The sequence below is a fragment of the Magnolia sinica genome, chromosome 16 (assembly GCF_029962835.1).
Source record: "Magnolia sinica isolate HGM2019 chromosome 16, MsV1, whole genome shotgun sequence".
NCBI lineage: Eukaryota > Viridiplantae > Streptophyta > Magnoliopsida > Magnoliales > Magnoliaceae > Magnolia > Magnolia sinica.
In genome coordinates this window covers 69,507,258-69,651,436 of record NC_080588.1, presented here as the reverse complement: position 1 = coordinate 69,651,436, position 144,179 = coordinate 69,507,258, and the positions used below count along the sequence as shown (strand labels likewise).

The 144,179-nt window shown below is 39.9% G+C and overlaps 7 protein-coding genes and 1 long non-coding RNA gene across 13 annotated transcripts; 6 read left to right on the top strand and 2 right to left on the bottom strand.

Annotated features, from left to right (window-relative positions):
• The first annotated feature begins 11,162 nt into the window (after positions 1-11,162).
• LOC131229180 (protein DMR6-LIKE OXYGENASE 2-like) lies at positions 11,163-13,544 on the top strand. The gene is made up of 3 exons (XM_058225069.1): positions 11,163-11,687; positions 12,435-12,762; positions 13,175-13,544. The coding sequence occupies exons 1-3, from the start codon at positions 11,215-11,217 to the stop codon at positions 13,433-13,435; spliced, it is 1,062 nt and encodes a 353-aa protein (XP_058081052.1). The 5' UTR covers positions 11,163-11,214; the 3' UTR covers positions 13,436-13,544.
• A 4,374-nt stretch (positions 13,545-17,918) lies between these two features.
• Positions 17,919-22,364, top strand: LOC131229313 (protein DMR6-LIKE OXYGENASE 1-like). The gene is made up of 3 exons (XM_058225237.1): positions 17,919-18,430; positions 20,278-20,605; positions 22,009-22,364. The coding sequence occupies exons 1-3, from the start codon at positions 17,958-17,960 to the stop codon at positions 22,267-22,269; spliced, it is 1,062 nt and encodes a 353-aa protein (XP_058081220.1). The 5' UTR covers positions 17,919-17,957; the 3' UTR covers positions 22,270-22,364.
• Positions 22,365-25,069: 2,705 nt separating this feature from the next.
• On the bottom strand, positions 25,070-37,100 carry LOC131229611 (methyl jasmonate esterase 1-like). Its single transcript, XM_058225607.1, has 2 exons — positions 36,960-37,100; positions 25,070-25,488 (listed from the first exon to the last, which is right to left on the bottom strand). Exons 1-2 carry the CDS (start codon positions 37,062-37,064, stop codon positions 25,207-25,209), a joined length of 387 nt encoding a protein of 128 aa, XP_058081590.1. The 5' UTR covers positions 37,065-37,100; the 3' UTR covers positions 25,070-25,206.
• Positions 37,101-41,488: 4,388 nt separating this feature from the next.
• Positions 41,489-46,015, top strand: LOC131229638 (protein DMR6-LIKE OXYGENASE 1-like). Its single transcript, XM_058225629.1, has 3 exons — positions 41,489-42,000; positions 43,755-44,082; positions 45,486-46,015. Exons 1-3 carry the CDS (start codon positions 41,528-41,530, stop codon positions 45,744-45,746), a joined length of 1,062 nt encoding a protein of 353 aa, XP_058081612.1. The 5' UTR covers positions 41,489-41,527; the 3' UTR covers positions 45,747-46,015.
• A 2,617-nt stretch (positions 46,016-48,632) lies between these two features.
• On the bottom strand, positions 48,633-135,767 carry LOC131229636 (salicylic acid-binding protein 2-like). Of its 4 annotated transcripts, none has more exons than XM_058225627.1 (3): positions 135,315-135,704; positions 51,971-52,113; positions 48,633-49,018 (listed from the first exon to the last, which is right to left on the bottom strand). In XM_058225627.1, exons 1-3 carry the CDS (start codon positions 135,687-135,689, stop codon positions 48,889-48,891), a joined length of 648 nt encoding a protein of 215 aa, XP_058081610.1. In that variant the 5' UTR covers positions 135,690-135,704; the 3' UTR covers positions 48,633-48,888. The 4 variants fall into 4 exon arrangements, with proteins under 4 accessions (XP_058081610.1, XP_058081606.1, XP_058081607.1 ...); XM_058225623.1 differs by having other exon boundaries at positions 48,633-49,051; positions 51,979-52,113; XM_058225624.1 differs by lacking the exons at positions 48,633-49,018; positions 51,971-52,113 and adding exons at positions 127,789-128,228; positions 132,988-133,122 and having other exon boundaries at positions 135,315-135,752.
• On the top strand, positions 84,176-93,598 carry LOC131229635 (acetolactate synthase 3, chloroplastic-like). Its single transcript, XM_058225622.1, has 2 exons — positions 84,176-86,196; positions 93,342-93,598. Exons 1-2 carry the CDS (start codon positions 84,240-84,242, stop codon positions 93,347-93,349), a joined length of 1,965 nt encoding a protein of 654 aa, XP_058081605.1. The 5' UTR covers positions 84,176-84,239; the 3' UTR covers positions 93,350-93,598.
• On the top strand, positions 117,356-118,985 carry LOC131229639 (uncharacterized). 2 transcript variants are annotated; one of them, XR_009163502.1, is made up of 3 exons: positions 117,356-117,594; positions 118,528-118,580; positions 118,883-118,985. It is a non-coding gene; the product is annotated as an uncharacterized LOC131229639 (long non-coding RNA). The 2 variants fall into 2 exon arrangements; XR_009163501.1 differs by having other exon boundaries at positions 118,528-118,622.
• LOC131229637 (uncharacterized) lies at positions 119,836-120,760 on the top strand. Of its 2 annotated transcripts, XR_009163500.1 has the most exons (2): positions 119,838-120,553; positions 120,688-120,760. XR_009163500.1 is itself a non-coding variant. In XM_058225628.1 (1 exon), exon 1 carries the CDS (start codon positions 119,851-119,853, stop codon positions 120,415-120,417), a length of 567 nt encoding a protein of 188 aa, XP_058081611.1. In that variant the 5' UTR covers positions 119,836-119,850; the 3' UTR covers positions 120,418-120,760. The 2 variants fall into 2 exon arrangements, 1 of the variants encoding a protein (XP_058081611.1); XM_058225628.1 differs by having other exon boundaries at positions 119,836-120,760.
• Positions 135,768-144,179: the final 8,412 nt, after the last annotated feature.

The window sequence follows — 144,179 nt, the reverse complement described above, 5'->3', positions numbered from 1 at the left end:
CTAGACCGTCCATATGAAAGCCAAGGAAGAGTCGACCAGTGCCACGATGCCAAATTCCAAGGACATGAGCGGTATGTCCTGCAATTTCGTCGAAAAGCAAGTCAGTTTGCGTTGTGCTTCTGCTGCAAAAGGTGTTGCGCACGCTGCCGTGCGTAAAGAGGACTGGCACATTCTCCAGCCACGGTCTACAGGACTGATAAAAGGAGATCCAGGAGGAGAGAAAGGGGGAGATTCAGGGCTTGGACGATTGCAAGGGAAAGAGAGAGAGAGAAGATACAGAGTTTGGTTTGTTCTTGAAAGTTTTAATTCTTTTATTTATTTTTGAGAGATCAAGCCCAATCATGTTGGGCTAAACCTCTTAGCTAGGGCTAAGAGGTGAAGCTTGTAGTCTGATGGGAGGGACTTTGCTTGTGCCTATTGCTTAGACTGATTGATGTTAATTTTGGTTCAAATTAAAAGGAATACTTTTAGTTATTTTTAATGGTTTGTTGTGACTGAAATTACAATAGATCTGCGATGGTTTTGAGTATTTCTTCCTCCTTTTGATGTTGATGACGTCAGGAAGCCCTGTTGTTCACCATCGTCTCATGGGCATGGTCGGATGGCGGTATCTTTCATAACTTTCATGCATTGTTGATTGGTTGGTAATTAGTTTAATTCTGTTGTTTGCTTTGTCTCCTGGGCATGGTTTGATGATGGAATCCATTCTAATTCATATACCTTTCATCTCGTGAAGACTAAATCAAGTAAGCTCAGTTTGATTTCCATAATTCTTGATGCAGGCATAAGATCTCCCTAATCTCTACAAGTGGATCCTCTGAATCCCTAGTTTCCTTCCTCTGAATTCTTTAAGTTTTAGATTAGTATTTCACCATTATTCATCAATTTATATTTGATTTCGATTTTATCTTAGGCTATTTCTATTTCTACCTAGTTTCAGATAACGTACAGGTTTCAGTCCCTTGGGATTCGACCTCAGTCTCACTGAGTTTATTACTACATTACAACCTCATACTTAGGGAGTGAACATGGGACGATAAAGCAATGAAATAAATCAAAGCACAAACCACACGACACAAGAGATTTTTACATGAAAAACCTTTAAAGAGGTAAAAACCACAGGACTTCATCTAGAGCAACAATTCACTATGAAGTAGAACGTTACAACGGATCACAAGCACACACCGCTTGGATTAAACCTTCTTCTCACGTAGGAGTGGATGAACAATAAGAGAATAAAGAAAACAGAGAAATCTCATCGATCATGAGTACGTAGAAGCGCTGAGACGTCAACTGCGAAGTAGATCACCTCTACGAGAAGAACCTCCCTTCCACAAGTTTCTTCTCTCTTCTCTCTCTCTCTCACCTTTGATAACTCTAAAACCTTTAGCAAACCCTTGTATAGCTTTAAGAAACTCTCTTGCATATCCTAGAAAAGCCGTAGGGACCCCTATTTATAGTTTAGGCTTCGCACTGCTTGCGAAACCGCCTCAAATTTACGTAATCCGCACCAAATTCGAACTGAATCTGCGTAACCTTGACTAGTCGAGCAGAGTCTTTGACCGGTAGAGCAGACCCTCAACTGGTCGAGTAGACTCTTTGACTAGTCGAGCAGCGCGGAAGAATTAATACAATTTGTCACTGGACTTCGAGTTGAGCCAGGTCTCGATTGGTCGAGCACCACCCTCGACCGGTCGTGCGAGGCACTCGACCGGTCGAGCCTAAGGAGAAAATCCTCATCATTATTATCATAGAATAGTAGAGCAAGTTGTGAATGAGGTACATGGAGATTACGAAGAAGGCATGAGAGCCACACAGGTCACAACAAGTGGTAGCCATGGAATGCTATATGTATTCGGCTTTTGCAAGAGATTGAGAGACCATAGACTGCTTCTTAGACTTCCATGAAATAGGAGAGGTGCTCGACATGATGTAGTAATTTGTGATGGAATGGCGGGTTCCGGGACAACTAACCCAATCAAAATCGCAAAAGGCATTGCAGTTGTAAAGTACTATAGGAAGAGAGAAAAATGCATTGACTAGCTGATTGTTTAAGATAATGGCGAATCCTATGGGTTGCATCAAGATGTGATCGACGAGATGAGTCCATAAACTGGCTAAGAATGTTCACTAGATAGACAATAGCTGGTCTTATAATGGTGAAATATATTAAGCAACCATTAAGTCGATGATAAATGGTTGGATCTGCAAGCATGGTTCTAAAAGAATTGTCGAGCTTTTAAGTTTTGTTCAATTGGAAAATTGGTTAGGCAAGCACTAAGAAAATTGTAATCTTCAGGAATTTCTAATGTATATTTTCTTTGAGAAAGAAGTATACCTTGTTTAGAGCGTTTGACCTCAATGCCTAAAAAATATTTCAAAAAACAAAGGTCTTTGATTTTAAAATGGTCATGTAGGAAGGCTTTGAGCATTTTGATGGAAGAGATATCATTCCGAGCAATAATGATGTCATCAACATAAACAAGGTTGGTGATAAAGGAAAAAGTATTTGAATGTGTGAACAATCCACTTTCAACTTGGTGTAGCCAGCATCAAGTAAGGCAATAGAAAATTTAGTAAACCATTGCTGCGATGCTTATTTGAGACCATATAAGGATTTTTTGAGGTGGCATACCCTATTCTCCTCCTTACATAAGTAAAAATTCAGGTGGAATCATCATATAAACTTCCTCATTGAGGTCTCCATGTAAGAAGGCATTATGAACATCGACTTGATGAAGATGCCAATTGCAAATGGAAGCAATGGCCAATAAACAATGCATGGTGACCAATTTTGCAATAGGAGCAAATGTTTCATGGTAGTCCAATCCTTCTTTGCCGACAAGGTACACGTTATAACATTCAATAGAACTGTGAGAGTCATGCTTGATTTTGTAAACCCATTTACATCCAATGGGTTTCTTATGGCTAGGTAATGAAGTGAGAGTCTAAGTTTTGTTCTCTTCCAAGTCACGGATTTTGCTAGCCATGGCTTCACACCATTTATGATCCTTCGCAGCCTGAGTGAAAGTTTGTGGTTCTGTAGTGGAAGGAATTGTTATAGAAAAGGCCCGATGAGAGGGGGAGAGTTTATCATATGAAAAAAAGGGGGACAAGGAATAAGAACTACTTACTTAACAATCTATTAAAGAGGAGGACAATGGAGTTAGGTGAGAGTGTGTGGCGAAGTTGCAGTGATAATCGTGAAGATACCTCATTTGTTGGCAACTGCAAGTGGAGCGTCGTGGGAGTAGATGACCATCTGAAGAAGGAGATAAAGAAAAAATATATCCTGTAATAGTAAGAGAAGATGGATATTGATGATCATTTTCATCAAGAATCAAAATAGGAATGACCAAAGATGAGATTTGATCTTGAGATTGAAAAGGAAAACTTATCTCCTAGAAAACTACATCTCGTGAGGTGAATAAGGTTTGTGTTTCAAGGTAAAAAACTTTATAAACCTTTTGACCATAAGGATAACTAAGAAACACACATTTCTTTGCACGTAGATTGAATTTAGATTGGCGTGTCGTGAGAGTTGAAGTATAACAGAGACATTCAAAAACACGTAAATTTGAGCAAGAAGGTTTGGAATTGAAAAGAGCTTTATATGGAGTTTGACCTGAAAGTAAAGGTGTTGGAGTACAATTGATGAGATATGATGTGATGAGTATGCATTCACCTTAGAAAGAAATCAGTAAATGCGCTTGGAAGGGTAGGGCTCGTGGACATTGTTTTTGTTCAACAACATCATTTTCTTGTGGAGTTGCAACACAACTATGTTGATGAATCTTGAAAAAAAGAGTGCAAAACAAATTTGTAGCCATTATTGCTTTGTTTTATTTAATTTATTTAATTTTCTGATTAAACTAGGTATATATAAATGCAAAGACTTAACGGAGATGACAGCAAGGGACTTGCTGCTCTCGGGATTTGAACATATGACCATCTGCTTTGATACCATGTGAAACAACCATTGTCGTTAAAAGCCTAAGCTATTGGATTATGGTGTATCAATATATATCAAAGAACTTTAACAATTTCCTTTGTTATTCAAACATGGTAAAACATCCCCTAATGGGAAAATTTATCCATTTTCCTTTTCAGTTACTTTTTCCACCATCCAAATATGCCCTTAGCAGTGTAGAAAGGAATGATGGATGGAGGAATTATGTAAAGGAAAGAGTTTTCTCCAAGGTTTTCTTCTCACCTGTTGGCAAGGTTAAAAGAAGAGGTAAGTAGTTTTCCGAAAGTGGTCGTAGTTACATGAGAGGTAAGATATGTTTCTTATATATTTAGGCATTAGAGCATTATCTCTCTCTTAATTTGTATTCTCCTCATTTCATTAGTGAAGTCATTTGCTGGTGCTCCATGTAGATGTAGTCACTTTGTGACAGGTATATCTAAATTTATGGTGATGGTTATTTCACATTATCTTCACACAATCACCTACATGGTCAAAGCGCTTTCAAAAGTGGGAGATTGGACTACTTAACTGACGATGATGAGCACCTGGCTCCCGCTGCAATAGGTTGGATCAATAATTGATGCAACCCTTTTTTCAATCATAGCGCCACATATTTAAGATACTAACAATAGGTGGGCCATGCCATGATGATCACTTGGTACAAAAATCAAGCCGATACCATAATTAGATGGGCACACTAGTACACAAAGTCATACCATCATGACGCAGGGATGTGCGTGATTAGGTTGATCACCGTCTTCCTTAAGGGGATAACTACTATGAATCCACAAAGCTTTTCTAGGCTTCTCATATGGATTGCTTGAATTCATGAGGGAAAATAAGAAAATAAAAATAAATTATAAAAAAATTCAAAATTTCATTGGTAGATAATAAAAACAAATTTATAACCCTTTAAATGGTGATACCAAACCTTGGAAGAAGTTTCATAATTAAACTTTAACTCAAACTCCCTAAAATTCGAAACTTATTATAAATAGTAAATTTACTATTTATAGTGTCTTATCTGACTTCTTTTTGTTTGTTAGCTTGTTAGTACACCCACTGGTAGTTGACACTTCACTGTTAGCCGCCCCCACTAGGGATCGATACCAAGACCTCAATGTTGAAACGAGGTTTCTTTCACTCGGTCTACCGCTTGAGCTATGGATCAGGGTGCTGTGTCTTATCTGACTTAATGATGTAAGACATGGCACCGATACATTCTTAGCATGGTTAGACTAAAAGAAAGTGAACCGTAAATTGACCAAAACTTTTGATTAGGTATCATTATAGGGCGCACATCCTATCAGTGACAAAAGGTGTTCGAGATAGGCGACCAAGTTATGATTCATTTATGCAATGAGAGAATTACAACCTGGACTTACAACAAGTTAAAGAATAAGAAGATTGGATCACTACCAATCATTTGAAAGATCAATGACAATGCTTACGTTGTTGATATTCTGGAAATGATATGGAAATCTCGCATACTTTGAACGTTACGGACCTGATCGAGTATCATGAACCGAAGCTGGACGAGAACTCAAGAATGATTTCTTTTGAAGTGGAGGAGACTGATGTAGAGTGGGTCGCAGACATTTTCATGTCCAATATGGACTAGAGAAGGCCCAATCGGAGGCGGAGGTGATCCAGACCATCAGAACCTTACAACAGGCGTATCTCGCAAACCAAAATGAGATACTCAGCATACCATATATGATTTTGGGGTAGGAGAAGCTACTTAAGCCAACCAACCCATTCACCTGAAATCTTCAAGATGGAAAAAATCTTAAGCATTCGTTAAGTGACTATAACAAGTAGATGGTTAAGAAATGAAATACAACAACCGATGGCAGATGAAAAAGTGCCTGATCTTCCAACTGGGGGATTTTTGGTGCACGAAGACATCCAGAAGATACCATTATTTCAACGGTTAATTTGGATTAATGGACTGTGGACCTCACATCTAACACATGAACTCCAAACCAAACAATCTCATACCAGACGAACCCTGCAAGAGTAACTGGCTTAGTTGCACTGGGCCGTGCCTATGGCTTGCAATGTGGGGAACGTGCATAAGACATAAGCTGTTCATCAGGTGTGATGCCTCCTTATTGTCGGGTGACTCATGACTAGACATGTACAGATTAAATTGGGTCATGTCATGCTATCAGAAATAAGCCCACCAAAAGGGCTGTACATCTGTTTTCTTTCTTCTAATAAAATTGGTGGCGTGAGCCCATCCTTTAAAAAAAAAAAAAAAAAGTCCACCAAAAGGATGTTTGGACAGCCCTTGACATAATAGGATTTAATACCTACTAACCACATGGCAGGATTTGATGCATACTGGACTAAATGACTTTCAAATATAATTTCACATGGGCTCAAGTATATACTAAATCAACCCGGCCCATCTCTTGGAACAGTCTGCCATCTAAATAAATCCCACCACATCAAGCCGGACAGTAGTTGATTCGGTCTTCAACTTAACCCATCTCTAACAATACCATGTGACCCTATCAAATATTGTCTTGCCAGGTCACCACACAATCTGCTTCCCTTTCACTCCTATTCTAAAATAAGCCCATCCAAAACTTAGGCCAAAACAAAAAGCATGGGTGGGATTTGGACACCCACTGTTAGTTGTTTCTGGGACCCGCTATGGTGTTTATTTGCCATCCGTTCCATTTATAGAATGCGAGGATGAAAGTAAACCAAAAAACAAAAAAAAAAAGAAAAAAGAAAAAAGAGTCATACTGTTCCAAAACTCAGGTGGACCACACCACTTGAATTAATTTACAGGTTTTATTTAGCCGTAATTGTACACTGTCTGGGTTACCTGAATTTTGGATTGTCCTGTCTAATTTTTGTCAAACAGAAAAATAGGACCCACTGTCTGTCTATCAAACACGTGGCATATAATTTGCTAGGAGCAGTGGTAAAACAATTCATGCAAAAGAGTGGTGGAAGCGGAGATACATGCCACACGTGCACGGGTGAGTGAGGACCCCAGCCGTGGTGTGCTGATGTGTGGGCCCTAAGTGATGTTTGTGTTTTATATCCACACCGTTCATTCGATTTTCCAGCTCATTTTAGGAATGGACTCAAAAATGAAGCTGATCCCAAAAGTCAAGTATAGTACACCATGGGAAACAATGGGAACACTAGCAACTGAAACCTTTTAAGGGCCCACCATCATGTTTATTTGTCATCTAACCTGTTGTAAGGTTGCTCGGACCTAAATAAAAAGAAAACACACATATCAACCTGATCTAAAGCTTTTATAACACAAGAACTTTTTCTCTCGGCCGTGTTCAATCACCATTGTTTCTTCTGTTATGGTCTACTAAAGTATTGAATTTGCTTCATCCAGGGTGGGTGTTCAATCACTATTGTTTTTTGTGTTGTGAGTCACTTGAGTAATCCACTTGATTTTTTGGTCCATGCCTTAAAATATGAGGCAAAACGGTTGAACAACATGGATATAAAACACATATATCACGTTAGCACCCAACACCTCCACCATTCCACGCTAGACGAAAAATTAATAAATAGATAAAAGCCAAAAACTACTTTAATTATCTTTCCCCGTGAGTTGCGTTTGCCGGGCGTGGCTTCGATGGTGGGTGGGATACTGACTATGAGCCCCATCTTAATGTATTTTCTTTAAATTCACACCATCCAACCGTTTTGACAGCTCATTTTATGGTATGATAAAAAAAATAAATGAAACAGATCTAAATCTCGGTTGGGCAGTACCACAGGAAATAATGGTGATTGATCATTAAAAACTTTTTGTGGGCCATAAAAGTTTTGGATCAAGTTCATATTTGTGTAGACCCTTGATCCATGTATTTGTTACCTTATAAAATGATTGGATGGCAAAATAAACATTTCAATGGCTCCCAAGAAGGTTTTAACGGTGGGGACTCAATCAACACTTTTCCTGTGGTGTGGCACACCAAAGATTTTTAATCTTCTTAAATTTTGAGATAATGCCTTAAAATGAGCTTTCAAAATGGATGGACGGTGTAGATGTAAGTTGCATAAATCACAGTGGGCCCCACAGCTAGGGATCCAGCTACCTGGGTGGAGAAGTGGTGCCCGCGTTTACCATAGTGGCCCCCACTTTTGATCAGAAGCCTAGCACGTGTATCCTACTTAAAGTACCGGTATCAAGAGTCACTTCTTCCCAGGCATGAAAATTGCTCCGGATTGAAAAAGTCATTACCGTTGGATGGGTGGCCCATAAATAAATGGCTAATTAAGAAAGAAAACATTGCAACCTACTACATTCGTACAAGGAAAGACAAAACATTGGGCTATTAAATCATCCAATTTAGGTGATTTTGGAGAATGGGTAATGGAAAACCCATCACACCGTTAATTTGGATCACCAAACCATGGACCCAGTTGTACAAACTGAGAACCCAAATTAACTTTAGAAAACTCACCCATGATTGTATAGCATCTCAAAGAAAGGATTTCATTGGCATATGTTGTCCCGTGTCATCATAGCCTCGTCCCAACCACTTGGTTTGGCTTAAAAAATAATCAAATGGTTGGGACAAGGCTATGATGACATGAGACAACATATGCCAAGGAAATCCTTTATTTGAGATGCTATAAAATCCTGGGCGAGTTTTTTAAAGTCCGTTTGGGTTCTCAATTTGTACAAGTGGGGTCCCTGGTTTGGTAATCCAAATTAATGGTGTGATGGGTTTTCCATTACCCATTCTCCAAAATCACCTAAATTGAATAGTTTAATAGCCCAATGTTTAGTCTTTCCTTGTATGAATGTGATAGGTGGCAATGTTTTCTTTCTTAAGCCATTTATTTATGGGCCACCCATCCAACGGTAGTGACTTTTTCAATCCTAAGCAATTTTCATGCCTGGGAACAAGTGGAGGCCACCATGGTAAATGCTTTCACGGCTTCTCCATCGAGGTAGGTGGATCCCTAGCGGTGGAGCCCACCATGATTTATGCAACTTGCATCTACGCCACCCATCTATTTTGAAAGATTATTTTAGGGCATTATCCCAAAAATTTAAAAGATTAAAAATCTTAGGTGAGCCACACCACAGGAAAAGTGGTGATTGAGTCCCCACCATTAAAATCTTCTTGAGAGCTACCGGAATGTTTATTTGCCATCCAATCATTTTATAAGGTAACAAATACCCAGATCAAGGGCCTACATAAATATGAACTTGATCCAAAACTTTTATAGCCCACAAAAAGTTTTTAATGATCAATCACCACTATATCCTGTGGTACAGTACAACTGAGATTTAAACCTGTCTCATTTTATTTTTGATATCATACCATAAAATGAGCTGTCAAGATGGTTGGATGGTGTGAATTTAAGGAAAATACATAAAGGTGGGGCTCACAGTTAGTATCTTACCCACCACCGAAGCCACGCCCGGCAAAGGCAACTCACGTGAAAGATAAAAGTAGTTTTTTGCTTTGTATTTATTTATTAATTTTTCCGCGTGGAATGGTGGAGGTGTTGGGTGCTAATTACGTGATATATGTGTCTTACATCCATGTCGTTCAACCGCTTTTCCCACATAATTTAGGGCTTGAACCAAAAAAATGAAACAGTCGGGACACAAAACACAATAGTGATTGAACACCCATCCTAAATGAAGGAGATTCAATACATAAATAGACCACAACAAAGAAAACAATGGTGATTGAACACCCACCGTAAAAAAGCTCTTGGGTTATAAAAGCTTTAGATGAGGTTGATATGTGTATTTTCTCTTTATTTAGGTGCTAATGAACTTACAACAGGTTATATGACAATAAACATTATGGACTCTAAAAAGGTTTGGATTGTTAGTGTCATTATTCCCTACTTCCCATGGTTATTATCGGCTTCAATTTTGAGTTCATGTCTAAAATGAGCTGGAAAATCGAATGGATGGTGTGAATATAAAATACATATATCACTTAGTGCCTCACAACGCATACACATCAACACACCACGGCTGGGGTCCTCACTCACCCGTGCAGGTGTAGCATGGATCTCTCGCTTCAGTCACTCTTTTGGATGAACAAATATGCCACATGTTTGATATGAATTCAGGACAGACAGTGGGTCCTAAGTCGAACATGGAAACCCATTGGCTGATGAGGATGTAAATCAACCGTGGGCTCACTATGGCTAACATGCGTGGAACAGATCTACCCCGTCCATCATATTGCAAGCCATAGGCATGCCCCAGTGCGACTAAGCCAGTTAATCTAGCACGGTTCGTCTGGTATGAGATTGTTCGACTTCGAGTTCATATGTGTTACATGTGAGGTCCACAGTCCATTAATCCAAACCGTTGAAATAATAGTATCTTCTATATGTCTTCATGCACCAAAAATCCCCCATCGGCTGCTGTATTTCATTTCTTAACCGTCTACTTCTTATAGTCACTTATCGAACGCTTGAGATTTTTTTACATCCCGAAGATTTCAGGTGAACGTTCCATCATATCGATGAACCATGGGCTCCACCTGTAAAAACTAAAGACCCGGCCATAGTGCACAAACATTGATCAGTCCAAGCATTTCATAATAAGATTTTGACCGTATTGGCACTGATTTTATGGTCAAATTCTTTAGAGAGGCTCCACCTTTCAAATATTTCAAGGATAGCCTTCTTACATCCTTTCAGGTCTTGAGAAGTTATTTTTGACTAAATTACTAGTGTTCCTGGTTAAATAGTTGTACGGTTTTCTTCGAGTAAATAAGAAGTAAAGCCATCTTATCTTTAATGCTGAGAAAATGATGTGTCGGAACATTTTATTCACTGAAAAACCATGCAACTAATGAGGGATAATTTGGTCTAAAAATCTTTTCAAGACTTGTCAAACACTACCCTTTGAAAATTTGGAAGGTGGAACGTTCACACAACAGTGCCAGTATTGTCAAAATCCCTTTCATAATTTCTCATTGTTGAATGTACTCAGCCATTGGAAACACTCTACGTGTTGGATTCCGTATCGCGGACCCGAAACCGTCCAAAGAAGATGTCCAGATCGTGGGTCCCACTTGAAAACATGATTCCTGCGTTATTAAATAAAAAAATAAAAAATCAACGTCAGTTACGTAATTGCTGATCATATCAAAGTGTCCATATTCAATGTACATCAACCGCCCTCTCACAAGTTAAAACAACCATCCACCAAAATCTAGAGAAAGTTACACTCACAGCATTGTTACACCATTATAGAAAAAAAAGAAAAGATGGGCTATGAGGTCGACTTGGCATTCATCCAGCCGTTGGAGCAAAGGCCCAAACTATCCATCAATGAGGCTGAGTCAATCCCGTTGATTGATCTTTCTCCGTTGAATTCACCGAATTCCGACGATCCGAAAGCCATCGCCGGCCTTGTTGCACAGATAGGGGCTGCCTGCAGTGAGTGGGGCTTCTTCCAAGTGATCAACCATGGTGTGCCATGGGATCTAAGACGAAGAGTGGAATCAGCGTCGAAGAAGTTCTTCGATTTGCCTCTTGAAGAGAAACGAAAAGTGCAGCGAGATGAGGTGAATCCGATGGGCTACTATGACACAGAGCATACTAAGAATGTGAGGGATTGGAAAGAGGTGTTTGATTTCGCGGCCGAAGATCCAACGTTCATCCCAGTTTTTAATAAGCCAGGGGCCCACGAAATTAAGTTGCCATCGAATCAATGGCCCGAGTACCCTCCAGAATTCAGGTAATTTACAAGTTAGGTATTTGGACCAATGTTTTCATAATCAAGAAGGGAAGAGTGTCATGAGACTCTGATTGATTGGAGGTTGCTCTTCCTGATCGTTCCTGATCGTTGGTTTTTTTTTTTTCTATTTTTTTCTCTAATGATTTTTAACGGGTCACTAGTTTTTTTAATTTTTTTTTTTTTAAATTTTAATTTAAAATAGACTCTGATCCACCATCCTAAGAAATCGGATTGCGTGCTGAGTTACTAAGTACCCTCTTATCGTAATGAGTAAGCTGAGTTGGGCCCACCTTGAATGTATGTGGTCTATCCACACCGTCCATCCCTTTTTCCATCTAATTTAAGGGGTTGAGCCCAAAATTGAATCATATCCAAATATCAAGTGGATCATACCACAGGAAACAGTGAGGACAATGATTTGCCCCCGTTAAAACCTTTCTAGCCCCACAGTGGGGATTTTATATGGCTCTAATTTCATGGTCGTTACATCAAACTTTTTAATTGGAACAACTCAAAATAGATTTACAAAATATATATTATTTTTTGATATTAATATATTAAAAACAGTTTAAAATATGTTGATTAGCAAACCTTTCTAGGAATTACCCGAGTCTACACCATGAATAATCAAGATCAAGACAGTCTCATGGTCATTGATCCAAAAGTAATTGTGCTAAATGAAAAAGTTTTAATTTCCAGCGCCATCTAACTTAATGTTGTCCATGAATTTATTTATTTATTCCTCAGAGAAGCTTGCACCGAATACTCAAGAGGTGTGCAAAAACTCGCATTTAAGTTGCTTGAGCTCATCTCATTGAGCTTAAACTTACCGCGTAAACGGTTGAACGGCTTCTTCGAAGAACAAACTACCTTTCTCCGCCTCAACCATTACCCTCCATGTCCTTCGCCACACCTTGCTCTTGGTGTAGGTCGCCACAAGGATTCCGGTGCCTTGACGGTCCTTGCTCAGGATGATGTTGGAGGGCTTGAAGTAAAGCGAAAGATTGATGGTGAGTGGATTAGGGTGAAGCCAGTCCCGGATTCTTACATCATTAACGTTGGGGACATTATTCAGGTACTACAAACTCCTACTCAAATTCCAGCCTAACCAATTCTACATTGGGGAAACTTTATGGTGTGTTTGGATGTACAATCTAACTGAATTGTGATAATCCAAATCAATATTAAAGAAATAACAAAGTTGGGTTAGCACCATTTTAACTCCCCTGATTGCGATTGCATGCGTTTGACAGTGAGACCATCTTAATTGCAAGTTGGGCCATGGCACCTCTTTATGAATGGGGTGGGACTAGCCCAAATGTGGTGATTCTGTTTTATTCAATTGAAATATCACAATTTAACTCAATCGAGCATCCAAACATGACCGTCTATCTTTATTGCTATGCTTTGTAAAGAAAGGAATTTTGGAAAAGAAACCCAATTTGCCTTTTTTATTTATTTATTTTATTTATTTATTTTTTTTCCAGGTTTGGAGCAATGACAAGTACGAAAGCGTGGAGCACAGGGTGGTGGTAAATGAGGAGCGTGAGAGGTTCTCCATCCCTCTTTTCTTCAACCCTGCACAATATGTGGTGGTGAAGCCATTGGAGGAGCTGATAAACGAGGAAAACCCTCCTAAATTTAAGGAATATAGTTGGGGGGACTTCTTTAAGGCCAGGGTGAATAGTAATTTCAAGAAGATGGATGTTGAGAATGTTCAGGTGGATCACTTCAAGATATCTGTATAATCAAAACCCTAGTGTTCTACGTACTTATGTTGCATTGTTAGAAAATGTTGCTACTATGATGTGTATGATGAGTATATATGGACTGTTTACTAAGTACATGTTATTCTCATATGTGCTATGTTAAATTAGGTTGATTTTGAGACACCAATGTATGGTTTATTGCAAGCATTGTTTGTAAATCTAGAATGGATTGGATGGTTTAGATCAGAACTGGCCACCAAATGGGCTGGGTCACTAAAAGCCTGGTCAGTTATTGTGTTGTAAGAAAAGATTACAACTATGTTAATCAAAGCTTAAACCCATAACTACACTAACATATAATTGAGTTATTGGCTGGCGATTAATGGGACAGCTTATGAATGAAGGTAGATATCTTCCATTTCATCCAAGCAAGATCAACATTATGATGTATTTGAGAGCAGGGTTGTTGTAATCATTGGACGTGGGAAAATGCATTCAGACGGTTATTTTTAAGAAGTTTACAAATAACAAAGGAGCTCAACGAAGTGAAAGATATCGACGAAGCAAAGTCTCTCATACCGACCCAATCAAATAAACCAACTAAATCAAATCTATCCTAGCATAGTCCTATCAATTGTCTTTTATGTTTCTTAGCATAATTTATATTTTATGGTCCTTAACGTAATTAGTTGCCTAATCTTACATTAGGAGTATCAGTAATCCAGTAGCTGTAATTCAAGTCTACGCTCATACGTTGGACAAATCCTTTTTTAATACAAATAATTCTTAATTCTTATTTCAGAAAGATGCATGCTTTGCAATTACTCCCTACAGTTGATTGTAAGTGTTTCTTTTTTGACTTACCTTAAAATTTAAAAGTCATTTCATATGAGAGGCAAGGTGCAACCTATTATTAAAAGATAAACTCTATCATTCGATATTCGCCTAATTATCTTAAATATCTTATGAGTAGTTGAATAAGCCACTGGTTTTCTCAAATCTCGATCATGTATTTGCCATCTTGACACTTGAGGTCAAATTGTTTGATTGGAATCGAGCTACACAACCAGTTTTGAAACGCTAGTTGCATATATCACACCGGAGTAAATTTGAAACCATAGGCAACACTTCTCGGTGTTCTACTCACTAAGATTAAGGGCATTTATTTGATAATTTTTTATTATTTTTTATTATTTATTTTTTATACGCATGCACACACAACCCCACACACTCACACCCTAGTGGAATTTCACCACATATGGGTATTCAAACCCTTTTTGGGTTCCAGTCCTTGCCCGAGTGGTAGACTCTAAGGGCCCATTTGGCCGGGCGGACTGGAAGGGATTGGATGGTATTGGAAGGGATTGGAAGTTAAATATCAGGATTGGCCGAGCATGCCAAACAGATTGGGTGACCTGATCCCGGGATATAACAATCCCATGGATCTTAAGACAATCCACCACAACACCATCATTACCTTCAAAAAGAAAAAAAGGAAAAAAAAAGAGTTAGGACCCAATTATTTGATACTATGCCAAAGTATGATGCTTGATATGCAGGCACTAATAAATTGTATAAACATGTGTAAAGTTAAACCAACTTACTTTAGGAGCTCATTGCCATTAAGTCACAGTCTGAATCATGGACACTTGTTTTTCAAAGTAGGACCAATGGATTTTCTTTTTATTTATAACCGTTCGGACGTCCACCGATCCGATCGTCAGGTTATCAAACAAGTGTAGTTTATGGTATAAGATGCATCTAAACAGGATTGATAATTTAGAGAGTTTGATTTGAAATATTTGTATTCATGTGTGCAATATCTGACTGATTTCTGTCCCAGTGTATCATCCATCACACTTAGACGAGTCCCGACTCGACTCAGTACTGAACGATTCAGTCCGGGTGGCCAAGTCTTTTAACCATGACCAGGATCTGGCCTATTTCAGGTCCTAGGAATAGAACCCGTCTTGAAATTTCACTCCGACCCTCGTCAGGGTACTCGCTAGAGTGCACTTTGGAAATGTACTCATCTAACATGTGGAAATGAAGCACACGTTTAAAAGATTGTAAACGCTCATATGATATCCAAATGGTTTGATGCCCTGTCTAAAAATAGCTCAATATGGTGTTCCCGTGTGGGTGGACCGCACTGTATGAAATAAGTTAACAGCTTAGAGAAATTGACCAACGGTCCAAAATCCATGTACATGTGTAGTGCACCTGACCATTAGATCGGCTTGATTTTTGACATACCTAACCTAGCAAGTGAGATTGGCGGACCGTCTATGTGCGGATCCATACGCACACGTGTTCCCCTTCCAACGTGTGAGGAGTTTACACTTTCAAAGTATTTCGCTAACGTGCGGACAAAAGGGTGGTTGGTGCGTCTATTCCCATCAAGGGAGCGGATTAGGTGCGGTCTTTACTGTGGGCCCCACCTTGATGTATTTATTGCCGCCTATAAATTTTCCAGATAATTTTAGGATATAATTTTAAAATAAATCAGATCCATATCTCAGGTGGACCATACCATAGGAAACAGCGGTGATTGAATGTTCCACCATTAAAAATTTTCTAGAGTCCAGAATAGTGTTTCCATAATAGTTATTTGCCATCCAACCTGTTGGTAAGGTCATATAAACCTTGATGAAAGGGAAAAACAAATATCAGTTTCATCAAAAACTTTCGTGGCCCATTTTAAGTTGTTAATGGTCAGTCACCACTTTTCCTTATAGTATGTTCCACATGATACTTGGATTTTCTTCATTTTTTGCATTATGCATTAAAATGATCTTTAAAAACCGATGGACGGTGTGGATATTGAATAAATTAATCAAGGTAGGTCTCACAGTAAGGTACGCACCATCTTATTCCACTGCCCCACGTTTACGAGTTTGACTAGGAAATCCCCTTATCAAATTCGAATGCGTCCACGTACATTGTACCGAGCCCGCGAGTACACTCGCCAACTTGTGGGAGATCGGAGTTCTATTTGTTCCATTCCATATCTGATGAAAGAGTCTATACGATCATCAGATTGGTGGGACACGCGTGTGGCCCACATGATGATCATATCAGTGTCATCGTGACGTGGCATCTACAAAGTGGTGATCCCCAAAAGAGCAGCTCCGATCTTTCGCACGTGTTACTGATTTACACGTGCTAAAGCGAGTGTACTTTTCATGTCGAAATCTCCAACCGCGTGTCCAAAAGCTAGAAACAAAGGCCAGCTAATGTCTATCAATAAAATACTCTCGATGGACGAAATATGCGTTTGTAGCCACTCAAAAATTTTGGCTACTCATGCACAGAGCTTGTGGCAACACGCAATCGAGGCCACTCCAAACCGTAGGTCCGAGGTCTATGCAACAGATTCGGAAAATCGTACTGATAAGATGATCAAGACCATCCAATTGGTAGCAAGCAAAGGAGAACGCGGATTGCGTCCTACCCCGCCCGTCTCCAGCTAGGAACGGTCAGGAGCTCTGAGTGGCCACCGTGATGTATGGGTTTTATCCACACCGTCCATCTACTTCTCCATGACATTTTATGGAATGGTACCAAAAATTAGAAAAATCCAAGTGGACCGCACCACAGGAAGCAGTGGTGGTGATGATGCTCACCGTTGAAACTTTCCTAAGGCCCACGGTGATGTTTATTTACCATTCCAACCAATTCATAAAGTTTCCTATACAGCGAAGGGAAAACACAAATATCAGCTTGATCCAAAACTTCTGTCGCCCCTATGAAGTTTTTAACCGTAAGAGTTTAATCCCCATTGTGTGGTCTACCTGTGTATTGGATCTGCCTCATTTTTGAACCCATTATCTGAAATGATACGGATAAATGAATGGACGGTGTGGATAAAACCAACACATCAAAATGACCACTTACAGCTCCTGCCCGTTCCCAGTTGGAGACAGGCGGCGTAGTACGCAATCTGCGTTCAGCAAAAGGAAGGTTCAAAAGGATGGTCATCAGTCCAAATTCAATGGAAAAGAAATTAGATAATTAAGATCATCTATTCATCCGGATTTCAGGCCAACAGGACCACGATTTGGATGGTCTGGATTGGACTATATACGCCACGTGTACGGCTAGTGAATCACCGCAACTCATTGAGTTGTGAAACGAGAAGCACATTGTAGTCTTCTGCCTACCTAAGATTCCTCCGCCGGTAGATTAAATTGTGCGTAAACCACAGTTTACAGTAAGTAATGGTAACTCACCCACCCACACTTATCATGCATGTCATCAATCCTAACAATCCAAATCATGCCCTCATCCAAAAGCCACACTAATTGTGCAAACTCAACCATCCATTCAGCACCCACAAGTTGGACGGTTAAAATCGTCCAATCGATGTGAATTCCAATATTTGCTCCATCCCATAAAAGCCGTTGATTTGGTTGGGAATCAATGCCACATGTTCAGTAGTTGAATTGCCACAATTTAGCGAATGTATCCCGACGCACAGAGTACAGTAATTCCACCTACAATTACGAAGCAGTAGACCCCGCCTTTCATTTGTTCCACCATTTTGTGCTTTTGGAGAGAAATGGGCCAGGAGGTGGATCTTGCATTCATCCAGGCCCCAGAACACAGACCCAATCTCTCTATCAATGAGGCCGGAGGAATCCCATTGGTTGATCTCTCACCGTTGAATTCTCAGAATTCAGATGATCCACAAGCCCTGGTGGACCTCGTCGCAGAGATCGGGGCCGCCTGTAGAGACTATGGCTTCTTCCAAGTAATCAACCACAGCGTGCCGTTAGAAATCAGGGAGAAAATGGAATCAACGGCTAAGGAATTCTTCGCCTTGCCTTTGGATGAGAAGAAGAAGGTGCGACGAGACGAGGCGAATCCTTTGGGCTACTACGATACGGAGCACACCAAGAATGTGAGAGATTGGAAGGAGGTGTTCGATTTCTATGTCCTAGATTCACCGTTGATCCCAGCATCTGATCAAACGGTGGACCGTCGATCAAAGACGGCGCGAAATCAATGGCCGGAGTGCCCTCATAAGTTCAGGTAATCGTGGGCCTAAGAAACTGAGGGTCCATTTCTTTAGCCTTGTAATTCTTTTTTGGTTTGTGGGCCCACAATCTCATTATGGTATCATAGCTTGACTAGTTCTATAACTCGGTGACTCGACTAGAAACTCGGACGAGTAAACTCGACTCAGAGAGATTCGAGCTGAGTTACTGTGAAACTCACCCACGAGCTCGAATTGGTTTTGACTCTGTTGGACTCATCGAGTCAACTCTCTTACTCGGTGGACTGACTCGAAAGGAGACTTGAACACATGATCGAACCATGTGTTGGGACTTGTGAGTAAATTAGCATTTTTTTTTCTACCTATATGTATCTATATGATCTTTAAACACTTCTCTACTTATCTAATATCGAGTTGATTCAAGTCCAGTCTTCAAGTAAACCTGATTAGGCTTAACATTGAGTTGAGTTTTTGGATTTTGAACTCGATCGATACATACAAAATTTTAGACCCACATGTAAGGGTTACAAACATGGATTGCCAACTTGTCGAGGTCGATGGCTTCGACTTGGTTGAGTCCATCCAGCTTGGCACCGCAAGTTAGTAGTGAAAATATGACCTACTTGGATGAGTCACTGGCAATTTAGGACAATCCTGACTTATGACTGCTGAATCTTACAACCCCAAAATACAGGTTAGACTTTAGAGCTGTACACGAGCTGAGCTGAACTGAGTTTGATGCAAGTTTGGTTTGGCTCGCTTATGTGACACTTTATTTAAGTTTTATATGAGTTGAGCTTCGAGCATATCTGTATTTTTTGAGCTTGTTTTGGTTTTAGATTATATGAGCTTGAGCTTGGTTTGGTTTGGTCCAAATATCTGAGCCTAGCTAAACCAATTCAAATCCATACTAAGTAAACTTTGTAGGCCCACTGTCATGTATATGTATTATTCATGAGGTGCATCGGATTTTACATAACATTTTAGGACATGATCCAAAATGGAATAATATCCAACGCTCAAGTGGACTATACCATAAGAAACAAATTGCATTCATGTATATGCATTATGTATTATCCACATCATCATGTATATGTATTATCCATGCCGTCCATCCGTTTTTACATATCATTTTTTGGACATGATCCCAAAATTAAATCATATCCAAAGTTCAAGTGGATCCCATCGTAGGAAACATTGTGCATACAATCTATGAGTTGAATCAAATCGTTCTGAATCAAGTTGAGCTTCAAGCCGAACCAAGCCAATGCTATATGCCCTGGTTTGAGCTTGGTTTGTTTGTTTGTTTGTTTTTGTTTTTTTGTTTTTTTTTTTTAAATAATTTATAAATGAACTTGACTCCGAGGCTCGGTTTTGTTAATTTGAACTTCTATTCAAACCAAACCAGGCTAAGCTTTTTTAAACCAATCCAATCCAAGCTTTCGAGCTAGCTTGGTTTGTGTCCAGTTCTAGTTGGACAGTCCTGATCGAAACAAATTACAGACAGTCAATCTTCTCTCATTGTATTAGTCCAGTTTTTTATGACTGTTAATGGGACAATGACCCCATGATTTGGATGGTCGTGTGTATGCTCGGCCAATAGATATATATATATATATATATATATATATATATATATATATATATATATATATATATATATATATATATATATATATATATAGCATGAGTAAATCCAAAGCATTGATTAATTAGGCTCACCTTATAGAACTCTTACATGTTGGTTTTTGATAATGGGCAGAACGGTTGTACTTAAAAATGAAGTTTCATGCAATTTCATTGGTTCGGTACAATTTCAAACTGTACATGCAGCATGAGTATAAGCCCAGAGTAACATTGTGTATAAATTTTGTTTTGGTAGAGATATCTGCAATGAATATGCAATGAATGTGGAGAAGCTAGCCTTTGAGTTGCTTGAGCTGATTTCATTGAGCTTGAACTTGCCTGCCAAACGACTGAACGGATTCTTCAAAGACCATACCAGCCGCATCCGGCTCAACCACTACCCTCCTTGTCCTTCACCAGACCTTGCTCTTGGTGTTGGTCACCACAAGGATGGAGGTGCCTTGACTGTTCTTGCTCAGGACGACGTTGGTGGGCTCAATGTGAGGCGGAAGGCCGACGGTCAGTGGGTCAGGGTGAAACCTATCCCAAATTCTTACATCATCAACGTTGGAGACATCATTCAGGTGCTGTAAACTCTTCCTACATAACTATATATTTGTTGGTAGGAAGAGTATACTAAGGTTGCATTTAAAAACAAGGGTGCCCTTGGACACTTCAATTGGTTCATGTAAGCGGTGGGACCCACATACGCTCAAGGGTGGCCCTATTTTATGGCTTGGATTAGGCCGTCTAGTGACCGATTGCAGTATTCGCAGGTCCCTTTCTTACATATGTTCAACATGCATCTTTTTTTTAATTGGGGCTGAATCCATTACAAAGTTCCATGGAGCAAGCAATTTCTACTATGAGCCCATTTTGGTGTTTTGAGTCACGTCTTCCTATGTTGAACTATTATTTCGTGGGGCCTACCTATGATGTGTATGTAGAATCTAAACTGTGAATACGATCAATCTTCTCTCACCATACATCTACGAAGTCATTCTCATCCAAACTTTGAGAGTGACACATCATAGTGGAAGTTTTGAATGTGGTACGTGACACCCTTTCTAAAATGTTCATTTTTTACCCACATGAGCTATGAGGTTGAATATTGGAACGTATGACTAACATGGCATGGAATTCCGGATGTATATACGGATTGCACCTTCAAAAGATGTTGGGCTCAAGACTGCACAAATGCTCCATAAGCAAAGGCTACGTTTGAGGGACGTGAATTCAGTGTGGATTCAGAGAACTATAGAGTATCGTGGTTTCTTGATTTGGTGAGATTTGATTGAGTCATGTGCCGTAGTAAAAAAGACCGTTTACTTTTAATCACATACTTGTGTTGAGCACTTACATAACCAAACAACTTTCAAATATGCTTTGTTGACTCCATCAATGCCAGCTGCATGCTGCCCAATCAAATCCTACCACGCACATCAATTGAATCCCCATCTATTGAGAGATGATCGTGATGTGGCTCTCCTGATCACCTGGTCAGAAACGCTCGAAAGAATGACTGATTGAAGTTGGGATAGAAAAATGTGCATACCTATCACTCTCATTCTAGAGGAATTATACAGGTCCAGAGCTTGGACGACTAGGATCCGATGATCTGCTGGCCTGAACAATTCCACACATCCAGTATCTATATTTCTCCGTCTGATGGGCCCCACCATTGACGGAGGATTCCCAAAATTTTCCATGCTGGAAAAACTAACACTTTTGCGCTAAAGGGATGACTGCTTATGACTCTTGATAGAGTTACTAAGGACAGTAGTTTTCTTACTCAACCAGCGATTTTAGGACCTCATCAAAGGATTAGGATCTTCCAATCTCAATAACTTTTTTATTTTTTACTTTCAATTATTATTATTAATATTATTTATTTTTACATTGGGACTGTATCATTAATCATCTTTATGATGGCCAAAATATGTGGTGTAGAAGTATATATCTTACAAATTTGTTTTTTCTTTTCAAGGTCTGGAGCAACGACGAGTATGAGAGCGTAGAGCACAGGGCGATGGTGAACTCGGAAAGAGAGAGATTCTCTATCCCTTTCTTCTTCAATCCTGCAAACTACACTATGGTGAAGCCATTGGAGGAGCTGACAGATGAACAGAACCCCCCTAAATACAGGGAATACAATTGGGGTGAGTTCCGCAAAGCGAGGGCACACGGAAATTTCAAGAAGATGGATGTTGAAAATCTTCAGATATATCACTTCAAGATATCCAAATGATCCACCTCCTCCCACATCACGATTATGTTAGATCACGAAGGATGATGTCATTGATATGATGTATATGATAAGGTCTGAGTATGGTGCTATTGGCACTTTTTATGATTAAGGCTATGTTTGGATGCACTATTGAATTGAATTTATAATACTAGCTATGACCAGATTGCAATTACCTTGTGTAGAATTTAAATAGGAGTAGGCTCTAAATTTCAATTTATGATGCTTTCAGTCTGGTAGTTATAGGAATATTATTGAAATATGATGGCTTCCTCCTGAATGTGTATACTAACAAAGGCATTTGTGTTTTGGACATTTATGAGTCTCTATCAACATATGTATATCAATTCAATTAAACAGAGCATTCAAATGTAGCCTACATCTAAACTCTGTAGCATTGTGATGCATGCCCAATTCAAGAGGAAAGCTCAACCCATGAATTAGGACCCAGCCTTTGTATTCAGCCCATGATTTCTTGCCTAAGCATTTAAGAATTTTAAGTATCTTTATAATGTACGGCTTTTGGGACCACGTGGTATGGAAAGGAAAGAAATTTTAAGATTCATGCATGCCTCGGGATTTTTTTTAATTTTTTTTTTTTTAAGTTGTATTTTGTTTTTAAAATTTTATATTAGAAAAAAATGATTTAAAAATTAAGAAAAAAAATGGTTTTTTCTTGTTGTGTAGTTTTCATTTTTTTTCTTTTGTTGAGTTTAGTCACACATTTGTAAGAAGATTAGAATTTTAAGTCTTGGGTGTAACCTTGCACGTGCATTCATGGGGGCCGTGGTTGTGGCAAGGCGTAGTGTGGCGCGGTGTGGTGTGTCCTTATTCAAACTTAGAAAAAAAATAATTCTCGACATAGATGATGACTTGATCATGCACATGCGATAGAGAACCGTCATGCACCGACACAATATTTAATGAGCTAGCATGTACCGATGTGCATTTAATACGCCATTTGCATGCGCCTAAAGCCTAGCAATCATTTTTTTTAACACACGCACACACACCACCACACACTCACGCCTTAGTGGGATTTCACCACCTATGGGTGCTTGAACCCTTGACCAGGTGTTGAAACTCTTAAGAGCCTAACAATCATTTCTTATTTCTTTATAAAAGTAACTCATTTTAATGTCGCATCTTCTTCTCTCTTAATTTTCTTTCTGCAATCTTCTTTTGGGCAAACCAGTATGAGCAAGATTGGGTTTGTGTTACTGAGATCACATTTACACTAGATTGAAACCATTCGTCATAATGGAGAGCTATTGCATCGTGGGGGCAGAGTTGCTGAGATCTAATGCATCGATATTCTTCCTTGTGGGGAGAAATTTGTCTTTAAGACAGTGATTGTAACGTGTCTCAGCTCTAAAGTTTATGTATTTACTTTTCATCTCTAAATTAATATGATTTTCTCCTGAATATTTATAATACGACTAACAATTTAAAGACAGTTTTCTTCTCCAAAATCTCGACTTCTACAGCAGTTGTTTTTAAAAATCCTAGAATCGAAATTTTTTACGGGAAGAATTTCAAGAGGCGGCTACAGAAGATGAGTTTTATCTTACAACCCTTTAGTTGATATATGTTATCAAAGATTCTGCTTCGTCACTTGAGACGAATGAATTGGCAGCATCCTTCGAACTATCTAAATGGAAAGCTAATGACCATCTATGCTGAAACTACATTCTGAATGCGATGACTATTAATTTCGTGGGATCACCATGAAAATGAATTCATAATAAAGGAGGTCATATTTAAGGAATATATAGTAGGTCGTTATATGGATTTTAAAATGTCTGATGATAAGTGTTTAGGAAATCAGGTACATGATCTAGAAAAGTCTCATCTAAGAATATTGTGATTGATGAGGCTTTTCAAGATGTTTTAATAATTGAGAAACTTTGACAATTCCAAAAGGAGTATAAAAAACTCCCAAGCACACAAGAGAAAAGATATGAGCTTTGATAACATATTCTTTCACATGCAAATTGAAAAAGAGGCAATGAATCATGACAAACATTCAACCGAATTAAAATATGTAACAAATGCCCATCTTGTTGAGGGTTAAGACAACCGAATGTTCGGTCCACTAAATAAAAAACACCCACGTGTCCATAAGTATAAGAAAATAGATAATAACAATAAGAAGACACGACCTTGCAGCAGCAACGACAACGATCGACGACTGCTGACCCTAATGGTTTTACTGTATGCTGGCAATGGGTCGCGATTAAGGGCAGCAACAAACATCGGTCGGGGTGATTTTGGGTTTGATAGTCACATTTTCCAGCATTGGCTTCCACCGATGGCTGCTGCGGTGCTACTTGCCATCGGCAATCAGTTTCTTTTTTTTCTTTTTTTCTTTTTTCTTTTCTTTTTTTTTTTTTTTGCTTTTAAAAAAAATTTATACTGTAGCTGCGGATCTGCCATTTAGGGACGGATTCGATCAATCCTTCGGGTTGAGGAAAGATCCTCTGGCTGCCATTGTTGCCAGATCGTGTAAACAGGGCAGCAATGTCGTTGCCGGCGACAGATTGGGGATGTTGGCGACAGATCTGGGATTCTTGCAATTAGATCTGCGGCGGTTTGTGTTTTGTCCACTCGTCAGGTCAGAGGTGGTGGGTTCCGATCATGGCCAGAGCAGCCCTGATTGCTGAGGCCTAAACACGGCTTCTAGTTTCATCCAGGCAGACGGTTCTGGATGGGTCCCAGAGAAATCCGATTTCTGGGTGACCCTAATGTGGCAACCAAATACAGCTTGCATCTAAACTATAGCATTGCACTCAACTAGAGACTGTTATGCATACATGAAATTATTTTATGGATTTCAGATTGTCTTTGGGTGTTTCATCTAATTGCAATAATAATTTAGTAATGATAGCAATAATAGTAGCAAAAGCAGCAGCAGCAACGATAGTAGTTGTAGTGAATCAATCAAGAGTATGTCTCAGCGATCTCTAGCAGACAATTGCATAACTCTTGTGGTTTGGAGAACATGGTCATGTGATCAGAACCGTTGATCACTTTCACTTCTTTCACTGGGTCATTTTCAATCATCCAACGTTGGAAATCAGGGGAAATGCATTTATCTTCGTCGCATATGATGTAAACTCGGCTAACAGACCCGTATCTCTCCTTCGAGAGGATTGGTGCATGCAACAGTTCTTCTGGGGGAGCTGGTCCCTCCCTTCTTAGTGTCATTGCCAAGGTTAGTTCCTGATCACAGGAGATAAAACACACACACACACAAAAGAAGAAAAAAAAAAAGAAATGCTTGTTACGAGAGCTGGATGGGAGCAGTCTGAAAGAGCTTACAGAATTTCAAAGAAATGGTCACATTCAGCCATCTTTTCTGCCACTATATATATCATGTGTGAAGAACATCCATGCCATGCAGAAGATGCATCACACAAAAATATTAATTGAGTGGAAAAATTATGCCCATGCAGTCATCAGGTGGGCCACAGTTATGAGATGAGAAGATCATCTGCATCCATAGATTTTGATGTGGTGTGGCTCGCTTTATAAATAGACCAACTGATTTTTGTATCAGGTGAACATCATGTTGTGGCCCATCTTTTGCACGGCTTGGATTTTTTACAATGGTGATGGTTGGCAAGATAAGGAAGTTCATTTACACACTCTCTTTCTGTAAACATTTCTGATTTCTGAGATTTATTGTAAGTTTACAAGTAGTCTTAAAATCGCTACCACCTAATTGGTATTTGATTCAAGTCCATTAATCCGAGCTGTTCATGTGATGGTCCACCACTAAGATGAACCCACCGTAGCCTGGAAGACCTGATCAATCGCTTATCAATTCATAAGGAATAAGGACCGTTGCATACAATATTACTGAGTGCTGACCTGGATCACTGGCCTGGTCCATTCAGATAAAGGGCCAAAATGATAGTCCGAACCTGACTTGATTTTTAAATGGTTTAAAAATTGCATTCGGACTTTATGGAAATCTTGTACCTTTCACTGTGTAGCCACTACGCCAAAATTGCGACTTTACGACGGACCAAAGCCGTCGTAAAACCAAATATACGACGGCTTTCGTCCGTCGCTGTTTACTGGGTCGTTTTTCTTTTTCGACGGATAAAATCCGTCGTCTAATATGCGACGGATAAGGTCCGTCGCATCGTAGCGACGGATAAGATCCGTCGTAAAAAATAAAAATGGAAAAAGAAAGCGTCGTAATTAAAAATATTTACGACGGATAAGGTCCGTCGCTAATATGAGGAGAACGACGGACCCACATCCGTCGTTGATTTTCAACTTGTTTAGAAATTTGCGACGGATTTGGTCCGTCGCTAAAATATCTGTAAATTAAAAAAAATCAATTAAATAAAAATATCATCAGATTTGTTTTTGGAATCTTACACCTGATAGTCATTCAAAAATAATTCATGCGATTGTTTAATAAGAATTTTATTCACAAAATAAATCCTATTCATCAAACTAAAAGGTCCAGTCATATTGAAAATAGACTCCCAAAGCATTATATGATACCTCATGTGAAAAATATATGCACATAAATGGAATCATATTTGGAATCCACTAAATATGATACCTCATATAACAACATATAACCATTGACTTGCAAAAGCCTGCAACTCCCTAATGAAATTTAATATATACTTGCATACTTCTAGGAGACGGGAGCTTTTGATGGGACGCTTCTTTCTTCTAGCTTGAATCCATAGCTTTGTCTACCATGGGAACATATTCATCAAACTCTGAGAACCCTGCCCTTCCAAATTAGAGAAGCATGTCAAAAACAACTGCTAGACATTGTCACAGTATTTCTAGAAGACGGAACATTAATTGATTAAATACAAATAGAAGAACAGCCTCATTGAGAGTACATGAATCTTTGAAGTGGTTTTTCTATCGATAAAAGACTACACTGTCCTCCACAGCAACCTAAAACCAGGGCCAGCATTGATGATAAACATTCGGCACAATGTCTGTACAAGAGCAAGTCCAATGTTACAGGCAAGCACTATCTAGATGCACATTTCCATTAACAACTCGAATTCCTATTTAATTTCTGGTCTGAACCAAATAATGATTATAAGTGACATCAGGACTCCATACTCAATTAAGACTGCAATTTCTAATACAATTCTGCTTTATAAAACAATGTATATGGAAAGATGTTGGGCAAATCAAGACATACAGATTTCTTTTCTCGGCAATATCTGTTGGTGACTTCCTGAAAGCATGCCAAGGCCTACACAAATACAATTCTAGCAAATCAATCATGGTGGGTGTACATATCAATTCCCAAACAAGAATTAGGAACAGAGCACAACAGAGAAAATCAAGATTGGAAAACCTGAAGTCTCGTCTGTCTGAGATGTCCGACATCTGAGACTGTAAGTTACTGAAATTTAGACTCCCAAGCCTTGAAGTAGACTCTGATTCTGCAACTAAAATCAATAGAAGATAAAAGAATAAGAGGAAAATTTTGGATGGGATAAAGACAAATAGGAAGAAAAATCAATGAAATCAATGCATACCAGAGAAGCTTTTTCTGAAGGATGGTGGGGTAGCTGAAGAAGTCAAGGTTCTCTCAAATTCCACTGTTATTTCTTGCAAGAAAGAAATACTAGATATAAGAGGGAAAGCTTGGAAGAGGATAAAGACACAAACTTCATCCAAAATCACCCCAAGTTTCTTGGGTGGGGTTATCAAATCCAGAAGTTGCTCAGGCTTTAGATACCATGTGTGTGGAACCCACAGTTGAGCGATCCAAACTGTTGATATGATGGGCTGCTCTTTCATCCCCCATCTCCCAAAAAGTCTTCAAGATTGGAAGACCCTATCCACCCAATCTTTGGCTCTCTTTTCCATTGAAACTGGTCCTATATTTTTTTCTCAACTGTTCATCTCTAGGCAATCAACTGATTTTTACTATCTTAAAAGGTGGAAGATTTTTGGGAGCATGGTCCATCCACTGCAGGCTCAACATCTCAATGGCCTAGATCACCAGACAACAGGCCCACACACAAGGAATTGAAATCCTCAGTAAAATCCACATTTCCTGAGGCTCAACATTCCATAATTCCTCACATAAAATGCCATTCTTACATCCCAAGTTAAAGCTTAAAAGGACATTAATTCCTCACATAAAATGCCATTCTTACATCCCAAGTTAAAGCTTAAAAGGATATCGAATTACCTAAGTTCAAAAAGCTATCTACAATATTCTCCTTTGTTGTTTTCATTTACAATGGGTAGTTATTTTTTTAGTGTTGTCTTTTTCTCAGTTCGTTTCCTTGAATATGAAGTCTCAGCTAAAAGAAATGGGCTGCAATAAATTGATATTGGGACCATCTTGGCAGCATTGACATAGATTTCTCATAAAGATATTCCGTATGAGTTGAGTGAGTAGTTCTTGTACCATCTGTTTTGACAGAGAAATTCAGATGTCTCTATCTTCCATTGAAATACCTTATCCACCACTAAAAATCAATGCAATTTTTAAATTCTCGAATTAATAAATCATTAGGTAAACTTGCCCGAAAAAATTTCAAATGTTGGGTACTGATTTCCTTAGAAAACCAACATGAATTATGGATCTAGCAGAGGGGCATTTGGAAAATTTAGCGCATTCTTGAATTGAAGGGAAAAGGCAGTTTTGTAATCTGCAAGAGAGCTTGGTAATTTCTGCGAAATACAAAATAAAGCATGCAGTAAAAAATTTTTAAAAAAAAAATTGGTAAAAGGATTTAAGAGATTTGGTTGGATTTAAAAGGTAAAGAGATGCTTATTACTTACCGGAAGAATCGAATGAATCTTTGTCGGTTTGGCTTATGGTCTTCTCTTTGGATGAAAATATTCTTGGAAGAAAAGACTGCAAGCATCATGTATAAAAAAAAATAATTAATTAAAAAAAAAAACCCACTGTTTCAAAATGAAAATAAAAGAAGCAGACGAGATTCTTCTTCCACCAACCAAGAAATGTTCCAGAAAATTGGATTCTCAGGAATTAGAATCTAAGAAAAACAAAAGCCCTCTGAAATTAGAATCTAACAAACAATAGAGGATATACCTTCCTGAAGGTCATCTCTAAAATCTCTCCTCCTTTCAATGGAGAATGAAAAGTCTAAACTTTAAATACAAACAGACACCCCAAAACTTGAAACCTGCTATTCATGCATAGAAGATTCAGAAGAAGAATTTCCAATGAAGAGATGGGAATTGGAGAACACCCAATTTGAACAAGTTACTTCTAACTGGAAAATACGAGAAAAAAGAAAGGGAATCCTTTCAGTGCCTCTAGATTACAAGCCCTGCAACCACAAGGCATTAAGAGGAAAAAAAACCATTCAAAAAGACCAAATAAAATTATAAATGCAATAGATTCACAGCATAGACAACAACTCAAACCAATTACATAAAGTAGGAAAATGATGTGTATATATACATTCATGAAAGAAAATCCAGTTCCACCAATCATAAAATGCTCCAAACTGCTTATTTTGAAATGGATAAACAATTTTGGAAGATGTGGTTGGCTGGTTGCAACTGGATATTTGGTGCAGATTCTGTTTGGTAGTTTATGGAGCTATTACTTTATATAAATAAACTAGTAAAATGCATGTGTTGCACATGTGAGTATATCTTCATAATTACATGGACTAATGTTGTTGATTAGCTTAATACCGACAATTAAAAAAATCAATTCAATGTAATAATATGTAGAGTACTAATGGGAAGGGGAAGAGCTCGTCCACCGCTCAAGTGATGTACATGTGCAGAAATTTAGAGCTTATAATTGTTGACTCCATTTTGAATAGAGATTGCATTAACTCCAATCAAATAAACTTCAGTCATAGAATTTAGACCTTCACCATTTTAACTTGAACCATTCTTTTGACAATGAGCACTAACTGAAAGAAATGACTAAAATTATTCAAACCAAAAATAGAACATAACGAGCCCCATGGGGACATTAAATGGAAAAAGGAAAATTCCATACACGAGCCTGATTTTTCTTCATTTTTCCTCGAGACATCGCAGCACCATCTCTGCAAAGATTTGTTGCCTGAAAATGTGAAACAATAGTGCTATGATATTGCCAATGTTTTTGTATTAGATTGTCATGTTGCTGGTATGCTAAACTCAAGAGTCAAGACCTTCCTTTTCTTCATAAGTTGTATGATAAGCTTTATATCTATTAGATTTTCCAAGGCCACAGGCATGTATAGGAGAGCCATCTACAAGCTGGGGACACATGTAAAGACTACACATGGTGAACAACCAAGCTGACCATCTGGTGTGCCCCACTGCATAACCACCATCTCCTAAAAATCAGACCGGTCCACTCATCCAGTAACAGGGTATGAAATGAATAGATAGCTGAAAGAACTTGTTTCAGAAGTCCATTTGTTTTGTACACTGGCCCACCTGATGAATTCACTGGCCTCATTATTGGGCCCTGGGAATCCATGCCATGGGCCTACCTGAGAGACGGGTCAGATCTTGCAGTGTTCCACCATGGGCAGGGCTATACACCCCAAACCTCTATATTCAACTAAAATCAGGTAGGCCATGACTGTCCATGCCAGATCCTCTATAGGTTTTTAAGAGAAAAAGATACATCTAACATACTTTTGTTCGGTGTGTTTTGGACCAGGACAAGAGTATTTCAGATATCCATCCCAAGGGACCTTTTTAAGACCAGCTCGAATAGATATTATGTCCCTGACTGCAACAAGAGCCATTTTATCAGACAAAAGGTTATTCCAATTGCAAGAAAGAACCAACATAGACTTTCTTTTAGAGATTAGAACAAAGAGTGACAAATGCCCAGGATCATCTCATAGGAATTGCAAGGCAGTAAAAATTACCTTTCTGCAAATTCTATTGGCGTCTTGCCAGGTTTTAGATTTTGAAGTTCCAAGTAGCACACATCACAAACAACAGCCCATGATATCATAAGATGGAGCAAATGCATTGTAAATGATTGCCTGCAAGCAAATAGCTCAATGAAAGACAATAAGAATGCAGAATATAGATTTAACATGGACAACCTAAATAACTGCTTGTTCGGCTAATTTCATTGATCCTTGTGTTTTGAAGATCCATACCTATTTGGTTTTGAAAATCAGTTACAGTATAGCCGCATTGGCCATGCCCATTATGTAATGTAGCATTTAACCAGTCCATTTCAAAAACAATGGGCCCATATCAATGCCGACCGGAACCATGGCCCAATGAGAAGAAAAGAGAGAGCAATGACAGATGGAATGGATTTTGGAATAAAAACAGGGATTTTGAGAGAAGCTCACCCACGGCATGCCTGAAATCCTTCAAAGATTCGGAGCTCACCCACCGGCGGAAGAAGAAAATGAAAAACCAAGCAGAGGGGATTTGGAAAACCCTCTTCTGAAATGAGATATTTGTTTCAAATCCGCAAACTGTGAGTTTTCCATAATTTAACACATCAATTACATTAATACCCATACATTTAAGGGACCGTTTAATGAATGATTAATATAATTTTATATACAAAAAAAGTATAAATATTAACCATTAACAACTAGACCCATTATTTAGATGGTCTGGATAATTCTATAGCATTACCACTATTAATATGAATGAGTCACCACTGTTTTACATCAAACACAAAACTCACATATTGTCTCACGAGATATGTAACGTCACTTGGGCTTTCCATCTGATAGTGCTCTACGGCCCCCACCATGATTTATATATTTTAATCCATGCCGTCCATCCACTTCTCCATATCATTTTAGGGTTAATCCCAAAAAATGAGATCGATATAAATCTCAAGTGGACCACACCACGGGAAAACAATCAAGATTGAACGTCCACCATTAAAAGCCAGACCTTTGGCTACGTCCACCAAAAAATGAGCTCCATATAAATCTGTGTTATATCCACACCGTCCATCCATTTTGAGATATCATTTTAAGTCATGAGCCAAAGAATTAGGCAGATAAAAATCTGTAGTGGACCCCACCACAGAAAACAGCGGGGAGAGTGATTCCCACCGTTGAAACTATATTAAGGCCCATCATAATGTTTATTTAAAATCCAACCTGTTCAAATGTTTTTTAAAAAAAAAAGAAAAAAAAAAGGACATGAAATAAGGGAAAACACAAATATTAGCTTCATCTAAAACTTTTGTGGCATTTAGAAGTTTTTAACATGGGCATCACTGTCCCACAGTTTTTTTGTGTTGGGGTCCACTGGAGCTTTGGATTTAACTCATTCTTTAAATATTGCACTAAAATGATCTCTCCAAATGGATGGAAGGTGTGGATACAAAACATACATCATGGTGGGACCCACGGAACTTGCTGACATCACTTTTGTAGCTAGTGTCACTACTCCCCCCTGTGGGCCCCACCATGATGTATGTATTTTATCCATTATGTTCATCCATTTTTAAAGATCATTTTAGGGATTTATTCCAAAAATGAGAGGTATATGAATCTCAGGTGGACCACACCACATGAAAACAATAGTGATTGGATATTCATCATTAAAATCCTCCTAAGGCCCACTGTACTATTTATTTGACATCCAATCTGTTTATTAGGTCATATAGGCGTAGATGAAGGGGGAAAATAAAAATCATCTCGATTCAAAACTTTTATGGCCCCCAAAATGTTTTTAATGGTTGACGCTCATTTAACACTGTTTCCTGTATTGTGGTCCATTTCATATTAGGATATACCTCATTTTTTTTTGTCTCATGTTGTAAGATGATCTTTTAAAATAGATGGACGGCATGGATAAAACACATACAACATGATGGGACCCACAGAGCACCAACCGCCAGCCATTAGTTGGTGTTAGGAGTAGCAGCTAATCCGTTCTCCTTGTTTATGGTGTGGTCCATTTAATCTTTGGATATGATTCATTTTTTAGATAATTCTCTAAAATGATGTTGAAAAATTGATGAACGGTGTGGGTTGATCCCAAATTTTCGATAAATCCAAAACTCAAGTGGACCATGCCATACAAAACAATGTGGAATAATGATTTCCATTGTTATACCTACCTTGAGCCTACAATAATGTTTATTTGTCATCCAACCTGTTCATAATATTAAAAAGATATGAATGAAGAGAAAATACAAACATCAACTTGAACTAAAAGTACTTCTATGGCCTCCAAGAATTTTTCAATGGTAGAGGTTCAATCACACTAATTCCTGTGGTGTGGTCCACTTGAGCTTTAGATATGCTTCCTTTTGGTTCTTTAGACCTCAAATTATCTGTTAACATGGATGAACGGAGTGGATAAAATAAATAAATAACGGTGGACCTCACAGAGTTTACTCAGTATGCTAAGGGTAATTAGTAACTCACCTAAATGGAATAGAGAGGGGATTCCTTAAAACATTTATAATCATATATTGGGCTTACCTAAATTTGATTCATATATCCAACCCACTAATTATGTGTATTCCACTTGGATGAGGGGTCAGACCAAGTTTCAGCCGCATCCAAAACTCATGTGGGCCCCACCAAGTGTTTTTAGATTTTTTAGGATGTCTTCACATAGTTTTAGATGATATGGCCCACCTGAGTTTCGTATACGGATGATTTTTGAGATATCTCGTAACCTAAAAGGGACACATCAAATGCACGGTGTTGATGTTCGACACACATCATGATGGGCCCCACAACTTACTAACATTAATTCTTAGGTTATCGCGAGGTCAATAAGTTGGGTCACAAATTTGACCAGAATATTTAGCCTATTTTATATGTTTGGTCTATTTAATCTATTTTACTGATCAATACCCTCAATTTGACTAGTTACTCGCCCTGATCAAGTTATATATTTTTTTCACAGATAAATTTTAATTTCCATTTAAAAATAACATTGTTTTCAAAATGTATATTTTTTATGCTTAATTTTTCTTTGAAAACTTTTAACAAAATATTAATTTTATTATAAAATATTAAAAAAATAAAAACAAATTCTGAATTTTTATTTCCAAAATCTCAAAAAATTTCTCAAAATTTATTTTTTTCTCAAAAATTCCATAATGCCGATTTTTTTCCTTCAAAAGCATATCATTTTGTTTCAACTTTTTAATTTTCCTTTTTAAAATGATATTTTTTTCTTTCAAAATCTCAGTGTTTTTATAAAAACTTTTCCTTTTAATTTCAAAATTTTAACATTTCCATTATTTTTTAAATTCACAAACTTTTCCAACTTCTTTATTTTTGTTTCAAAATGTTTGTCTTTTTTAAAGTATCGATTCTTTATTATGTTAATTTTAAAATTTTCAATTCTTTCTAACTCCATTTTTTTTAAAAGCATTTATTTTCGAATTTCTCAAATTTATTTTATTTTTCAAAAAACAAACTCTCATTTTCTTTTTAAAAATATTTTCATTTTTCAACATTGTCAATTTTTTCACATTTTTTGAAATCTTTTTAATTTTCTTTTTCAAGATATTATTTTTTTCTCGAAATCAAATTCTTTTTTTTTTTTTTTAAAAATTATCAACTTTAATCAATATTCTTTTTTTTCCCACAAAATAGATTTTTTTTAAGTCACGATTTTTATTTTTTCAAAATCTCATTTTTTCTTAAACATTGTTAAATTGTTTTGAACTTCTCAATATTTTTTTTCTTGTCATATTACAAATCATTTAAATATTAGTTTTAAATTTTAAAAAATTAATAATTTCCACTCATTTGATATAAAAACAAATTTTATTTATTTAATTTTGTTTTTTTTGCATTCAATCAATTATTAAAAAATAATATTAGATACAAATATGTACAATTAAACCACTGAATTTGTATTAAAAAATAATTCTTAGACTAGAAAAAACATGGTTTTCCACCATTTTCTTTAAAAAAAAATGTTTAGGCAAAAGTCCTTTTACGACGGACCATGATCCGTCGCAAAAGCGACTGAAAAGCGTTGCCGTTTGGTATTTTGGGCGGGAATTTGCGACTATATAATTTCCGTCGCAAAATCAAAATTGGCGACGGATTTAATCCGTCGCTAATATACGACAGACCAAAATCCGTCGTAAATACGTCGTAAATCAGATTTTAGCGACGGATTTCAATCCGTCGCGAAATTCCGCGACGTTTGGACCGGATTTTTGAGAAAGATGGGTGTAGCGACGGACTTTTTCCGTTAGCGACGGGTTAAATCCGTCGTTAAACCAAGCAATTTTTGCGACGGACGAAATCCGTCGCAAAAATAGGTCGTAAATCGGCAGTTTTGGCGTAGTGACCGGTGGGTCATCTTACCTGTTCTTAAGGTCACACAGACGTGGGTGAAGGGAATAACGGTTTGATCCAAACCTTCTGTGGCCCCAAGAAGTTTTGGACGGTAGACGTTCAATACCCACTGTTCCTTGTGGTGTGGTCCACTTGAGCTGTGGATATGCTTCAATGTTGGGTTCATGCGTGAAATAAGCTTGCCAAACGGATGGACAACATGGATAAAACACACGCATAACAGTGGGCCCCACAGAATCCTGATGCCCATGGCTGCTTGGTGCAACGGTCACCACACAGTCTGGGGGAGCAGATTATGTGAGACCCCGGATCCAACGAGGTGGGTGGGACCCCTGACTGTGGGGCCCACTGTGATGTATGTGACTACATGCACACTGTCCATCCGTGTTGAAAGCTTATTATATGGCATGGCCCAAAAAATGAAGTAGATTCAAATCTCAGGTGGACCATAATACAGTAAACAGTGGTAATCCACCATTAAAAGCTTCTCGTGGGCCACACAAAGTAGATATTGATCGGTGATAGAAAAAGCTTAGTGGACCTCTCCGTGATGCATGTCTTTCATGCACGCCATCCATCCATTTTTATACCTGATTCTAGTAGGTGGGCCCAAAAACGAGGGAAATCCAAATTTCAGGTGGACCACACCATAGGAAACAGTAGTGATTGAACACCCACTATTAAAAACTTATTTGAAGCCACGGACATTTTGGATCAAGCTGATATTTATATTTTTCCTTCATTCAGATCTGTCTAACTTAAGTTGGGTGGCAAATAAACATTACAGTGAGCACTGGGAAGTTTTTAATGGTGGGATTCAATCACCTCTCTTTTGTATCTTGTGCCATGCTAGAGATTTGGATCTGCCTCATGAAACACATGAATCCGATCATCTGGTTTTCATAAACAGGGATGTTTTTTTATTTTCCTACATTATGATTGATTCAGGTTAGCACTACTGCATTAAATGCAGTATTTGATGACGTGGTCTAATATTCACGTTCCAACAAACAAAAATTTCTTATTTGTAACAAACGGAGGAACCAACTCAAAAATACATACATAATGGTGATCTTAGATCATGGTGGGTATCACAAAGCTTTTTCAGCAGGTACCTACCAACTTGGGTATTGGAGCGATCATTACAAAATCCAACTCTTATTGATGGTTAGGTTTACGCCTGATGGGGCCGGCAATCATATCATTTGGTGTGCAGATTTATGTCAGAGCAGATTACCTACTCAAGTTGTAACACTTGATAGCCCCACTTTGACTGCTCCTTCTCATCAATGAAATGAGGGAACACCTAATTAATCACTGTTACCTAATCTGCTCTTCCCATTGATAGGCATACCTAAGGATAGGGCTGTCTACCAAAGTTCACATGCACAGCTTGCACAACACTATTTATCTTAACATATTTACCTCTGGAGGGGAGAGCTGATAGCACCTTTGCGACAAGAACCTGGGGCCGAATAAGATCGTTGCAGGCTTTCCTTGCCCTTTATGAAGGTCCAATTTACAGTCCATGAGAAGATCTGACGATGGCTGCTCATAATACTATCATTCAAGAACAAAAAATAAATAAATAAAATAAAATAAAAACAAGAAGAAGAAGGAAAATTGTAAATAGCACACATCTTCATAAGTAACTAAATGACAAGCACATGCCTTTTCCCAGACATAAGAGGGCCTGTTAGAAGTATCCGGCATGAATGCAGTCAGGAAGACGGCTACCGACACCTTCTCGGGGTACCTATCCATGGCTAGAGCCAGGTTCATACCTCCAACGCTATGGCCTACTAGGATCACCCTTTCTTGTGGAGGAAGTGAGGCCATGATGTCCAGCAATGGCTGAGAATAGTCGGAAAGGAAAACGTGTTGACCTCATCCTTGAACTTCTTCAGATTGATGCCCGTAGCTGCAAGATCGACCGTTGTAACTCGATTGCCTGTGGATGTTAGTAGTGTAATCACCTTGTACCAACACCATGCTCCATGACAAGCACCATGAACTAGAATGAAGTGCTTCTTGTTCTTCCCTTCCTCCATTTTCTCCTCTCCTTTTCCCTCTTAATTCCTTCCTTTTATAGGCTCGTTTTGTGAGATTGAAGTCCCTAAAACAATATGGCATGGATCGTAAGTTACCTTAGATAATCTACTTATGCTGCCATATTTCTACTTAAGGAGATAATAACATACTTATCATCTGACAAGTAGAAAAGTGTGTTTGGTTTTTAACATCATAAGTAGAACTGGGCACAGGACGACTCGACTTGGAAAACTTGACTCATCCAAATCGTTGGATCCAACTCAATTTAAACTGAGTGGGTGAGTCGATTTGAATCGAGTTGACTTCCTCTAATCCGAACTCAAACTGAGTTGAGTTTGAGTGACCTAGCAGTAACTTGACTTGACTCGGCCTGATATCCAGCTTAATACTAACTCAGCTCGATTTGAAACTCAACTCGTATAATATATTTAAAAAACTCAGATATGACGTTTTTAGATTTGAGATGCCTTGTAGCTAATGGATAGGTTGCAATTCTGCAAGTGAATATAGGTTTTGAGTTGTGATTTCAGCCCGTGGATACCCGCCTCACCCGACTTGACTCGGTACTTGTGATCTGGTCGGACTCAATTTGGATTAGTCCAGGCTAAACCTAGACTCAGATCAGGTGACACATGCTGGACTCAGTACCGAGTTGAGTCGAGTTCAGGTCCAGCATATTTCAAAATTGGATTGAGTCGGGTCAACCCTAACTTGGTCCAACTTGACTCTATGCCCGTCTCTAATCATAAGTATTTATCTCTCAAGTATGATTGGTCCCCCTTACATCCACTGTCTATCATGTGCATCCAGCCTTTGATGTGGATTGTTCATTGTGTGGGCCCCACCTTTGATGTGAGTAGTTCATCATGCATGGCTCACCTTGGATGCATGTCATTCATCATTAGCGGCCAACCTTTAATGTTCATCATCTATTATGTAGGCCTATCTTTGATGTTGGTCGTCCTTCATGTGAGGCTCACTATTTATATTATTGTTCATTTATATTATTGTTCATCACGTGGATTAATGGTTCCGATCTCATGGTAGGAATTATGGCCACAAAGGGCATATTTCCTTTTAAAATTTTCCAAGTTGTTGTGTCACTAACAAAAATGGAAGAAAACAAGTTACTTTTGAAAATTAAAAAAGATTGAAAAAAATAAATTATTTTTATTATCAGAAGTTACTTATTTAATTTTAATAATCAAACTAAGTTAATTATGTGTGGAGATCTAATTTTAGAGTATGAGTTAAAGAATGAGGGATCCAAATATGTAGTTGACCCCACCACAAAAAACAGTGGCCAGATTGATGCCTACCATTAAAACCTTCCTAAGGCTCACCGTGATTTTTATTTGAAATCCAACTTGTTCACAAGTTAACACAGACATGAAAGAAGGGAAAAACAAATATCAGCTTGATCAAAAACTTTTGTGGCCTATTTAAGTTTTTAATGGTGGGCGTCACTCTCCCCACTGTCTTTTGTGGTGAGGTCCACTGGAGCTTTGGATTTGACTCATTCTTTGGATCTTTACCTAAAATTATATTTCCAAATGGATGGACGGTGTGGATACAAAACATACATCATGATGGGGCCCACATAACTTGGTGACGTAACCTCAATAACGAGTCTCGCTACTCAACCTATCAGTATCCAATCCGCATCCGCGGAAACAGGTTGGCTACTCCCCTGCCACCAGCCAATGGCTGATGGTGGGTGCTATGTGGGCCCCACCATGATGTATGTGTTTCATCCATGACGTCCATCTATGTTTTTAGATCATTTTATGGTATGAGACCAAAAATGAAGTATATCCCAATCTCCAGTGGACCACATTACAGGAAAACAGTGTTGAATGAACGTCGACCATTAAAAACTTTTTGGGGCCATAAAAGTTTTGGATCAAGATGATCTTTGTTTTTTACATTCATCTAGCTCTATATGACCTAATCAACAAATTGGATGTCAAATAAGCAGTACATTGGGCATTAGGAGAATTTTAATGGTGGATATCCAATCACTATTGTTTTCCTGTGGTATGGTTCACCTAAGATTTATATTCCTCTCATTTTTTGTATCAAGCCCTAAAATGATCTCTAAAGATGGATGCATGGAATGAATGAAACACATACATCCTGGTGGAGCATAAAGAAGTTTCATAGGTTAAAAGTTGATTTTGTATTGCGCAAACAATTAAAGAAAAAATATTACCGTAGTAACTTGAAAAGGGGTAATTTGGGAAGCAAAAATTTTTGTTTAATGAAAAATTCACTGAGCGCATTCCTCATTCACCGTTAAGGCAGACTCCTATCACGGAAATAATTCAGTGAAAAACCACTTAGCGCTTTCCATCTACTTCACTGATGTATGGGTTTTATCCACACCGTCCATCTACTTCTCCATGACATTTTATGGAATGGTACCAAAAATTAGAAAAATCCAAGTGGACCGCACCACAGGAAGTAGTGGTGGTGATGATGCTCACCGTTGAAACTTTCCTAAGGCCCACGGTGATGTTTATTTACCATTCCAACCAATTCATAAAGTTTCCTATACAACGAAGGGAAAACACAAATATCAGCTTGATACAAAACTTCTGTCGCCCCTATGAAGTTTTTAACAGTAAGAGTTTAATCCCCATTGTGTGGTCTACCTGTGTATTGGATCTGCCTCATTTTTGAACTCATTTTCTGAAATGATACGGATAAATGAATGGACGGTGTGGATAAAACCCACACATCACAATGACCACTTACAGCTCCTCCCTGTTCCCAGCTGGAGAAAGGCGGGGTAGTATGCAATCTGCGTTCAGCAAAAGACGGTTAAAAAGGATGGAGGCGGATTGCGTCCTACCCCCGCCCGGACGGTAATCTGTCCGGGCAGGGATACGTGTGGCCCACCGTGGTGTAAGTGTTTTACCCACGCCGTTCATCGCTTTTCTCAATCATTTTAAAGTATGATCATAAAAATTAAGTACGTCCACAGCTCCAGTGGACTACACCAACGGAAGCTGCAGTGATAATGACATCCACCGTTGAAAACTTTTTAAGGGCCACCGTAATGTTTTTTTACCATACAACCTATTCATGAGGTCATGCAGACGTGGATGAAGTGAAAACACAAATATCAGCTTATGCGAAACTTCTCCAGCTCCCAAGAAGTTTTTAATGGTGGACTTTCAATACCCACTTTGTGGTCCACATAAGAGCTATACCTGCCTCATTTTTTGGTTGATAACTTAAAATGATATGAGAAAAACGATTAACAGCATGGATAAAATACTTACATCACGGTGGGCCCCACAGAGCCCTGCCCGGACGGATTACCGTCCGGGCAGGGGTAGGACGCAATCCGCGTCCCAAAAGAACGGTCATCAGCCCAAATTCAACGGGAAAAAAAAAAAAAGATAATTAGGATCATCTATTCACCCGGATTTCAGGCCAACGGGACTTGGATGGTCTGGATTGGACTATATACGCCACGTGTACGGCTAGTGAATCACCACAACTCATTGAGTTGTGAAACGAGAAGCACATTGTAGTCTTCTGCCTACCTAAGATTCCCTTGCGGGTGGATTAAATTGTGCGTAAACCACATTTTATAGTAAGTAATGGCAACTCATCCACCCACACTTATCATGCATGTCATCAATCCTAACAATCCAAATCATGCCATCATCCAAAAGCCACACTAATTGTGCAAACTCAACCATCCATTCAGCACCCACAAGTTGGACGGTTAAAATCGTCCAATCAATGTGAATTCCAATATTTGCTCCATCCCATTAAAGCCCCTTGAATCAATGCCACATGTTCAGTAGATGAATTGCCACAATTTAGCAAATGTATCCCGACGCACAGAGTACATAATTCCACCTACAATTACGAAGCAGTAGACCCAACCTTTCAATTGTTACACCATTTTGTGCTTTTGGAGAGAAATGGGGCACGAGGTGGATCTTGCATTCATCCAGGCCCCAGAACACAGACCCAATCTCTCTATCAATGAGGCCGGAGGAATCCCATTGGTTGATCTCTCACCGTTGAATTCTCAGAATTCAGATGATCCACAAGCCCTGGTGGACCTCGTCGCAGAGATCGGGGCCGCCTGTAGAGACTATGGCTTCTTCCAAGTAATCAACCACAGCGTGCCGTTAGAAATCAGGGAGAAAATGGAATCAACGGCTAAGGAATTCTTCGCCTTGCCTTTGGATGAGAAGAAGAAGGTGCGACGAGACGAGGCGAATCCTTTGGGCTACTACGATACGGAGCACACCAAGAATGTAAGAGATTGGAAGGAGGTGTTCGATTTCTATGTCCTAGATTCGCCGTTGATCCCAGCTTCTGATCAAACGGTGGACCGTCGATCAAAGACGGCGCGAAATCAATGGCCGGAGTGCCCTCATAAGTTCAGGTAATCGTGGGCCTAAGAAACTGAGGGTTCCATTTCTTTAGCCTTGTAATTCTTTTTTGGTTTGTGGGCCCACAATCTCATTATGGTATCATAGCTTGACTAGTTCTATAACTCGGTGACTCGACTAGAAACTCGGACGAGTAAACTCGACTCAGAGAGATTCGAGCTGAGTTACTGTGAAACTCACCCACGAGCTCGAATTGGTTTTGACTCTGTTGGACTCATCGAGTCAACTCTCTTACTCGGTGGACTGACTCGAAAGGAGACTTGAACACATGATCGAACCATGTCTTGGGACTTGTGAGTAAATTAGCTTTTTTTTTTTCTACCTATATGTATCTATATGATCTTTAAACACTTCTCTACTTATCTAATATCGAGTTGATTCAAGTCCAGTCTTCAAGTAAACCTGATTAGGCTTAACATTGAGTTGAGTTTTTGGATTTTGAACTCGATCGATACATACAAAATTTTAGACCCACATGTAAGGGTTACAAACATGGATTGCCAACTTGTCGAGGTCGATGGCTTCGACTTGGTCGAGTCCATCCAGCTTGGTACCGCAAGTTAGTAGTGAAAATATGACCTATTTGGATGAGTCACTGGCAATTTAGGACAGTCCTGACTTATGACTGCTGAATCTTACAACCCCAAAATACAGGTTAGACTTTAGAGCTGTACACGAGCTGAGCTGAACTGAGGTTGATGCAAGTTTGGTTTGGCTCGCTTATGTGACACTTTATTTAAGTTTTATATGAGTTGAGCTTCGAGCATATCTGTATTTTTTGAGCTTGTTTTGGTTTAGATTATATGAGCTTGAGCTTGGTTTGGTTTGGTCCAAATATCTGAGCCGAGCTAAACCAATTCAAATCCATACTAAGTAAACTTTGTAGGCCCACTGTCATGTATATGTATTATTCATGAGGTGCATCTGATTTTACATAACATTTTAGGACATGATCCAAAATGGAATAATATCCAAAGCTCAAGTGGACTATACCATAAGAAACAAATTGCATTCATGTATATGCATTATGTATTATCCACATCATCATGTATATGTATTATCCATGCCGTCCATCCGTTTTTACATATCATTTTTAGGACATGATCCCAAAATTAAATCATATCCAAAGTTCAAGTGGATCCCATCGTAGGAAACATTGTGCATACAATCTATGAGTTGAATCAAATCGTTCTGAATCAAGTTGAGCTTCGAGCCGAACCAAGCCAATGCTATATGCCCTGGTTTGAGCTTGGTTTGTTTGTTTGTTTGTTTTTGTTTTTTTGTTTTTTTTAAAAAATAATTTATAAATGAACTTGACTCCGAGGCTCGGTTTTGTTAATTTGAACTTCTATTCAAACCAATCCAATCCAAGCTTTCGAGCTAGCTTGGTTTGTGTCCAGTTCTAGTTGGACAGTCCTGATCGAAACAAATTACGGACAGTCAATCTTCTCTCATTGTATTAGTCCAGTTTTTTATGACTGTTAATGGGACAATGACCCCATGATTTGGATGGTCGTGTGTACGCTTGGCCAATATATATATATATATATATATATATATATATAAGCATTGATTAATTAGGCTCACCTTATAGAACTCTTACATGTTGGTTTTTGATAATGGGCAGAACGGTTCTACTTAAAAATGAAGTTTCATGCAATTTCATTGGTTCGGTACAATTTCAAACTGTACATGCAGCATGAGTATAAGCCCAGAGTAACATTGTGTATAAATTTTGTTTTGGTAGAGATATCTGCAATGAATATGCAATGAATGTGGAGAAGCTAGCCTTCGAGTTGCTTGAGCTGATTTCATTGAGCTTGAACTTGCCTGCCAAACGACTGAACGGATTCTTCAAAGACCATACCAGCCACATCCGGCTCAACCACTACCCTCCTTGTCCTTCACCAGACCTTGCTCTTGGTGTTGGTCACCACAAGGACGGAGGTGCCTTGACTGTTCTTGCTCAGGACGACGTTGGTGGGCTCAATGTGAGGCGGAAGGCCGACGGTCAGTGGGTCAGGGTGAAACCTATCCCAAATTCTTACATCATCAACGTTGGAGACATCATTCAGGTGCTGTAAACTCTTCCTACATAACTATATATTTGTTGGTAGGAAGAGTATACTAAGGTTGCATTTAAAAACAAGGGTGCCCTTGGACACTTCAATTGGTTCATGTAAGCGGTGGGACCCACATACGCTCAAGGGTGGCCCTATTTTATGGCTTGGATTAGGCCGTCTAGTGACCGATTGCAGTATTCGCAGGTCCCTTTCTTACATATGTTCAACATGCATCTTTTTTTTAATTGGGGCTGAATCCATTACAAAGTTCCATGGAGCAAGCAATTTCTACTATGAGCCCATTTTGGTGTTTTGAGTCACGTCTTCCTATGTTGAACTGTTATTTCGTGGGGCCTACCTATGATGTGTATGTAGAATCTAAACTGTGAATACGATCAATCTTCTCTCACCATACATCTACGAAGTCATTCTCATCCAAACTTTGAGAGTGACACATCATAGTGGAAGTTTCGAATGTGGTACGTGACACCCTTTCTAAAATGTTCATTTTTTACCCACATGAGCTATGAGGTTGAATATTGGAACGTATGACTAACATGGCATGGAATTCCGGATGTATATACGGATTGCACCTTCAAAAGATGTTGGGCTCAAGACTGCACAAATGCTCCATAAGCAAAGGCTACATTTGAGGGACGTGAATTCAGTGTGGATTCAGAGAACTATAGAGTATCGTGGTTTCTTGATTTGGTGAGATTTGATTGAGTCATGTGCCGTAGTAAAAAAGACCGTTTACTTTTAATCACATACTTGTGTTGAGCACTTACATAACCAAACAACTTTCAAATATGCTTTGTTGACTCCATCAATGCCAGCGGCATGCTGCCCAATCAAATCCTACCACGCACATCAATTGAATCCCCATCTATTGAGAGATGATCGTGATGTGGCTCTCCTGATCACCTGGTCAGAAACGCTGGAAAGAATGACTGATTGAAGTTGGGATAGAAAAATGTGCATACCTATCACCCTCATTCTAGAGGAATTATACAGGTCCAGAGCTTGGACGACTAAGATCTGATGATCTGCTGGCCTGAACAATTCCACACATCCAGTATCTATATTTCTCCGTCTGATGGGCCCCACCATTGACGGAGGATTCCCAAAATTTTCCATGCTGGAAAAACTAACACTTTTGCACTAAAGGGATGACTGCTTATGACTCTTGATAGAGTTACTAAGGACAGTAGTTTTCGTACTCAACCAGCGATTTTAGGACCTCATCAAAGGATTAGGATCTTCCAATCTCAATAAATTTTTTATTTTTTACTTGCAATTATTATTATTAATATTATTTATTTTTACATTGGGACTGTATCATTAATCATCTTTATGATGGCCAAAATATGTGGTGTAGAAGTATATATCTTACAAATTTGTTTTTTCTTTTCAAGGTCTGGAGCAACGACGAGTATGAGAGCGTAGAGCACAGGGCGATGGTGAACTCGGAAAGAGAGAGATTCTCTATCCCTTTCTTCTTCAATCCTGCAAACTACACTATGGTGAAGCCATTGGAGGAGCTGACAGATGAACAGAACCCCCCTAAATACAGGGAATACAATTGGGGTGAGTTCCGCAAAGCGAGGGCACACGGAAATTTCAAGAAGATGGATGTTGAAAATCTTCAGATATATCACTTCAAGATATCCAAATGATCCACCTCCTCCCACATCACGATTATGTTAGATCACGAAGGATGATGTCATTGATATGATGTATATGATAAGGTCTGAGTATGGTGCTATTGGTACTTTTTTTTTACCTCTCTCTCTTGGGTGGTGGAGAGTTTTTATGATTAAGGCTATGTTTGGATGCACTATTGAATTGAATTTGTAATACTAGCTATGACCAGATTGCAATCACCATGTGTAGAATTTAAATAGGAGTAGGCTCTAAATTTCAATTTATGATGCTTTCAGTCTGGTAGTTATAGGAATATTATTGAAATATGATGGCTTCCTCCTGAATGTGTATACTAACAAAGGCATTTGTGTTTTGGACATTTATGAGTCTCTATCAACATATGTATATCAATTCAATTAAACAGAGCATTCAAATGTAGCCTACATCTAAACTCTGTAGCATTGTGATGCATGCCCAATTCAAGAGGAAAGCTCAACCCATGAATTAGGACCCAGCCTTTGTATTTAGCCCATGATTTCTTGCCTAAGCATTTAAGAATTTTAAGTATGTACGGCTTTTGGGACCACGTGGTATGGAAAGGAAAGAAATTTTAAGATTCATGCATGCCTTGGGATTTTTTTAAATTTTTTTTTTTTTTAGTTGTATTTTGTTTTTAAAATTTTATATTAGAAAAAAATGATTTAAAAATTAAGAAAAAAATGGTTTTTTCTTGTTGTGTAGTTTTCATTTTTTTTCTTTTGTTGAGTTTAGTCACACATTTGTAAGAAGATTAGAATTTTAAGTCTTGGGTGTAACCTTGCACGTGCATTCATGGGGGCCGTGGTTGTGGCAAGGCGTAGTGTGGCGCGGTGTGGTGTGTCCTTAATCAAACTTAGAAAAAAAATAATTCTCGACATAGATGATGACTTGATCATGCACATGCGATAGAGAACTATCATGCACCGACACAATATTTAATGAGCTAGCATGTACCGATGTGCATTTAATACGCCATCTGCATGCGCCTAAAGCCTAACAATCATTTTTTTTTAACACACGCACACACACCACCACACACTCACGCCTTAGTGGGATTTCACCACCTATGGGTGCTTGAACCCTTGACCAGGTGTTGAAACTCCTAAGAGCCTAACAATCATTTCTTATTTCTTTATAAAAGCAACTCATTTTAATGTCGCATCTTCTTCTCTCTTAATTTTCTTTCTGCAATCTTCTTTTGGGCAAACCAGTATGAGCAAGATTGGGTTTGTGTTACTGAGATCACATTTACACTAGATTGAAACCATTCGTCATAATGGAGAGCTATTGCATCGTGGGGCCAGAGTTGCTGAGATCTAATGCATCGATATTCTTCCTTGTGGGGAGAAATTTGTCTTTAAGACAGTGATTGTAACGTGTCTCAGCTCTAAAGTTTATTTATTTACTTTTCATCTCTAAATTAATATGATTTTCTCCAGAATATTTGTAATACGACTAACAATTTAAAGACAGTTTTCTTCTCCAAAATCTCGACTTCTATAGCAGTTGTTTTTAAAAATCCTAGAATCGGAATTTTTTACGAGAAGAATTTCAAGAGGCGGCTACAGAAGATGAGTTTTATCTTACAACCCTTTAGTTGATATATGTTATCAAAGATTCTGCTTCGTCACTTGAGACGAATGAATTGGCAGCATCCTTCGAACTATCTAAATGGAAAGCTAATGACCATCTATGCCGAAACTACATTCTAAATGCGATGACTATTGATAATTATGATATCTAATGTTATTACTCATCTGTCAAAGATTGATAATTATGATATCTACTGTTATTACTCATCTGTCAAAGATTTCGTGGGATCACTTTGAAAATGAATTCATAATAAAGGATGTCATATTTAAGGAATATATAGTAGGTTGTTATATGGATTTTAAAATGTCTGATGATAAGTCTTTAGGAAATTAGGTACATGATCTAGAAAAGTCTTATCTAAGAATATTGTGATTGATGAGGCTTTTCAAGATGTTTTAATAATTGAGAAACTTTCACAATTCTAAAAGGAGTATAAAAAACTCCCAAGCACACGAGAAAAGATATGAGCTTTGATAACATAATCTTTCACATGCAAATTGAAGAAGAGGCAATGAATCATGACAAACATTCAACCGAATTAAAATATGTAACAAATGCCCATCTTGTTGAGGGTTAAGACAACCGAATGTTCGGTCCACTAAATAAAAAACACCCACATGTCCATAAGTATAAGAAAATAGATAATAACAATAAGAAGACACGACCTTCCAGCAGCAACGACAACGATCGACGACTGCTGACCCTAATGGTTTTACTGTATGCTGGCAATGGGTCACGATTAAGGGCAGCAACAAAAATCGGTCGGGGTGATTTTGGGTTTGATAGTCACATTTTCCAGCATTGGCTTCCACCGATGGCTGCTGTGGTGCTACTTGCCATCGGCAATCAGGTTTTTTTTTTTTTTTTTTTTTTTTTTTTTTTTTAAATAAAATTTATACTGTAGCTGCGGATCTGCCATTTAGGGACGGATTCGATCAATCCTTCAGGTTGAGGAAAGATCCTCTGGCTGCCATTGTTGCCAGATCGTGTAAACAGGGCAGCAATGTCGTTGCCGGCGACAGATTGGGGATGTTGGCGACAGATCTGGGATTCTTGCAATTAGATCTGCGGCGGTTTGTGTTTTGTCCACTCGTCAGGTCAGAGGTGGTGGGTTCCGATCATGGCCAGAGCAGCCCTGATTGCTGAGGCCTAAACACGGCTTCTAGTTTCATCCAGGCAGACGGTTCTGAATGGGTCCCATAGAAATCCGAATTCTGGGTGACCCTAACGTCGCAACCAAATGCAGCTTGCATCTAAACTATAGCATTGCACTCAACTAGAGACTGTTATGCATACATGAAATTATTTTATGGATTTCAGATTGTCTTTGGGTGTTTCATCTAATTGCAATAATAATTTAGTAATGATAGCAATAATAGTAGCAAAAGCAGCAGCAGCAACGATAGTAGTTGTAGTGAATCAATCAAGAATATGTCTCAGCGATCTCTAGTAGACAATGGCGTAACTCTTGTGGTTTGGAGAACATGGTCATGTGATCAGAACCGTTGATCACTTTCACTTCTTTCACTGGGTCATTTTCAATCATCCAACGTTGGAAATCAGGGGAAATGCATTTATCTTCGTCGCATATGATGTAAACTCGGGTAACAGACCCGTATCTCTCCTTCGAAAGGATTGGTGCATGCAACAGTTCTTCTGGGGGAGCTGGACCCTCCCTTCTTAGTGTCATTGCCAAGGTTAGGTCCTGATCACAGGAGATAAAACACACACACACACACAAAAGAAGAAGAAAAAAGAAATGCTTGTTACGAGAGCTGGATGGGAGCAGTTTGAAAGAGCTTACAGAATTTCAAAGAAATGGTCACATTCAGCCCATCTTTTCTGCCACTATATATATCATGTGTGAAGAACATCCATGCCATGCAGAAGATGCATCACACAAAAATATTAATTGAGTGGAAAAATTATGCCCATGCAGTCATCAGGTGGGCCACAGTTACGAGATGAGAAGATCATCTGCATCCATAGATTTTGATGTGGTGTGGCTCGCTTTATAAATAGACCAACTGATTTTTGTATCAGGTGAACATCATGTTGTGGCCCATCTTTTGCACGGCTTGGATTTTTTACAATGGTGATGGTTGGCAAGATAAGGAAGTTCATTTACACACTCTCTTTCTGTAAACATTTCTGATTTCTGAGATTTATTGTAAGTTTACAAGTAGTCTTAAAATCGCTACCACCTAATTGGTATTTGATTCAAGTCCATTAATCCGAGCTGTTCATGTGATGGTCCACCACTAAGATGAACCCACCGTAGCCTGGAAGACCTGATCAATCGCTTATCAATTCATAAGGAATAAGGACCGTTGCATACAATATTACTGAGTGCTGACCTGGATCACTGGCCTGGTCCATTCAGATAAAGGGCCAAAATGATAGTCCGAACCTGACTTGATTTTTAAATGGTTTAAAAATTGCATTCGGACTTTATGGAAATCTTGTACCTTTCACTGGGTACCGGTGGGTCATCTTACCTGTTCTTAAGGTCACACAGACGTGGGTGAAGGGAATAACGGTTTGATCCAAACCTTCTGTGGCCCCAAGAAGTTTTGGACGGTAGACGTTCAATACCCACTGTTCCTTGTGGTGTGGTCCACTTGAGCTGTGGATATGCTTCAATGTTGGGTTCATGCGTGAAATAAGCTTGCCAAACGGATGGACAACATGGATAAAACACACGCATAACAGTGGGCCCCACAGAATCCTGATGCCCATGGCTGCTTGGTGCAACGGTCACCACACAGTCTGGGGGAGCAGATTATGTGAGACCCCGGATCCAACGAGGTGGGTGGGACCCCTGACTGTGGGGCCCACTGTGATGTATGTGACTACATGCACACTGTCCATCCGTGTTGAAAGCTTATTATAGGGCATGGCCTAAAAAATGAAGTAGATTCAAATCTCAGGTGGACCATAATACAGTAAACAGTGGTAATCCACCATTAAAAGCTTCTCGTGGGCCACACAAAGTAGATATTGATCGGTGATAGAAAAAGCTTAGTGGACCTCTCCGTGATGCATGTCTTTCATCCACGCCATCCATCCATTTTTATACCTGATTCTAGTAGGTGGGCCCAAAAACGAGGGAAATCCCAATTTCAGGTGGACCACACCATAGGAAACAGTAGTGATTGAACACCCACTATTAAAAACTTATTTGAAGCGGCGGACATTTTGGATCAAGCTGATATTTATATTTTTCCTTCTTTCAGATCTGTCTAACTTAAGTTGGGTGGCAAATAAACATTACAGTGGGCACTGGGAAGTTTTTAATGGTGGGATTCAATCACCTCTCTTTTGTATCTTGTGCCATGCTAGAGATTTGGATCTGCCTCATGAAACACATGAATCCGATCATCTGGTTTTCATAAACAGGGATGTTTTTTATTTTCCTACATTATGATTGATTCAGGTTAGCACTACTGCATTAAATGCAGTATTTGATGATGTGGTCTATTCACGTTCCAACAAACAAAAATTTCTTATTTGTGACAAACGGAGGAACCAACTCAAAAATACATACATAATGGTGATCTTAGATCATGGTGGGTCTCACAAAGCTTTTTCAGTGCTACCTACCAGCTTGGGTATTGGAGCGATCATTACCAAATCCGACTCTCATTGATGGTTAGGTTTACGCCTGATGGGGCAATCATATTGACGCAGGGGAGGACGTGAGGTCGAGCACCGTCTTCCTCAAGAGGATAACTATTCCGAATCCACGGAACTTCTCTGGACTCCTCACAGAGACTTCTCGAATCCACGAGGAAAGAAAGCAGAAAATAGAAATAAATTCTAATAAATTCGAAATTGATTGATGAATGATTAAAAACGAGTTCACAACCCTTTAAATAAGGGTTTCAAGCAATGGGAAAGAAATCATAATCAAACTACAACTCAAACTCATAGAATCCGCGACTTACTATAAATATTAAACTTACTATTTATAGACGGTCGCGATGTCTACTAGTGCGCAAGGTTTTCGGCCAAAAATAGTAAGTGTCCTATTTGGCTTCACCAAACCGTTCCCCTAATTATTCTAAGCTCTTTTCACATTGGGTGCAACTCCTAAAGCCCAACGGATGAAGAGTTATAATCAAACTAAAACTTACTATTTATAGTAAAAACGAAATTAAAACAGGGAAACGACCGTCAATCAAGGGGTTTTTCACAATTCCGGGCTGCGCAACCCGGCGTAGCGGGGTTGGTTGGCTAAAGTAGCTCGTTCTACCCTAAAATCATATATTTTACGTCAGCTAACTCATTCCGGATTGCAAGATACGCCCGATCTAAGGTCCGATGGTCCGGATCACTTCTGTCGTCGACCGGGCCTTTTCTGATCCATCTTGGCCATGAAACTGTCCGCGACCCGCTCTACATCACATATCATTTGGTGTGCAGATGTATGTCAGAGCAGATTACCTACTCAAGTTGTAACACTTGATAGCCCCACTTTGACTGCTCCTTCTCATCAATGAAATGAGGGTAACACCTTAATCACTGTTACATAATCTGCTCTTCCCATTGATAGGCATACCTAAGGATAGGGCTGTCTACCAAAGTTCACATGCACAGCTTGCACAACACTACTTATCGTAACATATTTACCTCTGGAGGGGAGAGCTGATAGCACCTTTGCGACAAGAACCTGGGGCCGAATAAGATCGTTGCAGGCTTTCCTTGCCCTTTATGAAGGTCCAATTTACAGTCCATGAGAAGATCTGACGATGGCTGCTCATAATACTATCATTCAAGAACAAAAAATAAATAAATAAAATAAAATAAAAACAAGAAGAAGAAGGAAAATTGTAAATAGCACACATCTTCATAACTAAATGACAAGCACATGCCTTTTCCCAGACATAAGAGGGCCTGTTAGAAGTATCCGGCATGAATGCAGTCAGGAAGACGGCTACCGACACCTTCTCGGGGTACCTATCCATGGCTAGAGCCAGGTTCATACCTCCAACGCTATGGCCTACTAGGATCACCCTTTCTTGTGGAGGAAGTGAGGCCATGATGTCCAGCAATGGCTGAGAATAGTCGGAAAACGTGTTGACCTCGTCCTTGAACTTCTTCAGATTGATGCCCGAAGCTGCAAGATCGACCGTTGTAACTCGATTGCCTGTGGATGTTAGTAGTGTAATCACCTTGTACCAACACCATGCTCCATGACAAGCACCATGAACTAGAATGAAGTGCTTCTTGTTCTTCCCTTCCTCCATTTTCTCCTCTCCTTTTCCCTCTTAATTCCTTCCTTTTATAGGCTCGTTTTGTGAGATTGAAGTCCCTAAAACAATATGGCATGGATCGTAAGTTACCTTAGATAATCTACTTATGCTGCCATATTTCTACTTAAGGAGATAGTAACATACTTATCATCTGACAAGTAGAAAAGTGTGTTTGGTTTTTAACATCATAAGTAGAACTGGGCACAGGATGACTCGACTCGGAAAACTTGACTCATCCAAATCGTTGGATCCAACTCAATTTAAACTGAGTGGGTGAGTCGATTTGAATCGAGTTGACTTCCTCTAATCCGAACTCAAACTGAGTTGAGTTTGAGTGACCTAGCAGTAACTTGACTTGACTCGACCTGAAATCCAACTTAATACTGACTCGGCTCGATTTGAAACTCAACTCATATAATATATTTAAAAAACTCAGATACGACGTTTTTAGATTTGAGATGCCTTGTAGCTAATGGATAGGTTGCAATTCTGCAAGTGAATAAAGGTTTTGAGTTGTGATTTCTGCCTGTGGATACCCGCCTCACCCGACTTGACTCGGTACTTGTGATCTGGTCAGACTCAATCTGGATTAGTCCAGGCTAAGCCTAGACTCAGATCAGGTGACACATGCTGGACTCAGTACCAAGTTGAGTCGAGTTCGGGTCCAGCCTATTTCAAAACCGGATCGAGTCGGGTCAACCCTAACTTGGTCCAACTTGACTCTATGCCCGTCTCTAATCATAAGTATTTATCTCTCAAGTATGATTGGTCCCCCTTACATCCACTGTCTATCATGTGCATCCAGCCTTTGACGTGGATTGTTCATTGTGTGGGCCCCACCTTTGATGTGAGTAGTTCATCAAGCATGGCTCACCTTGGATGCATGTCATTCATTATTAGTGGCCAACCTTTAATGTTCATCATCTATTATGTAGGCCTATCTTTGATGTTGGTCATCCATCATGTGAGGCTCACTATGTATATTATTGTTCATCACGTGGATTAATGGTTCCGATCTCATGGTGGGAATTATGGCCACAAAGGGCATATATCCTTTTAAAATTTTCCAAGTTGTTGTGTCACTAACAAAAATGGAAGAAAACAAGTTACCTTTGAAAATTAAAAAAGATTGAAAAAAAATAAATTATTTTTATTATTAGAAGTTACTATTTAATTTTAATAATCAAACTAAGTTAATTAAGAAAAGTAACTTATTAACTTACGTAAATTTAAAAAGTTACTTATTTGGTAGTATCCAAATGAGATAATAAGTTCTAGAAAAGTTAGTAAAGCGATGTTTACCCAGCGAGGCCACATGATGTGTCACATGTGCATGGACCACATGATGCATTTCATTTTTATTTGTGGCAATAGAAAAGGGACCTTTTTTTGGTTGCCTCCAAGCAACATGATGCATCACATGTGCGTGTTGGTACGACCACATGATGCATTAAATTTATGTCTTATATGTCGCAATGGAAATGGATTTTTCGTTACCTGCAATCAATCTTGATTGTTAGAGAAACGAGCGGTCCCGACTAGCAGGGTTGGCTTTTGAGTCCTGGCCCAATACGGTTTGGGTTCACATACTAGCATTGAGGGCTCATTGGCGGATGTTGCCCAAATTTTGTATCCTGATTATTAAATGGGTTCCACCCACCTGAGCCTATGTTTTGCAAAGTTTCTACTAATTTAGTAGACCCTAATTAGTTGGGATAAGCTTAGATGCCGATGAAGATGATGATAATGAAACCTGGTTCAAGCCAATCAGGCCTGTGTAGGGCTATCAATGGGTTGGGCTTGGGCCAGGCAAAACTAAAATTTCAATAAGCCTGGCCTGGATAGTTCAAAATCCACGCCAAAGCCAACCCCAGGCCATGCCTGTTGACAGCCTTATACATGGGCCTTAAATCAAAGTACTAACCACAAAACCACTCAACTCATATACTAAAGTGATTTTTTGAACCAGGTCCATCGAGCCACTGACCATGGCGTGGATTACTTATGCTTAAAAAATTTACACCTATTGAATAGCACCATCGATGACACTTAAAGTCACAGTAGAAATGAAAATTTCTAATTGTAGGGCTATCAACAGGCTGGGCCTGGGGTTTGCTTTGGCCTGGATTTTGAACTGTTCGGTCCAGGCCTGACGAATTTGATTTTGTCAAGCCTGACCTAGCCAGCCCTAGCTAATGGTCAAGTACCAGGTCAAATTAGAGAAAAGTGGTGAAAGTTGGGTAATCCATGTTGGTTCTTAGTAGATTGATTGACTGGAAGGAATGTCAATGGGCCAGGCCCATCCAAGAAAATTCAAATTCTTGAATAAATCGGTTCAAATAGTTTGAAATTCCGGCCAAAGTTGACCGGGGTCCCTCTTGAAAGTCCAATTTAACAATGATTTGGTTCATGTTTCTAAAACTCACTTAATTGACTCGAAAATTAACCCAGTTAACGCTTTGCCGTGAGATTTTGAGCTGAGTCACTGAGCAACTCACTTGTGGGATGGGCCTGAATCCCAACTTGGTCAGACTAAGGCTCCGTTTGTTAAATCTGAAGTCTAAAGACCAAATCTGAAATCTGAAACCTGAATCTGAAATTTAAAGCCTGAATCTGAAATCTAAAGTAAAAAAACTTGTTTGATAATTATGGCTGAAGTCTAAAAATTAAGTACTGAATATGAAACAAACTGTTTGTTAACAAACATCTTAAATGTTTGAAATATCTTAATTTGACACATTTGCCCCTCTCTCTCATTTGGAAATGTTTTACATTATAAAGAAATTATTTTTATTAAATGAAAATAAAATCATTATATTTAATTCAAATAAACTAAAATACTTAATAAAAAACTAAAATATCATCATAAGGCACTCAATTCTTCTTAGCGGGAAGATTGTCACTATGTGTTGTATAGGATTGAACACCAGTAGCAACAAAACCTTCAAAGAAGGCCCACCTTATATTTATATGCTATCCAAACCGTTTATAAGGTCATTCCCAATTAGATGAAGTGAAAACATATTGATCCAAAACTTCCGTGGCCTATTTAAGTTTAGTTTCCATCCAATATGTTCATAAGGTCACAAATACCTGTATGAAGAGGAAAAAAATAAATTCATATTGATCTAAAACTTTTGTGACCTCAAAAAGGGTTTCAATGGTAGACATTCAATCCCCTGCTACTTTTTGCAGCTTATTTTTTGTCTCAAGCTTTAATACGAGCTCACCAAATGGATGGATGGTTTAGATAGGACACATACCCCATGATGGGACCCACAGAACAGACTTGGTGCGTGGGTTTATTGCGCGAACAAACCTGTTGCGGGCTTGTTGCGTTTGTTGTGCGGAATGGGACCCATGGTACATAGATCGAGGCTTTACACTTGTGAAAGGCTATAAATACCCCCTTCCCTTCTTATTTGGAGGAGAAGTTTCAAAGAGGTACTAAAAGCAAGGAGAGAGAGAGAGAGAGAGAGAGAGAGAGAGAGAGAGAGAGAGAGAGAGAGAGAGAGAGAGAGCAGGTACACAGAAGAAGTGTTGTGTAGATTGGTGTAGCACAAGAATTGTTGTGCGGAGCCGTGCAATAGAAATGTATATGGTGTAGGATGCCTAACTTTAAGGGTTTTCGAGCAGGTTGCTACATGGTGCAGGATGCCTAATTTTATCAAAATTTACTACAAAATTCTTCAGGAGTTCCAATTTTTTGAAATAATGCCTCTAAGAATTAAAAAACTAAGTGAAGTTTCTTTCCAAGGATGAAATAACAAAAATTGTGCTCATCAGTTTTTCTTCTTCTTTTTAAGTGATAAAGTCAAGATTTGTGGGGCTCATGTATACTTGTATGACATTCAACGCGTCCAATAGATGAATCATATCATTAAGATCAGGAGATTGGATTTTTTTTTTAATTTTTTTAAAATCAGTTCTTACCAAAAGATGGGCCATACCATAGAAAACAATATGCATTGCCAAAAACATTCAAATTCACATGTAGCCCATCTAATGATTTGATCATCAACCGGATTTTTTTGTTCAATTGATCATCATGGTGGGGTGCATATATTAAGGGTTGGAAGTCATATACATACCAAGTGGGCCTTGAATTCTCAAACTGATTACTTTTTAAATAAAAAAAGCATATGAGGTTAATTTAGTACTACTATTCTCTAAGAATCACTGCATCATAAATTCAATTTGTGAGGCATTATTTGCTAAAATCAACATTTTGGAGGAATTTTAGAGTAAAGTTCCTCGTTAAAATTTTGTTTTTGACATTTTTTTTTTCGTAAAAAATCTTCATGATTCTAATATTTAGCAAAGAATTACGCCACACAAATAAAAAATACATGGATAGTGCTTTTTAAGTAAGGGAAGGTACTAAGTACCTTCATGCATTATTTTTCTATAAAAAATAATAAAGTAGAAATTTTTAGGGCTCACATGGTACTGGTATGACATCTGTTAATGCAAAATTTGGTCCACCCTTTTGAGACCTTCGAGTACCTGCACAGGAAGAAGACAAAGGAGACCCTGGCTAGAGTAAGACACCCTCCAATGCCAAAGTCAAGCTAGGAATCTGGGTCTAATAGTATCGAGGGGTTTTGGGTGAGAGATTATGCGTACCTTTCATCATTAGGAGTATCTCTATTTATAGTTTATGAGAGGCGGTGGTGTAAAGGCGATCTATCTATTTAGTAGGTACATATTGTAGAGGGATTCAGATCCTAAATTAGTGGGAGGACGTCCCGAGATCATTGGCGAGGATCTTGGGATTCCGAACGTGTCGCAAATATTGGACAAAGCTTTATTCTCTAGAAATATCAAACCATCAGGGGCATGCAGTGGGAGGCCGAGGTGGTCTTGGCCGACCTGGGCATGCTGACTTGCCTTCCTGGTCAAGTTAGAAGATAGTGGGTCATGGCGAACTCTGGAGATCTTCGAATCGACAGAGGTGATGCTCTTGCAGGCATGTTACTCTGCCACGGACCGAGATTATGAAGCCGACCCTTGTGGGATCCTGTTCACTCCCCAAGTATAGGGTTGTGATCTAGTAATAAACTCGGTAAGACCGAGGTCGAATCCACAGGGACTGATACCTGTACGTTATCTGAAACCAAGTAGAACTAGAACTAGGCTAAGATGTGATCTAAACCAAATAGAATTTCAAGAATAATTGTGGAATAATTATCTAAAACTTTAAGGAATTCAGAGGAAGGAAACTACGGATTCAGAGGATCCACTTGTAGAGATCAGGGAGATCTTATGCCCGCTTCAAAAATCATAAAAATTAAACTGAACTTCTTCTGATACAATTTTAAAGAGATGAAAGGTATATGAATTAGAATGGATTCCATCATCACACCATGCCCAGGAGACAAAGTTAACAAAAGAATTAAACTAATTACCAACCAATCAACATGCCATGAAGGTCAAGAAGGGTACCGTCATCCGACCATGCCCATAAGACGATGGTGAACAATAGGGCTTCCTGACGTCATAAACATCAGAAGGAGGAAGAAATACTCAAAGACATCGCAGATCTATTGTAATTTCAGTCACAACAAATCATAAAAAAAAAACTGAAAGTATCCCTTTAATTAAATAAAATCAACATCCGTTCAGTGTAAATAAAAAAAACACAAGCAAAGAGTCTTCCATCACGCTACAGGTTTCACCTCTTAGCCCTAGCTAAGAGGTTCAGCCAGACATGGATGGGCTGGATCTCTTAAAAATAAAATAAACAAATTAAAATAAAAATAAAAAGAAAAAGAAAAAGAAACAAACTCTCAATCTTCTCTGTCTACTCCATGGCTGCCCACTTTCATCGCTTTCCTGTGCTTCACATTCCAACCTCCCTGCATTCTTGGATGCCTCCACGGCAGCTCTCCCATCAGACTACAAGCTTCACCTCTTAGCCCTAGCTAAGAGGTTTAGCCGATCACAGGCATGATTAGGCTAAATCCTTTAAACAAAGCAAAATAAAATAAAAAGAAAAAGAAATAAATAAAAAAAATACCAAACTCCAACTACTCTCTCTTGTGCAATCATCCAAGCCAAACCGATCTGTCCTTGAATAATTTTTCCAGCTTGAATCCCCTCTCCTTTATAGAAGACCCCATGGCAATGGCTTCCGTCCTTGTACAACTTCAGTTGGGAGTCTTTTTCCCACAGTCGAATTCGCATGCGAAGCAAAACCGCAAAACGTCTTGCGTTTGGAGTGTATTTACGGCGTGATGTCAACTTATCTGTCGATTCTGAAATCTTGGCTAGGTTATTGGCGTCCCTGTGGACACATTGGACGGTCTGGATCACTCAAAATATTCACGATCGTGACCCACTACTCCCCGCAAATCCCGGACTCGTCCGGACGCGGAAAACAGGGCCTGCGCAAAGAGGAGTTCGCTGTCGAGTTGGTGGGGCCCCACAGAGGTATTTTCGGGGAAATCCACTCCGTCCATTGGATTCAGGACAAAATTTCGGTCAAGAATGGGTGGTTTTGAACGTCCTTTGATGCGGCCAAGAGGAGAAATCACAATAAAACTACTTTTGAACGTTGCAGGGCAGTCTGCTTGTGGCCTCTGTATCGCACACGTATGTACGCATGGGTGAAAAGTATCAGCATGCACTTGAAGTGTTCGAGGCTCTCTACAAGATGGACAGCTTGGATCAGTCGTACATGCAATGTATGGGGCCCACTAACTTCCGCAAGACGGACAGAGTCCGTCCGTTGCACGGACGCTGGAAACATGCCGTACGCCGACGCTGAATGTTTGGTGGACCCGTGATCTTTATCAAAAGAGAAATCCACTCCGTTTATTGCATTCACGACAAAAAATCATCTGGGAATGGCAATATTGAATTGATTTCGGTGTGGCCCACGTAGTTTTCTTCTTTACCGTCCAACCTTCGTTTTCTGAAGATTCACGCGCGTACACATGCATGGGACCAAAAGATCACCTAGGCGAGGGTTTTTTCCCCCATATAGACGCAATGGACGGATCTGATCATCCGTTTGTATGATGTGTGGGGCCCACTAGCCAAAAAAAATCAGACAGCATTAGACGCTGTCTCCATGAAGAAGGAGCGGGTCAGCCCCTTGTTTGACCGAACTCCCGATCCAGTGCACCTCTCGTGCACATGTATGTTATGTACATGCAATGTACATGTGGGGTCTGTCATGATGTTCGTAAGAAATCTGCTCCGTCCATCCGCTTTGTCACTTAATTTGAAGGGTTGAGACTAAATTTGGAACATATCTAAATCTCAGGCGGGCCCCAATTCGAGATTTTATGGGCTGATCTATCCATTGGGTCACTTCTACAATGATTCAATGGATGAAATTTGACGTGTACGGTTAATTTATGATCTTCAGGCCCTGTATGAAGTTTCGAGCCGAACGGATGGTGGGAACCTTGTGATCTTGTATTCTTCACCAATTTCGGGCCTCTTTAACATGAATGGCCTGATTTCCTCAGATCCCTGGTGTGTAATTCCATCGATCTTGGTCCCCTGGAGTCCGTCCCTTGCCTTGGGTGTCATCAGAGCGTTAAATCCATGGTTTAAGCACCCTTTTTCAGTTCATGCTTGTAAATACACTCTGCATCACAAATACAATTAAATCAGGCCATTAAACGGTATCATGCTTGTAAATTCATGCAATAACTGGGTCTGATATGCAATATTTGACCCTCAACACAACCCCCAACCAGCATTTTGCTAGTCCCGAGCAAAATATGCGAAAAGTAAGTTGAGAATTACAGAACAATTTCTATAAACTCGCGTGATTTTTGTAGAATAATCCAGATATGAGAATTCCCAGATTCATGAATGTTGAATATTACTTCCTCCTAGACTCAAGCGCACGGTAAACTTCATAGTCAAGTTCAAATATTAATCCATTAATTAGAACAATTCTACACATCGAGTTCCATGGGTGTATAGTGTAATCACGGCTTATCATCATTAAGAGATTCAATTGTCAAATTTCTATGATACATTGATGTTCGAATGAGCATTCAAGACAACCAAAACCTAAACCAGAAATTGCCTTACAATTCTCTCTCTTTTTTTTCTTTTTTTTTTCTCTTTTTTTTTCATTTGTCCAGCTTTTGATTTTTCCATCAAGGGGAAAGGGAATCACATCCACACCTATAAGGAGCAAACCTATGATGAAGATCGTACACCCAACCCTTTCCTGATGACAACTGTTTTTTTTTTTTAGCTGGGTATTCTTTTTCTTTCATTCATTCATTCATTCTCTCTCTTTTTTTTTTTTAAAATTCTTTGTATTGAACAAGATGAACAATTCCCCAGGTTGGTTCCTTCCATGCTTAATGATCACCAAGTCACAATTCAATATCGAACTGAAACCTTAATGTGCAAGCGAGATGTGACCTGTGAATCCATGACTCAATCAATGTTTACAACTTTTAATAATGGATTAACAATTCAAACTTAGCTGTGAAATTCAATAGATAACTGAATCCAAGAGTCATAAAGTACCAACATCACGCATCTTGAAATTCTAAGTGCCCTAGATGGCCATCAAAATCACTTCGAATTCATCAGAAATCCTGAAAAATTAAAAAATTTTCACAACTTTTGCTCAAGACCAAGAAAATACTGATTAGGAAACCTAATCTCCCACCCCCAACCAAAAATCTACATTGTCCTCAATGTAAAAGAAATAAACATGTAATGCACATGAGACAACGGAAATATAGGAGGAGTGATGGAAAGATAGTACCTGGATGAAAAGAATCAAGAGGCTTTCCAAAGATATCTACGTAAGAGCGGGTCAGCATAAGAGAGAAACCAACAGAAGTAAAATAAAAATAACAAAAATGAAATCCTACCTACACCACTTTCGTAGGTGCTCTCGATTGCATTTAGCGTATGCAACAAGCCTTTAAACCCCTAGGTTGCCCCTAGTGGACGACTTGTAGTCTCGTGAGGGTTTGCAGTAATGTTACCCACAAACATTGAACTAACTAATGATAAAAACGAAATGAAATGAAGAGCTGGGTTGCCTCCCAGGAGCCCAAGTTTACCGTCTTTAACCAGACAAATAAAGCAACAGCTCTAGTCCTATGAAAGTGATAAACCTACCTATACCTCCATCAGACTAGGAGATCAATCCTGATAAGTTTCTCAGTAAGTTCCTCAACAGGATCATCCAAAAGCTCTTTTTGCAATAGGCTTGGACGCCTTGGAGCATGACCTTCCATAGAAACTTATGTACCTCATAAGAAATTTTCCGTTGGAGTGCTTGAGGTATCCATAGTATATACGATTCACCTGTGACAGAAGAAGTTTCAACGTTAGTATCCCATAGTGAATCAGAAACTACAGGTAGATAAAGTTTACAAAACTTCACAAGAAGTAATGTAGTCTCAACACATTCCGAAGTGTCAGATTTCGGTTCAATTTTCAGCTCCTCCTCCCTTAATGGTAAACATTCAGGATCTGTGGAAGAAGGGGCTTCAAAGTAAGGGCTTTCTCGGTCAGTGATGACTACCGAGATGTTGTCTTGCAAGGCATTCACTATGTCTCTTATCATGGGATCATTTGAATCTGTAAAGTGTGCCAAACAATCATCAAAAGAGTTGGGACATTCAGCTGAGGGTGACTCATTTTCCACATTAAAGCTTGTGATGATCTGCCCAAGGAATCCATTGTCTTTAAAGGTAAACGGATGTGTGCTCTCTTGCTCCAGCCCCACACAGATAGATTGAAAATCAATAGGGGAAGCATCAATGTGATCACTTTGTTCATTGAAACTACTCAATCGAGGTGTTGAATTGTCAAATGTGTACAACTCAGATGGTGGCCTCAACTTAGTGGTTTCAATTTCCAAGGTCGTAGCGAGCAACTCGTCCTTCTCCCGAATCACATCATCATTTAATTCAGAGGAGTGGTCCAAACATGTTTCACAAGAGTTAGAAGGGTCGATTGTAAGGGGCTCATCCTCCACCTTAAAATCAGACATGTCAGGTGAGGGGAGTGGCTCATTATGACCGACCACTTCATGTACGTCTTGATCATTGACCTGGACCAAACTTGAGATTGATTCTAGGGGACTTTGGGCTGTATATTCATGATCATCATCCCAATAAGCATCATTGTCTAATTCCGTGCAGTACACACTTGGGATGGGGTTGCTCTCCTCACATTCTACACCTAAGTTCGGTTGAGGTTTGAAAAAACTAACCTCTACGTCATCATTGAGATCCTGTGTGTCATGTGAGGAAAGTGTGTCATCATCACTGTATTTGAAAGATACCCACGCATCTTGACCATTCCTTTGAACAGTCATTGAGATCAACTCATCGGGAAATTGAACCATATGCTCATTGATAGAATCCAACTCTTCATTTGTAATTCCAAAGTTCTTCCAAAGCGAGTTAGGATCACTTTTCTCGCATTGTATTTCTGGAATGAATTGTGGTTGAGATAACCGAGCCTCCTCTATCTTATCAAGGCGAGAATTAAGCGCTTCCAACTATTTTCTCATTTCCGTGAGATAGGCCAAGCTACGCTGAGCTAAATCCTCTTGGATTGTTTCTGGTTGGATATCAATGGTAGGGTATCCAAAGGATAATCATTATAACATATAGTTAGTTTATCTTTCAAATTTTGATGTTTCCCCTGGTAATAGTCATACTGATCATACATGGGAGAATATGATGGTTGATAATAATCCTCGTTTCCATAATTACGATCATATACGGCCCTATTAACCGATGGAACACAACGTTCTAGTCGGTTCTCAATGTCTGTTCTTGATGGAGAAGAATCTTGAGGTATACGTTGAATTCCACAACCCTTAGGCATTCCCCAATATCTCTTATCCATCTCGGCATATGCATGTACCCACGCTTCCATGGTAGAACCCTAACTCTGAGTCTAATTCTAAGAAAAATAGAAGAAAAGATCCTACAGAAGTATGGAAGTAAGAGGAGGAGAAGTTAGAAGGTACCAAATGAGAAGTTCCTATGTTAAGATCATGTAAAGAAAACAATAGAAAGTTAGTTTCTAAAAAGGAGACCTAGAATTAGAAAGTTTCTAAAATAGAAAATCGAAGCCTAAAAATAAAATAAATGAAAGATGAGATAGTTTTTAAAATTAGAAAGAATTTCTAAAAAGGGCAATAATTAACCTAGTTTCTAAAAACAAAAGATGAAAGTTTAAAAATAAACTAGTTCCTAAAAATTAAAAAAAAAAAAAATACTAGAAAATAGAAAATTTTCAAAACTTAAATCCTAAAAAAAAAAAAAAAAAAAGTAGAGGAATTAGAAAGGGATTACCAGTTTAGAAGTTATTTCAGGATCCTACAAAACAGGAAAACAGGTTAATTTCTAAAAATAAAATAAAATAAAAACCTTTAACCTAAAGTTAGTAAAATCCTAATCCTACCCTAATTCTAAAACTAATTAATTTCAGAAAAACATAACCGTCAGTCCCCGGCAACGGCGCCAAAAACTTGTTCACTCCCCAAGTATAGGGTTGTGATCTAGTAATAAACTCGGTAAGACCGAGGTCGAATCCACAGGGACTGATACCTGTACGTTATCTGAAACCAAGTAGAACTAGAACTAGGCTAAGATGTGATCTAAACCAAATAGAATTTCAAGAATAATTGTGGAATAATTATCTAAAACTTTAAGGAATTCAGAGGAAGGAAACTACGGATTCAGAGGATCCACTTGTAGAGATCAGGGAGATCTTATGCCCGCTTCAAAAATCATAAAAATTAAACTGAACTTCTTCTGATATAATTTTAAAGAGATGAAAGGTATATGAATTAGAATGGATTCCATCACCACACCATGCCCAGGAGACAAAGTTAACAAAAGAATTAAACTAATTACCAACCAATCAACATGCCATGAAGGTCAAGAAGGGTACCGTCATCCGACCATGCCCATAAGACGATGGTGAACAATAGGGCTTCCTGACGTCATAAACATCAGAAGGAGGAAGAAATACTCAAAGCCATCGCAGATCTATTGTAATTTCAGTCACAACAAATCATAAAAAAAAAACTGAAAGTATCACTTTAATTAAATAAAATCAACATCCGTTCAGTGTAAATAAAAAAAACACAAGCAAAGAGTCTTCCATCACGCTACAGGTTTCACCTCTTAGCCCTAGCTAAGAGGTTCAGCCAGACATGGATGGGCTGGATCTCTTAAAAATAAAATAAACAAATTAAAATAAAAATAAAAAGAAAAAGAAAAAGAAACAAACTCTCAATCTTCTCTGTCTACTCCATGGCTGCCCACTTTCATCGCTTTCCTGTGCTTCACATTCCAACCTCCCTGCATTCTTGGATGCCTCCACGGCAGCTCTCCCATCAGACTACAAGCTTCACCTCTTAGCCCTAGCTAAGAGGTTTAGCCGATCACAGGCATGATGCGGCTGGATCCTTTAAACAAAGCAAAATAAAATAAAAAGAAAAAGAAATAAATAAAAAAATACCAAACTCCAACTACTCTCTCTTGTGCAATCATCCAAGCCAAACCGATCTGTCCTTGAATAATTTTTCCAGCTTGAATCCCCTCTCCTTTATAGAAGACCCCATGGCAATGGCTTCCGTCCTTGTACAACTTCAGTCGGGAGTCTTTTTCCCGCAGTCGAATTCGCATGCGAAGCAAAACCGCAAAACGTCTTGCGTTTGGAGTGTATTTGCGGCGTGATGTCAACTTATCTGTCGATTCTGAAATCTTGGCTAGGTTATTGGCGTCCCTGTGGACACATTGGACGGTCTGGATCACTCAAAATATTCACGATCGTGACCCACTACTCCCCGCAAATCCCGGACTCGTCCGGACGCGGAAAACAGGGCCTGCACAAAGAGGAGTTCGCTGTCGAGTTGGTGGGGCACCACAGAGGTATTTTCGGGGAAATCCACCCCGTCCATTGGATTCAGGACAAAATTTAGGTCAAGAATGGGTGGTTTTGAACGTCCTTTGATGCGGCCAAGAGGAGAAATCACAATAAAACTACTTTTGAACGTTGCAGGGCAGTCTGCTTGTGGCCTCTGTATCGCACACGTATGTACACATGGGTGAAAAGTATCAGCATGCACTTGAAGTGTTCGAGGCTCTCTACAAGATGGACGGCTTGGATCAGTCGTACATGCGATGTATGGGGCCCACTAACTTCCGCAAGACGGACAGAGTCCGTCCGTTACACGGACGCTGGAAACATGCCGTACGCCGACGCTGAATGTTTGGTGGACTCGTGATCTTTATCAAAAGAGAAATCCACTCCGTTTATTGCATTCACGACAAAAAATCATCTGGGAATGGCAATATTGAATTGATTTCGGTGTGGCCCACGTAGTTTTCTTCTTTACCGTCCAACCTTCGTTTTCTGAAGATTCACGCGCGTACACATGCATGGGACCAAAAGATCACCTAGGCGAGGGTTTTTTCCCCCATATAGACGCAATGGACGGATCTGATCATCCATTTGTATGATGTGTGGGGCCCACTAGCCAAAAAAAATCAGACAGCATTAGACGCTGTCTCCATGAAGAAGAAGGCGCGGGTCAGCCCCTTGTTTGACCGAACTCCCGGTCCGGTGCACCTCTCGTGCACATGTATGTTATGTACATGCAATGTACATGTGAGGTCTGTCATGATGTTCGTAAGAAATCTGCTCCGTCCATCCGCTTTGTCACTTAATTTGAAGGGTTGAGACTAAATTTGGAACATATCTAGATCTCAGGCGGGCCCCAATTCGAGATTTTATGGGCTGATCTATCCATTGGGTCACTTCTACAATGATTCAATGGATGAAATTTGACGTGTACGGTTAATTTATGATCTTCAGGCCCTGTATGAAGTTTCGAGCCGAACGGATGGTGGGAACCTTGTGATCTTGTATTCTTCACCAATTTCGGGCCTTTTTAACATGAATGGCCTGATTTCCTCATATCCCTGGTGTGTAATTCCATCGATCTTGGTCCCCTGGAGTCCGTCCCTTGCCTTGGGTGTCATCAGAGCGTTAAATCCATGGTTTAAGCACCCTTTTTCAATTCATGCTTGTAAATACACTCTGCATCACAAATACAATTAAATCAGGCCATTAAACGGTATCATGCTTGTAAATTCATGCAATAACTGGGTCTGATATGCAATATTTGACCCTCAACAGATCCGAGCTTCATATTGGTCTTTCACAAGGCCGAGCTCATAATGTTTCGACCTGACCTTTCATTATAGGTCGGCCCATTTTTTTCATAACAGTAAGCCCCCTACTTCCAAGTTAGTATGACAGGCTTGAGAAGTAGGTTGGACTCGGTCAGGTCGGATTATCCTTGCTTGGGATGTCGAGTAGTTCATCATTAATGCTGAATAAGGAGGTGAGTGCGGGTATCGAGGCATTCCAGTAATCATAATACAAGCCCTAGAGATGCTATTGATGTCCATGGCAAAAGATGGTACTGAGGCTCTTGGGCTCAATGGGAAATGATGCTCCTTTGGCTGTGATGTCCAACAGAGAGAAACTTACATTTGAGTATTTCAAGCAGATGTTTGCTCAGGTAACAAACCCACCGATTGATCCAATCCGAGAGAAAATTGTCACGTGGAAGGGGACCTTACTGAAACAGTTCATGTGGAAGGCTATGTGGCAGTTTGTTTGTTTTGAAAACTTTCAATAGACCATTAATTGTTTTGTTGGTATTGTGCTGATTGTTGTCTTGATGGATGTTAAATGGGTGAAACATGCACAGGTTCAATGATTGGTTGATTATAATATTGTTAGCTTTTGTTGATAGAAACTAGATTTAGCCTCGATTATTGATAAATGAGGTTAAAAATTGAATTTAACCTCACTTGATGCCAACAAAGGCTAAATCTATCTTTAGTCTTAGTTTTGCCTCAATTACCTAAATTGAGACTTCAACTCCCGTGGTTAAAGGCTTTAGCCTCGGTTGTTGAGAACCGAGGTTAAAAATATATTTAGCTTCAATTGGAGGCAACTGAGGCTAAAATTTAGATTTAGCATCATTTTGAGAAAACTGAAGCTAAAAAGGTTCTTTTAGCCTCACTTGAAGAACCGAGGCTATAAAAGTCATTTTAGCCTCGGTTGCTAAAACTGACGCTAAAGCCTTTAGCCACGGGGGTTTCAACCTTGGTTTGGATAACTGAGGCAAAGCTGAGGCTAAAGGCTTTAGCCTCAGTTTTTAACCTTTTTAGCCACAGTTTTGAACCGAGGCTAATGCCCCCTTTTCCTGTAGTGGTTACAAACTTGAGATTTAAAACTTTCTGAAAGAAAGTTGATAATTGAATACTATCTGTTTTGGAGACTATGTATTGCTGATTTTGTTCAGGCCATGACTGTCCAATAGGTTTGAGGCACCTATGGATCTAAAGAAAGAGTGGGAAAGATTAATATTTGAACAAAAGTATGGGGAAGCATTCACTTCAGCCCATGAATTGTTGGATGTTTATTTGGTTTTTAGATAATGCAGATTTTGCTTAGTTTTTCAGAGTTTATAATTGAGAAGATATGCATGTGCTCTTGAAGTATTGTCTCTCTCTCTTTTTTATGACATCTCATCCTTATCTTTTTCTATATTTTTAGTTCTTCAATTTTGCTGCATAACTTTTCTGTATGATGATATTCGTTGTAGGAAGCTATTCGTTGGGGTACTGATTATCTTCTCAAAGCTACTGCTCATCCAAACATCATATATGTGCAGGTTTCTTTTTCTTTTTCTCTAATTCTTTTTGGGGTTGGATTTGCTTTCTTTTTCTTTTTCCTCATGTGGGATCTCTGTTTCTTTTTAGAAAAAAGCTGTTTAATTTGTATTTTCCCTAGAAGTATTAACACAGTTATTAGCTACGAAAACGTTCGTAGGTAAACGTTTTAACACAGTTTGTACCTGCGAAACATGTCGTAGGGAAAAGCCTTGACAAAGTTTGTAGCTACGAAAACATTCGTAGGTAAAAGTCTTAAACATGTTGTAGGGAAAAGCCTTGACAAAGTTTGTAGCTACGAAAACATTCGTAGGTAAAAGTCTTAACACCATTTGTACCTACGAATAAAAGTTTTAACAAAGTTTATAGCTACGGAAACATTCGTAGGTAAAGGTGTTAATACAGTTTGTACCTACGAAACATGTCGTAGGGAAACGTTTTTATAAAGTTTGTAGCTACGAAAATGTTCGTAGGTAAAAGTCTAAGCACCGTTTGTACCTACGAAACAATTCATAGGTAAAAGTTTTAAAAAAGTTTTTAGCTACGGAAAATGTTTGTAGGTAAAAGTTTTAAAAAAGTTTTTAGCTACGGAAAATGTTTGTAGGTAAAAGTTTTAACAAAGTGTTTAGCTACGAAAACGTTCGTAGGTAAAAGTCTTAACACTTTCTCTACAACGTTTTTAATTTCGTTGGTAAAAGTCTTACCATTACCGACGATGACATTGTTTCGTTGGTAAAAGTCTTTAGCCACGGCTTTTTACCAACGAATTTACTAACGAAATATTTCGTAGGTAAAACTCTTTGCCTACGAAATAATATCATTTACCTACGAAATGTTTCGTAGGTAAAAGTGAAATTTCTTGTAGTGCATCTTTTACCATGCTTTAAGCAATAGTTATCTAAAGTGGAAGCAGGAACACATGCAAAGGCTTCTGTCACCAAAATGATTCAAAGAAAGTTTCTGGTTTACCACATTACTATTTGAACTGGAGTAAGAACATTTGAAGTAGGATCAGACACTTGGAATAATTGGCACCAAAAAAGCTTTCTAAAAATATAGGAGCATTCTTATCGACAATCTGTATAAATAAAAACTCAAATGGAGCATAACCTATCCTAGAAAGTAAAGAACTTCAGTGTGACAGCTACTATTTAGGAGCATTCTATCCAACTGAAGTAAATACACATCTTTCACCTTGTAGTGCGACAGCTACTATCTTCTCGTCCATCAGCTTCAATTGTGATTGCTCATGCCAGACAAATCTGTACACCAAAACCGCTTCTTGAATCTATTCATATACTAGAACATCAACAAAAAAATTTTCTTTAAAAATAAAACATCTATAATAGATCAAAAATACAATCTTGCTTATGTACTTTAGATAATTCAGAATACTTGAAACAACTTGAAAAACGAATTAATAAAAGAAAATTCAGGATTTACCTGAACAAGTTGGTCTTCATTTAGAACCGACAAACTAACTAGGATTGGATATCATCCGATAAATTCTGGTATGAGACCATACGAAATAAGATCGCCACTTTTAACGTGTGCGTCACACAACCTGTGAGATCCATAAACCACAACTCTTCCTAATCAATGCCCATTGTATCCGATCTCCAGTTTTCAAAAATCACTAGAAGAATCACTCCACTAATCCATGTTCACGTAAGTTCAAAATGACCCCAAACATCAAGGCGGATCAATTTGTCCACGTGAGATTCATGGTTATCATGATCTACGGTTGAAACCAACCCTTTCCCATCCACATGGCCAGTGGATTGGGACTCATATTGATTTTCCAAGCACATACTCTAATAAAATTGAAGGCCAGCCTTTTAAATAAATGGAACTGTGCTATCAACAGTATCTTTGCACAATAAATTAACCATAAATTGCATGCTACATCTAGCACATAGTCCAGAATCTGGATTATTGAGTGCAATGCACTGTCGAGTGATGATTAGGGGAGAAACGAGGGGAGAAGCGATTATGAAAACCTGTCTTCCACAAAGGCATGGCTACGTTGTTCTGTTTAAACTTATGGCTCTTGAATTTTGAGGTCATGTTTCAATGATCTTGGGCTTTATAGGATAGGCCTCATTGTGGATGGGGTTTGCCTTCAAAAAATATCCAATCAAAATATTTCAAACATCCATTGTGTGGCCCACCTCATAAATCGTTTGGATCATTGCAAATTAGCCATAATCCAAGGATCATTACAAAATTCCCCTCCTATGCATTTCTTCGAACAGGTTCCAAGCATCACACAATGACTTATTCATTCAATATAAAGAAAGAAATCCATCATACCTACAAAAATAAAGAATCCATCATACCTACAAAAAAAAAAAAAAAAAAAAACCACAATTCTCGACAAAAAGAAACCCCGGACAAAATTCCTTGTAATATCTTTGATTCCAGCAAAAGATTGAGAGAGAGAGAGAGAGAGAGAGAGAGAGAGAGAGAGAGAGAGAGAGAGAGAGAGAGAGAGCGAAGTCTGACCGCTTGAAATCAATGCCTCTGATTGCCAATACAGAAGTCCTTCATCTATAACCCTAGAAATCTCTTCAAAAAAACGCCGCCCCTACTTTCACCAGCGATTGGACGAAAACCTCACACAAATAGAGATGTGAATGTCTAAAGGGAAGATTGCATTAAAAAAAAAAAAAAAGAAGATTACATTTAAAATAACCTAGTAAATGGAGCTTAGAAACTTTAGTTTGATGAACCTGATGAGGATAACTACTCCGAATCCACGGAGCTTCTCTGGACTCCTCACAGAGACTTCTCGAATCCACGAGGAAAGAAAGCAGAAAATATAAATAAATTCTAAGAAATTCGAAATTGATTAATTTATGAATAAAAACGAGTTCACAACCCTTTAAATAGGGGTTCTAAGCAATGGGAAAGAAATTAGAATCAAACTACAACTCAAACTCCTAGAATCCACGACTTACTATAAATAGTAAGCTTACTATTTATAGACGGTCGTGATGTCTACTAGTGCGCAAGGTTTTCGGCCAAAAATAGTAAGTGTCCTATTTGGCTTCACCAAACTCTTCTCCTAATTATTCTAAGCTCTTTTTACGTTGGGCGCAACTCTTAAAGCCCGACGGATGAAGAGTTATAATCAAACTAAAACCTATTATTTATAATAAAAACGAAATTAAAATAGGGAAATGATCGTCGATCGAGGGGTTTTTCGCAATTCCGGACTACGTAACCCAGCGTAGCAGGGTTGGTTGGCTTCAGTAGCTCGTTCTACCCCAAAATCATATATTTTACGTCAGATAACTCATTCCGGATTGCAAGATACGCCCGATTTAAGGTTCGATGGTCTGGATCACTTTTGTCGTCGACCGGGCCTTTTCTGATCCATCTTGGCCATGTAACTGTCCGCGACCCGCTCTACATCAGTCTCCTCCACTTCAAAAGAACTCGTCCTTGAGTTCTTGTCATGCTTTGGTTCATGATACTCGGTTAGGTCCGCGACATTGAAAGTCTGTGAGATTGCCATGTCATCTGGGAGATCACCAACATAAGTGTTGTCCTTGATTTTTCAGATGATTGGTACCGGTCCAATCTTCTTATTTTTCAACTTGTTGTACGTCCCGGTCGAAAATCTCTCTTTGCGCAGATGGACCATAACGCGGTCGCCCACCTCGAACACTTTTTGTCGCCGATGCTTGTCCGTTTATTCCTTGTACTTCTCGTTCAAGGCATATAACTTGGTCTGCACTTCTGCATGGATGCCCATGATCTTGTCTGCCATATGTTCTGCTGCAATACTCGTGCCTGGGTGCTTAGGCAGAGGGACCAAGTCAAGTGTGTGTCGAGGCACTCGTCCGTAGATAATCTGGAATGGTGATCTCCCTCTCAAGTGGTTCACCATATTGTTGAATGCAAACTCTGCTTGAGACAAGGCCAAACTCACTGCTTCGATTTTTCTCCTGAAATACAGCAAAGGAGGTTTTCCAACGTGCGATTCACAACTTCGGTCTGCCCATCAGTCTGTGGGTGGTAAGCACTGCTGAATTGAAGTCGTGTATCGAATCGATTCCATAAAGTCCGCCAAAAGTGGCTAATGAACTTCGTGTCATGATCGGAAGTAATGATCTTGGGGACCCCGTGTAGCCGTACGACCTCCCTGAAAAATAGATTCGCTACGTGTTTTGCATTGAGGGTCTTCTTGCATGGGATAAAGTGCGCCATCTTGGAGAAATGATCTACCACCACGAACACTGAATCCATTCCGCGTTGTGTTCGTGGGAGACCAAACACGAAGTCCATTGATAAATCCTCCTAAGGACTGTTAGGCACAGGTAATGGGGTGTAGAGGCCCTTATTCTAAGATTGCCCCTTGGAGGTCTGATAAACATGGCAACGTTGTACGGCTTTTTCCACATCACGTACTAATTGCGGCCAGTAATACTGCTCTTCCACAAGAGATCGCGTCTTGTCTCGTCTCAGGTGTCCACCGAGGCCACCTCCATGTAGCTCCTGAATAATCTGCTCCCTCAAAGAACTTTAGGGGATGCACAATCGATTCCCTTTGAAGAGAAAATCGTCTTGTATATGAAGGTCACTGGGGTGACCTTCTTGGCACTTCATCCAAGAATCTTTGAAGTCCTCATCCTCGGCATACACCTCCTTGAGACAGTAGAAGCCGACCACCTCATTGCTCATCGTAACAAGTAGTGATGCACGACAGCTAAGTGCGTCAGCCACCTTGTTCTGTTGCCCTGACTTGTGCTTCAGAATGAACGTGAATTCCTGTAAAAATGCAACCCATCTAGCATGCACACGATTCACATTAGTTTGACTATTAATAAACTTTAATGCTTGATGGTCAGTGTACAAAACAAACTCTCTTTGAATCAGATAATGCCGTCAATGTCGTAGCGCCTAAATAACTGCGTACAACTCAAGCTCATAAGTCGACCACTTCTTTCGGGCTTCGCTGAGCTTCTCGCTGTAGAAGGCTACCGGCCTGCCTTCCTTTGATAATACTCCTCCAATTTTGACGTATGAAGCGTCACACTCAACCTCAAACAATTTGTCGAAATTAGGAAGCACCAAAACCGGTGTTGTAGACAAACAATGCTTAATCTCATGAAAGCTCTTGTTAGCTTTATCGGTCCACTAAAACGGTCTTTTTTTCATGCAATCTGTTATAGGCGCGACTATGGTACTAAAATCTCGCCCAAATCAACAATATAAAGTCATCAACCCGTGAAAACTCCTCACCTAATGAATGTTTGTCGGGATCGGCCATTCCCTAATAGCTCGCACCTTTTCATCGTCCACACGAATGCCTGTGGACGTTACAACAAATCCTAGAAACAACAGACTGTCAGTTAAAAAACTACACTTCTTCAAGTTGAGGTACAACTTGTTAATTTGTAGGACCTGCAGCACCTGCCTGAGATGTTTCTTGTGTTCCGCCTCATCTTGGCTATATATAAATATGTCATTAAAATATACTACCACAAATCGGCCAGTGAACGATTTTAAAACTTTATTCATCAAGCGCATAAAAGTACTTGGTGCGTTCGATAGGCCGAAGGGCATGACCAGCCACTCATATAACCCTTCATTGGTCTTGAATGCCGTTTTTAACTCATCACTGGGTCAAATATGAATATGATGATATCCGCTCCTTAGATCTAGTTTAAAGAACACCTTGGCCCCTTCTAACATATCAAGCATGTTGTCTAACCGTGGAATTGGGAACCGATATTTAATGGTAATTTTGTTGATTGCCCGGCTGTCGACATACATGCGCTAGCTTCCATCTTTTTTTGGCGTTAATAATGCTGGTACGGCACATGGGCTCATGCTCTCTCTCAAGAGACCCTTACGGATCAATTCTTCCACTTGCCCTTGAAGTATCTCACACTCCTTCGGGCTCATCCGATAATGAGGGCGGTTGGGCAGGCTAGCCCCAGGGACGAGATCTATGTGATGTTGGATGTCCCTAATAGGGGGCAATCCATCAGGTAAATCCTTAGGGCAGACTTCTTTGAATTCGTTTAGCAACAGTCTTAAACTTGGAGGGATGTTTGAGGATTCCTCTTCCTCGCCCTTCACCACTACAGCGTATACCTCGCCGATTTCCTTGAATTCCTCCATAAAATCTCGAATGGTTAAGAGGGAACTCCCCTCTACTTTAGAGGCTTCAGGGTGGTTCTCTAGTGCCATAGGGGCAAGGATTATTTTTCGACTATCCTTGACGAATAAGTAAACATTATCTTGTCCCCGATGGGTCGTATCACAGTCCGACTGTTAGGGTCAACCAAGTAACATATGACAAGCTTCCATATCGACCACGTAACAAAGTATTTGATCTTTATAATTTTTGCTAATTGAAAACGAGATAGTGCATTGTTCAATTACCTTGGTCTCATTCACCTTTTTTATCCAGCCAATTGAGTACGGGGAAGGATGTTTCATCGTTGGTAGCCGCAACTTGTCCATCATCACTCTTGAGATGATGTTCTCGCTACTACCACTGTCTATGATCACATCATAAACATTTTCATTGACGGTGCACCGAGTACGAAATATATTGTGTCGTTGTGGATGTAATTCCTTTCATGGGGCATACAGCAATCGCCTTACAACTAGAAATTCGCCACGATCCTCCCCATCATTTCATCGCCACCTGTTATTTCTTCAGTGATTTGTTTATGTTCATCAAAGCGATGGTCTTCTTCTGCGGCCTTATCTTCAGTGCCCCATTCGTTTATAGTCAAGTGTGCTACGGGACGTTGAGGACAAGTGTTTGATAAGTGGCCTGGTTGGCCACAACGATAACAATTGTTCGACCTTGGCCGAGCATAAGGATTTGAAATCCTACTCGGACTCGCTGTTGTGGGTGCTGCACGTTGAGGTCTGGATGAGCCGCTCCCCGTATCATAGTTTGCGGTTGTAGGAAGTTGCGGTACTGGGTCTTTTTCTCGTGGCAACACTGGATCCTGCGTGGGACCCGTCATGAGGGGTCGAGTTAAAGGATATGGACGAGCAGGAGCTCTTGCAAGTTGTGTTTCTGCCCTACCCGTCAATTGAAGTGCTTCATCCACAGTCCCGACTTGGTACATCTGAACTCGGTCCTGAATTGTCGGTCGCAACCCACCTATAAATCGTGCTACCTTCTGAGACTCAGATTCTGACAGATAATTTTGTGTAGTCAGCCGTTGGAATTCTTTAGTGTAATCTATGACTGTTCCATTTCCTTATTTACAATTTTGATATTGCTGGAATAATATCTGCTCATAATCACTAGGGAGAAATCGAGATCGAAGAAGACGTCTCATCCATGGCCATGATGAGATGGGCGCCTTGTTCTGGCAGGCTCGTGAGAGTTGTAATTGTTCCCACCATGCAGAAGCACCAGATTTTAATTTAAATGCTACCAATTTTACCCTTTTATGATCTGGCACGTCCATGTAATCAAAATATCTCTCTACTTCAGCTAGCCAATCGAGAAAATCTTCTATACGTAAAAAACCGTTAAAACTAGGAAGTTCAGCCTTACCTCGATAGTCTCTTTCAGCACGATCTAGATGATCATCTCCATGGATTAGTCGTCTGGCAAAACCCTCATTAAGGTCCTCGTCGCTAGAACTTAAATCATCTGGTGTAGCCCTACAGTTTACCACTGGTAGTGCTCTACGAAAATCGAGATTGCGTCGTATAACAACCATGGGTGGTGGAGCCACCATGGGTGGGGGAGCAACCAAAGGTGGTGGAGCACCGCCTAGGGCTCGGGGCGGGAGTAGCGCATCCGCAAGACGGTCGAGAGTTGCCTATAGCCCTTGCATGGTCAACTGACTCTCCCGGTGGAAAGCTTTCATTCTTTCTGAAAGATAACGAATCCCTGGATCACCGTCCACAGGATTTTGATTCATACCTTCATTGTTTGCCATCGGCCCGATGGGAATCCTCGCTTTGATACCACTTGATGCAAGGATGAACATGATGAGGATAACTACTCCGAATCCACGGAGCTTCTCTGGACTCCTCACAGAGACTTCTCGAATCCACGAGGAAAGAAGGCAGAAAATAGAAATAAATTCTAAGAAATTCAAAATTGATTAATTGATGAATAAAAACAAGTTCACAACCCTTTAAATAAGGGTACCAAGCAATGGGAAAGAAATTAGAATCAAACTACAACTCAAACTCCTAGAATCTGCGACTTACTATAAATAGTAAACTTACTATTTATAGATGGTCGTGATGTCTACTAGTGCGCAAGGTTTTCGGCCAAAAATAGTAAGTGTCCTATTTGGCTTCACCAAACCGTTCTCTTAATTATTCTAAGCTCTTTTCACGTTGGGCACAACTCCTAAAGCCCGACGGATGAAGAGTTATAATCAAACTAAAACTTACTATTTATAGTAAAAACGAAATTAAAACAGGGAAATGACTGTCGATCCAGGGGTTTTTCACAATTCCAGGTTGCGTAACCCGGCGTAGTAGGGTTGGTTGGCTTCAGTAGCTTGTTCTACCCCAAAATCATATATTTTACGTCAGATAACTCATTCCGGATTGCAAGATACGCCCGATTTAAGGTTCGATGGTCTAGATCACTTTTGACGTCGACCGGGCATTTTCTGATCCATCTTGGCCATGTAACTGTCCGCGACCCGCTCTACATCAGGGGGGATCCGAAAATGCTTGAGGACTCTCTTTTGTTGATAGAGACGGTTTAAGATGAGCCGAATAAGGGGTGTGAGGCCATGGAGGAGGATCAGGTCGAAGAATCGATGGTAGAGAATCTTAAAGCTGAGCATTGGTCCGGGTCGGATCGAATTGGGTCCAACTCGACCCAATCCGAAGTCTCAATGGCCTGACCCGAACTCGATTTGATCCGGGACCGAGTCCAAGTCACCTTACTCGAACCAATCCGATGCATGGTTGACCTGACTCGAACCGAGTCTGACTCGGTCAGGGAAACTGAGTCAGATCGGGTGCAGTAGGATTCGGATCATATGAATTTAATCCAACTATTTCATGTGGTGTGGTCCACTTCAGCCTTTAATATACCGCCTTTTTTTGTACTGAAGGCCTAAAATGATATTTCAAAATGGCTGAACGGCTTAGATAAAACATATACATCAAGGTGGGCCCCACATGGCTCTGAAAGAACTCTTCTTACCATATCCATGCTTTTACCGGACACGTGTTGAGCACGGTAGTGCAGTGAGTGCTTTTCACACAAACTTGTGGTAACGATGTTAGCAAGTTTCGTGGGTCTGATTATGGGGTATGTGTTATATCCAAATCGTCCATCCATTTGGCGAGCTCGTCATAAGGCTTGAGACGAAAAATAAGACAGATCTAACCATCAAGTGGACCACACGAAATGTTTAACTGTGAAAATCATTCTCTGTTGCTATTTGTGGTGTGGTCCAGATGATCTTTGGATATTATTCATTTTTTGGATAATGCTCTACAATGATCTCTAAAAATACATGAACACTGTAGATATAATAAATACATCACTGTGGGGCCCATATAACTTTGATCTCCTTTGAACCCTTCGTACAACTCGGAGCTCGAGAAGCATCAGCCTCGTCTTCGCATGCCACGTACCCAGCTAGGCCAGCTAGCCTAGGCTATAGCACAGTAGCTGGTGCGTGGTACTAGGACGTGGATTGCGTACTGAGTAACTCAGCATGCTAAGCATACTGAGTAAACTCTGTGGGGTCCACCATGATTTACATAGTTTATCCACTCCGTCCATCCATTTTAAAAAATAATTTGAGGGTTCTAGACCAAAAACAAAGTATATCCAAATCTCAAGTGAGCCTCACCACAGGTGAATTGAAATTATAGCGTTAAAAATTTCTTAGGGGCCACAGAAGTTTTGGGTCAATCTGTTATTTGTGTTTTCCTTTCATCCATGTCTGTGTGATCTTATGAATAGGTTGGATGACAAATAAACATCACTGTGGGGCCTAACAAGGTTTCAACGGTGGAAGTCATTATTCCCACTGTTTCCTGTGGTGTGGTCCACTTAAGCTTTGTGCATGCTTCAATTTTCAGCTCAACCACTAAAATTAGCTAGAAAAATGGATGTATGATGTGGATAATCCACACACATTCATGGTAGGCCCAATTTAGTGCACTCGGTGCGATAAAAGTGTACTGAGTAACTCAGTACACAATCCAATTTCGTGGTACTGATGCTGACAGAAATGGATTGGCTACTCCCTATGTTCGGTGATCCGTGTGACCCACCATGATGTATGCATTTCATCGATGTCGTTCATCCATTTTTACAGATCATTTTAAGGCTTAATACAAAATATTAGAGGGATAAAAATCTTAGGTGGACCACACCATAGGAAAACAATAATGATTGGATATCCTCCATTAAAATCTTCCTCAAGCTCCGGATCTAATCGAATCGGATCCATTCGGATCGGGTTTCGGATCGGATCGGTCCGGATTGACCACGATCCAATCCCGATCCGAAAATCATTCGGATCTAAAATGCCTAACTCGATCTACACCGATCCAGGCCGTCGATTTGATTAGGATCAGGTTGGACTAGGTCTCATCGGGTCAGATCCACCGGATTGGATCAATTTTGCCCAACTCTAGTAGAGATTGATGGAGGATAGGGAAATGAAGGAATTTAGAGAGAGAGAGAGAGAGAGAGAGAGAGAGAGAGAGAGAGAGAGAGAGAGGGCGATAGAGAGGAATAGAGAGCCCACGAGAATGAAATCCCTCTCGCGAGCTCTTTTTTGGGTGTGGATTCGTATTACCCCAGATGTAAAGGGCTTGAGACGGACGATCCCATAGGGGGCTCTGTGGGGCCCACCATGATGTATGTGGTTTATCCACACTGTCCATTCATTTTATCTGTTAGTTTCATGGCATGATCCCAAAAAAGAGGCAGATCTAAGCCCCATACGGACCACACCACAAGAAGCACTATGCAATTAATCTCCACTATTTCCTCCAGTGTGGTCCACTTGTGCCATCAATCTGCCTCCTTTCTTGGGTTTATGCCCTAAAATAAGTTGTTAAAATGGATAAACGGCTTAGATAAAACACATACATTACTGTGGGCTCCATAGATCCCTTTATGGAACCGTGAGTCTCCAGTGGCGTAGTAAATTTTAGTTACGGTTTAAATCCATAGTAATATAGCTACGGATTATATCGTAGCAAAATACGTCCTTAGTTTGTAGCTTTTACCTCATTTTTTGGTAGTGGATTTTATATGTTTTAAGCGTGTCTTCACATGATTTTAGATGCTCTGGCCCACCTGAGTTCCTTATATGGCTAATTTTTGAGATATTCCATAATTTAAAGGGGGACCCATCAAATGCATGATATTGATGTTCGACATGCATCACAGTGGGGCCCACACAGCTTGACCTCGTGACCTCATGGGAAGTTCCCATGAGGTTGACCACATAGAACCATTTCACACACACACACACACACACACACACACACACACACACACACAATATATATATATATATATATATATATATATATATATATATATATATATATATATATATATTATGAATAGACAACAAATGAAAAAATCAGGCCATTTCATGATTTAGATGAGGCACACCTTGTGAATTAGAGATTTTAGGATGATTTTTCTTATTTTAGATGAGGCACAATGTGTGATTTTTAGATATTTTAGGCATGAATCTTTTTTATTTATTTCACCGGGTGTAACATTGTATCCACACATAGATGTATATCTCTTTCTTTTTCCTTGAATCAATCACAACTTAATTCATATATATATATATATATATATATATATATATATAAGGTACAGGTGAAATCAAATCTTTCTTAATTAATAGTGTAATGACCGCATTATAACTTACCTAAATTTTGGAAGCCAAAGACAGTAGGACGGAGCTTATATTATGAATATATTTGATGTGACTAAAACATCATGGTAGGCCCATACGTCCATTCGTACATTTAAGCTCAAGTTAAAGACATTTGTATCAGAGTGTCATTTGATAAAACTAATTTTCAATCTTTATCATTTATTTTTAGCATTTATATGATTTAGATTTTCTCATGGTAAGAAGCTGGGTGGGGTCCACCGTGATGTTTGTGAGAAATCCAACCATCCATTTTGCAAGCTCATGTCTAGACATGAGGCTATAAAAATAAGGCAGATACAAAACTGGAGTGAGCCAAGTGATAGTATAAAGTGAGAAGGGCAATGCCTATGGTTGAAACCTTCCCATGGTCCACTGTGAAGCTTATATGCCATCCCAAACCTTTATAAGGTCATTTTCACTGGGATAAAATAAAAATACAAAAATATAAGTCCATAAAAATTGTTTGTGGCCTTCCTCCCCACTCTTTCCTTTTAGGTGGTCCACTTAAGTTTTAGATCTGCCTCATCTTTAGGCTCATGCCCATGCTGCATGATCTAACAGAAAGAGGACAGGATAATGTGGTCCCACATAGCTCCTGAGAGGTCACAAGCAGTCCTCATCATTCAGTAGGAAGCTAGGTGGGGCCGCTATGATGTTTGTAAGGAATCCACCTTATCATTTTTTTTTTCTACCAGACCGTGTTAGGACATGAGCCCAAAAGTATAATAAATTCAAACTCATGCATGTTGCCCATTGAATTGTTGATGGGTAGTAACCAGATTATTGTTAGGACATGAGCCCAAAAGTATAATAGATTCAAACTCAATTGAGCCATGCAACACGAAACAATGGGAACTCGATGTATGTTGCCCATTAACATTACCGATGGGCAATAAGCAGACCATGTTAGGACATGAGCCCAAAAGTATAATAGATTCAAACTCAATTGAGCCAACGCAAGGAAACAATGGGAGCTTGATGCTTGTTGCCCATTGGCATTGTTGATGGACAGTAGTTAGACTATGTTAGGACATGAAGCCAAAAGTATAATAGATTCAAACTCAATTGGGCCAGGAAACAGGAAACAATGGGAACTGGATGCATGTTGTCCATTGACATTGCTAATGGGCAGTAGCTAGAGTTGGGCATGGGACGACTCAACTCACCTAATCCGACTCATCCGACTCGATCTGAACCAAGTAGGATTCGCCAAATCCGAATTCAAACCGAGTCAAGTTCGAGTTACCCAACAACTTAACCCGACTCAATCCAAAACTCGATCTGTCAGACTCATCTCGATGCGAAACTCGACTCGACTCAGGTTGTTGGGTAGGGTGTGTGTGTGTGTGTGTGTATTAAAAAAAAAAAAAAAAACTAATTCGTCCATCTCTACTCTACCCACTGCATGCCCCAATCTGAAAAAACCTAACCCGGCAACCCCTTCGGCCCTTTTCGTCTGACACCCATCAGCCAACAACCCTCCGAGCTCCAACTTTCCTCCTCCTCCTCCTCCTCCTCCTCTCTCTCTCTCTCTCTCTCTCTCTCTCTCTCTCTCTCTCTCTCCTCTCCTCTCCCTCCCTCCCTCATCTCTCAATTTTTTTAAGTTTTTTTAAAAAAAAAAAAAAAAAAATCAATGTTAAAAGGAGGTTTAACCCAATGTTTCTTTGGGGTGGCACATTTGAATCATGCATCCGTCTCATTCTAGGGACCACAGTTCCTTGTTGGTCAAGAAAAATGGCTGGACAATGTGAAGGGTTCTACACATCCAGTGAGATGGGCCCCCTGCAAGGTTTCAATGTTGGTGAGGACCACCGCCCACAAATATCTGATTAAGCTTATTTATGTATTTTATCTCCTTCGTCCATCCATTTTATCCCTCTGTCCATCCATTTTATAACCCAGCCTGATGACTCGATCTGAATTAGTGCCAACTCGGTCCGACTCAGTATTTCTGACCAGGTCAGACTCGGTTCAGATCAGCCTAGCCTAGACTTGGACTCGGATTGAGTCAGACATGCTAGACTTGGTACCGAGTCGGATCGAGTTCGAGTCGGGCCTATTTCAAAATCGAATCGAGTCGGATTGGACCTAACTCGGTTTGACTCGATTCAATGCCCACCTCTAGTAGTAGCCAAACCATGTTATGACATGAGCCCAAAAGTATAATAAATTCAAACTCAATTGGCCTAGACAACAGGAAACAATGGGAACTGGATGCATGTTGCCCATTGGCATTTTCGATGGGCATTGGCCAAACCATATTAGGACATGAAGCCAAAAGTATAATAGATTCAAACTCAATTGAGCCACGCAACAGGAAACAATAGGAACTGGATGCATGTTGCCCATTGATATTGTCCATGGTCAGTAGCCAGACCTTGTTAGGACATGAGCCTAAAAGTATGATAGATTCAAACTTAATTCCGCCAGGCAACTGGAAACAATGGGAATTGGATGCACGTTGCCTATTGACATTGTCCATGGGCAGTAGCTACTGGACATTGCACTATGGCCCATCTTGATGTATGTGTTTTATCCTCCCTGTTCATCCATTTTCTTCTAAATAATTTCAGGGCATGAGCTCAAAAATGAGGGAGATCCAAATCTCACATGAACCACACCACAAGAAACGGTGGTGATGGAATGCCCACTATTAAAATTTTATTTAAGGCCACAAAAGTTTTGGATGAAGATGATATTTATATTTTCCTTTTATCAAAGTCCACATGATTGAACAAGTTGGATGGCAAATAAACATTCCAGTGGGCCCTAGGAAGTTTTTTATGGTGGCCATTGGATCACGACTGGTTTCATGTGGTGTGGTTCACTTGTATTTGGATCTATGTCCTTTTTGGGCTCACGCCTTAAAATGATATGAAAAAATAGATGGGCAGCATGTATAAGGCACATATATCATGGTGGGGCCCAAATAGTACTGTACATTAACAACCTCATGCCTGGCAGGGATCATGATAATATTTTTGTGTCTTCAGTTATAACCTCAGTGAGAATGTCCTTATGAATGGTTTAGCTGGCATGTAAACACAACCGTTGGGCCAGGAAGGTTCCCTCCCACCTTTTCCTGTGGGCATGTAAACACAACCATCAATTACCATTGTTTCCTGTATTATGGTCCGCCTTATATTTGGATTTAGTTAAATTTTTGGTTCATGTCCTAAAATGAGCTTTCAATTTGGATGGATGGCTTGAATGCAGTCATACATATTACAATGAGCCTCATAACCAGGGGTCCCACCCACATCGATGGATTTGAGTTGCTCGAAACTGGATATTAATTAAGATATATAACCTTTAATTATAACATAATAAAGTCAATGACATCAAAATTAGAAGTTATTGATTTTCTAATCTCCTAGGCATATTTTGCATTTCAAGGGATGAAAATGTTCCTTTATCAGTCGTCCCCTTGTACAACACTAATATGTTGCGGAAGTTGAGAGGGTCTCTTAAGAATGGGGTGTAGGCTCCAATAAATCAATAATTGGAGCCACTCATTGTCCGATATGATCCGTTCACTATAATCAAACAATCGTAAACTCATAATAGAGTCATTTTAAAAAAATACAGTTATCCATGTCCCATAGATGTATTAATGATGTAAGTCAATTTCGAATTATTTCCTTCAGTGTGGTTCATCTATAATAAGTTTTGCCCTTAAATTGGAACAGATGACATGAAATTAAAACTACTTTCATGTCAATGATATGAATTTACTACAAGACGATCTAGTAGGCCTCACCAAGGATGTGAGATTGTTTCAATAAGTGAGCCCCTTGTACAGGAAGGCCATCCATTTTCTTTCTTCTTCATTTTCTTTCATAGGAGGGGACCATTTGGTTGTTAAGAATATTGCCACCTCTATGGGACCCACTCCATCGAGCTTCTGGCGTCATTAATTTTTATATTTTTAATACAACTCCAAGCGTATGTATAAAAAGCCCTCTCCCCCGGCGATCCTATTAATTTTTATATTTTTAATCTTTTCCGTCTTTACAATCCCTCGGAAGAAGAAAATGGCCTATCCAGCCACAAACATTTATTCAGTCGCTAACCCATCCTCTTCAACATTCCTTACCATTACACCCCTGAAAACCCGTTCCAAAAGGCCCCTCCCATTCTGGCAAATTTTCCAAAACCCCCCTCGCCCTTCCATATATATAACAAAGGCACAACTACAGTCCTCCCAATCTCTCATTACCACAGCCCCCTCTCTGACCCCGCCAATTTCCCGTTTTGCCCCTGACCAGCCGCGAAAAGGCGCAGATGTCCTCGTCGAGGCGTTGGAGCGGGCTGACGTGTCGGTCGTCTTCACCTACCCTGGCGAGGCGTCGATGGAGATCCATCAGGCCCTCACTCGATCGTCGTCGATCAGCAATGTCTTCTGCCAGGGCGAGGTTTTCGCCGCTGAGGGTTATGCCCGGGCGTCAGGCCGGCCTGGCGTCTGCATCGCGACGTCGAGCCCTGGTGCCGCGAACCTCGTCAACGGCCTCGCGGACGCGCTCCTTGATAGCGTTCCCCTTGTTGTGATCACCGGGCAGGTTCCCCGCCGCATGGTCGGGACTGATGCCTTCAAGGAAACCCCAATTGTCGAGGTAACCCGCTCCATCACCAAGCATAATTATCTTGTTCTTGATGTAGAGGACATCCCACGCATCGCCGAGGAGGCGTTCTTCCTCGCCTTGTCGGGCCGCCCGGGCCCTGTCCTGATTGATGTCCCTAAGGACATACAGCAGCAGCTTGTTGTGCCCGACTGGGACCGCCCCATGCAGTTGCAGGGGTATGCCTCTTGCCTCCCACTGCCCCCCGAGGTGACCAAGCTGGAGCAGATCCTATGGTTGGTATCTGAATCGAAGAAGCCAGTCCTGTACGTTGGCGGTGGTTGCCTGAATTCTAGTGAGGAGCTACGTTGGTTCGTGGAGCTCACGGGCATCCCAGTCGTGAGCACCCTGATGGGCCTCGGCACTTACCCGATGGCTGATGATCTCTCGCTGCGGATGTCGGTTTACGTGAACTACGCCATCGATAAATCCGACCTTCTCCTCGCATTTGGTGTCTGTTTTGATGATCGGGTCACTAGGAAATTGGAGAAGTTTGCCAGTAATGCCAAGATTGTGCACATTGACATTGATCCGTCAAAGATTGGGAAGAACAAGCAGCCGCATGTATCGATCGGTGCTGACCTGAAAATGTGTTTGGAGGGGTTGAATGCATTGCTGGAGGAGAAAAGAGATGCTCGAAAGCTTGATCTTGATTTTTCTGCTTGGAGGGAGGAACTCACAAAACAGAAGAAGAAATTCCCTTTGAGTTATAAGTGCGTTGGAGATGCCATTCCTCCTCAATATGCGATCCAAGTGCTTGACGAATTGACAAACTCGGATGCGATCATAACCACTGGTGTTGGGCAGCACCAAATGTGGGCTGCGCAGTGGTACAACTACAAGCGCCCACGCCAGTGCGCCACATCAAGTGGTTTGGGCGCAATGGGGTTTGGGCTTCCGGCTGCAATCGGTGCAGCCCATGCCTCACCTGGGACAACCGTGGTGGATATTGATGGTGATGGAAGCTTCCTCATGAACGTTCAGGAGTTGGCGACGATCCGTGTGGAGGATCTCGATGTGAAGGTTATGATTTTGAATAACCAGCATTTGGATATGGTTGTGCAGTGGGAAGATCAGTTCTACAAGGCAAACCGGGGCCATATGTATTTGGGGAACCCCGCAAAGGAGAATGAGATATTCCCAAATTTCCTGATGTTTGCAGAGTGGTGTGGCATACCTGCGGCCTGCGTGACAAAGAAGAGTGAGGTGAGGGATGCGATCCGAAAGATGTTGGAGACGCCTGGGCCGTACTTATTGGATGTTATTGTGCCTCACCAGGAACATGTCTTGCCAATGATTCCCAGGGGTGGCACTTTCAGGGATGTGATCACTGAGGATGATGGGAGAACAACATATAGATCTTCTGATGCAGGTGATCCTTTCTAGATGGTGATTTATATAGTACTTTAAATTCTGATCTGCTTGAGTTATTTGGTGAGTAGCCTTGAATGGTTTTGCCCAATAGCACTGTTTTAGATGTTCTTGCTACAATATCTGTAGTGTTAAAGTCAGTAGCTTCTGCAGTGATGATTAGTGCTTGCTTTTGTTATTGGGTTCGAGTGTAACCATTTCAAGTGCTGGTATGGTTTGCAGCATGATGGTCCTTGTAGGTGTTTCTGAAGGTATATCTGAGTATGGAAAATATAGATTGTATTTTGATGGCGGAGTTGTTTATGTTGTTCCTTGTTCATCTCTTTGAAAGCATCCAATAAAATTGGAAGGATATAAAAAAAATATATTAGAAGGGTCCATGTGCAACGATGACACACACATCAAGACTTGTTTATGTTGACTCTAGAAGCTAGCTATCTTTTATGAACTTCATACCTCTTTAGGCATGCATCTGGATGCACTATCAAATTGAATTGCAATTGTCAATCTAACAAAATTGTGATTTATCTTCCTTATGATTGTCTTGAGGTCCAGGATTTCTGATCTCTGATTGTTAATGCAGTGTAATTCTTGTATGAAAGGGGAGGGGGCCATTTGGTGTTGAGCTGCATGAGGAAGTTCTCAGATTGGATGTACTTGAACAAACTCATTGATTTGCCTACGAATGGGTAGGGGTGTACATCGAGTCGAACCGAGTCGAGCTGGCCTAAGCTCGGCCACTAGCTGACCTCAGCTCGAACTCGGTTCAGCTCGGTCCTCGAGCCTGACTGGCCAGCTCGGCTCGGTTCGATCAACAGCTCGGGCCAGTTCGAGCCGTGTTTGAGCCAAGATCGAGCCGAGTTCTCCATTGCAGTATTTTCACAAACACCTGGGCTGTACCTTCAAAATCTCACTGTATTTGAGAGAGCAACAATGGTTTTACAGGTATTTCATCAAACACTTTTTAAGCACCTTCTAAGCAACATAAAAATCAAGAAAAAAGGGTGTTGGTTTCATATACATACATTCCTTGCCACCAGCCTTGCTTCTTTGAGTCATTTCATTAAACACTTGGTGAGCAACATCAATATCAAAGTAACCAAGTCACCGAACTGGTTCGATCCGAGTTCGATTCAAGTTGGGTTCGATCTGAGTCGAGTGCTCGAACTCGGCTCGAACTCATTTTCGAGCTAAAAAATTCAACTTGACTCGGCTTGAACTCAGGTTCAAACTGAGTCGAATCAAGCCTTTTTAAGTTGAGTCGAGCGAGTTAACCGAGCTAGCTCAGTTCGTGTACACCCCTACGAATGGGATGAGGTTTGCATGGTCAAATAATCAGCCTACTCCATCTATGTCCCGTCATGATAGGTTTCTCATATTTCCGGTTTAGGATTGCCCTTTTTCCACAGGCATCCCAAAGGTGTCGAAGCTGACTTTCTGATAATTGCCTGGTGCTTTCGGGGGCTTAGATTGATACATGGGGGGTGTAGACCTTTTCGTTTTAAATTGGTGCTAGAGGAAGACTTTTCAAGGAAAATGTCAGAGGTTGTGGGAACTCGTAGTCTCTTTTAGGTTAGATGGGTTTTAGGCTCATTATTAAATTGAAAAATTAGAAGGGTTTCTGAAAAAAATGACAGAAAGACTTCTTTGTGTTAGTTGAGATCTGTAAAGCCATGGTCCTAGAGGAAATCTAGAATCTCGACCATAAGGAGCAATCTTGTGGTCTCTCTTTATAGAGGAAGTCAAGCAGCACATGCATTCAGTTAAGCTTCAATTTAGGAGGAAAGCTAAGGAGGACGATATCAAATGGTTCCAAAGATCTAAGGTTGTGTGGTTAAAGGTAGGGGATAAGGACACTAAAATTTTTCATGGAATTGCAAATGTGAGAATGGCTAACTGTATTATTAGCTTGGGTGGGACGATAGGAGGGTGGAAGGTAAACAAGAGATCTATTAAGAAATATCTTTCCAAAAAAAATCTGTTTGGAAATTATTGGCTGTTATTCTAATCTTTTAAGAATGAGGGGCGGTGTGGACCAAATCTCAATAATCTTCAGTTTCCCTAGTTATCTAATGCTGACAATGATTGTCTCAAACTCCCTATTGAGGAAGCTGAGGTCAAAAAGGTCGTTTGGGAGTTGTGTATGGACAAAACCCCAACTCCGGACAGTTTTCCGGTTGCTTTCAGTTTTTGTAGTTGGTTAAATGGGACATAATGGAGTTCGTCACAGAAATTTATCAAAGGGCTGGCTCTTTAAAGAGCGAGTTGCCTCTTTCGCTGCTCTAATGCCAAAAAAAGCGGGAGTAGAGTTTGTAAAAGGTGTTCACCTGGTAAGTTTGGTTGGCGGGCCCTATAAAATCCTGGTGAAGGAGAGAGGATTCGCTGAGAAAGCAGACTCTACTTGAAGGCTTAGGACTCTGTTAGGGGGCATCATATCTATGCTGCATGTGTCCTTCTTGATTGGTACACATGAGTGCATGGGTTCGAGATATAGAGAGGGCAAGCTGGGTATCATTTGCAAACTCAATATGTAAAAAGGAGTAGGTGAACTAGACGTCTGGCAGTTCCTGGAGTATATGCCCTGAAGGATGGGTGAGGATGGATGGATCAGTGTGTGAGTACTGCGTCTTTTCGAACCTCATCAATGTGACTCATAAAAGCTTTTTTCTAGAGTACTGAGTCTTTTTGGGGGGTTTAAGACACTTGTAACCTCTTTTACCTTACCTATTGGTCATGCTTGCAGAAGTCTTAGAAAAATGTTGGAAAGATTAGTTAGGGAAGGTTTCATTAGCAATTTTGCAGTGGGAAGATTGGGCTTAGTTGATTCTCATCTTCAGTATGCTAATGATACATTGATCCTTTGAGGTTGAAATTTCTAGTTTGTGGAAGATTATCCATTGTTTTGAACTAGTCCCTGGGAAGAAGGTTAATATTCAGAAAAATGAAATTTTGAGTGTTCTTTTGGGTGAAGATGAGGTTCATTGCTTTGTTGTTGTCTTTAGTTGTGGTGGAGAGTGTTCTTTCTTAGTATCTTGGGCTTCCACTATATATGAAAATACTTGCCTAGAGGCTTTGGGACAAGGTAATGGAAAGAATTGAGAGGAAAATTTCAGCCTGGAAGAGTAGATACCTCAGTTTAGGCAGCCAGATCACCCTAGCTAAAGCTGACATGGCCAACATGCTATGTCCATCTGATGTCTTGGGCTTCCACTATGTTACGGAGAAACCTGAGGCTTTTGGACAAGGTAGTGGAAAGAACTGATAGGATATTTTCAGCATGGAAGAGTAGATACCTTAGTTTAGGTGGCCAGATCACTCTAACTAAAGTTGCCTTGTCCAACATGTTAATTAAGTTTCTATGTGTTTGATCCGATGTCTTGGGCTTCCACTACGTATGGAGAAACCTGCCAAGAGGCTTTTGGACAATGTAGGGGAAATAATTGAGAGGAAATGTTCAGCCTGGAAGAGTAGTTCCTTTATTTGACTTGTTATAGTCTAATATTCTAATAGATTTGATAAATATAACTATATGAAATTTGTAATAAAATTATAAAAAGCAATTCTATACACCTTAATATTTATACATAAAAATTTCTTATCTTTTTATAATTTCGCCCCCTTTTTCCCATTTATACACCTATAATATTCTAATTTCTGATTTTCTTTTTTCTATTTTTTTTCTATTTTAAAAAGGAAAAGAAAAAGGAAAAGAAAAGAAAAAACAAAACTTTTTCCAGGGGCTGTGTGATGGCATTTACGATTGTGATTGCATGTGCGCATGGCCACTTTGGGTCGCGTATGATAGTATATGTCATTTGACAACATTGCAATGTGCAAGTGAATGCTAAAAACCACAAAATTTATTTTGGTGAAGTGGGTTAGGTATCTTTGCCTCAGGTAGGGGGTGCAATCGTTAAAAACCTTGACTTGATGAAAAGAGCTCTTGGGAGGTGGCTATGGAGGTTTGGTGACAATGAGGTCAGTCTATGGAAGAGTGTTTTAATTGTTAAATATGGGTGACGGAGGGTGGCTGGTTAACTAGGGCATCTTCTCACTATATTGCCTCAGGCATGTGTAAAGATGTTTGCAAAGGGGAAGCTAGCTTCCTCATAGGTATCATCTTTTTGAGGTGTGGAATAATGCATTAGCTTCCTCACAGTGCTTTACCATGGAGGGAAACACAGTGGTATGGCAGCCTTCCTTCTGTTGGAATCTTATTTAGGCCGACATCTCTGAGGTGAGGAATGGTTCTTGTAGCTTACATGTGCGATGTTTGAGATGGGAAATGGTTCTCGTATAAGATTAGGTTTTGGAATTATGCTTCATGTGGCAACCGATCCCTGAAGGCCTGAAAATGGTTTTCTGCTGATCTATTCTAAAGCCTCGCATAAGGGAGCATCGTTCTTGCAGTGCTTTAGCATGGAGGGAGGCAGGGTGATATGGCAGCCTACTTTTTGTCGTAATCTTACAGAGACTGAAAGCTTCAAATTTATATGCTAGTGAGGTCTTATTGGATCATCCTAATCCCCAAGTCATCCTGATAGATGGATAGGAGGATGTTCCCCTTCAGGGAGATTCTTTGTTATATCAATTTGCTCATTTTTATGCAGTGATGAGGTTTCTTCTCTTGAAGCCCTTACAACTAGAATATGGAGATATCAGGGTCACCCTAGAGTTATGGCCTTTGGTTGCTTGGTTATCTGGACAAGTTTCTAGCTGCCGATCATCTTGGATAGGGGAGTATGTTTTTAACTAACAGATGCCTTCTATTCTTGCATAATGAGGAATCCGTAAATTCATATGCCTAAGTAGTTCAGTGGGGGTTCTTGGACTATCTTCAGATTGCTTGGGTGATGCCTTGATCGGTCCCCTGAGCTCAGGACCGGGATTGGAGGTAAATCTCAAAAGCCTCAATGGAATTGTCTTTGTTAGCTGTTTAATGGTGGATTTGGAAGGAAAGAAATTGTAAGTGTTTAACAACCGGCATGAGTCGGTAGAAGCAATCTTCCAGCTTGTTAGAAGGGATATATTGGGGGGCATGAATGCTATTGAGAGGAGCTATGAGAGGGGAGATGAGTTGTATTCCAACCTCAGGCAGTGTGGTTTAAATTTTTGGATGACTTCTCGTTGTCGGCCTTTCCTCGGGTTCTACCCGATTATTTTATTTTCTTATTTTGCAGCACTTGGCCCCGATAATGCTATAATCATTCCCTCTCCAAAAGAGCGAAAAAAAAAAAGGAATGAAAAGAAAAGAAAAGAAAGAAAAATCATAAATTTCACCTCATAAAATGATGGGAGGTCACTTCTAAAAAAATGAATAAATAAATAAATGAATAAAACAAAATGAGGTGAGGTTGGTTAACTGAAACAACTAGAGAGAGCTGGAATATTCTTTGAAAATAATGAATCCGTGTTATAAGGAAAATGGTTATGATTTGGGTTCAAAGATTGTTAGCCTATGGAAGTGATTGAGAGCAAATAAGGCATTCCCTCTGGCGATGGTACACCAGAGGTTCTTCCCACAATGGATTATTGGTCTTCTGGAAACTGGAAATCAGTTTTTAGGGTGGAAGAGGTTTTCTCAGACAATAGTACCGGGAGATGGTTCATGCATGCAGTTCTGAGGCCACCCGTGGTATTGGTACAACATCAATGCCCTGTATCAAGTTTTTGCTCATCTTCTTCTGTTTCAAGATCATGTTTTCTCAATGCTAAGATATGGTGGAGATAAGGTGTTGTGAATTGTGATTGCCAGTGTTTAAAAGGAACTTAAACAATGATGAAGCCGACGGATTTGTTAGCCTCATCGAGCTACTAAATAAGTAACTCCAGTTCCATGGGAAAGAGATGTTTCAAACCGGACTTTGGAGCAAGTGTGAACCTTTTCACAGAAATCATTTTACTTTAGTGATTTTTGAAGGCGATGGTGCAGAGGAGTGGCCTCCAATGACATTGATTTGGTATTCCCCCAACTCCCCATTTAGGGATTTTCTTTTAATTTATTTGGCATTTATTGAAATTCACATCACCATGTAAATTGTTAGATTTATGCCCGAATTCATGTCATCACGTAGGTCTGGAATCATATTCATCTTTCCTTTGACAGTTTATATGTCATTTGGCCGAGGATATAGACAGATTGCTTGGGTCTTATCTCTTACACTATGGCCCTAGGTCAAATGATCCAGACTTTTGACGTAGCCATCTATTCCTTGGGCTATTTTGGCTGTGAATGTGAAACAATCTATTTCTAGCGTAGTTCTAAAATTCAGTGACTTGACTCGAAGAGATTTTGACCCGAGACACCATGAAACTCTCTTTTTTAAAAACTAAAAAAAAAAAAAAAAAAGCAGGAGGGAGGGTTTGAACCCATTCTTTCCTACAACCAGGGACGGGCCATGGTGCAAAACTCACTCCAATTGGATGATCCTAAGCATCCAATCAATGGTATGGAAAATGGACAGCCAAGATTGAGCGGATAAACAAAATAGGTCCAATCATCATCTTGGACCACCTCTTGGATAGATCCCATTTTGTATTGCTTATGATTCCTAAGTAGCACTTCGGTTTAATGATCCTAACCATGCCATCCATGGCTCATAGAAAGCAAACTGATATAACAAATTGGCCTCCCTCATAGGGTTAGTATCATCCGATTGGCATGATTCTTAGATCATAGCTTGCTCCCAGCTCTACTATTGAATGAACCATCTTGAGTGATAATCAAGCATCTCACATGTCATTCAAAAGGATTAGGACATTCTTTTCCATTTGGAAAAAAAGGCTTTAGGGCCCATTTGGAGGCACTTCCTTAAAAAGGGGGTTTTTGCAAAAGGGTTTTTCACACTTCCTGTTTTGGAAATTGATTTTCCTCAAGTGGGCTTTTTAGCCCTTTGTTAAGAGGGAGATGAGATGGGATTTGCGAAAGTGCATCTAAGCGCACAATGTGAACTGACTTTTGCTCAAATTCCCTTTTAGGCGTCAATGCCCCTTTTGAGAGTGCGTCCAAACAGGCTATTTATTTTGTGATTTGTGGCTTTCGTAGTCTTGCTGGCTGCTTTAAACTGTAATAATCTATGTTGGGTTAACCTAAAACAAAGAAAGAAAGAAAACATCTATATTGTGTTCTCCTTTGTATTGCTGCAGAATATTGACCTTCAGGAACATATGATTCTGGGAAGGTGGACATTGTCAGGAATGCAGGGAAGGAAACTTCTGCGAAATTGATCGGGATCTGCATCAACATATGCTTGCATCGTTGAAAATGGTACTTCATCGCGCTACAGACGTTTAAGAAGGCTTTTTCGGCAGTTTTGTTGATACTTTGCCTGCCTTGCATATCTTATCGAGCTACACAGTTCACAACTTGTGGGTTAGGATCATTTTTCATTCGGGTTTGAATTCTTGCCTCCATGTGAGCTAACATGAAATAGTGAATTTGCGACGGACCAAATTCGTCGTAAAACTATATAAACGATGAATAAGATCGCTCATAAAAATAAAAAATCTTGCTGAAATTTGGAAAAAACCACCCGAATTATTCGTCATTAAAAATATTGGCGATGGATAAGGTCTGTCGCTAATACGAGGAGGCGATGGACCAAATCCGTCGTCAATTGTCAACTTGTTCAGAAATTAGCGACGGATTTGGTCCGTCGCTAAAATAGCCCCGAATTACAAAATAAAATTGTCAGATTTGTTTGTATTTTTTAAAAAATCTTACACCTAATAGTCATTCAAAAAATAATTCATATGATTTTTTAATAATATCATAATCAATCAATGATTAAACATGTGCGTGAATGTGTCACCCATTTAACATTCAACAAGACAATGTTATTAGCTCTCTCTCTCTCTCTCTCTCTCTCTCTCTCGGGAGGTGGAGAGTTTTTGTGGTTATCCCAAGACCGAGAGTTTTTATGGTTAAGGCTATGTTTGGATGCACTATGGAATTGAATTTGTAATACTGGTTATGACCAAATTGCAATTACCTAGTGTAGAATTTATATGGGAGTAGGCTCTAAATTTCAATTTATGATGCTTTCAGTCTAGGTAGGAATGTTATTGAAATATGATGGCTTCTTCCTCAATGTGAATACTAACATAGGAAATTGTGATTTGGTCATTTATGAGTCTCTATCAACATATGTATATCAATTCAATATTTAAACAGAGCATTCAAATGTCAGGCTACATCTAAACTCTGTAGCATTGTGATGCATGCCCAATTCAAGTGGAAAGCTCAACCCATGAATTAGGACCCAGCCTTTGTATTCAGCCCATGATTTCTTGCCTAAGCATTTATATAAGCATTTAAGTATCTTTATAATGTACAGCTTTGGGACCATGTGGTATGGAAAGGAAAGAAATTTTAAGATTCATGCATGCCTTGGGATTTTTTAAAATTATTTTTTTAATTATTATTATTATTTTTTTAAAGTTGTATTAAAAAAATTTATATTAGAAAAAATTGATTTAAAAATTAAGAAAAAAATTGGTTTTTTCTTGTTGATTAGTTTTCATTTTCTCTTTTGTTGAGTTTAGTCAGACATTTGAAAGAAGATTAAAATTTTGAGTCTTTATATTAAAAACTTCCACATGATATTTGTATTGGGGGATTAAAAGTATGTCTTGGGTGTAACCTTGCACGCATGCATGGGGGCCGTGGTTGTAGCAAGGCGTAGTGTGGCACGGTGTGGTGTGTCTTTGATAAGACATTTTTTAAAAAAAAATTTCTTGACATAGATGATAACATAATCATGCACATGCGATAAAGAATCGTCGTTTACCGACACAATATTTAATAAGTTGGCATGCATAGACATGCATCTAATATGCCGTTTGCATGCACCTATAGCCTAATGCTCATTTCTTTTTTCTTTATATAAGTAACTCATTTTCTCTTTAAAAAATATAGAATTTTCTTTATCTAATGTCACATCTTCTTCTCTCTGAGTTTTCTTTCTACAATCTTTTTTTGGGCAAACCAGTATGAGCAAGATTGGGTTTGTGTGACTGATATCACACGTGCACTAAATTGAAGCCATTTGTCATAAAGGGGAGCTATTGTATCCTAGGGACAGAGTTGTTGAGACCTAATGCATTGATGTTCTTCTTTGTAGGAGCAAATTTGTCTTTAAGAAAGTGATTGTAACATATATCAGCTTTGAAGTTTATTTCTTTACTATTTCATCTTTAAATTAATGTTATTTTCTTTTGAATATCTATATTACAACTAACAATTTAAAGGCAGTTTTCTTCTCCAAAATCTCGATTTCTATACCAGTTGTTTATGAAAATCCTAGAATCAATTTTTTTTTTACGGGAAGAATTTCAAGAGGTAGCTGCAAAAGATGAGTTTTATCTTACAACCCTTAAGTTAATATATGTTATCAAAGATTCTGCTTTGTTACTTGAGACAAATGAACTAGCAGCATCCTTCGAACTATCTAAATGGAAAGTTGATGACTATGTATGGTGAAATTACATTCTGAATGCGATGACTAATGATAATTATGATATCTACTGCTATTACTCGTCTGTTAAAGATATGTTGAATCACCTTGAAAATGAATTCATAATAAAGGATGTCATATCCAAGAAATATGTAGTAAGTCATTATATTGATTTTAAAATGTCTGATGATAGTCTTTAGGAGATAGGTACATGATTTAGAGTAGTCTCATATGAGAGTATGGTGATTGATGGGGCTTTCCATGTTGTTTTAATAATTGAGAATCTTCCACCATCAAGAGAAAATATATGAACTTAGATAACCTCATCTTTTACATGTGAATTGAAGAAGAGGCAATGAATCATGACAAACATTCCTTGAAATTAGAATATGTAATAAAGGCCCTTGTTGAGAATAATTGGAAAGGTTAAGACAATTGAATGTTTGGTCCACTAAAGAAAAAACACCCACATGTCCAAAGGTATAAGAAAATAGATAAGAACAATAAGAAGACTTGACAATATTGCAGCAATAACAACAACAATTGACGACTGCTGACCCTAATGATTTTACTGTATGACGGCAATGGGTCGTGATTAAGGGCGGCAGCAAACATCAGTCAAGGTGGTTTTGAGTTTGATAGCCACGGTTTCCAGCATTGGCTTCCACCGATGGCTGCTGCGGTGCTGGTTGCCATCGACAATCAAATTATTTATTTATTTATTTATTTTTTAAACTATAGCTGTGGATCTGTCATTTAGGGATGGATCTGATCGATCCTTTAGGGCAAGGAAAGATCCTCTGGCTGCCATTGCTGCCAGATTGTGTAAACAGGGCAGCAATGTCGCTGCCGGCTACAGATTTGGGATGCTAGCAACAGATTTGGGATTCTTGCAATTAGATCTACGGCGGTTTATGTTTCATCCACTCGTCAGGTCAGAGGTGGTGGGTTCCAATTATGGCCAGAGCAGCCCTAATTGTTAAGGCCTAAACACGACTTTGAAATTCATCCAAGCAGACTGTTCTAAATGGGTCCCAAAGAAATCCGAATTCTTGGTGACCTTAATGTGAACAATGAAAAAAACCACTAAAATTGATGCATATGAGGCTTTGATACCAACGGCTAAAACCGCATTATAGAATTGATGGATAGTTTATGCATTAATAATAAAGATTCAACGCAATAACCTTAAAGCGTACCTAATTGGGAACACATTTTCGATTCCTCGATATAGCCAACTTGAATCTTAATCTTTCACACCTCACACCTTTAGGAGAACCTCTTGATGGGACTAGGGATTTCTCGTGTTGGTGAGGGGACCAAGACATGTATTTATAGGGAAAATGACCAAAACAGATTGATTGATTCAGTGAGCCCCATTACAATTGCGATCATTGCAAATATGTTTGGGGTGAGACGCTTGAACCATGGTCCCTATACACAGTTATTAAGTCCGATATGGAAACCTACAATGTGGAGACCCTAGAGGGGAAAAGTGTGATTAGTATCCAACGGTCAAATCTAAATTGATAATCATGTGTGGCCCACCTGATGAGAGTCTTACAATGCATCGATATGAGAAATGGGGAAGGAATGAAAAGTAGCATTTCTTGTGTGTGAACACCAGAAGCTCTGAAACTGAGATATCCCTTAAATAGATGGGAGGAGAGGTCTTAGGGTGCGAGTCTTCAACCCTAGTTAGTACCAATAAGGCGTCCATGGTAGATGGGAGGAGAGGTCTTAGGGTGCGGGTCTTCAACCCTAGTTAGTACCCATAAGGCCTCTACCATGGACTGAGGACCTAGTAAGTAAGGGGTCTAACTAGCTAATAATGATTATCCATTAAGTGAGACAGGATGATTACCTATAGTGAGAGGGCTGATCATTAATGCATGAGGCTTTTACACTCAGTGTGTAAACCTCCACATAAGATATGGGTCAACCTATGCAGGTCAAGTTGAAATGGAACGAAGTACCTCTTGTTCTTCCCCATCTCCTCTCTTTTCCCACTTTCTTATTTTTGTTGGCTTGTTTCGTGAGATTGAAGTGTCTAAAGCAAGTATAAGAAACGGCAGTAAAGTGATGTTTGCCCTTGCAAATGTTCATGACATGTGCATGAACAGGCTCAACATGGCGTGGCCCTGACTATAGGGCCGACCTTGATTTATGTATTGTATATCTATGCTGTTTTCTAGCTCATTTTAGGACATGAGCCCAAAAATACAATAGATCCAAATCTCAGGTGAACCATACCAGAAGAAACAGTGGTGATTGAATGCCTACCATTAAAAGCTTCCAAGATCGGTGGTAATACCCACTGTAATGTTTATTTGCTAAATATCCAACCTGTTGATAGGGTCACACAGACCAGATGAAGGGAAAAAACAAAAAACAAAAAGTAAAAATAAAAATATATCAGCTTAAACCAAAACTTTTGTAGCCCACGGGGAGTTTTTACCGTTCAATCACCACTATTTCCTCTGGTATGGTCCACTTAAGATTGGGATCTGTTTCATTTTTGGGCTCATGCCTTAAAATGAGCTGGCAAGATGGATGGACGGTGTGGCTATACAATACATTCATCGAGGTGGGCCCCAGAGTCAGGGCCACTTCGAGTGCTGGCCCAATACGGTGGGTCAGTGACTGGCATATAGGCTCCTTGGTGGGTTTTGCACAAAATATTGTATCCTGATTATTAAAAGAGTTCTGCCCACCGGAGCCTATGTTTTGCAAATTAATTTAGTGGACCCCAATTAGTTAGGATAAGCTTAGATGCTGATGATGAATCCCGATTCGTGCCAATGAAAAGGCCCACTTTGATGTTATTGGTGAGGCTTGTGTACGGCTGCCAATGGGCCAGGATTGGGCCATTCAAATGAATATTTTGAATAGGCCCGGCCTAAATTATACAAAATGTGGGTGATCAGAGTCCTGTCGATCCTATTTGTTCCGTTCCATATCTGATGTAAGTCTGATATGATCATCAGATGGGTGGCCCACCTGATGATTATATCAATGTCATCGTGACGTGGCATCTATCAAGTGGGGATCCCCAAATGAGCAGCTGTGATCTTTCACACGGATTACTGATTTCCTCGTGCCAAAGCAGTGTACTTTTCATGTCCAAAAACTAGAAACAAAGACCTCCGAACGTCTGGCTACAAAGGGAAGCGGATTGGCTGGTGTACCTCACACAAGCTATATAGCTGCTCTATTTACGTCAGCAAGTTTTGTGGGTCTGATCATGAGGTATGTATTATATCCAAACTGTCCATCCATTTGGTGATCTTGTCTCAAGGCTTGAGACCAAAAATAAGTTAGATCTAACTATCAAGTGGACCACACTGCAAAAACCGGTGGAAGATTGAACATCTACCATTGAAATCCTTTTTGAGGTCACAGAAGTTTTGGATATATGAAATTTGTTTTTCCTCTTCCTTCAGGTCATTATGAACTTATGAATAGATTGGATGTAAAATAAAGGTTATGGTGGGCCCTAAAAAAATTTTAACTGTGAGAATCATTATTTCCGCTGCTATTTATGGTGTGGTACAGATGATCTTTGGATATGATTATTTTTTGAATAATGTATTAAAATGATCTCTAAAAGTAGATTAACGGTGCAGATATAATAAATACACCACTGTGGGGCTCATGTAACTTTGATATCCTTTGAACCGTTCCTACAACTCGGAGCTCGAGGAGCGTCTTCGCACCACACGTACATACAGCAGCTATATAGCTGGTGTGTGGTACACCAGCCAATCCGCTTTCCTACGAATCATTGCGGAAGGAAACGGATTGGCTACTCCCCCTGCCATCAGCCATTTGCTGGTGGTCAGTGCTCTGTGGGCCCCACCATGATGTATGTACTTCATCCATGCCGTCCATCTATTTTTATAAATCATTTTATGGTATGAAAGGAATATCTCAATCTCAAGTAGACCACAGTACGGGAAATAGTGTTGAATGAACGTTGACCATTAAAAACATTTTGAGGGCCATAAAAGTTTTGGATCCAGCTGATATTTATTGTTTCCCTTTATCTGGGTCTTTATGACCTAATCAACAGATTGAATGTCAAATAAACAGTACAGTGGGCCTTAGGAGGATTTCAATGGTGGATATCCAGTCATTATTTTTTTCCTGTGGTGTGGTCCCCTAAGATTTATATCCTTATAATGTTTTGTATCAAGCGTAAAATGATATGTAAAAATGGATGAACGGAATGGATGAAACAAATACATCATGATGGGGCCCACAGAGCACCGACCACCCGCCACTGGTGTCACGGGGAGTAGCCAATCAATCTCCATTGTGTAGGAAACGGATTGGCTAGCCATTTGCTAGTGGTCAGTGCTCTGTGAGCCCCACCATGATGTATGTGCTTCATTCATGCCGTCCATCTATTTTTGTAGATCATTTTATGGTATGAAAGAAAAACTGAGGTGTATCTCAATATCAAGTAGACCACATTACGGGAAATAGTGTTGAATGAACGTTGACCATTAAAAATGTTTTGGAGGCCATAAAAATTTTGGATCTAGCTGATAATTATTGTTTCCCTTCATCTAGGTCTTTATGACCTAATCAATAGATTGAATGTCAAATCAACAGTACAGTGGGCCTTAGGAGGATTTTAATGGTGGATATCCAGTCATTATTTTTTTTCCTGTGGTGTGGTCCCCCTAAGATTTATATCCTTATAATGTTTCGTATCAAGCCCTAAAATGATATGTAAAAATGGATGAACGGAATGGATGAAACACATACATCATGGTGGGGCCCACAGAGCATCGACCACCAGCCACAGGGGCTGGTGTTAGGGGGAGTAGCCAATCAATCTCCATTGTGTAGGAAACGGATTGGCTACTCCCCCTGCCACCCGCCATTAGCTGGTGGTCAGTGCTCTGTGGGCCCCACCATGATGTATGTGTTTCATCCATGCCGTCCATCTATTTTTATAGATCATTTTATGGTATGAAAAAAAAACCGAGGTATATCTCAATCTCAAGTAGACCACATTAAGGGAAATAGTGTTGAAGGACGAAATGTGCGTTTGCAGCCACTCAAAAAGTTTTGGCTACTCACACACAGGGCTTGTGACTAGGGGTGTACATAGAGTTGAATCGGGTCGAGGTGGCCTCAGCTCGAACTCGGCTCAATCCTCGAGCCTGACTGGCCAGCTCGGCTCAGTTCAGTCAGCAGCTTGGGCCGAGTTCAAGCCGAGTTAGCCATTGAGACATTTCCATGAATAATTGAACTGCAACTTTAAAATTCTACTGTTTTACAAATACAGGAAATGGTTTTACAGGTATTTTATCAAATACCTTCCAAGTAGCATAAAAACCAAGAAAAATAAAGAGAAAAATGATATTTGTTTAATGTACTTGATCTCAGAAAATGGATGGACGGCGTGGATATAAGAGGAAGGCGTACATAACTTGATGAAGTCAACGTATGGTGTCACACCACGCAATCCACTTTCAACAGTGATATCCGGAAGCACCATCCATGCTGTTATCCACCTGATGAATGGACCTGATCTCACACTCACCTTACACATTGGAATGTATATGTAATGAGAACTGCATCGGCTTTCAATGCTGATATGGCAAACACGTGCAGAATTCAGACCGTTCATCAGACCAGGCACACACTCTATAAACATCCCATCAACCCAAAACAGGCTAGCATACCAGCTGTTGGACACACAAGCGACAAAAAGCTAACAGTTAGAAAACATGACGAATAGCCCACATTCATACACACCGGGCCCACCTGGACAAACCCTTTTTTCTTCTTTTGCCTAGGTTTATGTTATGTTGGGGCCCACCTAATGAATATCCATAACCTAATACACGTGCTACATTAGAACAGATCCTACAAGGACAACCCTTGATTCAATAGTCTGATGACATCAGAGGCCCGGAAACTGGTTATTGGACCTAACAACTTTTATACATGATGTACATACCATCCTTGCCAGATTTCGTTGAGTCATTTTATCAAACAGTTGGTGAGAAACATCAATGGCAAAGTAATCGAGTCACCAAACTGGTTCGATCCGAGTTCGATTCGAGCTGGATTCGAGTCGGATTCGATCCGAGTCGAGTCGAGCTGGGCCTGCTCGAACTCGGCTCGAACTCATTTTCGAGCTCAAAAAATCAGCTCGACTCGGCTCGAACTCAGCTTCGAACTGAGTCGAATCGAGCTTTTTCGAGTCGAGTCGAGTGAGCTAACCGAGCTAGCTCAGTTCGTGTACACCCCTACTTGTGACAAACAACCATGCAATCGAGGCTAGTCGAAATGGTGTGTCCGAAGTCTACGCAACAGGTTCTGAAAATAGCGTTGATAAGATGACGTAGAGAGGGTTGCGGACGGTTACATGGCCAGGATGGATCAGAAAAGGCCTGGTCGACGATAGAAGTGATCCAGACCGTCGGACCTTAAATCAGGCGTATCTATAAGTAACTCGTTTTCTCTTTAAAAAATATAGAATTTTCTTCATCTAATGTCACATCTTCTTCTCTCTGAGTTTTCTTATAACGGTCATTTCCCTATTTTAGGACGGTCATTTCCCTATTTTAATTCCATTTTTACAAGTTTTAGTTTGATTATAACTCTTCATCGGGATCCTTATTCTTGCTCAAGTGGTAGTCTCTCAGGAGTTTCAACACCCGGTTAAGGGTTCGAGTATCCATAGGTGGTGAAATTCCACACTAGCGTGAGTGTGTGAGGTGTGTGTGTATGTGTAAAAAAAAAAAACTCTTCATCTGTTGGGCTCTAGGAGTTGCGCCCAACCCAAAAAGAGCTTAGAAAAATTAAGAGAACAGCTTGATCAAGCCAAATAGGACACTATTTTTGGCCAACCTTGCGCACTAGTAGACATCACGACCATCTATAAATAGTAAGTTTACTATTTATAGTAAGTCGCGAATTTTAGGAGTTTTAGTCGTAGTTTGATTCTGATTTCTCTCCCATTGTTTGGTATCCCTATTTAAAGGGTTGTGAACTCGTTTTTATTCAATCATCAATTAATTTCAAATTTATTAGAATTTATTTTGATTTTCTTGCTTTCTTTCCTCGTGGATTCGAGAAGTCTCTGTGAGGAGATTAGGGACTGTTTGGCCAGTTGCATTGGAAAGGATTAGGTGGGATTGAATTCAAAAAACATAATTATCACCCATGGCAGGGATTGTTCCTATTACCATGGGATAAGCTTAATTACATGGACAGTGCTTCATGAAATCATTTTTTAACGACTTTCGAAGCAGCGCAGTGAGAGAATCGGCAAGCCATGTAAAGGCTGCAGGCTTCCATCGATCGCATGGTAGATTGCTTGACGGATTGCATAGCGGAGGCCCTAGGGCAGTTTCGTGCTCTTGATGGTAATCCTCCACCACCAATTGTTGAAACTCGTACTCGCCTTGATCGTAGAATAGTACCGGCAGTGCATCCAAGAGTCATTCCTGAGGAAGGTGGATCCAGCGAGGAGGAGATCGACGGCATAATCTTCTAACACCCCAGACAAGGCGGCGAGCAAGTAGATCGAACAGATCAAAAATTCAAGATGCGGGTTGATATTCCTAGCTTCAATGACTAACTACACATTGAGGATTTTCTTGATTGACTTTCTGAAGTTGAGCGATTATTCGACTATATGGACATCCCTAAAGCAAAGAAGGTCAAGCTTGTGCCCTACAAGATGAAGGGTAAAGCTTCAACTTGGTGGGAATAACTACAACTCGCGCGAACCAGGCAGATGAAAGCACCAATCTGCACATGGCAGCGAATGAAGCAACTGCTACATGCCCGATTCCTCCATAGCAACTACGATTAGGTATTATTCCAACAATACCAAAATTGTCGATAGGGTAGTCGGTCGGTGAGAGAATACGCAGAAGAATTTTACCGCCTGACGGCGCGTAATGATTTGTCGAGACTGAATCACAACAAGTTACCCGATTCAATGGTGGATTACGTATGGCGATCCAGGATCGGGTTCAGATGTAGTCCGTCTGGAAGATGAATAATGTAATCAAGTTGGTCACTCGGGCGGAAGCGCAACTCAAACGTCCTAACACTCGGACCTATCGACCGCAAGGGTCGCTGCGGCAGGTCCACCCCAGGGAGCTCCATAACGCAAAGGGAAGGAGCCCGTAAGAGCACGCACTCAACCTCCTACACCCATGAACTGGGATCAAGGAAGCGAGAAAACTAGGCCCCAAAGTGGCGTATCGACTGCCGCTGGCCCAAACAGGATCCCGAACCCTTATGCTCGGCTAAGGGGAGACCATTGCTTTAGTTGTGGCCAACCGGGTCACCTGTCAAATACTTGTCTTTAGTGACAAGTGGCAAACCTCGCCATCAATGATAATAGTATTGAAAACACCGACGATGATCCAGGTATTAAGGAACTAGAGCACGTCACAGAAGATGAGGCTGATGAGTCAGGTTGGGTTTAACAGGATCATAGCGAATCACTCGTCGTGAGGCGACTATTGTATGCGCCAAGGAAAAAAGTAGACCCACAATAGCATAACATCTTTTGAACTAGGTGTACGGTGAATTGAAAAGTCTGTAATGTGATCATCGACAGCGGATGCAGCGAGAATATCATCTCCACGGTGATGGTAGAAAAATTGTAATTGAAAACGAAGTGTCATCCCTCCTCATATACAACGGTTGGATTAAGAAGGTCGACAAAAGAAAGGTAACTAAATGGTGCACCATATCCTTTTCAATCGGCAAACATTATAAGGATGAAGTCGTATGCAATGTGGTTGACATGAAAGCATGTCACATACTACTCGGTCGACCTTGCCAATCTGACCATGACGACACTCATAAAGGACGAGATACATATATATCTTTGTCAAGGATGATTGGAAGACCATATTGGCTCCTATGGATTTAGAGGGACCACCCGAAACTTCTAAAGTGGAGAGTCATTTTCTCTTAACCATACAGGACTTTGTGGAGGAATCAAAAGAAACAGGACAGGCCTATGTATTAATCGTGAAAGGGAAAGAACTCGATCCCACCAATATCCCTAATGAACTAAAACCCTTACTACATGAGTTTAAAGAAATTTGGCCTAACGACCTTCTCGATGGATTACCTTCCATGCGAGATATCCAACACCATATCGACTTTGTCCCTGGATCCATCTTACCAAATCATCCTCACTATCGGATGAGTCTGAAAGAGTGCGAAATTCTACAAGGGCAAGTGGAGGAACTGATTCGTAAGGGTCTCATATGAGAAAGCATGAGCCCATGCGTCGTACCTGCTCTATCACCTCCTAAGAAAGATAGGAGTTGGCATATGTGTGTCGACAACCAGGTCATCAACAAAATCACTATAAAATACAGGTTTCTCATACCACGGCTGGACGATATGTTAGACATACTTGAAGGCGCGAAATTATTCTCTAAGTTGGATCTGAGGAGCAGCTACCATCAGATTTGAATACGGTCGAGTGATGGGTGGAAGACGACCTTTAAGACCAATGAAGGATTGTACGAATGGATGGTCATGCCCTTCGGTCTTTCGAACGCGCCTAACACATTCATGAGATTAGTGAACCAAGTTCTGAAACCTTTCATTGGGTGGTTTGTTGTGGTTTATTTCGATGATATTTTGATATACAATCAAGATGAAACCACCCATATGGAACACCTCAAGAAGGTCCTTTAAATGCTAAATCAAAATAAATTGTATCTCAATTTTAAAAAGTGCAGCTTCATGACAGATAGCTTGTTGTTTCTAGATTTTGTCATAACATTCACAGGCATTCGAGTGGATGAGGAGAAGGTGAAGGCAATCAGAGAATGAACGGTTCTCACAAATATTCACGAAGTGCAAAGTTTTCATGGATTAGCGACATTCTATTGTTAGTTCGTGAAAAATTTCAGTACCATTGTGTCACCAATCACAGATTGCATGAAGAAATGACAGTTTCAGTACATTGATGGAACCGATAGGAGTTTTGCCAAAATTAAGAGCAGGTTATCTACGATCCTAGTTTTTATACTTCCCAACTTCGACAAACTGTTTGAAGTTGAATGTGATGCCTCATATGTCGGGATTAGGGGAGTTTTGTTTCAAGAAGGTAGGCCGGTAGCCTTCTACAGTGAGAAACTTGGCGATGCACGCAAGAAGTGGTCTACATATAAGATCGAGTTGTACGCAGTGGTCCAGGCACTGTGACACTGGCGACATTATTTGATTCAAATGGAATTAATACTTTACACGGACCATCAAGCTCTCAAATTCATTAATAGGCAAGCTAACATTAACCGTGTACATGTTAGATGGATCTCGTTTTTGCAAGAATTCACGTTCGTGCTAAAATATAAGTCTGGACAACAGAACAAAGTGGTCGATGCGCTGAGTCGTTGTGCAACTTTGTTAGCCACTATGAGCAATGAGGTTGTCGGGTTTGAGCGCCTTAATGATATATATGCCGGCGACGATGACTTCAAGGACGTATGGGTTAGATGGCAAGAGGGCCACCCTGACGACATACATATGTAAAATGGGTTCCTTTTCAAAGGGAATCGACTGTGCATCCCCAAAAGTTTGTTAAGGGAACAGATAATCCAAGAGCTACATGGAGGTGGCCTTAGTGAACACCTTGGGCGAGACAAGACTTGAGCTCTTGTAGAAGAGCGGTATTACTGCCTGCAATTGGTACGTGATGTGGGAAAGACAGTCTAACGTTGTTATATTTGTCAAACCTCCAAGGGGCAACCTTATAATACGGGCCTCTACACCCTATTACTCATGCTTGATGGCCCTTGGGAGGATTTATTTATAGACTTCGTGCTTGGTTTCCCACGAACACAACGTGACATGGATTATATGGACTTCATGCTTGAAGTGGAAGAGACTGATGAAGAGAGGGTCGTAAACAGTTACATGGCCAAGATGGATCAGAAAAGGCCTGGTCGACGACAGAAGTGATCCAGACCGTCGGACCTTAAATCAGGTGTATCTCACAATCTGGAATGAGTTATCGGACGTAAAATATATGATTTTGGGGTAGAACGAGCTACTTTAGCCAACCAACTTGGCAATGCCAAGTTACACAGACTAGATTTGTGAAATACCACTATATCGATGGTCGTTTCCCTATTTTAATTCCATTTTTACTATAAATATTAAGTTTTAGTTTGATTATAACTCTTCATCTGTTGGGCTTTAGGAGTCGCGCCCAACACGAAAAGAGCTTAGAAAAATTAGGAGAACAGCTTGGTCAAGCCAAATGGGACACTTACTATTTTTGGCTGAAAACCTTGCGCACTAGTAGACATCACGACCATCTATAAATAGTAAGTTTAATATTTATAGTAAGTCACGAATTCTAGGAGTTTTAGTCGTAGTTTGATTCTGATTCCTCTCCCATTGCTTGGTGTCCCTATTTAAAGGGTTGTGAACTCGTTTTTATTCAATCATCAATTAATTTTAAATTTATTAGAATTTATTTCTATTTTCTTGCTTTCTTTCCTCGTAGATTCAAGAAGTCTCTGTGAGGAGTCCAGAGAAGTTATGTGGATTCAGAATAGTTATCCTTTTGAGCAAGACGTTGCTCGACCTCAGATTATCAAAAACGTACAATTGGTAGCCAACAAAGGGACTTTCAAAGGGATCTTCAGAACCCAAGTTCAACGGAAAAAAGTTAGATCATCAAGATCTTCCATTCACCCTGATTTCAGGACAACAGGACCATGATTTTAATGGTCCAGATTAGGATATACTTATGCCATGTGTATGGTGAGTGAATCACCACAGCTCAGTGCATTGTGAAATAAGAAGCACATTGTAGTCTGCCGACTGCCTAAAATTCGTCGGCGGGCAGATTTTTATTTATTTATTTATTTTTTTGGCGCAAAACCTTGGAAGTTTCATTGATCAGACAAATTTATAGGCATTTGGGTGGGCCTAACAAAAAAAGATGGTAGCCGCATCTATCATAAAGCGCAAGACTAAACTGGACAGAAGGAAAAACTCTACAAACAGGAAAACAAAAACACCAACACGGTCACTGACGTCTAAGCGTACCAATCCCTGCATTATCTAACACTAATGTGCCTCTGACCAACCTCGCTAGCCATCCTAGCTAGCGCATTTGCCACTGCATTCCCCTCTCTAAAAGTGTGGCTGAACAAAAGATTTAAGCTCCTAACCTTAGCTTTAATATTCCCCAGAATGTACCAAATATTCCAAAGGATGGACAAGCTTGAATCCCGACCCCAGAGCATCCGCAATGACCTTCGAATCAGTTTCAAGAATAATATTCGCAAGGCCTAGATTGGAACATATCTGGAGCCCATCCAACATTACCCGAGCTTCCGCGATAGTGTTTGAAGAGACTCCATAAAATCTGTGATAAGCAAAGATGAGCCGACCAAGATGATCTCGGCAAACTCCTCCTCCACCACTCACACCTAGGTTTCCTTGCAAGGACCCATCTGTGTTTTACTTCAACCAATGATCGGGGGGTTTTGTCCATTTGACAAGGATATGATTGGAAAGAGGGGAGTTGTTAGGGGAACCAAGACATAAGAGTTGGATGGTGATCTTCTCAGCCAAGGAGCTTCCGTCCGGAGCTTGGATCAGGGAGCCGATCTCATGCAGCCAACAATGGACATCGTAGATGATGCCTGCGATAGACATGATTCGGCCCTCAAAACGGGCTGCATTTCGACTCTTCCACAGTTCCCAGATGATGAAACGGAGAAAACCTGTCAGCATCTTCACCCTGGCGGGCAGACTTAAGTTGTGGAAAAGCCACAGTTTAGTAAGTTGTGGCAACTCATCCCCGCAGTCTTATCATACATGTTATCAATCCTGACGATCCAAATCATGGGCCCACCGTGGATGGTGCATCATCGAAAACCTTAACCATCCATTCGGCGCCCACCAGTTGGACGGTAAAAATCGTCCAATCGATGTGAATTCCAACATTGCTCCATCCCATGAAGGTCCTTGATTTCGGTGGACACGGATTAACTTCTGACAGCGTCAGTAGCAAATCTCCCCATTGAAGTGACGTCACCAAGTTATGTGAGCCTCACCGTTGTATCTAAACGGTCCATCCATTTGGAGAGATCATGTTATAGCATGAGCCAGAAAAGAAAGGTAGATCCAAAGCTCAAATCGACCCCTCAAAAAAAGTAATGTGTCGGAAAACTTCCGTGGCTTTGCAAGTTTTTAATGGTAGGCGTTCAATCCTCACTGTTTTCTGTAGTGAGTCTACTTGAGATTTGAATCTGCCTCATTCTTTGAATCATGCCTTAAAATGATTTTGAAAAATAGATAGATGATGGGGATACAAAACATACATCCTGGTGGGGCTTGCAGAACTTGGTGACGGCACTTCATTAGCGAGATTTGTCAGTAGCTAATGCGTCCGTCCGATGTAGGTGGCCCGCGATGGACGTGAATCAATGCTACGTGTACATAAGTTGTCACAATTTAACAAATTTCTTCCGACGTACAGGGTAGAGTAAATCCACCTACAAGTACAAAGCAGAGGGAGGATACACTCATTCATTAGTTACATTATTTTGGGGTGTTAGAGAGAAATGGGCCACGAGGTGGATCTTGCATTCATCCAAACCTTAGAATACAGGCCCAGTCACTCAATCAATGATGCTAGAGGAATCCCATTGGTTGATCTCTCACCGCTAAATTCTCTGAATTTAGATGACCCACAAGCCCTAGCTGGCCTCGTTGCAGAGATCGCGGCCGCCTGTAGAGACTATGGCTTCTTCCAAGTGATCAACCACAGCGTGCCGTTAGAAATTCGGGAGAAAATGGAATCAACGGCTAAGGCTTTCTTCGCTTTGCCTTTGGAGGAGAAGCACAAGGTGCGGCGAGACGAGGCGAATCCTTTCGGCTACTATGATACGGAGCATACCAAGAATGTGAGAGATTGGAAGGAGGTATTCGATTTCATCGTGGAGGATCCGACCGTGATCCTACCTTCTGATCAACTGGGCTATTGCGGATCAAAGATTTTGCCAAACCAATGGCCAGCGTACCCTCCTAAGTTCAGGTAATCGCGGGCCCATGAAATTGACGGTCCATTTCTTTAGCCAGCCGATAATCTTATTATGAAATTATAGTTACTATTTATATTTAAATTTTAAAATATTTGTATGAGAAATTTACAATAGACAACTTAATTAATACGAAATTTACATTCTTTTACCTTTTCAAAGAAATCTGGTTCAAGACAATGAAAAGGCCCACTCTGATGCATTGAGCAGGCCTGCATAGGGCTATCGATGGGCTGGGCTTGGGCCAGGCAAAACTAAAATTTCAATAAGCCTGGCCTGAAAAGTTCAAAATCCACGCCAAAGCCAACCCCAGGCCATGCCACAGCTTTATCTTGGACCTTAAATCACAGGAGTAACCAAAAAACCGCCCAATTCATATTCTAAAGTGATTTTTTGAACCAGGTCCACCGAGCTACTTTAATATATATATATATATATAAATATATATATAAAAGAAAAAAAAAAAGAGGAAGGTACACCTATTGAATAGCACCATGGATGAGACTCAAAGACACGGTAGAAATGAAAATTGCTAATGGTAGGGCTGTCAACGGGGTGGGCATGGGGTTTGCTTCGGCCTGGATTTTGAACTGTTCGGGCCAGGCCTGACGGGCTCGACCAATTTAAAATTTTGATTTTGTCAAGCCCGAGCCTAGCCAGCCCTAGCTAATGGTCAAGTACGAGGTCAAATATAAGAAAAGTGGTGAAAGGTGGGTAATCCATGTTGGTTCTTAGTAGATGGATTGACTGGAAGGGATGTCAATGGGCCAGGCCCATCCAAGAAAATTCAAATTTTTGAATAAATCGGTTCAAATAGTTCGAAATTCAGGCCAAACTTGACCTGGGTCCCTCTTGAAAGTCCAATTTAACAATGATTTGGATCATGGTTCTAAAACTCACTGCATGGACTCAAAACGCAGCCCAGTTAACGCTTAGCAGTGAGATTTTGAGCTGAGTCACTGAGCAACTCACTTGTGGGATGGGCCTGAATCCCAACTTGGTCAGAGTAAGGGTTAGCTAAGTCACAGACTAGTCACAAATCACTTGGTCTAGCCAACAATTTAAAATAAAAATAAGGGTTTTCAAGCAGGTTGCTACGTGGTGCAGGATGCCCAATTTTACCAAAATTTACTACAAAATTCTTCGGGAATTCCATTTTTTTGAAATTATGCCCCTAAAGATTAAAAACTCAGTGAAGTTTCTTTCGAAGGACGAAATAACAAATTTGTGCTCATTGGTTCTTCTTTTAAAGTGATAAAGCCAAGATTCGTGGGGCTCATGTATACTTGTATGACATTCAACCCGTCCAATAGATAAATCGTATCATGAAGATTAGAAGATTGGATTTATTTATTTATTTTTATTTTTTTTTTATCAGTTCGTACCAAAAGATGGGCCATACCATAGAAAATAATATACATTGCCAAAAACATTAGAATTCACATGTAGCCCATCTAATGATTTGATCATCAACTGGATTTTTTAATTTGTTCAATTAATCATCATGGTGGGGTGCATATGTTGGGGTTGGAAGTCATATACATACCAAGTGGGCCTAGAATTCTCAAACTTATTACTTTTTAAATAAAAAAGCATATGAGGATAATTTAGTACTACTATTTTCTAAGAATCACTGCCTCATAAATTCAAATTGTAAGGCATTATTTGCAAAAAATCAGCATTTTTGGAGGAATTTTGGAGTTAAGTTTCTTGTTAAAATTTTGTTTTTGACATTTTTTTCCAGAAAATATCTTCATGATTCCAATATTTACCAAAGAATTACTCTACACAAATAAAAAATACATGGATAGTGCAACCTGAGTTAGGGAAGGTACTAAGTACCTTCATGCATTATTTTTCTATAAAAAATAATAAAGTAGAAATTTGTAGGGCTCACATGGTATTGTTATGACATCCAACCCTTCAAACATATATACTCATCTTTTTTTATTTTTTTATTTTGGGTTAGATTGTTAGTACACACCCATGTCAGTACACACACTCTATGTTAGCCACACCCACTAGGGATCGATACCAAGACCTCAAGTGTTGAAACGAGGTATCTCCACTCGGTCTGCCAGTTGAGCTATGGATCTGGGTGTGCCCAGACCCTGGTATGTTAACCTCACTAACCAAAAATCTTTCTGGTCAAATCATCAGATGGGTTGCACGTGAATTTTGTTTCAAGTTGTATATTATTATTTTTATGTTGTGGCTCATCTTATTCTTAGATTGCTCAAATTTTTTGTTATTCTGAATCTCATGGCAGATTACCTCTATTGAAAGGATGGGATATGATATAATATGACCCCTATAATTCTCCATTTTTTACCACTTTCAATGGGAAAAATACAATAGACATTATTTTAATTTCTGCACTAAAAAGCAATTCCTGACATTTCGTCTCCTGGAGGCATTATTTATGAGGGGAAGAAAACTCCTATGGGGAATGCTAGTTTATTCTTTTTTTAATTGAATTCTTTTACTACAAAATATTTCCAAGATTTGGATTTTACCAAATAGTGCCTAGACGAATTGTTATACTAAAAATGAGTTCATCGAGGAGTATTACATTACTGCCCTCATTTATTTTTTATTTACAATAAAGTGGAGAATTGAAAATTATTTTTAGAAACAAAATGAAAAAGTTAGGCCCTATTTGGTTACCACTTAAAAATGAGTTCATCTCATTTTAATGAAACGTGAAATCCTAAGTTATGCCAATTGTTAAAACATAATAATGATTTGTGAGTCAGGTGGGCTACACCAAGTGAAAAGGTTTGCAGTGTGAGTGTTGCACTGTATGAAGGTTTTAATTGCATGGTCCACCTGAAATTCATACTGAATTGATTTTTGGACCCTAGTCCTAATATGCCGTGTGACACCTAGTGGTCGAGTGGATTTAACATAAATACCATGGTGAGCCTACCTAAGCAGAAATCCCTTCCCTCAAAAGCAATTGAAATTTAAATTTCGAAATTAATTTTTAACTCTATCGGCTAGGCTAGGCCACAAGCTTTTGGATGTCTAAGTCCAAGCCCATCCTGATTTAGAAACGGGCCTGAAAGTTAAGCTTGAGCCTAACCCTTGGGCCTCAAAGTCCAAGCCAAGCTCAGCCCAAGCCTAGAAGTCCAGGCTAGCCTATCGATACCCTACTCATCATGATGTTTATTTGCCATCCAGCTTGCGGTCACAAAATTTTGGATGAAAAAAAAAAAAAAAAAAAACTGTCATTTCTAAACAAAAATCAGCTTGATTCAAAACTTTTGTGGCCCACAACAAGTTTTGAATGGTCATCATCACTATTTCTTGTTGTGCAGCGCACCTAAGGTTTGGATCTACTTCATTTTAGGTTCATGCCTTAAGATGAACTGGCAAAATATATCAATGGCTTGGATATACAATACATACATTAAGATGGGTGCCGAAAGTGCCCACTGTGTTGGGTGTGGCAAGGGTGCACTTAATATGCTAAAGCAAAGGGAAATTAATTAGAAATAACCCTTAATTATGACAAAATAAAGGTGCTAACCCCAACATTTAAAGTCATTATTTATTTAGCCATTTATCACTTTTTACATTTTTATAAAATAAAAATGCCCATTTGTTAGCCATTCCTTTGTCTGATGGTATTATTATTATTCTTTTTAATGGAGAAGGCCTTTTGAGAATGGTGCTATAGGCCCCACTAAATCAACGATTATGGCAATTCCTTAACTGATCTGATTCGTTCACTTTAATCGGACAGTCGTGAATTCACCATAGAGTCATTTAAATTATTGTTTTTTTGAGTTGTCTATGACCCACATATATATTAACGTTGTGAGTTAATTCCAAATTATTTCATCCAGTGTAGTCTATTTGTGATGAGTTTTTTTTTTTTTTCAAACTTGGGGCAAATGACATGAAATTAAAACATATTTCATATGTACAACTTGGATCTACTATAAGATGATTTAATGGGCCCTACAAAAGATGCGGGATGGGTACAATAGGTGAGTCCCTTTGCTGTGAAAGCTATCCGGCCTTTCTTTTCTCTTTTCTCTTCATTTTTTTCATAAGAAGGAACCATTTGGCCATTAAGACCATTGCCACCTTCTTAGGACCCACTCCAGTACTGAGCTTCTGACTTCATTCCCTCCATTGTTATGAGTTTGTAAGTGTTCTTTTAAAGATTTATGGCCATACTCTCCGGCGTAGAAGTTATGATTGTTAAATGTAGATTTAGGTTAGGATAATAATAGCTTTTGTGTGTTTTTTATGGATATCAATAGTAGGAGTTTGTGAAAGAGATGAGGGGTAGTAGTTCATTTTATAATTATTATTTTTTTATTTTTATCTATTGGGTATGAATGGTAGGAGCTTGTGAAAGAGATGAATTTTATAATAGAAGAATGTTGTAATTGATTAATTTTAAAATAGATTAATATTGTATTGTATAAATGTAATGAATATTGAAATAGATGAATGTTGTCCAAAAGCGGGACCAAAGTTACTGTAGATTATCGATACTTACTGTGGATCATTGGTACTCACTGTGGATCGTCGATCCCAAGAAAATAGTCATAACTCTCTCGTTACATATCCGATTTTAATAATCTTATACTCGTTAGAAATGTAATTTAATTTTGCACTTTAATTTTTACTACATTTTACAAAAAATAAAAACACAATACTTATAATGTGTGAAACTAATATGGTATGTAAACAATGACAACGGGCTGATACGTTAGAGATCAAAAGTTCCTTAGGAAAGGGAGTGCACCATCTAAAATCACCATGAGATATTCATCAGGCAAACCCATCATGCATTACTGGATGAAAAATAAGCCTATCTCATTCATCAAGTGGGCCGCACATGTGAACTGAAAGTATGCTTTTGGTCATTTTCTATAATTATCAATTTTCTTATACATGTGTACCCACTCCATGACTGCAGCAAACTATTACTGAGCATGAGATGTTCACAATGGAACCAACTTTGGTAGGTGTGCTAGGAACTTAATGAAGGGTTGAGAGCTCCAGCTCTACTTGATCCTACAATTTAATGGCTTGGATAAATATACATTTACTATGTTTAAGTTAGGTGTGTACAAAAGCCATGATCAAGCCCTTTTGGTTATTTTAACTAATCTCATATGGAGCCTCTACTAGCTATTAAAGAGAGGAATTTGGTCTCCTTTAATATCTTATGTGGGGCCCACTAGATCTCATTGTAAAAGATCCAAACTGTTCACATGAAAATAGTTTTAATTTCATACTATTTGTCCAAGTTTGAGGACAAAACTCATCACGAATAGACCATACCAAAGGAAACATTTCAAAATTAACTTACAATGTTAATGCAGTTATAGGTCACAGACAACTTCACTTTTTAATGACTCTATTATGGGTTCACGGCTATCCGATTAAAATAAATGAATCAGATTGACCAAGTGGCCCCGAACATTGATTTAGTGGAGCTCATACTGTCATTATAAAAAAAAATCCTCTTAACTTCCGCGAAAAGCTTTAGTAATACGAGTCCACTGTGACATTTATTTGTTATCCAACTGATAAAAAAAAAGGTCACTAAGACGTGAATGAATGAAAAATACTAATATAAGCTTGATCCAAAACTTCCACGGCCATAAGAAGTTCTCAACGGTGGACGTTGAGTTTATACTGTTTCCTACAGTGCAGTCTGCTTGAGCTTTGGATGTTCTTCGATTTTGAACTCATGCCCTGAAGAAGATGGCAAAACGTATGGACTATAAGACGCACACATCATGGTGGATAGTTTACTCTGCACGCTGCTAGTACGCAATCCGCCTCCTAGATATCATTTTAAAAGTTTTCATCTAAACCCCTCACGTCGTGCCACGTGGACATGAAGACATTCGGTTTAGTTGGCAATATCCTTGCCTTTTTTAAAGTCGATACGGCTGTTGTGATTACATGCGGTGGATGTCATATGGGCTTGTGCCACGTGGGATTCAATTTTTTTTCTTTTTGCTCAGGTGAGCCCGACATGATCAGACATAATCTTATTGGCGAATCATGGGACTTTTTTCTAATGAATGTAGAATCCCACGGTTGGATGCAATCACATACCAACGGGACAATTTGTAAGTTACACCAGTGCAATATCCGGATGGAAAATCCATAAAAACACTAGTGGCCTGTTTAGTACGTGTGATATACAATCATTCCCATAAAGATAGCATAGACGGTTCTCGAATATTTGCATGTTTTGTGTATGATTTTTACATCATTGGCCCACCTGAGTTTGATCCGTCTGATATTTGGGACAAAGATGAGAGGGCGCACCCTATGGATGGGATGGATCTCATACGCATAAGTCCTTCCTCCATGTGACTGGTAGGCATTCTCCACGCATGCGGATGCAAGTTACTCTGGTGTTCCCTTTGACAAGGAGAAATTTACCACTGTAGACTCTACCTTTTATCCAGCGTCTTTTACGAAATCCAAAACTTACCTTTCCGAAATAGACCTTTCACGCATAGGCAGAGCATTTGAGGACGAAAATACCCCTGCTTTTCAAAGTCATTTTTCGTTTCTGTGGAGCTCTCCCTATGGATTATAACCGTAGCTAAAAGCGGCGTAAGCACGCCTAATTTCGTCCTCAAATGCTCGTCCGTACGTAAAAGGTGTAACTTTTGGATCCTTCGTAACAGACGCTGGATAAAAGGTGGGGTCTACAGTGGTAATTTTCTCTTTGATAAGGGAAGTGGACTCCACAGCTGGGTTAGAGTGTGCGTGATGATTGATATGCACGTACTCAGATAATTGCGCTTGTGTCATAGTTTTACGAGAATCCAGACCATCCAACCAGTGATGTGTGTTTGACAAACAATCATTCCAACAGCTGCAACCTGCCATGATGATCAGACCATCCAAAAATCAAGCCAATGTATGCACCGCCGAGATGATCAGACTATCCAAAAAATCAATCTAACCTGCGCAGGTGAATTTCTAGGACGGCTAATGGTGGAGTGCAACAGTTAGATGGTTCTGATGCAATGCAACGCTATGTGTCAAGTGATCCCCACAGTGCTTGATTAGGCTCACCAAGTAAAATAATAGACGAAGGGCATTATCGTCGTTTCCCTTTAAAAAGTTATTCTGGAGAGTTGAGAAAAACGTTCAGGCTTCCGGATGATAAAATAAGAAGTGCTCGATCGTGCCATGTCAATTATCAAACAACAATTCCCTCTTTTATACTAATACAATCTTTCTGGAGGATCAAATGAACTAAATAAAAATGCAATCGTGTCTCACATGTATTGCTGTGAGAAAAAGAATCTAGTATTAAATGCTTCGCATTATCCATCCAGGCTTGTACCAAATGGCAGTGTCATTTACTAAAAATTAAAATAATCTGCATTATACCTAATCAACACTACAAGAAATATGGCCATAGCCGACCGATGAGCAAACCCTTTGTCAGCTGCCAGTTTTAACGGCTGCCGGCAGGGTCCGTATATATAAAAGAAAAAAAAAAAAACCTAAAACTAGTGCGACTTTTTCTCTCTCTCCTTCTCTCTGCCGTTCGCTCTCCCTCTCTAACCCTCTCTCCCGCTCGTCTCCCTCTCTCACCACCGCCGATTCTCTCTCTCTCTCTCTCTCTCTCTCTCTCTCTATGCGCCTCTCCCTCTCTGCTCGATCTCCCTCTTTGCACCTCTCCCTCTCCGCTCGATCTACCTCTCAGCCTCTCCCTCTCCGCTCGATCTCTCTCTCCCTCTTCACTCTCGAACCCTCCCATCTCCCTCTCCGCTTGATCTACCTCTCCCTCTCCCTCTCCCTCTTTCTCCCTCTTTTATTTCTTCTTTTCTTTTGTCCAGCAGGTTAAGGATCATTATGCAATATCAGGTCTCTCTCTCTCTCTCTCTCTCTCTCTCTCTCATCTATTCATATCAATTTGGGCATTTTTTTTGGCATTTTTTAATCCTTAAAGTAACATTGTCTAATGATTTGTGTTTTGGGAATTTTTGGGTTTTGAATCCCGAATTAGGGATTTTGTAGTGTTGATTCCCTAATTGTGGATTATAGATTAAAAAAAAAACTAAAAAATCCCTAATTAGTGGAATTTTCTTTAGAACTATGAAATGCTTTGTTTTTCTTGAGAGTAGCTAGATTGGAAAAATGCTGAAACCATTAGCTTTTTTTTTTTTTTGGATTCGTATATGTACTAGCCATCCAAATAGATATATACCTGTAATCATGATGCCGCCAAAAAATACATATAGGTTGATCCAAACGACGAATGGAAAACAACCCTTGCCTGTCCATTTGCATTTTGTGATCCAAGATGAATATATACTCAAATTGCACATTCGCTTACACGAATCCCCTCAAGAATCAAACGCGAAAAAAGGAAGGAAAAAAAAAAACCTTGTGGGCAATCAAATTGCACATTTACGCCTAATTACTAATTGAGCCAGAAATTGGTTGCGGATCTTCTGCTATACTGGGAATTGATGCACTTGTGGGCAATCAAAGTTCCATCTATAGTCTGTCTGCTATATACAAAAGCTCCCTGTACCTTGGAGATACATTTCCTAGCACCTTTTGTAAGTGGATGGTAGTATTTTAGCATGGATTTTATAGGGACTTTCAGTCAATCTGATTGGCCTGAAATCCCTCAAGGACCCACTCCTTTTTTCTTTGGAATGAGAGTAATAAGTGATGTTCCCAACTCCAATGAAAATACAACTACTTTCAGAAGCTTACATTTCAACCTTTGTAGTATGTAGTACGGATGCAAGACAGAGGATCAAACTTTCACTATTTTATGGTGTGCAGCTGACAGAGAGGACGGCCTGCAACCTTTCATGTAAAGCTGCACCTTCCAACTTGTACATGCACTTGGACTCTCTCATCTGTTCTTTGAATATTTGGTATTGCTTGTCTTCTCAATTGGGTCTCATTTTGAACTTCTACATGCACTTGGATACTCTAATATCTAGCTTTTTGGAAATTGGGTCTTGCTGGTATTCTCAATTGGGTCTTGCATTTTGAATGTCTACATTTACTTGAACTCTCCCATATATGGTTTATCAGGTATTGCTGGTTTTTCGAGTGTTTTTCTTGTTCATTCTGGTTTTGATGAAGTTGTGGTTTGTTTAATTATAGTTAATGTGTTTATGGTGTTGGACAGAATGTATGATCTGGAGCAAGGCATCATGCATCCACACATCTGGATTGATGGCAAGAGAATCGAATGAGGTGCTGAAGATGAGATGATCCATCAAGTGGACAAGGTTCCAATTACGTATACTCTCTCTCTCTCTCTCTCTCTCTCTCTCTCTCTCTCTCATATACAGATTATAGCTATACAGTAGATTGCCAACAATTGAAGAGTTTGGATGACAATCTCATTTTATTAGGACTGCTTTAGCATAGCTCTCATGTGGAAAAATGCAGGATGCCAACTAATGTGAATGAGATCCACACTGTCCAGCAGGTACATTGCCTAATGAGATCCATTGTGATGCTAGTGCAACATCCACTCCGTCCATCATTTGAGAAAAATCATGTTAGGATTTAAGCCTAATGGTATATTTGTTATGGATTTTTCAGATGAGGAACCTGTTACATTTATAAAAATTTATATTACATTTATATACCATTAGACTTAACCCAAAATCCCCAAAAACATCCTGATGTTTTTCCCATATACACGCCTAATGGAACATGCTATGCATAGCTAATATTTCTTCTTTAGAAGTTCACATTTGCTAGAACATTTCCCAAAATTAGTTTATCAACAGATCTAATTAAAAGCTTGTGAAACTAATTAGAATGCCAATCAATCTCATCTCTTTACAGGTTCTCATCGTTGATGGATACTTTGCTACTGCACATGATACCTTTGTGGATATTGATTGATCTCTAACTGGTTTTGTGCCTTCTTTCCAACATGCAGATATTGAATCTTGTTGATGTTCAGTGTCATATATGAGATGATTTCAACAAGAACAATCCTCAATGACTCGAAGAAAGATTCTAATAGACCTTCAATGAATGCTTCTACAGAAGCAATTTGTGAGAATTTTAGTATACCAATAGAATGGCATCTTTCCTTTCCATGGATCTCTCTCTTACAAGCTAGGAGACATCGTCCCCATGAGCAAGATGGGCCAATCCCACTCTTCGAGAACTGTCTGGTATGATGTCATCGGTCGCCACTGCCCGATCTTTGCCGTAAATTGTGAGGTTTTGATTCCCATATCGAAGCCTACTGGTTACACTGGTGCAGATCCTTATAAAATATCATTTCAAGTTGGAAGGGAGAAATTTCTTATACCATGGCTTCTCGTGATAAATAGCAAGAGCTCTGAAGTTCCAATGATTGATGTCCACTTGAGGTACTTGGGAAGTGATTTACATGGCGTCATGGCTAGAGTTATAGACATGCCTCACCACTATGTTGAGATTCATCAAGACATACATAAGAACTTCTGGAATTCGGAACAATGGCCGAAACACATGCTTGTTAGATATACATGGGAGGAGCAGTCGGAGATAGATGTTGCTGGTGGCTTTTACGTCCTATTTGGATCAGGACTCTTGTTGTCATTTATTCTCGCAATTTATGTGTTGCAGTCTTCTCAATACAAACTAGCAAGGTTTGTGAGGGAGACTGTTGCAGAAAGCAGCATACCTGGGGGAGGAGCGGCAAAGGTTGAATGATGAATTTTCAACAGGATCGAAGCTGCCGCTATCCGGGCAATGAAATGGCTTAGCATGAGGTATTTCAAAGATGCATGCAGTGATATGTCTCGGCTTGAGGAATTTCAAAGACGTCAACTTGTGCGATACTTGTGAGGTATACCTGATTGAAGATGTCATTTTCTTCTTTTCCTTCTGGAAATCGAGCAGGGGAGATGATATTCTGTTTTCCCCCCTATTTTAGTATACTGGTGAGTTGGGATTCTCTTATTCATGTCCTTCCTGTTTCAGGTACAACATGAGGATATGATTCTTGTATCCCCCTTGTTTTAGTAAGCTATGGTGTATGAAGTTCCTTTGTCCATTTTTTCTTCTTAAAAAAAATAATAATAAATTTTGACTAACCAGAGAAAAAATGTCTCAAATTATTTGGCTAAATGGTAAGTGATTATCCTTATGTTAATCACAGTGAATTTATCTCTGTTTTATTCTTTCTGATGCTATTGCTAAATTAAGTTCTGTTTGACAAAATGTTGTAGCCATTAGTTAGTTGATTCTTGGAATCATGGAATATGCAACTTTGCAAGTGCCTACCTACTTTCTCTGTCAAAACTTTCTTCTTGTGAATTGGCAGGATGGACCTCCACCATTTTCTTTGAAAGCATCCCTCAACAGCAAAATGATGGTGTTTGAACTTACTGCCAACAGGCAGTTTCAGGTTGTTCCATTCTCCCGGTCTCCTTGGGCTATATACATGGTTTGTGGTGTAAGCTTCTGTCATGGGAGAAAAGTTCTCGCAGGCCTGCAATGTGTAAAGGCTAGATGACTAGGCCATGTATGTGTTCATTTCTTCTTGTCATTTGGTCAGGTGTGCCTTGTCCTTCTTAACTGGCCAAATGATGTATTTGGTAATGTTGTTTAAGTTAGCTCGTTGTTGTTGTTGTTGTTGTTGATGATGACGATGATGATGATGATGCTTGTGTTTCATGCTATCCTATATTAGACAGATTTTCAAAGAGGAAGCTGCAAGGTATCGTCAATGAGTAATTCAATAATTCCCTCAATTTTGAGACTCCGAACAAGAATGTTTCTTCACAGTTGCCATGCTGTTTTTTTTTTTTTTTTAGTTGATAATTGGATACTTAAAGGTTTTTCTTGCATATCTTTTGTAGCCATGGTCACAAAAATACCGTGCTCTATGTCAAGTGGAATCAAAATGGTGACTGGGTGCTAACTGCCTCTAAGGATCAAATCATTAAGGTTTGTGTTACTGCCACTACTAAAGCCATTATTTTCTGCTACCTTGATTAAGATTTTTTGTATGCAATGCATGGGCCAAATAAAATCCTTCTTTAAATTGAATGTGAATTTAAGAAGGTTACAAAAGATCTGCTCATACTATAAAATTATGAGTTTGACCCTTGACTCGTGACTTTTTTTTTTCCTTTTTAAACAGTTGCCCACGTAGTTGATCTAGGTTCCTACTGAGTTGGCCTATTTTAGTGGATGGTTCCAGTCGATAACTGGCTTGACTGTCTGGTTCTTACAGGTTTTAAAAGAATGATCACTGAATATCTCAAAGTTATTTCATATTGGAATGTGGTATAGTTTTCTCTGGTTATGGAATCAATTTGAACTATTTGACTTGGATTTGGCTTTGTTTTAGCACAATGGATGTGTTGTTCACCAAACTAATTCTTGTGTTTGATTGGACCAGATTTTTTTCATAGTTCAACTAACTTTTGGTTCGTATGTACTGTAGCTTCATAGTTCACAGCTGAAAGTTATGATTGGTTCTTCTTCAATTCATTAATGAAAACATGAGGGGACCCCAAATCGAACAAAGCCAATCCGGAAACCACACCTCTGGCTCAAACTTCCCTCCCACAACAACCAATTCAACCAGCAACTAACAAAGAAAAATGACATTTGTTTCTTAGCCTGGAAACTATGACTTCTTATATGCAGAAGTCATTAGTCTAATTTAGTTTACTTTTTCTCTGCTATTCACATCAAATATAAAGAGATGCTTCATTTTCGTTTACTTCACCGAATTTCGTATTCAGACATAATGAATGCTCTCAATTGGACACTTACAGCTAACACTGTTTAACCACTGTCAACTGAACTTCATAATGAATCTCCTACAGGGTGCTTCAAATCAACAGAATGTCAAGATTAGTGTCCTCCATGCAGCCCTGTCTTTTAAAGCCCCCAAATTATTTAAATCTTGTGATGTGCAGAACAACATAAACCAATTGTAATATCCCTTTGTGCAGGTTCTAGACCGTGGTGAGAAGATTGAGCTTCTGGTAGACAAAACAGAGAACCTCCGCTCACAGGTGGTGAACCTCAATATCATTGAGGGCCTGAACCTATTGAAGGACTCTAAAATACTGGTGCTGATGCCTTCTACTGCTACACGGCTCAACAGAGATCGACAGAAGAAACCAGTCCCTTGGAAACAATGGCAATCATTGGCAACAAGGAGATCATTGACATTAACCAAGGTATGTTAGCTGCTTAGACTGGTGTAAAAACAAAAAATAAAAAAATAAAAAAACTAGGATACATGTGGGTCACCTTTCTTTTTTCTTTTTTTTAAAGAAAGATTTTCTTCATTGCTACGGATTGTCGGTGGCCATGAGATCTATAGTCCGTAGCAAACTTTAGAATTTTAAAGAGATAGATAGTAATAGCTACGGTCGTACTGTGGGCTAGGCATCTTTCACTACGATTTTTATCCATAGCTTTTGACCAATTTTCTGGTAGCACAGTAAAAACTGACGATTTAGTGGCGTCCAGCACAACTGTCAGTAAAGGTCCTGACCGCCGGTAAAGCCTTTACCGACTGAGGCTTTATCGGCTGTTAGCTAACCACAGGCAAAGGATTTTCCGGCGGTTTTCTTGGCCTTAACCGGCGGTTTTGACCGCTGGTAAATCCCAGTTTTCTTGTAGTGCAATCACTAAAGATCAATATCATGGACAAAGCCAATTGTTTTTTTTTTTTTCTTTTTTTTTTTACAAAGCCAATGCTAGATATGAAATCGCATTGATTAATTACTTCCATCATTAATATCATTGCATCTTATTATGCATTAAGTGCTCATTTAGATCATTAAGTTATTTTACATTAAGCTACTTGGTATCTACTTTAAATAAGGGCTCTTAGGTCACTTATACCTCAAGTTGCTTACCTTGGTTTATACTTTTTCAAAGATTAATTATATTTTGTAAACAATATACTTATGAGTTAAAAAGTATATATAAAAGTATGTTTGGTTTTCAATATTATACCAGTAGTACTTATCCCTCATGTTTATTTGGTCCACTCTTAATGTCCATCAAATGAGGCCAACCTTTGATGTGGACTGTTCAATATGATGGGCCCACCTTGCCCTATCTTCAATGTGAATCATCCATTGCTTGGGGCATACTTTAACGTGGACCATCCACCTTGCGAGGACCACCTTCAATGTGAGCTTCCATCACATGAGGACTACCTTGGAGATGGGTCGTCCACCATGTCGGATATTGAATGTGAGCCATCCATCATATGGGGCCCAACTTCAAAGTGGATATTCCATCATGCAAGGCCCTTTTTGCAAAAAGGTGGAGCACACTATCTCTAACTTTGTTGATTGGGTAACTTTTCTATACCAATATTAAGGTGGGTGCGATAAAAAATAAAATAAAAAAAGATAACCTTACCTATCATGTGACTCCATACCCAAACTTCAATGTGAGCTATCCATATGAGGTTGACCTAAGGTGTGTCATCCATTATGTACTTCCCACCATCAATGTTATTGTCCAACATGTTGGGCCCGCCTTCAATAGCCACTTCCCACCATCAATATCCAACATCCATCATGTGGGTCCTACCTTTGATGTGGGTCGTCCATCATGCAAGGCCCGCCTTGAATGTAAGTTGTTCATCATTAGGGGCCAACCTTTGATGTGGACCGTCTATTATATGAGGCCCACCTTGACATGGGTCATCCATCATTTGGGACCCACATTCAATTTTTCGTCCCCATCTTGTGGAGCCCACCTTTGATTTGGATCGTCCATCATGTGGGCCCCACCTTCAATGTGGGTCATCCATCATGCAAGGCTCACCTTAGATGTGGAGCAATCATTATTAGGGGCGACCTTTGATGTGACTGCTCATTATGTGGGGCCCACCTTGATGTGGGTCATCCATCATGTGGATCACCATCTATATTAATTGTCAATCACATGGAACCCACTTTCTATGTCCACTACTCATCATGTAGAGGCCACCTTTGATGTGGACCATCTAACGTGTAGGCCCCACCTTTAATGTGGAACATCTATCGTGCAAGGCTTGCCCTAGATGTAGGTCCATCATTAGGGGCCGGCCTTTGATATGGACTATCCATTATGTAGGTCCCACCTTGATGTGGGTCATCCATCATGTGGGGCCCACCATTGAATTAATTGTCCATCATGTAGGGCTGGCCTTCGATGTGGGTCATTCATCATTAAGGGGGACCTTTGATGTGGACTACTCATTATGTGGGGCCCATCTTGATGTAGGTCATCCATCATATGGGCCTAACTATAATGTTAATTATCCATCACGTGGGTCCCACCTTCAACATCGATGGCCCTTCATGTGGAGCCCACCTTTGAAATGGACAATTCATCGGTGGGCCACACCTTTGATTTGGGTTGTACATCATGCAGGGCCAACTTTGATATGAACTGCCCATTATGTAGAGAGATGAGGGAGAGTAGAGGGAGAGCAAAAAGGTAATAGTTAAAAAGCAAAATTTTGCGACTTTATATTTTAAGTTGTTACTTTTGAAAATGTGCTTATCAAATTAGTTTAACTTATAAAAGTAAATTTTTGTTACCAATGGTTAAAAATGTTACTTAATGACTGGTATCTAGATGTGCCTTAAGTGTTTTCTATTGAATTAGAACTTACCTAATCTCAAGATTCTTTAAATAACAATGCAAGCCTTCACTTTCCTCATAAAACAATCCTTTTGAAGGATGAAATGAACCAACTGGTTCATATGTTTTTCTCCTAGAGGAGTCGTTGGGATGCCTATAAAGTTTTAAGTTCTAAACATTTTTGAGTTGAAGCTCCTTTCATATCAAAAGTTTTTGGTATCCTGTTATGCTTGGCTTGCTATTATTATTATTATTTTGCAGAAAGGTAGGAACACACTACCTATAACTTTGTTAATAAGAAAATTGACTTTACAAATTTTGGGTGGGCTCCATAAAATATCCAAGCCCACCTATTGTATTACTCATGTTGACAACATACTAATAGGAAAGGGAATATATAGAGCGATCATCATAGACAAAACAAGAAATGCCAGTAAATTTATTTTCTTAAGAAAAAAAAAACCCTCTTTGACCCTAACTAACATTCACGTGGCTGAATAGCAGCTAAATGATCTCCTTCACCGGCCTCATCCAACAGGTAAAAAAAAAAAAAAAGACCCATCCAAGCAGGGACTCAATTGTCATATTTGACTTTAAGTTGTAAACTACTTACACATAAAACAATTGCTTCTGTTTGAATAACTACTAAAGTGTTTGCAACTTATAATGAAGTACTCACGCTTGATAAAGCTTGGAGAAGTAAATTCCTGTAAAATCTTCAAATTATATGAGGGCGTCATTTAAGTCATTAGGTTGTACCCATTCTAATAAAGGCCGGGGTGATACTTTCACTAAACTACCTATTAGGTGGACCACCAATGAATCACCTCATGAAATCTCTAGGGCTCAACAGTTAGCTTGATCAAAAAATCTGATGGGTAAGAGCAAAGTGGGAGGGAATTTCCTCCCTCGAAATGCCTCTTACTTTGCTACAGCGTACCAGACTTTTAGATCAAGCTAACTTTTGGGCTATGAAGGTTTTATAAAGAGACTCATCAAACCGACCGTTCAAATTTTGTGTCCACATCATGTCTCTAAAAGTGTGCACGAGTTTCCATGAGAATTAGTTATGATGTGAGCATCTCTTTTATATATATATATATATATATATATATATATATATATATCTTAAATCAAAGGAGTTTCAACACCCGGTCAAAGGTTTGAGTATCCAGAGGTGGTGAAATCCCACTGTGTCGTGAGTGCGTGGGGTGTGTGTGTGCGTGTGTTAAAAAAAAATTTAAAAATTAAAGAAAAAAAAAAAAGTTTACCGTAATCTAAGAAAAGGTTTTTTCCCGGGTTTCAAATTTTTGTTAAAAGTTGTGAAGTCTTTACGGGAAAAAGAAAAAAAAAAGAAAAAAGAGAAAAAAAAAAAAGAAAGAAAGCATCTAGACAACAACCCATGCAACCCGTTCAAATTTTGTGTCCACATCGTATGTTTGGAGCAGAACCAATCCAACAGGCTATGAGGTGGGCTCCAACAATCTTGCTAAGTTGCGGGCGATCCACGACGGGATCGTGTTTTGCTTGGTGAGAGGATTGAAGAAAATTGAAGTTGAAACTGACTCCGAAGTCATTCTCAACCTCCTCCTTGGGAAATCCCGCATCTCGTGGCTGATGAGAGCATGGGTCATGAGGATTAATTCCCTCAACTGGGAGGTTCTTTGTCCTTTATTCATACTTTTAGAAAAGGAAACGGGCCAGCGGATGGAATGACCCCTATGGGCAGTGAGCGCCAATCGCCTTCCTTCCATGTGCACTCGAGCTCCCTCCTGTGGCAGGTGCGGGGGCTGCTCGTCCTTGATAGGGCTGGATTAGGGGTTCTTCGGACCCGCCGTGTAAAAAGTCAATGTCCCTAGGTTCCGCGACGTTTTGTTTTTCTTTTTTTGCCTTTGGTGGTGGGCTATAAGAGCTATGGCCCTGGGTGTTTTTGGCTTTTTGTTGATAGTTAGGAGATATGATGGGAGAGGCCCCAGATTTTTGTGGAGCCCTCCTGAATTGGAGGTTTCCTTGTACATCCGATGTCCAGTCTATCAATGATACAAAGACGTTTTTCTCAGAAATTAAAAAAAAAAAAGTGCAACCGGGCTGATGATTAGACCACTCAAAAACAAGCCAATCTAATCATAATGTCGGCCACAGTTGAATCTAGTTCTATCATGCATCCAACCTGAATATCAGATCGACCTGGTTCTGGGACGTCTAATTGTCATGGTGTACTGCACCTGTTAGATCGTTATGATACAAAACACACGCCATGTGTCATGTGGGTCCCATAGTGCTTGATTATGCCTGCTAGGTAGAATAATAGATGAAAGCTATCATCACCATTTCCCCTTCAAAAAGTTTATTTTAGAAGGTTAATAAATAAAATAAAAATAAAAATAAAAAGCTCAGGCTTATTTAGATAACAAATTAATAATTAGAATCTTCAGTTAGGACCTGTTTGGATGGCAAGAAAAGACAAGAAAAGAAAGTGCATCAATTTCCTTTATTTAAAACATGCATTTCACACTGTTCGGACAACAAAGAAAATAGCAAAGGAAACAACAAAGGAAATATTAAATTCCACAAAGCAATCAATATCCAATCACCCTAGTCAATTCTCAAGAGAATCTCAAGGATCAAGCATGTCTCTCGGCGATCTCTAGTAGAGAGTGGCACAACTCCTGAGCTTTGCAGAACATAGGCATGTGATCAGAACCATTGATTACTTTCACTTCTTTCACTGGGTTATTCTCGACCATCCAATGCTGGAACTCATCTGGAATAGCCATGTCTTCATCGCATACGATGAAAACTCGGGTAACTGACCCATATCTCTCCTTTGAAAAGAATGGTGCATTTGACAGATCTTCTTGAAACAACGATCCAACCCTTACAAGTGTAGTTGCCAAGGTGTAGTCCTATTTTTAGTAGGAAAAAAAAAAAAGGAAGAAAAAAATACACACGCTTGTTAAAGGAATCTAACTGTGGTTTGAAAGAGCTTATAGAATTTCTTAAGAGAAATGATCACATACACTTCCATCTTTCTTGTCAATGTGTCATGTGTGTAGGACATCAGAGCCATGCAAGGATGGGTTAGACCACATATTACTTACCTTCAGGTGGTCCAAAACTTGACTCTAAGAAGATCATCAGATATCCTCTGTTTTCAATGATGTGGCTCCGCCTATGACTAGATTGTTGGGGAATTGCAGAAAGAAATTCCGAATTCAAATCAAATAAAAATGAGATAAACGAAAATAAACATCACAGAGAATACACGATTTTTACGTGAAAAGATTCTTGCAGAAAAAAATCATGGTACAAAATAACAACAATCACTATGAAAACGAAAAGTACATGAGATTGATGAATTTACAATTAGAAAACTCTCATTTTCTCCTCTTCAAACCCTAGAAATGTTTTAAGCTCGGATTGAAATATTCTATTCCCTTAATTACGCTCATATGTATAGTGTTACACTCAAAATAGGAAATAAATTGCGCAATTATACAAAACTGCGTGCACCATTTATATAAGAATCGATCGATTGACATCGATTAACTAGTCCTCGATCAATCAAACACCACATGTTCAATCACTCCAATATGCTCAAAAGTGTCTAGAGAGATTACAAATATTTTCGAATTATGTTTAATCGATCGGTTGAAACTGTTCAGATATTAATCTATATAATTCAAAGTTCACTTGATTTATCAACAAAGGTAGTCGATCGATCGAACCCATGTTGTATGTATAGATTGAAGACATCTCACAACATGGATCAAGCTGGATTTTAGGATGTATAGGCCTAGCTATGGGTTTGGCTGGGCCTGCATTTTTAATTGGTCAGGTGCTTTTTGGGATGTTTATTCATCCTCATGGGGATCACGTGATGAATGGGTTGGGTGGCATATATAAAAAACGGTTGTCCACGTGAAGGTTTTTATCCTTGTCCTCCCCATTGCCACCATTCTCTGGGTCACAAGATGCCTCGCCTAGATCATCATACACGTGCCATGTGTGTGAAACACAACTCGAGGCATAAAAATGTTTATATCCTGGACAATGGATTTAAAGTATTCTATGTCCGTTTCTTGGATAGCCATGTGGAGATCTGTCCATGGATGATGGCTTCATGGAAGTTTGTTCTTTGTTAAAAATTCAATCTAGTGGAACAGTCCACATGGAAGAGGTGAATTGTGGTACATGTGTCAGCATGGTAGACGCCAATGAGTTGAATCATATTTACATGTAGGTTAATATAACCATACTACTAATTTAATTCAAAACTCAACTAAAATAAACATTGTTGCTTATTTTAAATAAAACTCCAATGAAATGTTACTGACAAGCATCCTATTCAATCCAAACAATCAGTTGTCCACCAGTTTGGCCCTCCTGTTGTATGGGCGAGACTCGGCAATGACTCTCAACACAAAGTAGGTCCAAAATAAGGGAGACGCTCTCTTAAATCCTAGGCCATGTAACATTAGGTAACACCTCACCTGTTGGAGTAAGGTTGCAGTGCAGATATAACTCTCTTTTCAAAGGCCGGATTTAGATAATATTTAGTTCATTGGAAAGGTAACTTGAGAAACTTTTAAATGGGAGGTTACATTAATTTCAACTATAGAATCCAGGCTTATTGAAAGTCCTCCCCTAATCAGAGCCCTTTCATCACAATGGTAAATGGTTTCACATGATGCCATGCATCTAAATGACCCCTTGAAGTTCAATGGGTGATGATGGATTTGCCAGTTAAGAAATTCTAATAGTAGCTACTATTGGGCTATGGCTGCTAAAAGTGGTTAGCTTACTGATTGGCTAATGGGACAATCAAACAAGTGGGGACACAATTTTCAAGTCAGGCCATTTACACCGTTGGATCCGTCTACTGTCTATCTGGATTTAAAACATGTGAATCATGATTCTACACGTGCGTACCATTGTTAAGTGTTGTTAGTAAATTGACAGATTATATGCAAAAGAAAGCGGCTTTAAGTCGGAAAAAAAAAAAAGGTTTAAGTCGGGTTAGGGTGTTGCTTTCTCTAAAATTATATTTGCTTCTAATATAGATAGAAACCAAGTATGGTAATTTGGATTAAAACAATCTGTCTCCTAAATATGATGAAGCCCTGAATCTAGTAATTGATCTACAACAAGTTCAGATGTGGTCGATATTGAAAAACCTTTAATATATATATATATATATATATATATATATATATATATATATATATTATTTTAAAAAATTAAAAATTTTAAAATTAGATTATAATAAATAAAAATAATAATTTAAAAAAAAAAAGAAAAAGGAAAAGAAAAGAAAAAATAAAAATAAAGACACAAAATTAGCTCAGAGTAGGCCTTTGGAAAACAAATATTTAGATGGTGAACGTTGTAACTGAATGAGAAGCCCATGTGATGGGCTAAGCATGCATAGACATTCAGATGGTACATGGGTTTGTTTCTGTGTCTGTTCTTGTGCTCGTTGAAGGCACACATTCCTTCCATAGCTTTGACCTATTGTTGCAACGTGACTGCCACACAGACAGGATATGTACACGTGGGAAGTGTACAAAAAGGGAATATTTTTCTCAACTTTCGGGCTGATCTCTCCATGCAGCCCCAAATTTCTCCGGTGGTCCCAGATGCCTTCTTTTTTTTAAATAAGGTGGGAAACCCGAGAGGGAGATAGCTTTCCTTTGTTATTAGGATAGGCGGGTCTTTGCCTGTTTTTTGTTCTCGGGCCCACCGAAGTCTATTTTGTAAGTATCTCATGGAGTGTCTTTTTATTATTATTATTATTATTTATTATTTATTTATTTTTATAAGGAAGCGGATTAGGTGAGACCCGGATGCACCGAGGAGGTTGGGACCTGTGAGGTCCACAGTGATGTATGTTTCATACATCCATACCGTTCAACCATTTTATAAGCTCATTTTAGGGCATGATCCAAAAAATGAAGCATGCCCAAATCTTAGGTTGACCCCACCACAAGAAACAGTTGTAATTGAATCCCCACAATTAAAAACTTCATGGAGTCCACCGGAATGTTTATTTGCCATTCAACCTGTTGATAAGGTCCCAAGAACTTCTACCAATAAACCACACAAATATCATCTTGATCCAGAGATTTTGTGGCCCACAAGAAGTTTTTCACTACTAATTACTACCGTTTCCTGTGGTTCATCTGAGATTCGGATCTGCTTTATGTTTTGGATGATGCCTGAGATGAGTTTTCAATATAGATGGACGGCGTGATGTAGCCGCATATATCAAGGTGGCCCCCCAATCAGGTCCCACGCACCTCGGTGGATCCAGGGATCCACCGAAGCCGCGCCTCACTAAAAGAGACTCGGATTGCGTTGACCTCGGTGATGTGTTGACGTGGCAAAATTCTGTAGGCCCATCATGATGTACGTGCTATATCCACACCGTCCATCCATTTTGTCAGATCATTTTAACGCATGAGCCCCTAAACGAGGCACTTCCAAAGCTCAAGGGCACCACACGATAGAAAAGACTGGGGGCAATGACGCCCACCGTTGAAACGTTCGTACGGCTGACCATGTTATTTATTTGCCATCCAACCTGCTTATACGGTCATACATACTGGATCAACCTGCTTATATGGTCACACAGACCTAGATGAATAGAAAACGCAGATCCAAAACTCATGTGGTCCTAGGAAGTTTTCAATAGTTGGCTTTCAATCTCCATTACTTCCTATTTTACTCATGAAAAACATCAGCCTCTCACTTTCTCTTGTTGCCTTTCGCTTCATATATATGCTACACTTTAGTGATGTAGAATGGGTAAAGGAGAAATTTATAATAAGGGGCTAAGATTATTTAAATCCAAGTTAGAATAGGGTTCTAGTTGTCTAAAACTATCCTTAATAATTCAAAAACAAAAAATAATAATAATAATTATTATTATTATTACATACATTCACACGCTCCATGCACATGCCCACGCACTCACACCGCAATGGGCTCGAAGCTATAACCTCGTGTTGAAACTCGTGAGTCTACCATTAAATTATAAAGTTACAAGCATGTCCATTGACATGTACTGTAACTTCTGATGGCCATAACTTTTTTATCTATAATTTGCACGTGGATAATATGCAAATAGAAAGTTATCAATGAGCTGGAGGACTTAGCCCACATCCAAGATTTATTGGCTTGAAATAGCTTCACAAAATACAATAGTTATAAAAGTAAATTAAAATTTTAAGTTGAAATTTGTCATTCTAATAAGTTCCATGTTTTGCTAATTTAGAATTTATATATTTTTTATTGACTTTTATTATTTCAATAAACTTTGGCCTATTTGATGTTAGATTAGGAATTGAGGACATCTTTTGCTACATCGCAATCATTGCTTTTATTCAATAATATTAAATTTATTTTTTGCTTTTAGAGATTTTTATAGTGAGTGTTCAATCACTATTGTTTTTTATGATGTGCTCCACCTAAGATTTGGATCTACTTCATCTTTTAACTCATGGAATAAAATGAGCTGGCCAAGTTGATGGACAGAGTGGATATAAAATGCATAAATCACAGTGGGCCCCACACTCACTGATCCACAGAACCCTCGTCCTGTAAACACATGACACCAATGATGGAAAAGACGGGGCTGTATGCTAATTCACATAAAAAATTTACCTCTGGAGAGGAGCGTTGATAGAGCTTTTGTGACAAGAACTTGGGGCCGAAGAGCATCGTTGCGGGTTTCTCTGGCCCTCGATCAAACTGGAATTGCGTGTCCAGGAAGAGCTCCAATGGTGTCCTCTCGAAGTACTATCATTCATCAAAAAGACAACAAGGCCTTCCGTTGAGATTGTGTTTGGAATTACGGAAAAAAAACATCGCGGATATGGAAAGCTATTAAGGAACCGTGGATTCCAACAAATAATCAGCTGTTTGGGTTGCAGACCCACTTGAGTCCACGACTGTAGGGTCAAAACTGTTTTTTTGCCCCCTAGAAAATCAATTATATTGATGAAATAATAGAGGTCTGCTAACGTACACCGTACCACATGTGGTAGATAGGCGAAAAATCCAAGCTATCCATCCGGTCCACCTCACCCTGTACGCATTACCACAAAAACAAAGGGAAATATCCAAACTATCCAAAGGTAAATTCATTCAGTTAATTGTGGCCCATTATATCAGAATAGGGTATCTAAATAGGGAGCGGACCCGCCTCACGCGAGACGGTGAGGGCCTTACTGTAGGTTCCACCTTGATGTATGTATTATGTATTTAAGCTGTTCATCTGTTTTTCAAAATCATTTTAGGAAATAATCTTCTCCAATGGCTACGGCCCAGGATCTAGTTTCCTATCTGGGTCGAGAGCGGTAATTGATGGGCTTCATCTCTGTTGGGAGAAAAGTTGTAATAGGATCCAAGTAGAAAGCAACTCTCAAGCGGTGGTAGCCCATCTTTCCTCAGACGATCGGCCTCGTGGAGCTCCCACTACTGGAAGATTAGGTTCGGAATGACCCGGGCGAGCACCAACATGGTGATGAAGCACATTCCACGATAGGCGAACAAGGTGGCTGACTTTCTTGCTCGCATGCGCAGCGCCACACAAATCGATAGGATTGTCACAGATTCCACGGACCTTCCGCTCCTGGCCCGAGGGGAATTGGTTTTGGACTGGTCCGGTCTAGGTGGGCGCGGATTGGCTACCGACGGGGTGAGTAGCCAAACTGCTATTGAAGTGACGTCACCAAGATCTGTGGGCCCCATCATAACGTATGTTTTGTATCCACGCGGTCCTCCTATCTGGAGAGATAATTTTTGTCGAAGATCCAAAGAATGAGTCACATTCAAAGCTCTAGTGGATCCCACCAAAGAAAACAGAGGCAAGAGTGAGGGGAGAGTGACGCCACCATTAAAAACTTATAAATGCCACAAAAGTTTTCGATCAAGATAATATTTGTGTTTTCCCTTCTTTAATGTCTTTGCTAACTTTTGAACAGGTTGGATTTCGAAAAAACATCCTGGTGGGCATTAGAAAGGTTTCAATGGTGGGCATCAATCTTCCCACTGTTTTCTGTGGTGTGGTCCACTAAAGCTTTTGATCTGCTTCATTCTCTGATTCATGCCTTAAAATTATCCCTCCAAACGGATGAACGGCGTGGATACAAAACATACATAATAGTGGGGTACACAGAACTTGGTGACGTCACTTCAGTAGCGACTCTCGCTACTCGACTTGCCAGTATCTAATCCGCGCGCGGGGGTCTAGGTTCGGTTTGGAGACGCTAGATATTTCTTCCTGGCCCTCAGTTTTGTTGAGGTGGTCCAGCCCGAATGTGTAGTTGGCTGTATAGTTTTATCTATATGAAATTCATTTTCAAAAAAATAAAAAAAATAAAAAAAATAAAAAGTGGACCATACCGTAGGAAACAGTGGACATCCTACCATTAAAAACTTCTTAGGAGGCAATTAATGTTTCTAAAGTACTTATTTGCCATCCTACATGAGCCTAGATGAAGGGAAAAAAAAAAAAACAAATATCTGCTTGATCCAAAACTTGTGTGGCCCAGTAATGGTCAATCACCACTGTTTCCTATGATATGGTCCACCTGATAATTGAATCTGCTTCATTTTTTTGGATATACCCTAAAATGATGTGAGAAAACGGATGAACCGCGTAGATAATACATACATCAAGGTGGGCCAAACGGTAATGGCCGCACCGTCTTGGGTGAAGCCGGGGTCTCACCGAATCCGTTCCCATCTACATAGTGGAACCCTTCTGATGGATGGCTGGGATTTTGACCTGTCTACTATGTTGGCATATGTGTAGGCATATGAAGACGTGGGTAGGCTTAGAAAAGCTCTAAAAAGAGTACTCTGAAGAAATTTTTAAAAAAATTAAAATAAATAAATCCACGCCCAGATCGTTTTCCAAACGGAGGATAAGGGAGTCCTTGAGAAGATATTTTCTTTTCGAAAACTAGGCGTTGAAATTCACATACCTTATCCAAGATATAAGAGGGCCTGTTAGACGAATCTGGCATGAACGCCGTCAGGAAGACGGCAACGGAGACCTTCTCTGGGTACTTATCCATGGCTAAAGCCAAGTTCAAACCTCCAAGGCTGTGGCCCACCAGGATCACCCTCTCTTGTGGAGGGAGAGATGCCATGATGTCCAACAACGGCAGAGAATACTCGGAAAACTTGAGGACCTCGTCCTCGAATTTCTTGGGGTTGATGCCCGAAGCTGCAAGATCGACGGCCGTTACGCGGTTGCCTGCAGATGTTAGTAGTGTGGCCACCTTATACCAACACCATGCTCCATGACAAGCACCATGGACTAGAACGAAGTGCTTCTTGTTCTTCCCTACCTCCATCTGCTCTTTGTGCACTTGTCATTTCTTCTTTCTTCCTTTTTATAGACTTTCTTGTGGCAATGTGGGCCTAATGAGTGGGTTAATCAAGGACGGTAAAAAGGTTAGTTTTATGCTTGAATGTCTACGCACGTGCACAGCTGGACGCGGATTAGGTACTATCCCTACCTGTTCGGGACAGGAGGCTCTGAGGGGCACCGAGGGGTTACCTGTGATGTATGAATTTTATAGAAACCGTCCATCCATTTTTCCATATCATTTTAGAATACCGAACAAAAATAAGAAAGATTTAAGGCTCAAGTGGACCACACCAAAGGAAGCAGTGGTGCTAAGGATGCCCACCATTGAAATCTTCTTAAGGTCCGCCGTATTTTTTATGAATACGGATCCTATGTTTCCGTCCGTGTGATTGTGTAATGCATTGAATGATGCATCGCTGACTGAGATGGACCAATCACCATACAGCAGCAGAGGGAAAAAGCAGGAAAGTCGTGGTTATGGCAAACAGAGGATCCCGACTCATTTTTTATTTGCCATCCAACCTTTTGATACGGTCATATACACCTGGGTGAATTTAAAAACCAGATATCATCTTGATCCAAAACTTCCACGGTCCTCGAGAAATTTTCAACTGTAGGAATCTAATTCCCACCATGTGGTCCATTTGAACCTTTGATCTTCTCCATTTTAGGCCTAAGGGCATTTGGTGCAGGGTATTAGATGGGATTAGGTTGGATAGAATTACATTTGGTCCTATGCAAGTTCATCTACCGTTTAGAGAGAATGAAAAAGGCTGGAATTAGGTGGGAAGTAACTGCAGTTAGTCACATGGAATTGCATTTCGTCCCATGCAGAATTTACGGGCATGTTTGGTCCGTGGAATTGAATGGTACTGAATTATATTAAATGAGATTAACATCATTATTGCATAATAATTGTATGTCAGGAAATACCATAGTATTGTAGCCATCCATGCACATGAATACATCAGCATCTCAAAATTTTCAAAAGGTAATAGTGTAATTTCAAACGGTAATGCATCGTGCAGTGCAGTGTAGTCATCGCGCTGTATTTTTGCCAGACATTGTAGCTCTCTTTGAACGTTTTCTATCTATGAAGAATGAAAATAGTCTACACCAGCATCACCCTGTATCATCTCCATTCCATTGCATATGAGCGTTAACCTTCTCCGTTTCTTCTCCAAAAGTCTGAGGTTCGTTATACAGTTGAATCTCTTCTTGAGCTCTTGGAAGGGACGGAGTAGAGATTTGGTAAGTCAAATCGGACGCCTGCAATCACCTTTCAAATCGGGTGAGCCCACTTTCCTGCGATCACCTTTCGTAGGAAGTTCCTATGCTGGTATAGGTGGGGCCCACTTTCATGTTTGTGAATGATCTGATTCGTCCATCGGTTCTATGAGTTCATTTTAAGACATGTTACAATTTTAGATATCATCCATACCGCTAATAACGTCATTCCTATTGGGATGAACTGAAAATAATTCAATGTTAGCATAAATCAAAACTTTCGTGGCCCCATACCAATTTCAACTGTGGACATCGAATTATCCTGGATTACACATACAAAGCTTTTGAGACAGTTCAATTTTGACAACATGTACTAAAATTCAATTATAAAATGGATGGACAAGTAGAATTATTTACAAACATGACAGTGGGCCCCACCTAGGTTCCCATTTTGAGAACTTAAAAATAGCTACCGTCGTACAAGTGCTATTAATATTATACGTATATACAATACGCAACACTAATACGTCGTATCTAAACATTGATCTGTATAAGAATTTGTATATTTACCCGAACAATACCTCTTATCCAAACATTAATTTATGACATGTTGATTTGGATATATTCTGAAATTGATCGAACGCATACATGAACAGTAGCTGAATACAATACAATACAATACACACTTATACGTGAATCCAAATAGGCCCTAAGCATATTGAGCTTCTCCATATGCAATCCACTTCCATGGATTAGGTACCACCCCTGACTGTTCGGAGCTTGGGACGGGAGGAGGCTCCAAGGGCCATTAACATGACACCGTTATGTGTGAATTTTATCCAAACCGTTCATCCATTTTTCCATATCATTTTAGAGTATTGGATCAAAAATAAAACTGATCAAAGATTCAAATGGACCACACCACATAAAGCAGCAGTGCTAAGGATGCCCACCATTGAAACTTTCTTAGTGTCCTCCGTGTTTTTTATTTGCAATCCAACCTGTTGATACCGTCATACACACCTGGGTGAATTGAGAAAACAAATATCATCTTGATTTAAAACTTTTGTGGTACCAAGAATAATTCAACGGTAGGAATTTAATCCCCACCATGTGGTCCGTTTGAGCATTTGATCTTCTCAATTTTTGGGTTTATAATTTAAAATGATATATAAAAATGAATGGAAGGTGCGGTTAGAATTCAAACATCACGGTGGCCCCTCAGCGGCCCTCAGAGCCTCAGCCTACTCCGAACAGGCGGCGGTAGTACCTAGTCCGCGCCCACCTGTTAAAGCATTTCGCGGAAAGTTCCTGTTGCGCTGGAAACCGAGGTGAGGCCAACTTGATGCTTGGATGAATCCACTCCCTTCATCTATTTGTGAGCTAATCTTAGAATATGAAATCAAAATTGATCAGATCCAAGACTAAAGTGAGTCATACTAAAGGTAAAGTAAAAGGTGGCCGTATCAAAGATAAAGGAAAAGAAGGTTATGGAAATTCTTAGCCCCGGGTGCTGACAGTGATGCTTACATGCCATCTATATCATTCGTACGGGAATAAATTGAAAAAACAACTATTAGCATGATTCAAAATTTATGTGGCCGCACGAATATTTCAATTATGAATGTTTAATTCTCGTGTTTTCGGCCACTTGAGCATTGGATCAGGTTTATTACTAATTTCTTAAAATGAACTCACAAAATGGATGAATGGACTGCATATCTCACAAACATAACCGTGGCGCCCCACCTGGGTTCCCAGTGCACGAACTTCATGTGAAAGGCTTTCTTTGGAAATTGCCGGCATACCATTAAATCCGCGTCCGTATTTGGGGCGTGCGTTGGAGCCACTGAGGGGCCACTGTCGAGCGCGGATTAGATAAGGACAGGTCGGTCGAGTAGCGAGACTCGCAACTCAAGTGATGTCACCAACTTCTGTGGGCCTCACCATAATGTATGTTTTGTATCCACACCGTCCATCCATTTGGAAAGATCATATTAGGGCATAATTCAAAGAATGAGTAAGATCCAAAGCTTGAGTGGACCCCACCATGGAAAACAGTGGGGAGAGTGACACCACCATTAAAAAGTTCTAAGCGCCGCAAAAGTTTTCGTTCAAGCTGATATTTGTACTTTCTCTTCTTTCGTGTCTTCTATGACACATGAACAGGTTTAGTGGACCTAATTTCGTGACGTCACTTCGTAGCGAGCAATTGCTACTGAACCTATAAGCAGCTAATCCCCGTTCGGCCACCGCATGTTTGAATTCAGGAAATCCGCGGCCAACACCTGCTGGTTTGATGGTGTCCGGGTTCGTACCGGCCAAACCGCCTGTCCTTTAAAAGGCCAATCAGACAAGATGTACGGATTCCCATTTCTCAAGGACGCGGATTGGCTGGTGTACCGCACACCAGCTATATAGCTGGTCATGTATAGACGTCCGCAAGTTACGTGGGTTTATCAAGAGACATGTGTTGTATCCAAACCGTCCATCCATTTGGCGAGCTTATAATAAGACTTAAGATAAATTTTATTTTATTTTATTTTTAAAAAAGAGAGAATGGATTTAAAGATCAAGTGGACCATACTGCAAAAAGCAATAATTGAGTAAACGTATACCATTGAAATACTTTTGAGGTCACAAAAGTTTGGGAATGAAATGAAATTTGTTTTTCCTCTTTGTACAAGTATTTATGACCTTATGAAAAGATTGGATGGAAAATAAACATTACGGTGAGCTTTACAAAATTTTTAACAGTGAAATCTTTATCCAAATTGCTATTTTGGTGTGGCACATTTAAGCCTAGGATATGATTATTTTTTGTCTAATTCTCTAAAATAATTTTTAGATTAACGGTATGGATATATTAAATAAATCATTGTGTGTCCCATGAAACTTTGAACTTGAATTGTTGGTACAGCTCGGAGCCCGAGCTTTCGCACAACACGTCACCATTCCTACAACCTGGAGCTCACGGAGCGTCTTTCGCACCACACATATTTGCCCATATACGTATCGTGTGAAAGACTCCAGCTCCGTAATCGATGTCGTGCGAAAGACAAACTCCAGTTCCCTATACGTGTCGTGCGAAAGACACTATTCGAACTCCGAGATGTACAAACGGATATACGTGCCCACCAATGCTCCTGGGACTCTGAGTTCAGAGGAGATCAAAGTTATGTGGGAAAATACGTGTTGCGGAAAAGATGAGCACCGACGCTCCTCAAGCTTCGAACTGTACAAATAGCTCAAAGGAGATCAAAGTTACATGGGCATATACGTCTCGTGTGAAAGACGAGCATCAATGCTCTTCGATCTCTGAGTTTTACGAACGGTTCAAAGGAGATCAAAGTAACATGGGCATATACGTGTCATGCAAAAGACGAGAACTAACACTCCTCAAGCTTCGAGTTTTACGAACGGTTCAAAGGAGATCAAAGTAACATGGGCATATACGTGTCATGCAAAAGAGGACAACTAACACTCCTCAAGCTTCGAGTTGCGAGAATTGCTCAAAGGAGATTAAAAGTTACAATGATTTATTTAAAGTTACAATGATTCATCCATTTTTCAAGGTCAATTTAAAGCATTAGACAAAAATGAATCATATACAAAGCTCAAATGGACCACAAAAATAGCATCGAGGATAATAATTTTCACTGTTAAAAAATTCATATGGCTAACCATAAAATTTATTTTTCATCCAATTTGTTAATAAGGTCAAGAATACATGAGTAAAGAGTAAAAACAAATCCAAAACTTCTATGAACCCAGAAAGGGATTCAATGGTAGATCGATTATTCCCCCACTATTTTTTTTAATGTGGTCCACTTAATTTTTATATTTGTCATATTTTTCGGCTCAAGCATTAAGATGAGATCGCCAAATGGATGGACAGTTTGGATATAACACATACCTCATGATGGAACCCCACAATACTTGGTGGCGTCAATACACCAGCTATATAGTTGATGTGTGATACACCAGCCAAATGGCTTCGGGGAATGGGCAGTCTTAACTGTTCAAAAAATTGGAGTGTTGCTTACATTCAAAATGTAAATGCTGCCTGGGCATTGTCAATCTCAGAGGCAGTTAGGCCGTATTCTAGAATGGTGTCGAGGACATGAATTACTTATTCTGACATAGTTTTCTAGCCACAAGGTAGGGTGTAAATGGATTGGGTACTCCCCATGCCACCAGCCCGATGGCTGGTGGTCGGTGCTCCATGGGCCATACTATTTTTTTTTTCCAAAAACAGCCCAAAGCTATGGACCGACGACATCCATATATATATCCAAAAGATATACAACCTGAATTATTTCGGGTAGGGCGACATTACGAAAAGGAGCAGCCCACCTATCATAAGCTATACATGAGAAAAACCAAAAGAGCTGGCACAATAAAACTCCTAAGGAGACCTAGGCTAGGAGGCCTTGTGAGCCACTCGAACATACTCAAGGCCCGCTTTGTCGAGGACAATGCAGCCCCGAAGCTGACGCGGAAGATCTCGAAGATGGAGGAAGAAGGAAGGCGTTTGACTCTCACTAGCCATGCCGGCCAGGCCGTTCGCTGGGTCGTTGGTCTCACGACTAATATAGACGAGCTTCACATTACCTCTTTGCATTAGAGCTCTGGTCCTAATCACCCAAGGAAGGAACTGCCAGGCGAATGCAGCTTTCCCCGAAAGCATGTCGACTACAATAGTGGAGTCAGATTCAGATTCAACCTGAATATTGGAAAATCCCCTGTCTAGAATCATCAGCAAACCGTCATGCACCACTCTCAGTTCCACAGAATTGTTGGTCCTAACACCATAGGGCGACCCGAAAGCGAGAACGAAAGATCATTTATCATTACGGGCGATACCTCCACCCCCCGAGAATCTTGGGTTACCTCTAGAGGACCCGTCAACATTAAGTTTAACCTAGGTTGCGGGAGGCATGCTCCATCTGACTAGCTCGACCAAGATAGAAGGAGGGTGATCACCACCATGGCCCCTGGGTAAGGTCGTGATCATCCTTTCACCAGGCCTGATCGATCCATTGGACATCCAATGGATCCAGCCCTTTACCTTGAAAATACACGCCGCAGCAAGAACAACCCTCTAATTGAAACTAGTTCTGTTTCTAGTCAACCAAATCTCCCACAAGATGCAAGCTGTCGTGAAGCGCAAAGAGGAGGGAGACACATTCACAACTAGAATCACAGAACACCATTGGTTGAGTCAGATAAGAACTGATTGGTTTAGAAGCACGTCAATCCCAAAATAAGCGCTAAAGTGGGCCCAAATCACCTTTGCCAATTTGCTGTAAAGAAAAAGATGATCGATCGATTCTGGGTGGGGTGACTCTTCACAGCAATTACACCTGGAAACCAAAGGAACTCCTTTATCCTGGATGCGAACGTCGACTGGGACAGCACGAAGGAGTACTTTCCAGAGAAACAGCGCGATCTTGGGGGGCCATTTTTTGTAATTGAAAGGCCCAAGCTAGGCCGCATCAGAGGATCTTTGTCTGCAAAGATCCCAGGCCGTTGATGGAGAAGTTGCCTGATAGGTCGAGAGGCTAGAAGCAACGGTCATCGTCCTCTGAAGTGGCGAACCCGCCATGGAAGATGGCATCAACATCTTCCTGTGCCAGATAGCTAGGAGAAAACTGGACTGGGGAAGCGGTCCATTTGGGCCTAAGAAATCATGAATTTTCAGATTTTGCAAGTCGGAAGGAACCGGTCTAGTCATTTTCCGAATGAGAGGCCCAAGACCCGACCAATTGTCCCGCCATAAGCTTCTGGTACCAATACCGATATACCAGCGAACATTGTTATCAACGAGGGGGACAAGCTCTCTAATTTTGGCCTATAATGGAGAGGAGAAAGAGGGGGGAGGGGCAGTGAACTCGCTGGATAGGTCCGCCTGATATTTACCTCTAATCAGCGGAACCCAAGGCCCAATAGGAGCGCCAAACTTCACGTCCCAGGCCAATTTGAGTCTGGAAGCTTGCAATACTTTCTTGAGTCTCCTAATTCCCAGGCCACCCTCTAAGACAAGCTTAGAAATCCTCTTCAAGGAGATCCAATGAAGCTTGTGTTTGACCTCCGAACAGCCTCAAAAGAATCTGGCGAAGTGCGTTTCCAACTTGGAGAGGATCTGGGCCAGGACTACTGTAGCTGCCATAACATGGAGAGAGATACTACTCAAGACGTGTCTGATTAGCGTGGCTCGGCCAGCTTGAGATAGATGTCTTGCTTTTCTCCCATTGATCCTGGATTCAACTTTGTCAATTAAGAATTGGAAGTCAGCTGCCTTAGGTCTATCTCTGATTAGAGGGACACCTAGGTACTTCACGCCTGCCCCCGATCTACTAATGCCCAGAAGGAGCTTGATGGATCTAACACGACCCTCTGAAAGCTTGTTAGAATAGATGAAACAACTTTTCCTGGGGTTGATCTTTTGGCCCGAAACCCATTTGAATAGATCCAAGAAGGACTTAACCGCAAGTAAGGAGGATTTACTACCATTTGGGAAAAGGAGGGTGTCGTCTGCGAAGAGGAGGTGGGAGGCCAATGGACATCCTCTTCGTAACTAGAACGACTTACACCACCCTCTCTCCATCATGATCCTATAACTGCAGGAGAAAGCCTTGGCTGCCAGGATGAATAAGCTAGGAGAGAGTGGGTCACCTTGACACAACCCCCTAGAGGATTTGAAAAAGCCAGCCGCCTCGCCATTTATCAGCATAGAGAACCAGCTACTGCTCCAACAATTTTCCAGAAGGCTGACCCATTTCTCCCCAAAGCCAAATATTTAGAGCACCTGCTTCAAAAAATCATAGTCGACTCTGTCATACGCCTTCTCCATGTCCAACTTTAGCAGGATGTTACTCCCTCTAACCTTACGGTTTAGATCTCTGTATTCTTCTTGGGCATAAGAAATATTCCCCGTAATAGTCCTCCCATGCACAAAAGCTCCCTGTTCAGCTGAGATGATCTTGGGGAGGAGATTGGCCAATCTAGAGGATAACACCTTGGAGAAGATTTTGTAAATTACATTGCAAAGGCTAATCAGACGGTAGTTAGCGAAGGAGGAAGCAGCGTGAGATTTCGGGGTTAGCATAATTAAGGTTGAGGAGTACGCTTTAGGCAAGGGGTTTCCAGCAAGGAAACTGTCAGTCGCGCAGTGAATATCTTTCTCCACAATCTACCAGCACTGAGAGAAGAAAGCCGCAGAAAAACCATTTGGGCCGAGGGC

Excerpts from the sequence above, each read along its gene's own strand:
- LOC131229635 (XM_058225622.1), top strand. The coding sequence starts at position 84,240 with ATGGCCTATCCAGCCACAAACATTTATTCAGTCGCTAACCCATCCTCT.
- LOC131229180 (XM_058225069.1), top strand. The coding sequence starts at position 11,215 with ATGGGCTATGAGGTCGACTTGGCATTCATCCAGCCGTTGGAGCAAAGG. Across the intron at positions 11,688-12,434 it reads GAGTACCCTCCAGAATTCAG|AGAAGCTTGCACCGAATACT; the intron begins GTAATTTACAAG and ends TTTATTCCTCAG. Across the intron at positions 12,763-13,174 it reads ACGTTGGGGACATTATTCAG|GTTTGGAGCAATGACAAGTA; the intron begins GTACTACAAACT and ends TTTTTTTTCCAG.
- LOC131229313 (XM_058225237.1), top strand. The coding sequence starts at position 17,958 with ATGGGCCAGGAGGTGGATCTTGCATTCATCCAGGCCCCAGAACACAGA. Across the intron at positions 18,431-20,277 it reads GAGTGCCCTCATAAGTTCAG|AGATATCTGCAATGAATATG; the intron begins GTAATCGTGGGC and ends TTGTTTTGGTAG. Across the intron at positions 20,606-22,008 it reads ACGTTGGAGACATCATTCAG|GTCTGGAGCAACGACGAGTA; the intron begins GTGCTGTAAACT and ends TTTCTTTTCAAG.
- LOC131229636 (XM_058225624.1), bottom strand. The coding sequence starts at position 135,689 with ATGGAGGTAGGGAAGAACAAGAAGCACTTCGTTCTAGTCCATGGTGCT. Across the intron at positions 133,123-135,314 it reads CCTCTTATATCTTGGATAAG|TACTTCGAGAGGACACCATT; the intron begins GTATGTGAATTT and ends GATGAATGATAG. Across the intron at positions 128,229-132,987 it reads ATCAACGCTCCTCTCCAGAG|GACTACACCTTGGCAACTAC; the intron begins GTAAATTTTTTA and ends TACTAAAAATAG.
- LOC131229638 (XM_058225629.1), top strand. The coding sequence starts at position 41,528 with ATGGGGCACGAGGTGGATCTTGCATTCATCCAGGCCCCAGAACACAGA. Across the intron at positions 42,001-43,754 it reads GAGTGCCCTCATAAGTTCAG|AGATATCTGCAATGAATATG; the intron begins GTAATCGTGGGC and ends TTGTTTTGGTAG. Across the intron at positions 44,083-45,485 it reads ACGTTGGAGACATCATTCAG|GTCTGGAGCAACGACGAGTA; the intron begins GTGCTGTAAACT and ends TTTCTTTTCAAG.
- LOC131229637 (XM_058225628.1), top strand. The coding sequence starts at position 119,851 with ATGAGCAAGATGGGCCAATCCCACTCTTCGAGAACTGTCTGGTATGAT.
- LOC131229611 (XM_058225607.1), bottom strand. The coding sequence starts at position 37,064 with ATGGACTGTAAATTGGACCTTCATAAAGGGCAAGGAAAGCCTGCAACG. Across the intron at positions 25,489-36,959 it reads ATCAGCTCTCCCCTCCAGAG|GAACTAACCTTGGCAATGAC; the intron begins GTAAATATGTTA and ends TCCTGTGATCAG.